This window comes from Sceloporus undulatus, chromosome 1, assembly GCF_019175285.1.
Source record: "Sceloporus undulatus isolate JIND9_A2432 ecotype Alabama chromosome 1, SceUnd_v1.1, whole genome shotgun sequence".
Taxonomy (NCBI): domain Eukaryota; kingdom Metazoa; phylum Chordata; class Lepidosauria; order Squamata; family Phrynosomatidae; genus Sceloporus; species Sceloporus undulatus.
The window spans coordinates 58,510,771-58,643,454 of record NC_056522.1 but is presented as its reverse complement, the minus strand read 5'-3'; the positions used below and the strand labels follow the sequence as shown (position 1 = coordinate 58,643,454).

The following is a 132,684-nucleotide window of genomic DNA, read 5'->3' as shown; positions in this document are numbered from 1 at the left end:
AAAATCCTTTATGTATACCTTTACCTGTGGTAATAAAAACATAAAAACATTATTTTAACCCAAAGAATCACAGGAGAGAAGGGAACCCTGTAATAAGAATTAAGAGCAACATGGAAACTAAGAGGTTCGACACACTGCCCTAAACGGTTGGTCTGGAGCCACCCATTTTCCCTCCAGAGGGAGCCCGCAGCAACCAAACCACGCAGGCTCCCTCCACAACAAAAAGAACCTGCTAAAAGAGCACTATGTTGCATCAATGATGGAAGCGCAGCGCCTCGACATGCGGATGCGGTGGTGCGCTTGCATCATCATGGCGGCCCCCATATGGACTAGGGTTCAGGAGTGTATGGTTGCTGCATGTTCCCAAACCCTAGAATCAGCGCGGACATACCCCTTCCCTCCTATCTGTCTCAGGCTTAAGGACAGAGCATTAGTTCAAGTTTATTCTGTATTAGCCAACCAGGCTTTTGCATGCAAGCATAAAAAAATCCAATATCATGTTCAAACATAATTAAAATAATATTGTTAAATTGATAATAAAAAAAATACAAAATAAATCTGAGATGCTATCTTGGTACTAGACAGGTTAAAATTCTCTCTTTATCAGAGAAAACTTGACATAGCCAGACAGAACATTAAATACCACTTAAAGTCTAACAGAACAGTCTTTACCTCTCACTAACAGCAAAATAAGGAATCTCTCTCAACATGAAGTTCCACAATCAGGGTGCTGCTTCTGAAAAGGTCCTGTTAGCATGTTAGTGTGTTAGGAGGTTGTCCATCATTTTCATCCAGATTATTGTTATATACTTTCGGGCGCGTTACAGACCGCCGAATTGCGGCGGTCTGCTGCTGGTGCCGCTTGCAGCATCTGGGAGCCGCAGCTTCTAAACCGCGGGACTCCCGGACGCTGCGAGGAAGGAGCGGGAAATCGCACTCCTTCCTGGGCCCCGGAAGTGGTGCCGCAAAGCGCAAGGCGCGCTTTCGCGGCATCACTTCTGCTGCGACACATCTGGACGCCAAGACATCAAAATGGCGGCGGCCGTGTGGAATGGCCGCCGCCATTTGTTACAGACAGAGTCCGTAACAGGAGTAGGGGCGTCTAGAAGAGACGCCCCTTTTTTAAACTGGGACGTCCTAAGGACGTCCCAAATGGCGGTCTGTAATCCGCCTCAATTTGACTCAAACATATGGCTATCTTATCATAAGGCTTTCTTGGCAAGTTTTATTCAGGAGAAGCCTGCCATTGCTTTGTACTATAAGAGAGTGTGACTTGCTCAAGGTCACCCTGTGGGCTTCCATGGTTGAGTGGGTATTTGGCCTCTGATCTTCCAGAGTCCTAGTCCAGCATTTGAACCACTATGCCATATAGGCCGTTTTATGTTGACATGCAAGGACTTAAATCCAATTGTTAGTCCCAACTAGAATAGAACTATCCAGTCCAGTTCAACATATCTCAAGTTATGATATCGGGGACCAGCTATGTTTTTTCCAGTGTGTGAGGGGCCAGTACCATTGGCTACAATTGTGTTTTTCCCCATGGAAACTTGCCAAGGACCAGCAGCTCATGTTTCCTGATCCAGCTGACGGATGAGCCCTGGTGGTGCAATGGTTAAATGCTTGCACTGCAACCACTCACTCACAAACCACAATAATAATAATAATTTGTTTTATTTATATACCGCTATTCCAAAGATCATAGCGGTGAACAGCAAGTAAGCTAATTAGCAAGTAAGCTAATTTGCCCCCCAACAGTCTGGGTACTCATTTTAGCGACCTCGGAAGGATGCAAGCCTGAGTCGAGCTTGGGCCCTTTTGCTGGTCTTGAACTCGCAACCTTGTGGTCTTGAGTGAATGGCTGCAGTACAGGCATTTAACCACTGCGCCACCAGTGGTTATTGTGAGTTCAATCCCAGCCAGGGGCTCAGGGTCGACTCAGCCTGGTATCCTTCCAAGATTGATAAAATGAGTACTCAGCTTGATGGGGGCAATTAGCTCACACATTGTAAAGCATTTAGGGAGTGCTTAAGTGCAGTGATAAATGGTATAGAAATGTACTTGCTATTGCTATTCCTATACCAGCATCAGTTCTTTACTGAAACTTGAATGTAGCCTATTGCATATGGCATATGAAAATTGAATGTAGCCTACTGCATATGGGCATATATGCATATGGCTCCCTTTCTCCATAGATGTTTTAAACATAATGAATCAGTGTACTAAAGTGAATCTGAAATACTACAAGGGCACAATAAAGCCAAGTCTTTTTGAATTTACTGATCTCTGATGGTTACATTCATGTCAATACAGTTACAATGAACAACCATTTTGGAATCTGAAATTTAGGTATAGTCAGCACTGCTGAGTCTGAGCAAATAGCATTAATTAACATTCTCTTTCTCCTGTCTGGGATCCCTCATTTCAGAGACGTCACTTTTAAGGCGAATAGCTGAGGAGTAAACCACATTTAAGAGAATGCCTGGCATTCACAGTTGCAGGGCCTAAGCATGAGACGTTTTGTGGTCAATTAAGAAAACACATATTATATCATTCAGAGGCATGACTAATGCTTGAGGGATGAATGCAAATCCCTTTCATTCTTGCACTTTGTGCTAAAATAGTAATTTCACTTCTAGTTTGCTATTAACAAGGACACTCAGAAATACAGGCAAGCCTTTGCTGAGATGCTGTATGCTTCCTTCCTTATCTTGGGCATCTGTGTATGTCAGGTTCCCAGATCTCAATACCTGACCCCTCTTCTGAGCTCCACAGGGCAAGAAATCTCAAGGCACAAACACTGCCTTGAAAAATATGTGTGTATGTAATGGGTGGGCAAAGTGTGAACCACGGGATACATGCAGTCCTTGGGACCCCAAAGTGCATCCCCTAAATATACCAGAAGCCTCTGAAAGCCCCCAAACATTTCTCTAAAAAATGGGGGACAATTTTCAGGCCATTTTTTACCATTCCTAGACATCCCAAAACGTGCTGAAATGATAGCAGTTTGCTTCCTCCCTCCAAAGCATCCCAAATGCCCTCAATTTCAAATAAAATCTCAAAAGCCAGCCAAAATAGTGGCCAGAGGTGGGCACAGAATGTAAATATGGCCTAGCTTGCTGTAGAGTTGCCCATCTCTGGAATATATATTTCCCTAATTCACAAGGCTGAATAGAATGATTTGAATGTTATATCTGTGCAACTGTGGTTGGTGCTTATTGTATCATGTGTAATGTCACTTCAGGGACTGCGCCTTCAAACATCATCCTTGTGATATCACCACATGCCTTCTTTTCCAAGACTCTCTGGTTTTGGCCCAGAAATCTCCAGACCAGAGATAGTACTGACCTAGCAACTCTATGTATTTGTGTGGGTGCTCATGCAGGCACAAATCCTTGTCTGAATATGCCTGGGCTCAGCATTGTGAGAGTGCTGCAGTTCTGTGCCTGCTTGGGATCACCTTTATCTCTGGCCACAGGTCTTCCACAGTGGCCAAGAGGCCTTTGGGCTATGTTCAGAGAAGATTCAGCTCCCTCTCCCAACCAAGTTTTGCATGTAGAACTGCACTGTCCTAAATCCTTCTTCTATCCAAGCTATGAGTTTAGGGGTGTGCTTTAATAAACTCTACAACAGTGATGGTGAACCTTTTAGAGGCCGAGTGCCCAAACTGCAACCCAAAGCCTACTTATTTATTGCAAAGTGCCGTGTCCCTCTGGCTTTCTAGTAACAAACTCTGGCAAACTCTGTGCTGCAGCGATGGCACATGTGCCCACAGAGAAGGCTCTGAGTGCCGCTTCTGGCACGCGTGCCATAGGTTCGCCATCACTGCTCTACAAGAATCCAGGCAGGAAACTCCATATTCATATGAAGGCAGTGGAAACAGACACAGTGATGCAAGAGGAGGAATTGTGGCAAGTTTAACCAAACAAAACCTAGAGTTTATTTTAGAGTAGGGGCAGGCAAAATGAAGATCACAGACCAAATGGGCACCTCTCAGAGTTCCAGGTGGCCTCCAGCCTCTAGGACCTCCTGTCCACCCCATGTCAAAATGATCACTTCTCATTCTTTAAAAATAGTTATTTGGGGTGTTTCAGGCAGTAGTGTAACTAGGGTTGGTGACACTTGGTGTGATAACTCATGGTGTTATCCCCCCCCACACACACACACAGACACCATTGACATCCTCCCATAACACACCATACAGAATCCTTATGTTTTTTTGGACTAATGTTACACGTAAATCATAATTCCCATATATAACTGAATGTAATGACAATAGTTGTGACATAAACAACTAGCAAAATTAAACTTTTATTTTAAAATTAGAATTTCATATGAACAGCCTAAATGTATTTACATTTACAAAGTTCCATGTAACTTTGATAAGATGTGATGTTTTTAAACAAAATTTAAAAACAGTATGTATACACACACACACACACACACACACACACACACACTGAGGTCTCTCCTTTCTCCACCCACTGAACATCGCCCCACCATGCCTTCTATTCCTCCATGCACCAGGGTTTTAAAGGAATGTGGGCAAATGCCACAGCCCATTTCTGCCTAAAGGAAGACATTTGGTGAACAGTGGTGTCACCCCTCTTAGGGTGTCACCCAATGTGGGCCACATCCCCACACCTCCTACTGACACCCTTGATTTCAGGTACTTAAATGGTCATTCACACCATCTGGAGGCTTCTGAGAATAGAATTCTTATGCCAATCATTTTCAGCATAATGGGTTTATTGGTGCAGTTTTCTGAGGTCTAGAGGCTGATAAAAATATCCCCAGAAGTTCAGAAGTTTGTCACCCATGTTTTGGAATCTGATTAGTGGCATTAGGGTGGCAAAGAAAGCTCACCTTGATCTACCAATGAATCAGTTTAGTGTTGGCTAGTGAAGCTGTTTTTATTAGTCAAGGGTTATATGTGAACCCTGGAAACAGAGAGGAGAAATCCTTAGTGGCCTTCTGTGACCCATTTGGAAAAAAAAGTTTGCTGAATCCTCTCAGAACCCCTCTCACTTGGATTCTGCATCCACATACCCTCTAAATGTCCTGATTAATTATCTGTCATTCCACTTTTTCAGCTGTTTTTAAAATAACTGTTTCTCTCTTCTCTTCCTATTTCCTCCTTTATTTTCAGCTTATTTCAGTTGCTGCAAAACAAGTTCAAAGTGCATGAAATAATCCAATATCAATGCATGAAATAAATCAAGCAATTGCAAAACTAAAACCAGGGAAAGCACCGGCGCCAGATGGACTCACAACCCAATTCTACAAAATATGCGAGGCGGAACTGGCTCTATCACTATGCAAGACAATTAAAGAAATAGATAAAGGAATAATCCCAAACACATGGAAAAATGTGGTAATCACGTTAATACCTAAAAAAGATTGAGATCCGAAAAGGTAGCCAACTATAGACTGATCTCTCTTTTGAAGATAGACTACAAGATCTTTGCATCAATACTATCAGAAAGACAAAAAAAATTATATTGAAAGTCTGGATATAAGTAAAGCTTAATCATCATCATCATCATCACCATCATCATCATCAGGAGGGATTCTTACCTCACAGACATATAAAGGACAAATGTGAGGATAGTATTAGATATAATAGAATTCTATGAGAAACATAAAGAAAGGAAAATAGGGATGGCATTACTCGATGCGGGAAAAGCATTTGATAACATTAGATGGGCCTTTATGAAAGAAGTATTATCAACAATGAATCTAGGTAAATATTTGAATTGGATCAACAGTATATATCAGAATCAGAATGCACAGATCCTAGTCGATGGAGAGAAGACAAAACCCTGCGATATTTACAAAGGTACACATCAAGGATGCCCACTATCCCCTTTTCTCTTTATAGTTGTTTTAGAAGTATTGGCAAGAAAGATAAGGAAAGATGAACATATTCAAGAGTTAAGGATACAAGGACACCAAATTAAGATAAGAGACTTAATTGATGACATGATGATCCAAATAAGAGCATAAATAATTTATTAAATATATTAAAAGAGTTTGGTGCTCCCTCATGTCTCAGAATAAATAAGTCTAAGAGTAATCTGTTGACGAAAACCTGACAAAAGAAGAAGACGAAGAACTAGGTAAAAATTGAATTTCTGTTACAAGAGCAATAAGACACTGCAAACCTATGAAGATGAATGGGGGAAAAATTGCTCATCTATGGAAAACAAAGATGAAACAATAATAAGAGAAATACTTAACATACTTTATGGATGTATAGAGGTGTATATCAAAGAAAAAATAACAAGAGAGTATATAAAATTTAATAGCAGATGTTAATATAATGGTATGAATATACAGTGAGCCCTCTCCATATGTGGGGATCCGTTCCGGATCCCCATGCGTATGGGGAAAACCGCGTAAGCTCAAACTCCATTGGTTGCAATGGGGAAGCGCTTTTGCGTTTGGCGCGGCACACACACCATTCATCCCCAGCGGCTTAACCTTCCATGTAAGATTAAAGCCGCATATGGCATGGGCGCGCTGTAGATATGTAATATGGTTGAACTTTGTTTTTGTTGTTACCTTTAATAATAATAATAATTATTATTATAATAAAAGGCCAAAAAAGTATACAGAATAGATCCATGAATAAGCCCCCCAAAAAAGTGAAAAAGTTGTTTGCATTCAATTAACTTAACAGGTAGCAGAGAAGAAAAAAGGATGGAGTCTTTCCTTACCCAGTAGGCTTAGACAAAACTTAGGCCAACTGCTGCCTCTCCTAACGTTTGTGTCTTTCCTCATTAATAACTTTTGCTGTCTTGATCACATTCTGCTGTTGACTGATTGCACATGTCCTAGTTTTCATCTGTGAAATACTGAAGGGTATTTTTGTCTTTTTGCTTTGCTTCATGATGTGCTGTTTTTGATGGTTTGGGACTGGATTTATGTTAAAAAGAAATAGTGTAATCATCTAAGTTCAGTAAAATGTTGCAGCAGTTTCTGCAGACTGTAGATCTCATTCAAACCATACAATTATAGTACTTAGATATCACTTTACCTGCCATTACTGCCTCCTACAGAATCCTGGGATTTGTAGTTTGGTGGGCCATTAGATCTCACTGGCCAAGAATTCTTAATTCATAAAACTACAAATTCCAGATGGAACCATGGCAGTTGTGATGGTATCAGTGTGTTATAACTGTGCAATGTGAAAGAGACCTATGTTTGCTGTTGGCAATACAAAGTGACTGAAAGTGCTCACAGTCCATCCATCAAGCACCTGGGCAGGGAGCTTTCCCCACCATGATCAAAGCAGGGTTTAATGTATTGATATATCACTACACCGATATGGAGCTGAACACTGGGGGGGTGACAGACAAAGGATATTTGTTGGCCACAGACAGGCACATCTGTTTTTGACTGAGTTTCCAGATGGGTCCCATCAATTATCAGAACTTATACAATCAGAATGAGGAAGGGACAGGTAATTTGTGTTCTTTCCTCAGTAGTGTATCTCTCTCTTTCTCTATCACATGGAGTCAGAGCTTAGAAAAGTTGTTCTTTTCTGGGTATAGCTCCCAGAATAATATAACTTCCCCAAGCTCTTCATGGAACACTGTCTAGATTGGCAGGATCCCCCTCAGTCACAATCACATCTTTCTTTCTCTGGAGATGGTACATTCTACTAATTTGAGGTCAATTCACTGGAAGGCTTCTTGACATCTTAGTCTCTTGAACTGGGAACACAGGCATATCTACCATGCCAGAGAGTTATATCATGGCCTGTGACACCATATTCATTTGTGTGCTCATATACTCAACCAACTAGGTCTAGTGGTCACTCATTCTGTTTCCCAAAGGCAGAAAAACAGTCACATGTTTCAATAACTTTTGATTTCTTTTTAGGAAAGGGTAATACAAATTCATAGAATACAGGCATAGAAACATCCTTCAAAACAGAACTGCTAAATGCAACTTGCATATACCGGAATCAGGTGCATTAGAAAGCTGGGAAACTAAAACATCCATTAGCACACTTGAAACTTCTAAAAATAAAGGCTGAGACATTTTTGTTAAAACAATAAAAAACAAAAGAAGAAAATGGAGAAACTAAAAGAGCCAGTGTAGTGGTTTAAGAGTTGGAGTAGGACTAGGAGACTAGGGTGCAAAGCCCCACTTGGCCATGGACACTCACTGGGTTACCTTGGGCAAGTCATACTCTCTCACGGGATACTCCCTCTGAACAAATCTTAACACGAAAACCCTGTGATAGATTCACCTTTGGGTCACCATAAGTTGGAAATGGCTTGAAGGCATACAACAATAATTAGAAAACCATGGGGGGGGGGGGGGGGGGGGGAACTGTTGTGCTATTTTGTGCATCCCAAGAATCATCTCTTGTTCCTAGTTAGAAATAAAAAGCTGGAACAGAGCTGGTTTAACTTGATTGACCAGAACTCTTATTTTCAGGAACAGGTCAAGACATTTAAAAAATATTTTTCAAATATTTATATCTCTCTGTATATCACAAGATCTCTTAATGGCTTCCAATAAAATCATTTTAAACCAGTGCTTCTTAAGCTATGTGATATAAGGGACTGGTGTAATTGCTTTCCCAATATGCCAGTAACCAACAGCATATTTGTGCCCACCGACTACAACCTGTATTTCTTTTTTTGCTGGAAACATGCTGCTGACCAGTAATGGATAGTTCATGGATTAGGACATGTCCATGGACCATCACTTTGAGGAAAGGTAAAGATAGTCCCTTGACATGAATGTCTAGTCGTAAGCAACTGTAGGAGGTGGTGCTAATCTCCATTACTAAGCCGAAGAGGCAGTGCTTTCCGAGGATTGCTCTGGTGGTTATGCACTGGACTGCACTGGACTGCACTGAATGCTGTTACTTTCCCACCGAAGTGGTACCTATTTATCTACATGTTTTTGCATGCTTTCAAACTTCTATGTTGGCAGAAGCTGAGACTAGTGACAGGAGCTCACCCCATCATCCAGCATTCGGGCCTTGAACTGCCAACCGTCTGATCTTCTGATAATCAGAACTGGCGTCTTAACCACTAAGCCACCGCATCACTTTGAGTACCACTGGTTTAAACCATTTGAAATGTTAAAATAAAAATTACTTAAACAAAGCAAAACATATTAAAACCACTGGATAATTTAAGAAGTTGCATAATTTAAACTAACAGCCTAAAACCATGACCAGATGTGGATGAAATCATTATGTTTCAAAAGCTTTAATAAAGAGCCAAGTGTTGATTTGGCATTGGAGTGTTGGTATTGGGGAAGGTATTCCACAACTGGGATGTCACAGCAGCAAAGGCCCTCTCCCCTCCTGTGTTCTCACAGAGTATATTGTTCCCACAGCTGAGACACAGATGAGAGTCCCTTGAGCAGACCTCTGTCCTTATTTTACCATCTGTGTCAAAGGACAAGATGGCATTTCTCCCCTTCCTTACACATACGATAATTGGACTGGCATTTTTTTTCATGACAAGAGATGGAACTGTGTCAGGTATAACACCAGAAAGCAGCAGGCTTGCATAAGAAGTATTATTTGGATCACATCTTCTAAAATCCCCATGTTGGTTTATATGGAGAACTGTAGTCCAAAAACGTAACTTTGGGAGGACAGTAGTCTCCATATTGCATGGGACTGAAAGCTCTAGCACCTCAGTATCAGTCACAGCCTTCAATACCTTCCACCCAAGCATGCTGCCTTACTCTCTCTAAGAGTAGAGCTGATCCTTCTTCCTGCTACACTGTGGGATAGCATTGTCACTCCCAAGACCTAGGCCAGGCCTTTACAGCATAATAATAATAATAATAATAATAATAATAATAATAATAATATGTTTTATTTATATACCGCCATTCCAAAGATCATAGCGGTGAACAGCAAGTAAGCTAATTAGCAAGTAAGCTAATTTGCCCCCCAACAGTCTGGGTACTCATTTTAGCAACCTCGGAAGGATGCAAGCCTGAGTCGAGCTTGGGCCCTTCTGCTGGTCTTGAACTCGCAACCTTCTGGTTTCGAGTGAATGGCTGCAGTACAGGCATTTAACCACTGCGCCACCAGGGCCATTACACCACCCTCCCTGTCTGTGATTACCAGGGCAATCCCAAACTGATTTCTTGCAGTCCTGTCTGTAGCTCAACCTACATAGGTCAGTCAACAGGTGGATGTTCTGCAATTCTTTTCTATTTATACTTCCATAAAACCAGACATCTGCACCAGAATCAGTGCCAGGTTTTTTTTTAGCCTGTTACAGCCAGTTAAGAATCCTTCAGCTAAGATTCTTTCAGTATGTGAACTTCTGGGTGTCTGCTCGCATCTGTTGCTGAGCTCAGCAGAAACAAAGAATCTAAAATACCTTTGGTGAGGGTGATGGAAGGGTATTTCCTGGATATTTACAGGTGTGTAGTACCAACATACATGTACACATGTAGGAACATGGTAGCTCAGTGGTTAAGTCATACTCTGATGATTGCAAGATTAGCAGGTTGGCAGTTCAAGATCCAAGCACCACATAATGGGGCAAGTTCCCATCACTAGTTCCCGCTTCTGCCAACCTAGCAGTTCAAAGCATGTAAAAGTGCAAGTAGATAAATAGATATCGCTTCAGTGGGAAGGTAACAGCACTCCATGTAGTCATGCTGGCCACATGACCACAGAGCCATCTTTGACAACGCTGGCTCCCTTGGCTTAAGAACGGAGATGAGCATCACCCCCTACAGTAGAACATGACTTGACATTTACCTTTTAATACCACCATCCATGATTGAAAAAAAATGATGCTTCCTGTATGGCAGAGGGTTGGACTTTATGGCCCTTGTGGTCTCTTCCTTCCAACTCTATGATTCTATTAGTCAAGTGCTGCTTTGCTAAACAGGATCTGTGAACAAGTATTTGAGAGAGCAAAACTGCACCTCTGTCCATATACTCCCATGTCAGATTATTAAAATGTGGGAGAATGCTAAAAGACATTCAGTAGTAAGTAGTAAAAAATGAAATGAATTCAAGAGTAAAATCAAGTTCTAAACTTGAATATTTAAGAATTAAAGTTTTGTAGTTTAAAACAGTAATTTTTCCAAGTTCTGAGCTGGGGACAATTTGGATAGGAAAATTATCCAGTCGGGAAAGGGTAAACTTCACACACACACACACACACACACACACTGCATGCATACAAGCACACATTTCTATGCAAAAACACCCCAGCACTCCTAGGCTGCTTTTCTTTAAACAACAGTTGGGCTGTTACTAAATGTATTCTTATTTAACATGAAGCTTTCTCTTGACCTCCAGTAACAGCAGGTCACTTCCAGAGTGCTAGTACTCTCATAGGAACTACCCACAATTTGGGATTCTCCTCCTCCTCCAACCTATTTATGTAAGAGTCCTGTTTTGGTACCAACATGAGTCCAGGTTCTTAAGAGAAAATACAGGAGGCAAGGAAGAATTCTCAGTGGTGTGTGGCTCTTCATCAAGGATGATGTATCATGGAGTCAGGCCATTCTGAATCAAACAGTCAGACAATCAAACAACAGTCCAAAAGGGAGATCCAAAATTGTAGTCTTTAAACAGAGCAAGGTCTGAGGTTATCAAGAACCAAGAACAGGAGTCAGGAATGTTGGGTCCACCAGATAGAATTGTTGTGAGCAGTAGGTTCCCTGAGGAAGGTACCAAAATTTATGGTCTGTTGTTAGCATGCAGCTGTTCCCTGATTAATAAGAATTTGGTTCTTAAACACTGTGATCTCTGCAGCCCCTCCTTTTCTTTCCTTTGTTCTGCCACGGTAGGTATTATTATTTCTGTGTCTTGCTATTCAGAAACTGTAATGCCTTTTTGGCCCTTTACCTTACTAGCTTGGCATCTTGTCTCACAATCTAGAACCTCTGCTTCATCTTGACCCTCTGCCTCACTATCTGAGTCTGAGTCCTGGGGCTGAGGCACAACAGTAAGAGATGTGGAATGCCAATCACATTTCCAGTGTTTGGGGCTTGATAAAGAATGTTGATAGCTGTTCTGTTCAGTGATCTGTCTCCTCTAGGTGATGCTCAGAAGAGATTACTAATCTAACTTTTCTCCTCACTTTAGTCAGAGGAAGAGGATAGAGTGTCCATGGGGGAAAGAATGACAGCAGTTTGAGCTAGGGCCTCCAAGTTTAGGCCCAAGTGAAAATTTGTTTTCAGGCCCCAGAAGTTCCCTTGTTCCCTAAAGATCCCTTGAGGCTTTGTGGGGAGAAAGGAACACACAATCACTACCACCCACAACCAGCACCCTCCCTTGTCCACCTATCCAACTTCACTCTGGCTTGTATCCAAAGGCTGCCCCCGTTTTTTTCCACAAGTTCCAGGGGATATTTGGGTACTCCTCTCAGAGACAGAGGAACTGAAAAAAAGGCAGCTGTTCATCTCTGGGTCTCTGTTGCCAGCTTCCACTAACACCATTAAAGAGACAACATTTTTCCAACCCTGCCTGACCCTCTCGTTCCCTTTTACTAACTTACTGGTGTTATTGCATCCCATTGCTCTCTTGTAGCTTCTTCTCCCTCACCTGGGTCCTAGGCCTGCTCTCTCTTTCTGCAAGGGCAGGCTGGCTAAAATGTTCAGTATTTTGCAATGTGACAGAGCAAGAAAAACATGGAAAGCTGGCTTCAAAAAACACAGTAGGAACCGTTGCCTGTTCCAGCACTACCACTATCATTACAGGCACCCTCTGGAAGCAGTCTAAACGTACTGGAGTCTAGAGATGGACTAGATCATAAGCAAGCATAAGTTATTGATAATACTTTTACTGGAAATACTATTATTATGGTGAAAGGTCTGGAAGCCATGCCCTAGGAGGGGTGGCTTAGGGAGCTGGTTATGTTTAGCCTGGAAAAGAGAAGGTTAAGAGGATGGAGCAAGCTTGTTTTCTGCAGCTCCAGAAATTAGGATACAGAGCAATGGATTCAAACTACAGGAAAAGAGATCCCACCTTGACATTAAGAAGAGCTTCCTTGTGGTAAGAACTGTTTTGCAGCTGAACACTTTGTCTCAGAGCATGGTGGAGTCTCCTTCTTTGGAGGTTTTTAAGCAGATGCTGGATGGTCATCTGTCAGTGGTGCTTTGATTGTGAGTTCTGCATGGCAGAAAGGGTTGGACTTGATAGCCCTTGTGATCTCTTCCAGCTCTATGACATTATCATAGAGTTATCAAGCTGCCTTGAGTCCCTGTACTAAGCGGAAGGCAGGAAATAAATAAATAAATAAATAAATAAATAAATAAATAAATAAATTTAACTATACTGCCAAGATTCTGGTCCATGCCCTAGTTGTATCACGACTTGATTACTGTAACATCCTCCTGGCTGGGCTTCCTCTTTCTCACCTCCGTCCTTTAATTTCTGTCCAGGATTCAGCTGCACGCATTATCACATCTGCCCTGACCACATCTCTCCTTTGTTGGCATCCCTTCACTGGCTCCCCCTCCCTTTCTGTATTCAGTATAAGCTTCTGCTGTCAACGTTTAAAGCCCTCCATGGGCTGGCCCCTCCTTATTTATCAGACCTTCTTTCTCACCTTCCCACTAGGGCCCTCTGTTCTGGTAGTCAAGGTCGGCTGTCTCAGCCCAGGATTTCCTCTACCCCATCTCGGATTCGCCCCTTTTCACTTGCTGCCCCTCATTCCTGGAACCTTCTTCCCCGGCGAGCAAGGGCCATCACTTCTTTAACCAGCTTCAAAATGGAGTTGAAGACCATCCTGTTCAGAGAAGTGTTCCCAGGCATTGCGTGATTATCATTTGCTATTTGATGTTCTTTTTTGTTGCCTGTTTTATTGAACCATTTCCTGTATTGCCATGTATTTATATGTATTATCCTATTATTTCTTGGATTGTACACCATAGGCAGGTTTACTCTTTTATATTTATTGTTTTATGTACAGCGCTGTGCAAATTTACAGCGCTATATAAATAATAATAATAATAATAATAATTTGACATTCACTGATTTTACAATGGATATCAAAAACAATGGACAGATAATGATTCTACTGAAAAAGACAAAAGATATGCAACATAGATAAGTCCCATGCTTTTCTTCACTACCACACCACCCCTTCCACTATTGTTTGAGCTCAGGGATGTCATTCTTTGGTAATTTTATTCACAAAGGAAGCAACAAGTAATTTTCAGCAATTTTCTTCCCATCCCAAGAAAGTTGCACACGTGGTTTAATATGCGCCGAAACAGTATGTGAAGAAAATGCTGTTTCCTGTGCTGAAAATGCAGAAAGAATTTGTCTACATATAAACTTTGTGCAGAATAAGTCCCAAACTGCAAAGAACCTTCCCAGAGTTTCTCAACACTTGCAAACACATTTATTTCAGGTATTGTAAAATATCTTTGAATATTCTTTCTATCGCTATTTGAGCTAGAGACCAAGTAGCAACATGAGTGGAAAATGTTGTTGGACTTCAACTCCCAGTATTCCGTACTATTGGGTATGCTGGCTAGCCTGCTAGGAGTTGCAGCTAAACAACAGAAAAGCTAAACTTGGGTTCTCTAAACAATTGAGTGCTGCTTTCTCTCTGATGTGGCAGAAGTAGCCTTTGGTCACCTGTTTAGCTGGAATATTTAAGTCAGAGAGTTGGGGCAATATCTGGCCTTCCAGATATTGTTGGATTGCAGCTCCCACCAATCCTAGATATCATAGTCAGTGGTGAGGGAAGCTGGGAGTTATAGTCTAAAAGCATCTGGTGGGTCACATTTTCATGGTTCAAAGGAACTAGTTTAAAGGAGCTATCCAAGGTGCCAAACCCTATTCCCAAAGTCAGGCTGGCACTTTGGATAGTCCCTTTAATGTTTGGACTAAAAACAGAGTAAATTTGTCAAACTCCCATCCCTGACATGGCAATCCTTCATTGCCACTGCTTTTCCAAAGTGACATTAGGCATCTCTTTACAAAAGTATAGCAAAGCCTGCATTGGTGGTATGTCTCTACTAGGAAACTGAGGCTTTATTCATTCAAGACCATTTCCTAGCTGATGCTTGATTATGTTCCTTATGAATTTCATCATAATACAGCTAGTATGGCCCATCAGAAGGTTAAGCAACTAACCATAGTGTTCACACAGAAGAAAGTGTGGGAAATTGGCTAACTTTTCACCTTTTACAAGGATAACAAACATTTGTTCCAGCCCAGATTCCTGGGACAGCCCTATGGAGTGTCCCTATGGAGTGTACTTCTTCCTTTTATTCTAAACTTTGGGATCTAGCTGTTAATCTATCTGAATTAAAAATAAATAAGCAAATGGCCAGATCAGGTTCAGAGAGACCCTGTGCTTGTGCAGTTCTCAACAACTCCAGGCAGCAGAAATGTTGGGCCCGATCCTCACTCGCTCATCCTACCCCTGGGTCACATGAAGCATGTGAGACGTGACTGTGAAATCTGAGCTCAATTACTGAGAGCCGCATTAGATACCTTTCCTGAATCCTTTCCTTCTGAACACCCTTTTATAACAAGCAAGGCTCATGTAAAATGATTCTTCACTGCCCCACATCCACGCCCAGCTGACTACAGCATTTCCTAATTAGGTTATAACCAATCTTTATAATGGCCTGTTAGTAATAGATGTGGTACTGGAGAGTAATCTTTGTTGATATTATTCACTTCCCAGGAATGTAAGGCAGGAGCTGCTCTGCCACTTCAGACTCAAGAACAATGGGAAGAGAGAGAAACGGTGACCAATAAAGCAGCTGCCTTATATTCTCTGGTCTGTGGCAATTTCATTGTTTGCTCTGTGATGTTTTACAACCAGGCAATAATAAACCAGAGCTTGGAAAACTTAGTTTTGGACTACACCTCCCACAATGTCATGAGGGTGCTGGCAGTTACTTTTTTAAAAAATTTCATCATCTTCATCAGCACTAGTTCTACACCACTTTGATACTCTGATAATGAAAATATTTGGAAAGCTCTTTAAAAGTCTGCCGATAGTGGTCTCTGGCAGTGAATAAGTGAAATTGCCTGCTGCAGTAAAGAGTCAGAAGTTATGAATGGCTTCCGCTTACATTTTGATAATGAAAGCAAAAATGAGCTAATACAAATAATTGTGGGCTAAACCCCAAGAATATTTTCATTCCAAATTAAAGACAGCAAAGGGACCTATTATTCATTCCAGATACAGAGTGCTTTCAATTGCCAATGAAATGAAAACTGTTGATATTGAAAGTTCCTTTCAACACCTTGTAGGGCTGGGGGGCCTTAGCTTGTTAAAGATGAGTGCATTTTTATTATGCTTTCTAGCCTTAACCACAGCTAAACAGACTGCTTATTATTATTTGGAAAGATCTTCTGTGATCTGTCCTGCATTCCAAATCAAAACCCTTTTTTTCCCCTGTGAAGCAGCCTTTGTCAAGATGGGGCCCTCCATGAATGTTGGATTATAGCTCTCACAATTCTACAGCCTTTGGGATTAAGGGAGCTGTAGTTCAACACATTTGGAAGGTGCCATGTTGGGAAAGGCTGCAGTAAATGGATCTGCTCCTTTATGCTCTGCTGGGGAAGAGATAATTAAATCTACAGTGGGCAGACTGATGAACCCCTGATGTCAACATTCTTGGGGAGGCAGTACGCATATAAGAATGTTTTATGAGGAATGTGGCTGGTTCTTTATGACTACCCACTTGCCATCACCCACAGTGCTGATTATACATATAATCAAGTGGGAGGGTATAGGCAAAGGAAGCCATACTCCTGAGAAGTTAATGTGTCCTAGGAAGGCTATCATGACATAGGATAGCCATGTGTCCTACTTTAGAATTGGATTGTGAGTTGTCTATATATTGACAATACCCAGCTCTACCTGTCTTTTACGCAGCTGTGGAAGATCTAAATTGATCTCTGAAAGCAGTCTGGATGTGGGAAATAAACTGAGGATGCATCCAAGCCAGAAGGAACTTCTCTTAGGCAGTAGGAAAGCTAACTTGTTACAAACAATTCTGGATGGGGCTGTACTTCCCTTGCAAGATCAGATTTGTAGTTCTTGGAACTGGATTTGCTCCTGGAAAGCCATGTACTGTAGTTGCTGTGGCCAAGAGTACCTCTGATCAGCTTTGCTTGGTATGCCAGGTGCAGTATTTCCTTGGGGGTGCAGATCTGGCTACAATGGTTCGTGTCTTAATTATTGCCTGACTAGACTATTGCAGTGCATTCTACTTGAGGTTGCCCTTGAAAAGTGTTTGACCACTACAGCTAGTACAGTGGGGCCTCCTTATCTGCAGGCTTGCCATCTGCAGATTTAAGCATCCACAGACAGCAAGCCCCTGTTGTCCCCAATGGTGGTATGTGCATGTGGGAGAATGAGATTTGAGGTCTCACATTTTTTTGGTATCTGCAGGGGGGAAGATCTGGAACAGATCCCCCATGGTATCCCCCATGGATACCAAGGTCTGACTGTGCAAAGAGTACCAGCCAGACTGTCGGGTCCTAATTTTATGGACTCTATAGTACTGATATTATAGGAATGGCACTGCCTTCTAATTTGCTCCCAGGTTCAATTCAAGGTGCTGATTTTGATCTACAAAACCCTAAATGGTTTGGGGCCACACTATATGAAAGACTGTCTCCTCTCATATGAGCCTGCCCAGAAAATATAACATCTTGAGCATAGATCCTCTTGCATGTCCTTTCACTTTGAGAGGGTGAGCTGTTGACTATACATGACTGTGTTGTAATTAAATGTGTTTAACAGCTGGAACAGACCAGCAAAAAAAAGCCAGCTTTCCGGCAGCTTGGGAGTGTGGCATATGCATAACACGTGCCCCCAAGCCAGCAGGAATCTGCCATTTACATGGTAGCAGCTTTATGGTGCTCCAGTGGCAGGATGTTTAGATGCCACATGCCGCAGGAGCACCCCAAAGCCCCAGGGGTGGGGGTGGAAAAGGCAGTATTTTTCTGGATCAAAAAAGAGCGGCTGTTTGCCGCTTTTTTGCGCTGGAAAAAAGCAGGATCGCAGCTGCGGGTGTGGTTGCCGTGGCCCCAATCTGGCACTCAAAGGGGTGGCATTAACCCCTTTAGGGCTGTCTGTTTTGGCCCTAAGTCATGAACGTTTTTATCAATTGGACATAAAACAAATAAACGGGGGGGGGGGGCGGTCAATTTTCTATTTGAAGGGAAAATTTGGAAAGGGGCAAGATTGGGGGGGGGGGGAGTGAGTAAAATATTAAAAGTGAATGTAGAACAAAAATACAATGATACACAAACAGATCTTTTTTGCTGGAAAGAGCTATAGCTGATCCCCTACCATGAAATTTACTACAGTATAGTCATTCAATCATCCTGAAGGAAATGTATTTCTAATTGTAAAAGCTGACTCATTCATTAAAAGAAAAACCAATTTGTGATATTCCCCCAAGAAACAACAATTTGGGAGCTTTAGTACAGGTTTTCATCACACACCACACACAGTGTAATGCACATTGGCTTTCTGGCTTATGTTTTTGTGGGAAAGTAAAACCCACTGCTGCTTTCCCAGGAAGACAGTGTACACAACCTTTTCTCCTGCATGGAGATAGTCTCCATGCAGCAAAAAAAAATGCACATGAAGCAACTCCTAAAGCAGGAGAAGCTGAGTGATAAATGTCATTGCAAGGTAATGTTTGGTTTTGAACCAAAAAACAATGCAGAGTTTGGTACTTATTATGCATGCAAGAGACTCTGGAAGAAGCAATTGTAAAAGCAAGAGGAGGAATGGCTTAGGTCTCTGGATACAGTGAGTCTTATGACTTTCTCGCTCCCTGAAAATCATGTCTTCCAGATGCAACTGCATGCATGTAGTCTGTAATAATTTCTGTTACAGAATCAGTTTCTGAAAATTACATTTATTATTATGAATTTATTTACTTATATCCTGCCTTTTCCCCACCCCAGGACTCACGATGGTTTACAATATTTAAACAAATATAAATAAACATACAAGAGTTAAAATATAATTATGCTATGAATAGCATTAAAAGCAATTTAAAAGCATATCCACTTAAATCAACAACCAATATAGATAAAGTTTTATTAAAAGCCATGAGCCATCAGTTTCAAGAGGCCTGTAGAAACAAAAAGGGATTTGCTTATTGTCAGAAGGACACCATGGAGCAGGAACGTAGCCAAGGAGGGGTTCTTGGGGTCCAGACCCCCCTTCCATTAGAAAAATGAATGGTGTGTGCTGCTGCGCCACCGCACTCAAGCCCCATTATAATGGTGGCAGTCTGGACCCCCCTTCCTAAAATCCTAGCTACATACCTGCATGGAGGGCTATAGTGTAGCCTCTTTAGAAAGGGAGTTCCAGCACTTGGGAGCAGCCACCAAGAAGGCCTTCTTCCCACTAGATGTACCTGGGATAGTGGTGGGACAGAGAGCCCTTCCCTGGAGATCTCAAAACTTGGGCATGCTCCCATGAGAGAAAACAGTCCTTCAGATAACCTGAACCTAAATTACATAGGATTTTATAGGTCATAACCAGGACGTTGAATACTGCCTGAAACAGATTGACAGCTGCACAGTATGCTACTCAATAGTCTAGCTGCAGCTCTTTGAATTAGCTGAAGTTTCTGAACATTCTTCAAAGGCAGCCCCACATAGAGAACATTAGAGTAATCCAAATGGGTTGCAATCAAGCCTAAAGCCAGATTTGATATTTCTAGAACAGGCACAACTGGTCCTCAAGCCTTAACTGTGCAAATGCACTCCTGGCCACTACAAAAACCTGAGCTTCCAGGTTCAGGGTTGAATCCAGGAGCACACCCAAGTTGTGGAACTGTGTCTTTAAGGGGAGTGTAACTGAACCCAGTATTTGAAGCTGAAGCTAAAACTGCTAAATTCCTATTTGTCCTGAAGTGCTAATAACTTGGAAACTAGCATTTTTATTTGCAAATATGCAACAATACAACACATGGTGATTTCAACCTAAGCATGCCAAAACATTTACACAGCCTTATTTTTTAAAAAAATTCAAGTGCACGCTGAACATGAAAAAACAAATTCTCCTTCCTTCTGGGTCACCTATACATTTCCTCTTTTTTCTTATCCCTGTGGTAACAAAAAAGCAGATAATATTACCAAAAACCAAAAAAGAAGTCTCAGGGGATCAATGGCAATGTAATGAGATTCTAAAAATGGCTTTATAGTATTCCAAGTAGTTTTCAAGCTGTACTCTAGGTATTCCGTTTGATATCCATGGAGAGGCGTTTTTTTTAAGGTCAGAACTAACCACACATATATTTGGAGTCAATTTTAATGATTTCATGTATTAAAAGAATGTTGATGAAATCCAGATTAGGATCTTACTCATTTTAAAAATAGAATGGCTGTCTCTCAGATGAATGATAATTTTTATGCACAACCTCAAAATTCTAGTTGTGCAACAGCCTGTACTACAGCTAGAGAACCATCATGGTGTAGTGGATTGCATACTGGACTACAATTTTGTAGGTCACTCAGCCATAGAAATCCACTGGGTGACATTGGGCAAATCACATTCTCTCAGACTCAGGAAAGGCAAAGGCAAACACAAGAAAACCCTGTGCTAGCAACACTTTTCGATTGCCATAAGCTGGAAATGACTTGAAGGCAAATAGCAGCAACATCCTCCCCAGCTTGCAGTTAGATTTTAATATCTATCAGTAATATCCTAATACAATTTCCTGTGGGAAGTATGTGTGACTCAGGGTTGTTATAATTTGGTGCAGGAAATAAATTTTAGTTTTTTTCTTCTTTTTTTCAGGCTTTCTTAAAATCAAATTACAGGCTTTGTCTGCTTGAAACCATAGTTTTCTGCGTTTGTACTCATTATTAACTGTAGCCCTTTTGTTGCGTGGCCACACCTTTTTGAGCACATTCTAATATTGCTCAGCCACACATGTCCCCATTTTCATCTGTGAAATGTTAAACAGTATGACATGAACTTGCAATGAGCTGTAAAACCAAGACATTCTGGAAATGGGTTATACATTTTGTGTGCATTGTGTAACTCTTCATCAGCAGCAATAGTCATTTCCTATATCCTGCATGAACAACTTCAGAGCACATTTTGAGATTCAGCTCTCTTTTTATGGAATTTGGGCAGATGATCCAGGCCTTGTGAAAGAAAATCAGAGCAGATAGTTTTTGCATATGTGCCAGACCAAACAGCCAGTTCTATCTGATGAGAAGGCTATAACCCTTTCTATCAGACATGGCCCTGCATTCAGGCACCATTGTTTTTGTTCCCTTAAGCAAGGCAAGGAAACTGCAGTACGCTGTGTATCATAAATGTTCAAATGTCCGAGGGGGGGGGGGGACGACTTTTCAATTGTTACAGAATTTCAGGCAGTTTTCTGAAGGTCCTGAAAGTAGAGTCAGGTACTATGAGAAAGGTAGGGCATCATCATCATCTGTTAGAAACACTGATGAGATGTCCATCTTCATCATGTTTCTGATGTACAGTGAGTCCTCCACATTTGCTGGGGTTAGGAATGCAGGACCCTTGTGAAGGTGGAAAAACTGCAAATATAAAACCACTGTTTTTTTTTTTAATCTGAGCTTTCTAAGATTCTTTAGGTCCTCCAGGGCAATTCTGTAGTCAACAGCTGCCAGACATTGACCATAGAATCATGCTGGAGGACCTATAAATGCCCAGAGAAGTGTTTTCTCTTGGAATTTCTTGGGGGATTATCACATGGGAGGCTTACCATGGGTTAAATTATATTATTATTTTATTAAATGCCAGCAAAATGTTCCTGAAGTGCCAAGGTGTGATAGCCAGTTGCACTTCTAAATCGTCATTGAGATGTCTCTGCTCCTCTCCCATCCTCAAAGTTCCCGTTATTGAAGAAGTGGCTGCTCCATGAATGCTTTGAGGACAGGAGAGAAGCAGGGACACCTCAATGAAGATTTAGAAGTGCAACCTGCTATCACCCCTTTGCACTTCAAAAATATTTTGCTGGCATTTAACCCATGGTAAACCTCCCATGTGATAATTCCCTAGGTCCTTTAGTGTGACTCTATGGTCAACTTCTGACAGTCGTGGTGGAGGACCTAGACATTCCTATAGAGAACATATTGATTAAATCCACAGATAATCAAATCTGCAAATGTCAAAGCTGCAACTGTGAAGGACCAATAGTAATGTGAACCTTGCTCATGCCTTCCAACAGTTCTGATTTGCCAGGGACATTCCTGATCAACCCTTTGTAGCCCAACTTTTTAAGCTGCTTTTAAAATATTCCAATCTCTACTCTCCTTCTCTCACTTTCCCCCTTTGTCCTCGGCTTAGTTCAGTTGCTGCAAACTGAGTTCAAAGTGCAAAAGCAGTTTGCACCCAGTTAACTCAACGGGGAGGGGAGAGGAGAGGACGGGGCAAAATCTTGCCCTTTCCAATAAACTCAAGGAAAAGCAAACTGCTGTAGCTGTTCTAGCTCGTATATATCCTCATTAATAATGTTTGCTATCTAAACCACACACTAATGTTGTTTGGCCATATGTACATTCATTTCCTATTGGCAGCTTCAGCATAACATACACAACATGCTTTAGTCCGGTGGTGTCACTTTCAGGGTGTGGGGGATGTGGCTTGCACTGGGTGACACTTGAGAGGAGGGGTGACACCCAATTGGGCCCTCCTCCCTTCAGGGTGTGTGTGCAGTACAGTACTGCTTTTGGCACCTTATAGCAATAGCAATAACAATAGCAAGTACATTTCTGTACCATTTATCAGTGAACTAAGCACTCCTTAAGCAGTTTACAACATGTAAGCTAATTTCCCCCAAGAAGCTGGGTACTCATTTTAGCGACCTATGGAAGGATGCAAGGCTAAATGGACCTAAGGGGGAGCTAATCCACCCTACATTCCAACAGTTGCTCACCCCTGAGTCAGAATGAGCAGCTGCATCAAGCACATTTGGGACACTGGAAAAGACAGCAAGTTGTTACCTATTTGATTGATTTTTGTTCAGTTTCTGCTGCTGAGAGAGGCTAACTTGTGCAAATTCCTGCTTCAGATGCCAAAATAATTTGGCTGGCCTAGACAGCTAACTTGCCCTCCTGAAGGGTGTACCATTTGTTGGTCTACCTTAGGCAGCAAAGTCTTTTGAGGGCACTTGTATTAATTCAGGACAAGTAGAAGATGTAACGAAATAGTCCTGATGGCTGCTCCATAGTTACTATGCTTTGTCTCTGACATACATACCACAATGCCTTAGGAAATTATCACATCCCAGCCAATTCAGCAATGTAAATAAAAAGCAACACTAGCACTATAGCACTCAGTAGTTTCACACAGTTTTGCATTCGTGTGATTAGCATTTAATATCGCAATCGCATTTCACACACATCTATAACTTAATAGTTAGTCCACTGTAATTGATCATTTCATTCATGCACCAGTTCTGCGCAGTGGTGCATGTCTGCAAACCATTTTCCCAGGCCACACAGAATAAAGGCAGCAAAATAAAATTTATTACCATATTTTCCGGCATATAAGACGACTGGGCATATAAGAAGACCCCCAACTTTTCCAGTTAAAATATAGAGTTTGGGATATACTTGCCGTATAAGACTACCCCTCTTCCAATGCACACCAAATAAAAATTAAAAAAACATCAGATTTGATTTCAATATGGTAATTTTAATTCAAATGCTTATGACATGCAGGTACTTAGCAGGAAACCTTGTTGTGTACAAAGCCTGCTTGGATTGATCAGCTCTCCCTGTCTCCAAGACTATCAGAGCAGTAGCTACTTTCATACGATCGCCGAATACGGTGGGGATGTGCCTGCGGCCGTTTTTTAGCTCCTCCCACCATATGCGGCGACTGCAGATTCTCCAGTCTGCCCTATAAGATGACACCCGGCGTATAAGATGACCCCCGACTTTTGAGAAGGTTTTCCTGGGTTAAAAAGTAGTCTTATGCGCCAGAAAATACAGTACTTCAGCACATTGTTTTGATCCACTGTAAACAAAACTGTGCCCCACACCTTGAAAGAAGAGTGAAATCCACTACAAAACTGATCCTGGTAATGAGAACGGATTGCTTCCACCGCAGGTATCCCTAGTTGCTTCTGCAATATAGTGCTAATGAAGCACAACTTACTTTTGCACTCCCACAATCGCACTTCAATTATGCTATTAAGAAACCATTCATGGGAGTTCCCTGTGAATGGTTTGTTTCAGGAGCATGCCAGGTTATTCAGGGGTGAAGTCCGTGATAAGTGCGATGTCATGCAAAAATCTTCCACACAGTTGCATTATTTAGCCAGGATTATGCCACCACCACCCCCCCCCCCCCCTAATAATCTCCTTAACCTGAGTTTCTCTTGGATGTTCAGTTACACAGTCAGCCTTCCACATTTGCGACTTTGACTTTTGCATATTTGATTATTTTTTGATTAATTTATGGATTTGATTAATATGTTCTCCTTAGGAATCTCTAAGTTTTCCAGCACAACTCTACCAGACGTTGATCATAGAGTCACTGTGGAATTCCTAGAGATTCATAGAGAAAACACTACTCCAGGCATTTGTAGGTCCTCCAGCACAAAAACAGTGATTTTTCCATTATCACAAGGGTTCTGTGCCCCTAACATCAGTGAATGTGGAGGGCCCACAGTACTTTCCTGTTTTGACCAGTTTTGTGGATAGGACTTAAACTGTTATTCAGCTGTTTTAACACCTGCTTGGCTTTACATGTTTGAAGGGAATTAGGAATATTTGGAATTATTTATTTGTATTATATATTACTTAAATGATATATATATATATATATATATATATATATATATATATATATATATATATTGTTATTCACCTGAGCGTTTTTTTGTGGAGTGGATGGGTGTGTGCTTGAAATGAACTATCCATTCAAAATGTAAATAAAATAAAGGTGAATAAAACTTTCTATAATTGTGTGGGTGTGTATAAAAATATAATTCCATGTCTGCAAATTGTAGATGTGTTCATATCTCCTTTACATAAGTGCATTAGGGTAAAATATTTATCAAAAAAATTCTTAGGCTAAGTAAAGCCTCTGACATATTTCATATTTTCAATCTTTTCACATTTGGTACTAGCCTGTCATTGCCAAATATGACATATTTTGAAAAATGAGTTTTTAATAAAACTCTCAAAAGTATAGCTTTAGATCCTTGTGATTGCCAACAGAAATGTCTGAGAGGATGTCATTGGAAATAATGGAACAGTGTGGGATTTAGAAGGATTCATGTTACTTGTAAAAGTTTCTAACAGTATTTATGGATTTCCTATTGAGTAACCTGCTAGATAGCCAACAACTCTTCGCATTGTTCTTTAACCTCTGCTCAAGCTATTTTTGCTCTCTGCTTAAACTGACATGCTGTTTCCTTCATTTGGCATTAAAAAAATCTTTGACTTTTCTAAAATACATCCATATGGACTCAGCATTTATAGAATTTTATTGGTAAAAAGCTTGATTCAGGATTAACTGTGTTGCACCACTGTATGTGTCTACATGAAGTACACCGTGGATAAATTCAATTCTTTTTTAAAAAATATCCCAGTGGGTGCTATTTTCCAGCCATACTACTTGCTGAGCCAAGAATGTCTTGTGGACAAGCTCAAAACATGCTGTGTTTGAAAGAGAACATGTAGAGAGTAAGGAACTGTGTGAGAAAACACATTTATTTCACTTGTGGGGGGGAAAATATGCAGCATTGCTGTTTTCACAAGCGATGTACAAATAAAATTGGGACATTCAAGAGTCTGTGAACTACTTTTCTTTATTTAGAGAATACCTTTGAGAATACCAAATTACCTTTGAGAATATGAATTACTGGTGCATTAATGGAATTTCTATTAGGTATACTAGTTAAACCATTTCTACAACTTGTCTCTCTTGTCCTGGAAGACAAGCAGCTATGTCCAGTAGAACTGGTCCATAAAATAGTTAATTTTTGAAGTAGTCGGGAGTAGATTATTTAGACACACAGAGTCTTGAGGAGAACAACAGAAGAACTTAGGGAACAGCAGAGACAAGAGCTTTTTGAGAAAATTATGTCATTGGAAAAGAATGGCAATTTAATGAGTATCTGCAAAGACTGCCCCAGAGTCCAAGGGAGAAGGTGACAAGTTTGCTAGATCAGAGGTACTATGGGATCATTCAGATATCGTTGGTTTTTTTAGCATGATGATGCAAATCATCTCACTCATGTATTCTGGGTTTATTATTCACACTATGGAACTGTATCGATGCACATCTTTGTAAGTTTAGTTGTTCAAACATGCAAGTATTTGAATAAAGATGGATTCAATGATGCGAATGCATTTGGAACACAGCCAAAGCATGCAGAGTTTTATCCTGGGTCTATTCACATTGGGTATTCACACTACCGATGATGTGGATCTTTTAAAAAAAACTTGGGGGAAACCCCGATATAAATTATCCCAGTTTAAGTGTTGTTTTTGGCAGCTCCCCTCAACTTAATCGGGTGCATTCAGGATGCGTATGAACAATGGAGATTCAACCCGGATTAATCTTGGATTATTTTCACTGTCTGAATAACACCTCAGAGTGGTGATCTATAGACCAGTTCATGCATCTGCTGGTGGTCCCTGATGTATTTTCAGGTCAGAAAGAAACAATGGTAGCCAATGGACAAAAATATGTGTCCCTGGCACACTGGGGGGAAACCCTAGCATCAAGTGGCTTAAGAAACACTGTACTAGATCCTTTTCTGACCTAGCTAACCTTTTTATAAAACAAAATGTATCCTTTTAGGCCAAGGTGTTTATGAAGCAACATAGGCTGAGTCCACACTAGCGAAATAATCCAGGTTGACACCACTTCAACTGTCTTGGCTCAATGTTATAAAATACTGAGAATTGAAGTTTTGGGAGACATTTAGTCTTCCCTGTCAGAAAGCTCTTGTGACTCACCAAAGTACAGTTCCAAGAATTCCATAGCATTGAGCCATGGTAGTTGAAGTGGTGTTAACCTGGATTATTTCTGTTATGCAGATGCAGCCATGCACAGAATGCCAATGCAATATTTCTCTCCTGCAGTATCCTCCATAAATTGGCTGAAGAACTCATAGACTGGGATTCCAAAATTGACATGCTGCTCATGTAGAAGTCAGACATTCGAGTGATGCCATGTTCTTTGTGCTCTTGCATGAATGAAGTGGAAGCAGTGATGGAAAGAGAAAGCTGCAAACTCTAACCCACCTTTTTCTCAAATGCCTGGCTTCTGAGGGTGAGTTGGGAGAGACACCACCACTGGCATTTTCCTTCTTTCTTCACCATAGTCCTTTTCATCCTCCTGCTATTCTCACTACACCGATGGAGGTATAAGATCTTGGCCATAGAACCTGATGTCAAGGTTAACTCTAACATTAATCTAGCAGAACAAGACAATGAGACCATCATACCAATGGGCTAGCCATCCAAAGACTGGAGCTCCCATATTAGCCAATGGTGCTGCATGCCTGCAAACATGTTGATGCGGGTGCATGCGGGTGCATGCACATCACCACCAACTGATGTGGGCTTGATCTCCCATGGATTTTCCCCTCTATGCCACCCACCCCTGAACTATAGCTTTAGGTAAGATGTTTACTTCTTTTAAAGTCTGTTTTGCTTTGGGATTTATGCTATATGTATTTATATCCTTATTTGATGGTTTAAGGCCCAGTTGTTCTGGCTTCGGTGCACATTGGGCTGTGTTCTGTCCAGTCAGTTAAGTTCATGTCCAATTAATGTTTTCATATAAGCCACTTTTCAACTTATACAATACAATACAATAATTGCATAAGCATAAATAAGCTCAAAAGATCAAAGATTTAACTGTAGATCCTGAAAAGTATGTTTTGCCTGTGAAACAGTGGATAGAAAACTGAAGCAGAATGTGATGAAAGAAATGAAACGGATGAGGTGAAAAGACATTATGAGTCTAGCCCTTTCTTGATTGTAAAAAAAAGGAGGCCAAAAAGAGGTTATCTTCTTACCAAAGCAAAACTAAAGGTCTGTCCCATAAGCAACCAATCAAAAGATGATAACAGACTGCCAGGATCGATCGGTTGCTAACAGATCTACAGAAAGAACATTATAATGCAAGCCTAGGGGACAACAATGTGAGAACCAGCTAGGACAACATGAAAACTATTTTGCAAGTCGCCAAGAGAGCTTAAGCTATTGAACAGTACAGAAATGTTAATAAATTAAAGACTGACTTTCTTTCTCCACTTTCTATACCACATAAACAACACTTACGAATGACATATTTCAGATTCAAAGCATTCTTTGGGTCTTTCTGGGTGACTGTTTTAACAAGAAAAATGTACTGTCATTATTCAGTTGCAGAAAGGATCCAACATCTGTCCTCAAACCGGCAATGCTGTTGCTCAGCTACTGTGAGAATCCAGATGTCTTCTGTCAAAAGGGCGGTTCTGTTTCACAGGCAAAACACATACTTTTCAGGATCTACATGTCAATAGGTTGGTACAGAAACAATGTAGTCCCACCACCTTGCCTTCTCAATAGTTTTCTCAATTTCCAAATTATTTCTTAATTTGCATTATTAGAATGATTTGTCACCTATTACTGTTTGTCACTAGTAATCATTAACACACCATTCCACCCTAGTTACACCATTTTCTGAACTTTATTAAAAGTCTATTTATTGATTTCAATTTTGAATCTTTAGTGGTCTAATATTCCATCATTAAGGAAGTTTATCTGGTCACTAATAATCTGGTGGGACACCAGCAACGCTACCTCCTCCATCTCCTACAACCATACTCCTGAATTTTGTAGAATTTCCATCTTTTTCTCTTTTCTTTTCAAACTTTTTTTTAAAGTATGTGTTCTCCAGTGTAAGAGAGTATATTATCTTTATGGACAATAGCAGCAGCAGCAGCAATCATCATCATCATCCACCCCTGTGAATGTGCTCTTCTGCTGCTTTTGATAGAAGGCAAGGTTGACTATGTTCCAGTTTATATTTTGTCCAGTAAAAATAAATAAGTACAACTAAGGTCATACTCCATGTGTGCACTGGGCAAAGTGTTGTTTGTGGTTGCCCTCTGCTATCAGTAGGCCCTTGAGCCTTCACTTTAGAGGGAACAGGTAGCACCAGATGTCTATCTGTCATTTCGGTTCTCATATCATCAATGTAGCCTTTTTGTTGTTGTTGTTCATTGTGGGAAATGAAACAACCCAGCTGCTCAGCACTGCTAGGAGTGCTAGGCAGGGAAAACATATTAAGGAGGATTTAAGGAGACATCTGTGATGGGTTTGTCTGAGTTGCTAAGGTCTTGACAAGTAGACTGGATGCTGACACTGGATCTGGGTATGACGGCTGAAGGAGGACTGCAGTTGTGATCATGTGAACAAGCCTGTAGTGTCATTAATGAACATGCACAGTAATACAATGTTTCTGGAGTATTTGCTATGAGAACACAAGCTGAATATGCAGGCAGTCGCAAACCCTTGATCTGTATGTTTGTAGCAAAAGGCAAAAAACCTCACTTGCTACACTTAAAATTACAGCAAATACACAGTTTCTCCACCAATATGAATATTATCTTTGTACAAGGAAAAATCTAATTCATAAAACACCTCATGTTTGTGTTTCTGCCCTTTTCCTAGTTATAGTACTATGCAAGTCAGGTCTATGAATAAAGAATGATGCCTAGGGTCATATCATTATTTATTTATTATTTGAGGTATTTTTATCCTGGAAATAGAAAAGGCTCAAAAGCCTGAATAAGAAGAATACATCCTAAGAGCAGGGCAGTGGCAATGTAGTTAAACAAACACAAAACATCACAGTTTTCAGTGATATCACCCTATCAGGACATGCTGACGTTTGCATGAGTCTAGAACAATAATATGCAAGGACAACAATACTAAACAATACACTTTCTACTCTGTTTTATTTTGCAAACTTTATTACTTAGATCTGTTTCAATATGCAAACTAAATATTACGTTTAGAAAAATCTTCTGCAGAACAAGACAAACTGTACAAGATTAGAAAAACATAACAGATGGGTATTACAGGTGTTTCAAGCCGGCTCTGATTAGAACAGAAACAAATAATTGCAAATATTAAAAATTTGCTACATTTTTTCCATATTTGCTACTCATATTTTATGCACAATTTTTAAATTGGATCACCGGAAGGCAGTTTCTATATACTGTATAAAATTCAATTAATGGGGCTGCTTTATATGTTAGAATTTCATGTTTGTTTTTTTCTTCAAACAAGTATCAGGCATGAAGTCTGTTACTTGTGTGTCAAGCAGTAAATCCATGTGCATTTCAGCCATCAAGAAATGTCAAATACTACATACTGTTATATGTCAATGGTCAAACTTGGCCAAGCAGCAAATACAGGGACAGAAAGGTGGCTTGCATATTGCTCCTGTAAGATAGTTACCCCTGGCAGAGATTAATGACATGTTTGCCCTCACTCCAAAGCAGTTCCCATGTACAAAGCTTTACTTCTCCCATTGGTTCTAGGAAGGAACAATATTGGCACAGAGATGCATATCCTCATGATGTCCTTTTGGCCAGACATTGCAACAGGGCAGTCAGGATGTCATGCGTGCTGTGCCATCTTGACACCCATCAAGACTAGTTTCACATCTGTTTCACCCACCTGCCAAATGGTGCCTCTACCAACCTGCCCACATTAAAGTACAAAACAGCTAAAGCCAGCCAAATTCTTTTGGCATGTAAGGCAGAAAATCCCACAAATCACTGCTCCTGGCTGGCAATAAAAATACAATAATAACAATGTAAAGACTTAAGCCTAAAAAGACCTTAACAGTATTCAATTTTTTTTTACCCTTGTGGGCCACCTTTTCATCTATATGTGGATGTTGTGCCCCCAACTGAACATAGGATTTAAATAAAAATATTTATTTAGTGGGTGTATGATCATTTGTGGCATAGTGTGAGAGTGTTATATTGTGATTCTGGAAACCAGGGTTTGATTCACTGCTTGACCATGAAAACCAGTGGGTGACCTTGGGCAAGTCACATTTTCTCAACCTCAGCGGAAGGCAATGGCAAACTCCTCTGAACAAATCTGCCAAGAAAACACCATGATAGCTTTGCCTTAGGGTTGCCATAAGTCAGAAATGGCTTGAAGGCACACACACACATATGTTCATTCGCACATTCATTGTCTATTCATATTTTAACATTTGATAAGGAAATAACACAGTTCAAATTAGAACAGTTTTATTTAAGTAAATTCACTATTTAACTCAATACATGTGCAAATTTCACACACACAAAAGCATGTATGTCACTAGGGAGGAGATTGCCTTCTGTGGTTTTCCTGATATTCCTTGCAACCAGGAGCCCTTCAAATTGACCCAAGCAATGCATGTACAGAATAAGTCATTTGTAGTGGGCAGTTAGCATCCTTATCAAAACAATTAAGTGAAATCAGGAGCCAATCTTCAAATGGTTGAATAGTCATTAATGTTTTTAAGAAAAAATGGTGGACAAAGTGTCAAGAGGGACAGAAATGTTTCTGTTACATATTATCTTTTCTTGGGTATACACAAAAGTTTTGGAAGAGGGGGAGGAGGAAGGATCAGGGCCTCCAAGTCTTGTGCCCTCCTTGAGCAACTCTCATGCCCCCTTATGGGTCCTGCCCCACCATTTGAGAACCACGAACTATGCATTTGCTGCCCTTTCATGAGACTCCAGTCTGGCACCTTAATGCCCAATGGTTCAATCCCCCTTCCCATCAGCAGGAGCTATCAGACTGGCTGGAAGGAGGAAGAGGAGGAAACAACAGCAAGCAGCTCCCTGGCCATGCCAGCAGGGGGGTGGCACAAGCTGGCCCTTTCACACAGCAAAGTAATAGCACTACGATTACACTTCAAAAGCTATGGCAACTTACACTGAAATCAGGGATTTGTAGTTTGTAGAAGCTCTGAATTATCTGGCTGAGAGTTCCAAATACCCCTCCCTAAACTCCAGATCCCAGGATTCCATAGGAAGGAGCCATGACAATTGAAGTGGGATCATAGCATTATAAGTGTATACAGTCAGTTTATGCACAGTTTCTTTATCCACAGATTCAACCGTCCATGGCTTGAAAATATTTTTTAAAAGATATACGTTCAAAAAAGCAAATCTTGATTTTGCTATTTGTTATAAGGGACACTGTTTTACTGCCCCATTGCATTTTTCTCAAATGTCCTATATTCAGGGTGACTAGGCATCCTCCTTTTCTAGGACGTGCCCTGCTTTCAACCGTCTGTCCCTGAAGGATTCCAAAATGTCCTCATAGAATCAGAGTTGGAAGAGACCACAAGGGCCATCCAGTCCAACCTCCTGCCATGCAGGAATCAAAGCATCCCAGACAGATGGCCATCCAGCCTCTGCTTAAAGACTTCCAAGGAAGGAGACCCCACTACACTCCAAGGAGTGTGTTCAACTGTCGAACAGCCCTTACTGTCAGGAAGCTCCTCCTAATGTTGAGGTGGAATCCCTTTTCCTGCAGTTTGTATCCATTGTTCCGTGTTCTAGTCTCTGGAGCAGCATGAATCTATATTTCTAGGAGCGTCTTTGTTTTTCTTTGGTCAGACCCAGCAATTTTCTCACATGTTTTACATTCAGGGTGACCAGACATCCTCCTTTTCCGGGATGTGTCCTCCATTTCAATCTTCAGTCCAGGAGAAATTTCAAAATGTCCTCTATTTGGAGTATGACTAAGAATAGGGATGCCATATCCCGGTGGCCCCCGGGAAAATCCCGCTTTTGGGGGCCCCTCCCGGTCCCGGCCCGGTTTAGTCCCCAGCCATGCCTTGGTCCCGGTCCAGGGCCCGCTCCTGCGGCCATTGCCGCTACCGCTAATGCGGCTGACCGCGGCGCCAAGCCACCTCCTCCTCCTCTTTTGGAGTGGTGGGCAGCGCCAACCCACCTCCTCCTCCGGCTCCGCCTTCCTCCTCCTCGGCGGCAGCAGCACCGCTGCCACCGCAGCCGCACCTCCCGCGCATGCACCCGCGCGCATGCCTCTGAAACGGGAGCTCGTCCCCTGCTTTGTTGCCAGCTGGCCATTGGCCAGCTGGCCAAAGGGGACAGGCTCCTCTGTGCACACTGCCTGGGCCTCAGCAGGGGCCAGCGGCAGCACGCACACTTGCCTTGGTTTCCTGCGTGCGCAAGCCAGAGGAGAAGGAGGAGGAGGAGGAAGGAGCCGGAGGAAGGGTGCCTTGAACGGCAGAATAGGGGCAGAGGAGGAGGGGGGGGGGAGGAGGAGGAGGAAAGGTGAGTCAGTGGCCATTAGGTCTGCCTTGGGTTTTTTGGTTTTTTTAAATGATTTTTTAAAAATATAAAATACTTATTTTATTAATTTTTATTATTTCTTGTTTTTTAAATTATTTTTATTATTATATATAAATATACACCCCTGTCTTGATTTTTATTTATTTTTTCATTATTTTTATTATTAAATATATACACCCCTGTCTTGATTTTTATTTTTTTGTCTAGGAATAATGCCAAAATGTCCTCCATTTTGACCATGCCTTAGAAACATGCCTTTAGATTAACATTTTTTAAAAATCATCAAATTTTTTCGTGTGCCCTCCATTTTTATAAAAATATGTCCTACATTTGAAAATGTTGCCCTACATTTGTCCTACATTTATCCCGGTTTGGTGGTTCTGGCTTATGGCAACCCTAACTAAGAAGCATGGATTTATAGTAATAGGAGTATTTTTAGCTTTTATTTGGTCAGCTCCTGCATTGTAGGACATTAAAAAAAATGCAGGAGGTGAGCAAAAAATAAAAGCTAAAAACACTCTTAGAAATATGAACCCATGCTTCTTTTCATCGGCTGCTCCAAAAATGTGGAACGACCTGCTGGAGGAGATCCGTCAGATGCCTTTAAGAAGGCAGTCAAGACGGATCTCTTCCAGGAGGCCTTCCCTGACTGACCTCCCATAAAAAGAAAATCTCTATTTGCCCACAGCTGTTTTTATCGTCTGCCTATCCTTTTAACTGTTCCAATAATTAATTTTAACTTGAACCTGTTATTTAGCGTTTTTTGAATTTGTAATTAAGTGCCTTTATTTTTATGTTGGTGGAAGGCTGGGGACTGTGAAATTTTATGACTTATTGTATTATGTATTTTTTTTTAATCTTTTTATTGTAACCAACCTTGATCCATAGGAGAGGTGAGCTAAAAATAAATAAATATTATTATTATTATTGATGATGCTCCAAACGGAGGACATTTTGGAATCCCTCCTGGACTGAAGGCTGAAATGGAGAACATGTCGGAAAAAATCTGGTCCCCCTCATGAATCACACAGTGTAGCAGTGTGATAATTGTCAAACACCACAAACACTACTCTGACAGGGGGAGGTTCAAATGCCTCACATAACTACAACTCCCAGGATTCCACAGCCTGGAGCCTGTGGACAGTTAAAGCGGTGCCAACTTGCCATCTGCGTCTTATACCGCCAACAAAGATAAAGCCATTTTTTCCTAATATTGGGACTGATTGGCATGCTTGGTTTGTATACTGCCTAAAGCTTTCCTGACGCAAAACATGAACGCTTCTAGGGAAATGGTTTAAACCGTTCCCACTACGGTTTAAACAGGATCTCGATCCGGTTTAAACCACCATGGTTCCCACTTAATTCGAATCCCTGAAGCGAGTTGGAAGGGGGGGGCATGGTTTTTACCCATTTTACACTGGTAAAATGGGGTGTTGCTTGGGCTGAATCATTTGGAAATAAATTGATTCAGCCCAATTGAGAACCAAGCGGAATAGAATTGGATTCAAATCTGCCTTGGTTCCCACCGGCAGCAGCTTTCCTGGCCATACCTCCATTCTCCATCCTCTGTCCTCCATCCTCCCGGCTTACCTTTCTCCTTCCACCCCGGCATCTCCTCCGCCCCCAGTATGGTCAGGAAGATGGAGGGAGGGAGGCATGTCAGGGAAGCCGCCTTGTTTGCTTCCTGCACTGATTCTTGAAATCGGTGCAAACATAGTTTGCTGAACTGGTTTCAAGAATCAGTGCAGGGAGTGAATCAAGAGGTAAGTGGGAAAGAGGTCTCAGTGTCCTCTACCTAGATAGGAGCCTGTGGTGGCTTCCCAAAGGAAGGAGACAGCTGGATTCCAAGGAAGCATTTCCTTTGAATTGCAAAGGGTCATTAAATTTCCTGGACCTTGCAAATGTACCAGTGACCACATGCCAGAAAATAGGGGTGGGGTGGAGGTGCTGCCTGCAGATAGCCCTCACTACCTGAACTAAAAGACCAGGATCAGCAAAATGCAACCCTGTGACTTGCATCATCCATTCCTTTCTCCTGTTTGCCGGATGGCGAAGCCAGTGTGACTTGGAAAGCTTGCAGCCTGGGATTGTGCATTGTGGCTGGCCCCATAAAGGTATGGGACACATACTAAAACAAAGGAGAGTATTTGCCCATAGAGAAACCATACTTGCCCACAGGGGATCATTGGGGAATACTTGCCGGTAAGAAAGCATAGAGGGATACTTGCCCAATGATTCCCCAGTGATTCTCTATGGGCAAGTACTGTCATGTGTTGTAGTACATCCTTAAAGGGATGCGTGGCTGGGGTGCTCTTGGAGTTGCTCTATGGTGGCCAATGACTGCGGGGGGGGGGGGGGGGGGGGCGGGGGGGGGGCGGAGCGGAGAGGGAGGGGGCAGAGGAGGAGGCGGGGCTGGAGGGTGACAGGCGGACACAGGTGCTGCTGCTGCTGCTGCTGCTGCAGCCGACGCCGACGCCGCCTTTGAGTCACCAGCAGCAGCAGCATCATCAGGAGCAGCAGAGAGGCGCCTCTGCGCCCGGAGGCCAGCGCCTGCTGCTGCCGCTGCCGCTGCTGCCAGTCCCTCGTCTGCCCAGGAGGCCCCTGCAGAGCCAGGCAGGCAGCGAAGCCACAGACGGAGCGGAGAGACCCACGCCTTTGGCCCCGGCTGCAAGTAAGGAAGGGGCTTCGCTGCTGCTGCTGCTGCTGCTGCTGCTGCTACTGCAGCCTCTCCCTTGCGGAGGGGAAAGGGCCGTCTGACAGCAGCAAGGAGAAGGAGGACCGCAGGGAGGAGGGAAGGGAAAGGAAGGGGAGAGGAGGACACTCCCCCAGAGAGGCTTCATTGTTAGGCTCCCCAAAGGGAGAGGGTAGGAATCCCCCCCTGGACCCCAGGAGCAAAGCCCTGATGCTCCAAAGGGAGGCCCTTCCTGGGCAGAAGGGGGCCTGGAGGACGCGTCCGGGAAAAGGAGGACCAGGTCTGGCTATCCTGAGCATGGGAGCCTCAGCCACTGTTCCTGCCAGGCCCTCTCTTTCTCTATATATATAATATTTATGTATATAGATATATAATCTGTACGAGATATATATATATATATATATATATATCCATCTCTTTACGATATTCATATACGGTATATATATATATATATATATAAAACCACTATATCTGTCTATTGATCTATGTACTGCATACAGTATATATCTCTTTTCTCTCTCTCTCTCTCTCTCTCGCTCTCTCTCTCTATATATATATATATACATCCCTTTACGAGCTATCTATCGATCTCTCTGTATATATATATATATATATATATATATATATAATCATAGAATCATAGAATCGTAGAGTTGGAAGAGACCACTAGGGCCATCCAGTCCAACCCCCTGCCATGCAGGAAATCCAAATCAAAGCATCCCTGACAGATGGCCATCCAGCCTCTGTTTAAAGACCTCCAAGGAAGGAGGGATTGGGGGATATATTGGGGGATTTCTTCCAGACAGGAGGCGAAAATGTAGGGCATGTCCTGGAAAAAGAGGACCAATCTGGTCACCCTGCATATAAATAGAAATCCGTGCTGCTTCAGTCTTGTTCCAAATGGAGGGCATTCCAAAAGGCATTGTAATACTTTGTATTGTTTCTAAATTGTATTGTTTTATACTTGTTCACCTCCTTGAGTCCCTATATTGGGAGAAAGGCGAGATATAAAATAATAATAATAATAATAATAATAATAATAATAATTCGTCCTGGACAGAAGGTTGAAATGTAGAGCAGGTCTTGGAAATGCAGGACCAAGTCTGTTTCTCCTGCATGTAAATGTAAACCCATGCTCCTTAGCGATGCTCAAAATGGAGGACCTTTTAGAATCCTTTCTGGACAGAAGGCTGACATGTAGGACATGTCCTGGAACTGGAGGACAACTGGTCACCCAGTTGGGGCAAGGGCCACTGGGGAAAAAGGAGGCTCAGCCTTTGAAAAGGGACCAGCACCAAGGATGGTGGGAAGGGTCCTGCCAATACAGGCCTCTGGGTACCAGATTGGATGCAGTCGGTTCATAATTCTAATGCCAGACAGATCACTTTGCCAGAGAGGAAAGGAGGGGAGAGAAGAAATCAAAGCATGTGTTTGAAAGAACCCAGGAAGGTGTGTGAGCGTGTGCATGTTTTGTGTCTTTCAACTCCTTTTGGACTCATGGCAACGCAAGGCGAACAAAGCTATACTGTAATTGGGTTTTCTTGGCAAGATTTGTTTTTTTTTTTGGGGGGGGGAGCTTCTCCTGAGGCTGAGAGAGTGTGACTTGCCCCAGGTCAACCAGTGGGTTTCCATGGCCATGCGGAGAAATCGACCCCTGGCCTCCAGAGTGGCCAGATGTCCTCACTGCAAAGGAGGGTAAGGCACTGCCAAATGGAGGACATTTGAGGAAAAATGAGGACACAGCCAACTGAAAGCTCAAAATACTCATATAATTGTAAGCCCATGCTTCTCAGTCATCTTCCAAATAGAGGACATTTTGGCACTCCTCCTGGACCGAAGGTGGAAATGTAGGGTGTGTCCTGGAAAAGGAGGACCAAGCCTGGTCACCCTGGTTTCCAGAGTCGGACCCTGAAACCCCACGCCTAAATCCCCCTCTTCCCCCTGTGTAGAAATAATGCAGTTAAGGGATTAAAAATCTTGACACTTAGCCGTATTCTCATTTGGATTGCCATGACCACTGTCACACCAGTTCTGCTTTTGTGTTTAAACAAAGGAAATGATAACAATCACAATTTTAGATGATAAAGGTACCAGATTTCCCCTCTCTCACACATCCACCAGCTTTCTAGGAACAAATAAACTTCTCACCTGTGAACCTTCCCTTTGCACAAAGCCAACATGGCTGCATGTGCAACCATGTCATGTTTGACTCCGCTTTAACTGCCAAGGCTCAGTGCTACGGAACTCTGGGAACTGTCATTTGTTGTGGCACCAGAAGAGTGTGTGCATCAGTGTTGTCATTTCTTAAAACATGTTAAAGGAGAAGACTGAGAGTGTTAACTGCTGGCCCAGATTTATTGCACAGTTGTGGTGTCTCTGCAGTATCATGTTTTACGCTTCTCCTGATCTCACTGCCAATTTGCTTTTTCAGGCAAATGTACCCTCTTTATTTCAGAAATCCTTTCCTGCATTAAAATCCATTTTGGCAGCTTGCTCCATATTTTTTTCTTCTTCTTCTTTTTAACTGGACTGACCAGTTCTTTTTCTTTAAAAAAAAAAAGTCTGTTCAGACACTGAATTTTTGTACTGTATAGTCAAGCAGTTGTGACCTTAACTGCTTCCGTGGGGAGCGAAGGCTGAAGAGAAACTCTAGACTGAACACAAGAAGGTCCAAAATCTGTAGGACAGCCTAGAGGTAGTCTAAACACATGGGCACATTTGTTCAGTTTAATTCACTGACACTTATTTTTCCAGCCATGCTGGGGAGGTAGACATTAATTTGAAAAGACATGTGCAGTGGGAAAGGGGTGCTACCTTCACTCGGCTGGGCTCACTCTCCTCTTTTCACAGGCTCCTTAATTAATTTATTGCTTGGTTCTCTGTTTGCTGTTCTTTCAGCCATAGCTTATGGGTGTTTCACATGGGATGCTTAGTTGATGGGTTTAAATGGTCTTCAATAGTAACACAAGTCATACCTTAACTAGAACTTGGATTTATTTTTTATATTCTGTCTTTGATTGACAAAGTATCTGGTGGTACAAATAATATTACAAGAGGCTTGTCAAACATAAGAAATGCCTTTTTGAAAGAGACTAGAGATCCAGGGCTTGACTGAAGCTGCATCCACACTGCAGAATAATCTGATTTGACCCTACTTTAACTGCCATGGCTCAGTGCTTTGGAATTCTGGGAATGGTAGCTGGTTGTGGCACCAGAACAGAGCCACAGCTGGTGCCATAACAAACTACAACTTGATCTACGATCATACTACAAACTGCAAATGCCACAACAAACTACCGTTCCCAGAATTCCATAGCACTCAGCCATGGCAGTTAAAGTGGGGTAAAACTGGATTACTTCTGCAATGCGGATGCATCCTCAGACAAATGTTCTTTTGATGGTTAGAACTTCCTTGCTTCTGAACAGAGAGGTTCCATTGAGTGAGTATGTGTTTGGAAAAAAATATTTTTGGATGGGAGTTCCTAGGGTCCTCAGCCAGTGTGGTCATTAGATATGTTGGCTGGGGTTTCTGGGATCTGTAGTTCAAAAAAATGTGTAATCCAAAATCCCAACATTTTCAACATCTGGTTCTCATTCTGGATAATGACAGTGAGTGGGAATGGATGGACCAAGGTCCACCTAACAGTGGTTAATAAATCGGCTCCATGTGAATTTGTGTATTCATCATCTGAAGCTAATCGGGTAGAAGCCATCATTTCATCTTTCTTGTTTGCTTGTTTCTTGGACCTGTGGCCCACCCAATGCCAGTAATTCAAGGTGGATAATTATAGTGCTTATTCTATTTTATTTGCCCTCATATTTTGCTTTAGAAAGCAAGTTTGAATAAAACATATTTTGGCTGAGGCTTTGACAAGTTTCCTGCTACAGCTGAAGGACAGCCACTGAGGGTTAAACTAAAGAATACATGTAGCATTTTAAAATACATATCAAAAACAAATTCTTCTCAAATGGCAAAAGACTTTGCAATAGCGTATGATGTCCCCATCTATGTATTTTGCATTTGATGTTCTTTTTTATTGGTCATTTGAAAGTAAACATGGGCTGAATGTATAACTCTGGGCCTGAACAGACAAGCCAAAATAAAGCTGCTTCGGGTCTCTTTGGAGGTATGCTCTTTAAATGACACATGCATCTTAAGAGGCCAGAAGCTGCACCAAAGCTGCAGGGTGGCTTTGGGGCAGCTTCCAGTCTCTTAGGATGCATGCATCATTTAAACAACATATCTCCAAAGTGTCCTGAAGCAGCTTTATTTTGGCCTTTCTGTTCAAGCCCTCTGATTGCTGAGGCATGTGTTTCTGAGGAAATTCAATTTTTGGAGGAAAATGAGTTAATCACAGGGAATATGCATTCTCTTTAACATCTGCTTTGGTCTTAAGTATGTGGATCTGATTTGACACCAAAATGGTGCATTTAAGGGGGAGATCTTGATTTATAACATGAAATGGAGGAATGGAGATAGTCTTTCTGGTACGCTGCTGTCAAACCATTCATTGGAGGTTTGCTGTTGTTTTATGTCATCACCCATCTTCCCTGAACATTTGTAACTATGGCTAGGACTGATGCAAGTTGGACTTAGGCAATTTATGGAGTAGCACAGATTTTCCACCCCATGTAGTGTAGTGACTTCCATAATATTTATGGCACAAATGAAGCAATGGGGTGGATTCTATCTGTCCTTTGTAGTGTCCACGTCCTTAAAATCATATGGTGCCCCTTGCAACCATGTTTCACCCCATCTACTTGACAAATTCATGTCTGATTTTAGATGCTGTGAGCTTTACTATGTTAATTATGGTTGCGATACAGCAATTAAGTTGTCAGGGTGTCATCTTGTCAGAGAGTGTGTTAATTTCATTCAGTTCTTTCCCTCTGGCAATTTCCCTACATTCACTCTCTATGCTTGATAATTTAGCAGTAGGACTTCCATTTATAGAGAGGTGGCAAATATATTCAGTGCAATGAGGGAGTGGCATTTAGTTGGAAGCAGCCAACTGAAAGAAGGTGTTGGAAGTAATAATATATCTGGCAGATGGATGGTTCTGAAATTTTAAAAGAATCTTTAGATAGGGGGTGTGTATGTGTGTATTAAGAGTGGAGTCATTAACTAATCCTACTCTTCCATAATTCATCAGTGTCCCTGAGAAAGGGAGGGGGAACTAATGCAATTTTAGGATGTTGTTCAGCAGGAACAATGAGGAGCTTTCTTCAAATGTGTCTTTTGGATCAAGAGTTGCATCATGGTTCAACAGGGGAGGATTCCATTGTCCATGTGACATTCTCTTACATTATAGAACATCCAGAGTGAGATAATTTGAATTCTTAGCAACTCACCTTCATTGAAATTATTTTCCAGTTTGATAGTAAGCAAGTTTGCTTCAGATGATCACCAACCCTCCACAAAATTCTGTGTGTACTGTATTCTCATATTGCAGTTTTGAATATAGTCCCAGCCTGTTAAGAAACCAATGGAGTCATATATTATGCATTTATTAAGACATGTTGCAATAGTAATCCTAAGCAACTATCCACATATCTTTCTACAAAGTATGTAAAAGATAGGAGAGGTAGAAACTGCAAAGGTAGGAAGGAGAGACAAATGATCCTGGAAACCAAATCAAGGACCATGTTTTTCTATTAGAGCTGCTTCAGGATCTAAGATCATTGATCATCTCTCTGTCCCACTGTCTTCCCAGGATCATTTGTTGGGATCAAGGGAGATGACCTTCTCAATGGCTTCTCCTGGACTTTGGAACTTCCTCCCCAAGGAAGCTAGGATTTGTTAGCTAGAAAGCTAGGCTCCCTCTTTAAACTCCATCCACCAACAAATGAAAACTTCCTTATTTATCCAGGCTTTTAGGAAGTGAATGTGATGGCCTTTTAATAATGTAAGGTTTTGTTGGTTTTTTTAAATTCTCTTTTATTGAACTGTAAATGCTTTTAGCTCTGTAGATTAGTTTAAATAATAACATGCACAGAGAGATACATACTGATGTTTTTTCTGTATTTCTTAGCTGTACTGATTTTAATAATTGGTAAGCCTCTTTGAGTCCCAGTATTGGGGAAAAGGCAGAATATAAATGAATAGAATCAAATTGGCACCCCTGAGCACTACACCCTTGAATCAGTTTTACTTCATTCTTTATTATCAGGATTCCTTCCACCCCAAATACTCATAGTAGTTGTAGTTCAGTGTGTCTGCTGAGAATTATAGGGGCCATTCAGACTACCTTTTACCCCGGTTCAGAAACCGGATTGAAAGTGGGAAGTTCATATTGGCCCCGATTCTATAAAACCCGAATTTGAGGTTTGCACACCCATTGAGGGGCAAATACCCCTTGGTGTGGGTCTTTTGAAAGCGGAGTTTTACCTGTATCGGTCATGTTTGGGTGAAGTTCAGGGAAGGGATTAGGTCAGAGGGAGGGCAGAGAGGGAACATGCCTCCCCTTCATCGGGGCGAAGGAGGAGGAGGAAGGGGAGGAAGGGTGCCATGGAGGGCAGGATCAGGGCGAAGGAGGAGGAAGAAGCAGGAAGAAGGGTCAAGTTCATGGGGAGGGATTAGGTTAGAGGAGGGCAAGAATGGAACATGCCTCCCCTCTCGCAGGCAGCCTTCTCTCTCTCTCTCTCTCTTTTGGAATTTTTATTTTTGACAGACTATGCGAATAGTTTTACAGGTTGATACATATTGCTAGAATGTGTCTGCTTGTGCTACATTTCCCTTTGCAATTTTTAAAATTATTTTTTGTGTGTAATATGCGAATGCTATAATGCGAATGTTACAAATATTTCCCTTTCAATTTGGCAAACTGATACAATATCTGAATGCTTTTGCTACATATGTAAAGGCATTCTGGGGTCACAGTCAGAGGGTAAGCAAAGCAAGAGGATGCAGAGATGACATTCTGGGGTGAGGAATTATTATTATTATTATTATTATTATTATTATTATTATTATTATTGTGACAGGACGAGGATGGCATGAGGGGAGGCAAGAGCTTCGGAGGTAGCATTGGGCTGGAAGCGAAGGGGAGGCTAGAGGCTGGCATGTGGAAACCCGTGACTTTGGGGGAGTCACACTCTCTCAGCCTCAGGGGAAAGGCAATGGCAAACCTCCTTGGAACCAATCTTGCCAAGAAAACCCCAGGATAAGGTCATTTTAGGGTTGCCATAATCTGTAATGACCCAAATACATACAACACACCTGGAGGTTTTTAAATTTGACAAGTTGACAGAATATGCACACACTGCTGCCAGTTTTTTTTAAAAAAAGGAGGGGGGAAGCACCCATCCGGTTGGCCAATGGCTGTAGGATACATCACCTTTGACGAAAGCGGAAGTGAATTTGATTGACATTTTAAACCGGTACCACAAATGTGAACTTCAGAGGGGCAAATTGCCCCAATTGAGGTAAAGGGCAGTCAAACTTCTTTCCAGGCAGATTCGATGTGGGGGGGACCCAGATCTGCTCAGTCCTATCTAGGGCAAATGAGCGAGTAGGAATGGGGCCAAAGATAGCAGCTGACTACAGCTAGTCTTTAGCATAGATAGGCTAAAGAAAATGTTAATACAGGCTGAGTATCTTTTATCTGGAAATCTAAAATACTCTAAAATCCAAAATTGTCCTCATGGGTGGCTAAGATAGTGACACCCTTGCTTTCTGATGGTGCACAAACTTTTTTTCATGCACAAAACTAAAATATTGTGTATAAAATTACCTTCAGGCCATGTGTATAGGGAGTATATGAACCATAAATGAATTTTGTGTTTAGACTTGGGTTTCAACTTTATGTATATGCAAATATTCCAATATCTAAAACACTTCTGCTCCCAAGCATTTCATATAAGAGAGGCACAACCTGTAATCTTAACAATAATTTTGATCAGCAGTATTCATCTTGTAAAAAAAAATCCATCAGGAGACTGCTTATTGAAATATGTCCAGCTATTACAGCTTGGAAAAATTGCTTTTTAAATTACAGTTCTTAGACCTTCCCATCCAGCATGGCTATTGTCCATGAGAGATGTGTGCTACTTGAAAAAAGTAACTTTTTCAAGCTCTGCCAATTGTGCATATCATGTATACATAGTGTGTATCTCATTCTGTGCTGTGCAAGACAGGGAGGAGGCAGAGAGGCAAAGCATGCACACATATACAGGGGCACACAGAGGCCTGGCTCTGGTTCTTGTTAGAGATCCCTTTTGCTAGAATTCTTGATGTTAGCCCAGGCCCTTCTCAGAGGTATCCAGGAATCTTGCAAGAATCATTTTAGTTCTGACTAATGAATGTCCTTGCCTTTTGCATCACCTTCCCTATTGCCTCGTATTTTTCCAGAACCACAGAGATAAAGCTTCTGGTCCAATCCAGCCTAGTCATGGTTGAACTTAGCTCAGGAGGAACAAGCAAGAACTGGGTCCCTACAGGGTGAGCAGATGCCCTCCTTTCCCCAGACCTGTCCTGGGAGAATTCCAAACTGTCCTCCAGTTTGAGCATGATGAAGAAGCCTGAATTTATATTTAAAATAGTGTTTATAGCTATTATTTGTTCCTATCCTCCATTTTTTTTGAATGTCCAACATTTTGTGGTGTCTTGTTCTCCTTTGCAGTTAGGACATCTGGTCACTCCGGGCCCCAGTTATATTGCAACAGACAAATTAAGCCCTTGCACTGAGACTAGGACAAAAAAGGAGCTTTTTCCCAGGTCCCTGTAGTGACTGGTCATGAATCCATTTCAGGTTTTAATCCAGACTTTAAAGGAGCTTTACAAGACGTAAAACCCAATCATCCAAATGGATTCAGCATCTTTTATAGTTCTTTTAAAGTTTAGACTGAACCTTGGAGCAGATTCACTACTCTAGTGAGTTAAGAGCTAGCGGTCCCCTCTGGTCCTGTATGTTACTGACTGCCTCAGTGCAGCAAACTGCAAGATCCTGTTATAGCTGTAGCATTTTCCAGAGCTAATTACAGGAAAGTCAGAAGAGGCGGGTGGGTTGAAAACCTTCACTGCAGCCAAGAGAAGTAGGTTTTTTAGCTTCACGGATGAAAATGTTTTCTTTATTCTCGCTAAGCTGCTTATTCAGTGCTAGGTAGCTCCTACAATTTCATCGTTTTCATATGACATGGTCTGTAGCAGATGAAATAAGAGATGAATGAGTAAAATAGTTTATAATTATTTTAAAGCTTGGGAGGTAGTTGGATTCAGGAGTGATGAAGTCAAGGTAATTAGCACAGCCTTAAAACATGAACTTGGAAGCTGGCTTTGGTCATTTAAATGGAACTTCCTTTCAAAATAAGTATGCTTGGAAGGCAGCCTTTGATCGTTTTATGCTTAGTATCTGGCTTAATCTTCTTTTCCCAAGTTTACCTGCTTTTTAAAAACATGCCATGTCCTCATTTAGATTAAGGCATTTTATTGGGGTGGAAAGCCTTGGACTGTGGATTTAAAACCTCAGTTTTAGGGATGGGATATATGCAGTACTAGCATTCTCTCCACCATGGCGATGGGATGTGGAACAGCTAAGGAAAAAGGTATGCTTCCTCCCTCAGCCCAAGGCTGTGAATCATGTAATCCACAGCCCATTGTTGCAGCTCTTATCAACTCCCCTTTTTTCAACCCCTCCCAGTATAATTGTGCTTCCAGAAGCTTTGGTTGGTTGTGTTACAAAATGGAAGCAACCTCACCTCCTGGGCAATGACTCTTGCATCCTTCAAACCTGCTCACTCTGCCTTAGCCTCCCTTTTTTGTTGAGCAGACTCTTCATCCCATCTGAACCACAGTTAAGGGAAACAGCTATAATATCAAAATTCGTCATAGTTGAGATTAACCAGATTCTCCTTTTACCAAGGCTTATTATCCACCTTCAGATCAGCTTTTCAATCCTGATTAAGCAGGGAACCTGGCTAATGTTAAAAATGCTTGATGCCAGTATCCATATATCTTCTAACTGTAGTTATGGAAGGTAAGAAGGATTTGCTCCAAAGGGGAAATATAGTGCAAAATATATAATAGGTCTGAATCTGATGCCTTGGCTGTGGTCTGCTTAGGGCACAAATTAATCAAGGTTATTTTCCCTTCCATTTGTACATGGAACAAGTATGTCTCATACATTACACACTATAATGTTGAATGTAATTACCGTTTTAAGTTCTATGTCTTTTTGTCTATTCTGAAGTGATGCCAAAATGGAAATTATACAATATGACAGAATATTATGTTTTATCCATTATTTGTTGTTTGTTGTTGTGTGTCTTCAAGTCATTTCCAACACATGGAGATACAGTGTACAAAATGTCTAGCAGTGTCAAATAATTTTATTTCCCCAAATTCCTTGGGGAAAGGTATGACAGTGCATTGGATATAAGTACTGTTCATCTGCCTGACATAGGACCTTATCACATGGGGGAAATCAGGCAAAATCAGGTTTAAACAGCAATTATCCCATGCAAAATGCAATACCACAGTTAAGATTTTCACACGTCACTATTAAACAGGCAGTAAACAACAACAAATCATTCATGGGGAAATCCTGAAAATGATTAGTTGATGTTTATTGCCTGTTTAATAGTGATGTGTGTGAAAATCTTAATTGCAATACAGTGGTACCCCGGGTTACGAAAATAATCCGTTCCGCGGCGCCCTTCGTAACCCGAAATCTTTCGCAAGCCGAAAAAGCCATAGGCGCTAGCGCTAAAAGCTGCGATTTCGTGCGAAAAAGCGCCGAAAAGCACCAAATTTTTTTTTTCGTAAGCCGAAAAAAAAAACGTAACCCGGAACAGTTTTTTTCTATAGAATTTTTTCGTATCCCGGAAATTTCGTAACGCGGTGCTTTCGTATCCCGGGGTACCACTGTATTGTGTTTTGCACTAGATAATCTCTGTTTAAACTCCCAGTTTCTCCCCGACTTTCCCCGTGTGATAAAGTCCTACAGTTGCATTCCAGATTAAGGCCATCAGTCACAAAGGCTACCATACAGCAGAATTAAAGCCTTTTCACATACCTTTAATTATCATGGCTCCATCCTATGGAATCCTGGGATCTGTAGTTTGTTCTGGCACTAGAGCTCTCTGACAGAGAAGGCTAAATATCTCAAAAAAATACAAATCCCAGATTTCCATAGCTTTGAGTCATGGCAGTTAAATCAGTGTCAAGTTGCATTAATTCTGCAGCATAGATGCAGCTCCAGTCTGGAAATAGAGAGGAACTGCATCTGCATTGGCTCCTTTTTGTCTTTTGAGCATAAGGTATTTAATCTGTAAATCCTTAATGGATTCAGCTCTTAACATACCATTAGTTCCTTTCTTCCATCATGATTTTTTGTACTAAGAAACACCACTTTCTTGACTGTACCCTCCATGTGCGAGCATCAGTTAGCAAGAGCACATAGAGAGATCTTTCTGGGGTCTGCTGTACTAGGAATGAGAAAAGAACTTCAGCTAAATATACAAATAAAAAAATGTTTCCCCCATAGGGTTCCGCCCCTCTTTCCAAATTTTGGAAAATTTACTTTTGGGGTTACAACTCTCAGAATTCATAAATGGCATGCATTCTGGTATATTCTTCAGACAAGTAACTTTTCCTGTCTCTGCTTCTGTATCATATGGCCAAGGCTTAATTTTTAAAAATAAGTTAACTGAGATCCAACTTTCCTGTATAACAAGCCACCTGCCATGGCACTCGGTTTCTAAATCCTAAAAATATGCAGATGACTTCTTGTTGTTTGGTGAGGGAAAGAGTGCGATACATGCTCAGAAGCACTCTTAAGCACTGTTTTAATACTTCATGCGTTCCCCATCTGGTACTGAAAAGTTATTTCTGCATTGAGTTTTGTATGATTCCTGCTTGTGGCAAACAGCTTGACAAAGTTTATGTTTCTTGTCCTACTGGCAACCATGGCACACTATGCCTCCCTCCATCCCTTGGGCAGTAGGCATAGAAGAATACAGCTCACTTTAGGGAGTTGTGCTGTTTCAACTTCAGATACAAACCAGCACTAGAATTCTGATGTTGGAACAGAGTCTGACATGTATCTTATATACATATCTAGACACATCTGGATTTTTGGCTCTTAAGAGGAATTCTCAAATGTCATTCTCCATTACCATTCCATAGCAAAACTGGCATTTTACATGCATTTTGTAAACTATATTATGTTCTACAGGAGAGGCAAATTCTCTCTCTCCATGTATATTTGATATATTGTTTGTATGGGAGTAACTAGATCTCATCTAGGACAAAGTTGATTTCAAGTAAAATCACTTTAAATTGTTTACCACAATTAGTTGTTAACGATCATTTTGCATTTGTTACAACCCCCAGCTTTGCCATAAAAGCTAATTAACTACCATGGATAATATGGTTTAACTTAGGTTCCTAAACTCCCTTTAGTTCAGTTATTCTCTGGGGTGAACAAGCTAGAGGTGGGACATTGTGGAAGACAGAGACATGTTGTTTTGTCTATGCTTTTCAAGATGCACATTCCATATTCACCGTGAAACGTCTGTTTTTCATTAGAGATACCAGGAATTGAGTAACTTTAAGATGACTAGAAAGTGTACAGCCAGTGTTACTAATGATAAATTCCCAGTGGGGAGCTGTCTTTGCTGTCAGTTTACCATTTATGGCCTAAATCCAATTGCTAGGAGAGACTCATTAAAATAGTAAGTCAACATTTATGTAAACCACACTTACTCAGTGGGTCTATTCTGGTTGGGATTAGCAGCTGAAACTGGGTTTGGGTTTTCAAGTTCCAATAGTTCAGGGACAACACTCCAAGAATATTCTGCCTCCCACCATAAAAAATGCTTCATTCTAAAGTTGTAGTTAGGGCCCGTACAGACAGGCCAAAATAAAGCTGCTTCGGGTCACTTTGGGGGTATGCTGTTTAAATGAAACACACATTTTAAGAGACCAGAAGATGCACCAAAGCTGTGCTCCAGTCCTCCGCGTACTCCAAAGTGGCCCGAAGCAGGGTGAACAATCAGCTGCTCTTTTGGTGTATTCGCACTATCGTTTCAAACACAGCAGCCACTGCACAGCTGAATTGCACATGCTGTTTTGCTTGTTTGAAAGTAGATCTCACATGTCATCTTCTCTGATGTTGATGCTGGCAATGCAACCTTTTGAATACTCTGAGTAGCTTACAAAAAACCACACCCAATGTCAGTGTGCTCACAGAGTTACATGCATAGTGACACGGACCATGCATGAAACTGGCAACTAAACATCACTGTGCAGTGCAGCCATTTTTCGAAAACGTGATTACAGTCATACACCTTCACAGATAATGATTATGATTCAGAACTATTCCTGACACCTAAAACAGCATTCAAAAATGGCACAATCCATACCATTCTATGCTTGAAAGCTCACCAAACCTGCGCTTATTTCTATACAATGGGTCCACCAAATCTAGTTATTTGGCTAGTGATCCAAGGGTTGGAGCATCTGTGGTTTGCCATGCCCTATATTATTTAATGGTGGCATGTGCACATGGACATGAAGACGTGGAAACATATACCTCACCACCCAATGAATGATATCGGGCTCGACCATCCACATTTCCCCACAACTGGGGGGACAGCTGGAACCGAATCCCCACAAATGGGAAGGGCCCACTGTATCTATTTATGATTATTTAGAAACTACTTAGATTTGAAAATCGCAATGTGATATATAAAAATTTAAAAGATAAATAATGGTAACATACTGCACAGAATTAAAACACAGTGGCTGGCATTCTGTATTGCAGTTGCAGATTCATAACCTAGAGTTACAGATTTGTAAATGCTGTTTATTCACTAATAGTATGTAATCATAATTATGGTGCTACTGGCGCGTTACAGACCGCCCAAAACGGGCGGTCTCACGCCGCTGCCAGTTGCTGTGTCCGGGAACCGCAGCAGCCAAACCACGTGGTTCCCGGGCGCAGCAACAAAGAAGCGCCAAAATGGCGCTTCTTCCTGCGCCCCGGAAGAGGCGCAGCAAGGCACGAGGCACACACTTGCGGCCCCACTTCCAGTGCGCAACGTCCAGACACTGTGCATACGTGACGTCAAAATGGCGGCGCCCATCTTTATGCGGTAGCGCCATTTTGACGTAGTCATTATGCGCGAGGGGCAAGGCGTGTCAAGAAGCACCGCCCCTTGCGCTTAACGACGGCGCCTGATAGGACCCGTCCAGAACGCGCCCCTGCCACATTTGTAAATGCCCCCCCCTTATTAGCCAGCATCCACCTTATTAGCCAGCATCCACACCAAGTGAAGACTTCTCCTTCCAGTGAGCAAGGTAGAACAATCTAAAACAGGACCTCTAATTCTTTGTTGCAGCCTCTGTTACTGGTGAGAAGGAGGAGGAACATCCTCCTATTTGCACCCCGATTGGCATTTGTACAGACATCTTTCACGTGATGTAGCTGCTTGGCTGTAAAGGTGGGCTTGGCGGATGGAGCCAACATTTGTAGTTAAGTAGCTGTTGCAGGATATTGGTGAACATTTACATTGTACTTAAAAGATAAAAGGTTGGAGTATTTTGGGAAGGTTTGGACAACCAGGAATGTTTCCAACATACATCTGAAATTAAACATTGTTGAAGCATGCCAAATTTTACAGTGTGGGCTACAATGGTACATGCTGAGACCGATCTTTTGGTGAATCCTAGAGCTGTAGACAGACATAGAAGGCCCTAGTTAGATTGTGTGGCACATACAGCTGTGTTGTATGTTGCCATTGCTCCCCATCTCCAGAGTATCTGCTTTATGAGGTAACTATCCACTCTGTCTAAAGCAAGGGTATGGAAAGTTTGGCCTCTCGGATGGCATTTTGTGGCCTCTGCAGTCCTCAAAGTCTATCATTTAATTTTTCCAGCTAAATTTTCAGCTCCAAAACCCTAGGACCAACCCAAAGTCTACAAAACATGGTGGCTAGAGTCCATTAATTCATTTTTGGTAGAATCCCAGATTTGGAAGTGGCATGATGTCACTTCTGGTCATTTGAGGAATAATGGTGTGGCTCATGGAGTGCATGTGAAATGGCTCCCAACTCGTGTGCAGTTGCCCATCCCTGGCATAAAGAGATGTACTGTTTTATGGAAATTCTGGTGAGCATGTGGGACTTTGTGAGAACATTAACAATGTAAAAGATGCATAATGTTGCATAGTGTTATATATAATACAAAACATTAAAAAAATCCCAATGGATCCCAGAATGATTTTAGCATTTGCTTTAATAATGACTCTTCAAAATAACAACAGACAATAATTATAATTCTGTACCTCAGATTAGATGCAAAAATCATATGGTACTAATTTCGTTTGACCTTGTGAAGGCATAGCTGTAGATGAGAGAAAATGGCAGAATTTAAAACATTTAAGCATATCTATCTCCATCTCAGTTGTTTCAGTAAAAAGGCAGGGAATTTGTTTTAAAAGCTTTATCTAAACAGGACATTAAAATGTTAATCTTGCATGTATTTCAAAGGAAATAACAGTTGTTACAATTTAGAACTTGACTTTACTGTTGAATTCATTCCACTTTATACTATTTGCCATTGAATGCCATTCAGTGTGCTCCAACATTTTAATAATCTGACACTGGAGTATATATGAGCAGAGGTGCATTTCTGCGCTCCAAAATATTTGTTCACAGATCCTTTTCAGTAGAGTAGCACTTGGGAAAAGCATCATGTTTAAAGTGAAGGACCTTGGTTTAAAGGCACAATGTAAGTTTTGTTCCCCTCTTTTCCCCTCCATGGCCAGTAGCAGCTCAAATAAGAAATTCCATCAGGGAACTGGTTTAGGAGAAAGGGTTAGGTTCCTCTTTGAAGGACTATGACCACAGTCCAAATTATGCCCTCCCACAGCTGCTAGCAGAATAAAATTACATTGGGAGCTCCCAGAACTCAGAAAGGTTACTTTGGAAGGGCTTCAGCTTTGAGACACCTCCAGCCAATATGGCTAGCAGACGTACTGAGCAATTCTAAAAGCAAGTTCTGGGAGCTTCAGTCAAAAAAAAATTCTCACATAACATTTAATTTAGTGCTCAGTTTCCAAACTGTAAATAGCCCTCAGTGCCCCAGTTTATTCCAAAACATAACACTTTTATATTACTCTGGATACTAAGAAGTGATATATATATTATTAATAATACAAACAGGAAAGTGGATTAAAAACACTTGTTATTTAAGAAGGGATACATGTTTTCCAATTTTGCAGAGAGATTAAAAAGGTCTTCCTTTATTTACTACACCCCTATAACTTTTTAGCCTTCCTTGGAAGTTCTACTATTGCAGATATTAATAATGTTTATGTTGACACTGTAATATCATAACTGAGATATGTGTTGGGTAACAAAGCTAAGAGAATAAATTCTCCATTGTCAGATATAAAATCTAACAGTGCCAGGTATTTTTCAGTGCTGTGCAAAAGTGCATCCACTGAAGCTCTTCAGCATTTTGTTTTATTTGAATAATTCATGGAATTAATCCCATTTCAGTCCTTTTTGGAGTGAGATATGCAATTTAAAGAGGAGCATCAGCAGAATTGGGCTTACAAGGCTTTCTTTCTATACAGCCTAAATCCAATTGCTAGTCCCAACTAAAAGTGGACCCATTAAATCAATGGGATTTACATAAATGTTGACATATCATTCTGCTTTAATGGGTCTGTTCCAATTGGAATTAGCAACTGAATTTAGGCCAAAAAATTCTGTGTAAAATGACAATGCTGCCTCAGTACCAAGGAGGGCATTCCATAAAGGATGACCAAACTGTTGCCATCAGTATGCTGATGAAACTCTGCTCTGTTTCTCTGAGGCTGTTGCCACACTACAGAAATAAAGCAGTTTGGTACTACTTCCATACCTCAATGCTGTGGAATTCTGGAATTTTTAATTTTGTGGGACACTAGAGCTCTCTGACAGAGAAGGCTAAGTATCTCACAAAAATACAAATCCCAAAATTCCATAGCATTGAGCCATGGAAGTAAAGTGGTGTCAAACTGCTTTATTTCTGCAGTGTGGTAGCAGCCCTTGTTGTAAGGGTTAGCTAAGACTGTGCACGTGCTAGATGAGTATCTGGATGCTGTAGTGGGATGGATGAGGGCCAACGAACTGAAGCTGAGTCCTGATAAGATGGAGTCGATGCGGACTGCTGGTTCTTGGGTCCAAGATTTTGGGTATGGAAAATGCCCTGGATGGGGCTGTATGCCCCTTGAGGCAATGTGTCACTTGAGGCCCAGGAAAACTCAGTTGCTCGGAGCATGTGGGACCAACTTCAAATGATCCAACAGTTGTGGTCTTTCCTGTCAGGAATAGTTTAGTAGTCCACGCACTGGTTATCTTCCAGTTACACTACTGCAATACACCTTATGTAGGACTCCCTTTGAACACAATTTGGAAGCTCCAGCTAGTCTGCTGACTGGAACACCATAGGAGCCATATATTGATTTGATTTGAAGGCAATTGCACTGGCTGCCAATACACTCCCAGTCTGAACTCAAAGTGGTGATGATTGCATTTAAAGCACTAAATGGCTTAGGACCTTGATACTTGAAGGAACAGCTATCTCTATATATACTTGCCTGAGGGCACTAAATGTGAGACAACATGGGAGAGGGCCTTCTCTGCTGTAGCAACTCATTGGTGGACTATTCTTCCCTTAGAATATTGATGTCACTCATGGTTGTATTCTGATGCTAAGTAAAAAAAAAAGTCCTTTGTGGCCTAATTAATTTCCTAAAAATCTGGACATATGCATCATTTTAAACTATCTAAAACTGTTTTGGTTGGTTATAAAAATGTTTTGTTTTAACCTGTCAGGTTGTTTAATATGTCTGTTTAAATTACTCTTCCTGTTTTAAATTGTGCTAAACTGTTTGAGTTCTTTGCTGCCCTGAGATTCATGAGTGGGATATGAATATTTTCATCAAATAATAAATGAAAGTCTCCTAGGGACAGGGGTATGAGTTGCAAAGTTTTCTGAGAAATACTTTTCTTATGACAGATATTTCTAGTGTTGCATTACTCATACAGCTTAATGGGACTATCTACATGTCCTAAATGTACCAGATCCTTTGTGATCCTGATCTAGGGTAAAGTCTGTTTAGTACTTGAATGGGGGACCACCAAAGAATGCCAAAAGCTATAGGCTATATTTCAGATGAAGAAAATGGCAAAACCACCTGTATTTCTTGTCTAAGAAAGCCCTGTTAAATGTATAGGGTCATCACAGCTTAACAGGTGGCTTGAAGGTATAGACATACATACATACATACAGATTCTTACTTTCCAGATGCTAAAGTCAGTTTCTGAGATTCTCTTCCCCTTCCTTTAAGACCATGCTGGCTAGGGTTATTGGGGGCTGTAGTCCCACTCATCCAGAGGATTCTAAGTTAAGGAAGGTGGTTTTGAGTTGTTTCTCCTGATGCCCCTGCCTTCAGAGTTTAAAAGGATGGTAATTATAAACAGGGGCCTCTTAGGTGTAGTGGCCTGTGATCTTCTTGGGAAGGCATTCCTGGTGCTGAATGGAGGAAGAGGTTTTTAAGGCATATAAAATCATAGAATCATAGAGTTGGAAGAGACCACAAGGGCCATCCAGTCCAATCCCCTGCCATGCAGGAACTCTCAATCAAAGCATCCCCCGACAGATGGCCCTCCAGCCTCTGTTTACAGACTTCCAAGGAGGGAAACTCCACAACACTCTGGGGGTGTGGGTCCTGTTCTGACGCATTACTTTTTTACTTTATTTACTTTTTACACTAATATGCTGCATTTCATCTGGTGAGATGAAGGTAGCACACGTGGTTTCCTATTTTCCCCAGAACTGGTAATAGGGAGCATATAATTCCCTTGTTGAGAAAACTTCACGGGCTACTAGTCCATTTCCAGGCACAATTCAAAGTGATAGTTATCATTTATAAAGCTTCATATAGCTTAGATCTAGGCTAACTGGAAGCTTAGTCTATATGAGACTGTCCAGGTCTTGCGATCTTCAAAGGAGGACTTATGCTTCCTTCCCAGCTCCCTGACAAGCTCATCTGGTGAAGACACTGGAGGGAGCCTTCTTAGTAGCTGCTCCTATTCTGTGGAATCCAACCCAAGGGAAACTCAATTGGTCCCTTCTCAGCTCTCTCTTCACCAGCAAGCAAAGATCTTCTTATTCAAATAGGCCTTCTGTCTTTAAGTGGTTGGGGTAGAATAATGTGCTATGGGTGTGCTGGGTTTTTTTTAATATTCAATATGTATTGAATGTGTTTAAACTGGATTGATTAATGCTTTTTAAAAAACCTTTGTATCACATACTGCTTTAACTATTTTGTTATAATTTATATTGTAACCCATTTTGGGTCCCCTGTTTGGAGAAATAGGGTATATAAATCAAATACATATATAAAGATAAAACCATAAGGTAGGTTAGGCTGAAAGAGAGTACCTTGACCAAGTTCACCTGGTGAGCTTCATGGTTCAGTTGGGTTACAGCCAGGATCTCCCAAGTCCTACACCCTCTAACCCTGTCCCACACTGGCATAATCTGTGAAGCTGTAGATTTGCAGCAGTGCTTTTGCAGTTCTCCGAATCTTTTTAGTGGAGCCGTCATGGAAGAACATCTTGATGAATTGTGCCTCATAGGTAGTCAGTTGATACTTTCTCAAGGCCTACATTGTAAATATTCGATGAAATTAATGTCTTAAATACTTTCTTTTTTCTTTTCTTTTTTTAAAATAAAGTTTCTAGAGTTAAATGTATGGGAATGTTGGCATCAAGATAAATAGCAGATCCACTGGGGTCACTGAAAGAGCTTTAATTTCAACTCACTTAACCTCAGCTAATTTAAAATACATTAAAAATGTTTAAATCATATGCTTTCACTCAGCCTTTTTTTTTTTTTTTTTTTTTTTTTTGCAACAGTCTGCATATAGACAGCAGACAAAAATTTGGGAGGAGCTTTTTCTTAATTTACCATAGTAAATTGACTCAGTTAACCAGCATAAATCCAGTCCTGAGACATTAGCTATGGGAATGACATGCCAAATCAATTTGGTATTTTGTCAGTTGATACTGTCTGAGCATAAAAACACTGCAATGCCTTTTGCTCTTTTATTTAGTTTGGCTTGAGACAAAAGCAAAATCTTTTTGCATGTAGGAGGGAGTATGTTAAAATTAGGCAGTTACAAGTATTTGCCATGGAATCCCTGGCCTGACACTCCCAAAACTGAATAGAGCAGAAACACCTTGTTGTTTTCTTGAAAGTAGTTATGTTTTCAACATTAGAAAATAAATGTTCTGTTCACATTGCATTGTTTGAAAGGTCTGTACATAAAATTAAACAAATCAAAAGGAAAATAGTTTGAAGATGGGATCAGAAAGATGTAAAAACACTTCTGATTGTCAGACCAGAATCCCCCTGCTTCATCTGCAGTTTTATCAAAATACATGAGAAAATTGGCAGTTCTCAGGATATCTGTAGACTACCATTGACATGGGAGCCCAATCTTCTGCATGTTGACTTGGACATTAGAATTAGTGAGTTCATGGGACTTCTTCATAAGTAGTGTTTTTAGAGCTGCAGTCTTACAAGATCGTCTTTTGACTATAATGAAACACTTGACCATAGCCCTATTCTTTGTTACTGAAGCATGTTAAAGAAACATGCCAGAAGGAACAGCATGCTAGCATACTCTTTCACCTCTGCCTCTAGTTATGTCATCCTCTACATATGGAGGTTGATGGGTCTGAAAAGGAGAGCCTCCTGTATCTGTAGAAGCTCTCCACATGACATATGACCCTCTTCAGAAGGGATTCTAATTCAAATCAAGAACCTCCACAGACACAGGAGAATCTCCAATTCAGAAAGTCATGTGTAAGAGAGTGATAGAAATTATGATGGAAGGAGTGACACTAGTACATTTCTCCTCCTTACTTATTTATCACTCTTCAGTAAGTCATTTTAAATCCCATTTGGAATATACATAATGACTGAAGTGTTTGCCTAATACTGTGCTGTTCACTTAACCCGCTCACCTTCCCCTCATCTGTGTCTTCTCTTTACAAAATTACTCCCTGTGTAATTCAGATTTCAACTCTATGCATGTAGATTCACTTTTCAAATGTTGGGCAGAACACAGAGATGTCAAGACAGGGTATTGTTATACTGGGAGAGGGAAAGGAAGGCACAGTTCTGTTACCTCCCTCTCTTAAAAACACAGCACAGTAATGCCATCAGTAAGGATCAGCAACTAAACAAATATAGTACATGCCTATCCCTCCAGTGAGAGGGACTCCAGCTCACCAACAGGAAGGAACTCCACAGCTTCGGATACCACCACCAAAAAGGCACCGTTAGACAAGTTTGCTCTACAGGCCCCACTTATATACCATATGCAAAACCGTTCTAGCTGATCTTAAATCCTAAATTATTTGGTATTAGGGAAAGCAATGCCTTGATCCTTTTAATCCTTTTCATGTTTTACCAACCCTTTTAATGTTTGCTTAAAAATTAAGAAGCCTTTTGGATGGATTGCATTTGTCATAGGTATGTAGGAAGCACACCCAGAGTAAGTAAAGCAGTTCATCTAGCTGAAAATATGTTTTTTATGCCTCAGAGATAAAAATAGCACATGCTGTTTCCTCTGATAGGCTGCAACTGTCCAGTGCATGCTAAATGAATGAACAGCATTATAGGTTTCTGAGCTGAACATTCAGACAAAGCTCTGTTAGAATGTAGGGTGGGGTGAAGCTAGGGTTGCCATAAGTGAGGACCTCCAAACTGGGACAAATGTAGGACAAACTTTTCAAATGTAGGACACGTTTTGTGTGTGTGTCCTACATTTGAAAAGGAGCCTCGCTGAGGGGAGGCTTTCCTTCCCCGCCTGGGCCCCGTTCTCACCACGGTGGCAGTGGAGCCCAAGCAGGGAAGGGAATCCTCCCCTCAGCCCGAGGGCGGGGGCAAACCAGGGCGGGACCATGCGGGCCCGCCCCCAGGTGGGATATGGCAAGCCTAGGTGAAGCAGTTACATACCACCATGAAAGAGGATATAGAGTTACATTTGCATGTTATGTATATTTCAGGAGTATGATTGCAAATTTATAAATATTTATTATAATAGAAATAGAAATATGGTAGATGCCAGCACAGGGACGTAGCTAGGATTTTAGGAAGGGGGGGGGGGCCAGACTAAGTGCCACCATTATAATGGGGCTTGAGTGCGGGGGCGCAGCAGCACACACCATTCATTTTTTTTAAGGGAGGGGGGGGGGGGCCCGGCCCCCCAGCCCCCCCCCCCCCGGCTACATCCCTGGCCAGCATGAAACCTGTCTGTGACCTATACACCTGCTCAGTCTGCTATCCAGGCCCTAACCATTGATGATGAGCAAATTCAAAGCATTTGCTATCACTGCTTATGATTCTTTATCTTTAAACTAGGCTTGAGGACTAGACAGTGTATCAACTGAGAGAATGATTTCAAATAGAGGGTTGTCATTTGCAAAGCAGGATATATAGCCACCCTAAAATGGGGAGAAAGGAATCCTCTCATAGTTCAAAATAAGGCTAAATGCTCAGGTTTCAGCTAACAGCTTTCAATAGGGTGAAGCATCATTACCAAGAATTAACAGTATTTGTGGTTTCCATAAAAAGACCACATCCTGCACTGAAATTCCAAGTGTTGCAAATGAACACAAAGACTGAGATCCAAAGTAATAATGGTGAAGGGCCCAGGAAGGAAAGAAGATCAGTCTCCCCTTGCTGCAGGTGGGGCAAAGAGTTCTAGCATGCAGTAAACCTGCAAGGCCAGCTGGAAACTTCCAACCTCCTCCTTGGGCCAGTCATTGGCCATCTTGGCTTGTGGGGGGGGGGTGAACTATGCCTAAGCCTTCAGCTAAGCACATATTGCCTGGCATTTGGTGTTGCATGAATGAATAGCAATAACTGCTTACAGAGTGAAGTATCAGGTGTCTCTTTGTGCAAGCTTGCAAAACATAAAACATTTTATTAACAGTATGAACCCTATATCGGCAGGACTTTCCATACTTTCACTTACCCACTTCTGAAAACATATGTTCTCTATATATTTTCAAGGTCCTCCAGCACATTTCTATGATATGCTTCCAGTGGAAGTTGACCTTAGAGTTGCTCTGGAAGACCTAGAAATGCCTAGAGATGTGTTCTCTCTAGGAGAAACTCTGTGGTCAACTTCATTTCAATAGGGTTCTCTATTATCCTTGGTTTTTTGTTTCCACGGTAAGTCTGGAAACATATCCCCCATGGGTACAGGGATTGTACTATAACTGGAAGTTCAACCGTTTTTATGTCAGTATTGGATCCAACCAGAGACACATTCTCAGAAATCTTTCTTGGATCCTATGTTGGGAGAAAGGTGGAATATAAATTATTGTAAATAAAAAAGAAACATATCTGTTTTCTTCTTTACATTTAAAATTGTATGTACCTGGTGGTACTACCACAATGCTAGTGGAAAAACTACATGTTGTCCTCTAGAAGTGTTGGATTAGAGCCCTGGCTGGGGCTGATACGTGTTGTAGTCCAGCATATCAGCAACCAAGTTAGGAAAACTTGGTGCGGTCCTGTTATTCTGAGACTGTGCTCCCAGATTGTTCTCTTAATTCTCCTGTTTAAGACAGATAAGCTGGAACAAATGTAAAATTAAATGTTATTTAATAATGGTAACTGTGTATTCAGTTTCTGAAGGTATTAACTTACTTCAGAGGTGGATTAATCATTTTTATTGTTTATTTGGTGTTGTCATTTCTGAGTCTGCAGCAATAAAAATTCATGAGTGTGCAACAGATCAGTTAAATTATGTTTCTTGTTCCATTTCTCTTGGAGGTTGAACTTTGTAGTGGCTGTCTTTGAATGTTGCTGCACTAAACAAATGAATTCTTTCAGGGGGGAAGGAGGTTTCTCCGAAAGTAATTATTTATTTTATTTTCTATTTCTTTTCCATACTATTTTGCTTCAGATTTCTCACTGTATGACTGAACTATCCATAAATCATGTTTTTATTATTTCTTACTCTTTACACCTTCTCCTTAATATTTCTCTGTTAGTGACCTTCTTGAGACGATATCACATGGGAGGAAAGTAGGGCCAATTTGAAACTGAACGCTATTATGCGAATAGTTATCAAACACACAGAACACAGCGCCCATCCCAAAGCCAAAGTAGTGTGAATGCAAAAGAAATTATCATATGAGTACATTCCCTTCGTAGTCTAGAATTCGAATTAGCATCCCTGCACATCCTTTTTGGGTGGTCTGTATCATGCCACAGTTACAATCTTAAATCTGTTATGAACTTTTACTACCGCTAAGCATGGAGGCATGCAATTTAAATTCTGTTTGAATTTACATATTTTAGAGCTCCACATAGTCCTACTTGGTTACCTTATTGAGGCACAGAGACTCTCCTAGTTGTTCTAGGACCAGCATAGATAATTATAGAGAAAGAGCCAACAAAAAGTGGGTTCTTTTGAAGCCACAGCGGCGGCGTACCAAGTGCACCACTGGCGCACTCATTACATAAGTGCCATGTGGCACCGTGCAGGTGCCACGCGGCACTTGCGTAACAGTGGCAGCACCCATGTATACAGGGCGCCACCATTGTTACACGTGTGAGGGTTGCGGGGCATGTGTGCACTCCGCCCTCAGCCAACCCCTAGCACGTGACGAGGGTGCCTAAAAGGCACGTATGTATGGGCCTGTATTACTTAACCTACATTTTTGACCATTTATAGCAGGGGTAGGCAACCTGCGGCCCGTGGGCCAGATGCGGCCCGGCAAGGCCCCCACCCGGTCCTGCTGCAGATTGCCGCTGGAGCCTTTGGCCTCTCGCATGAGGGCATGGGGCCTTTGGCCTATCAAGAGGAGGCGGGCAAGGGGGGGCAAGCGGCAGGCAGGGGGGGCAAGCGGCCAGCAAGGGGGGCAATTGTCTATAGAAGCCTCCGAAACATGCATTTATATTAACATTTTTTTAAAAAAATCAGCAATTTTTTTGTGTGTCCTCCATTTTTTATAAAAAAAATGTCCTCCATCTGAAAATTTTGTCCTACATTTGTCCCGGTTTATTTATTTAATTAATTTTTTAAAAAATTACTTAATCATTTAATTTTTGGCTTCGGCCCCTCAGTTGTCTGAGGGACAGCAACCCGGCCCCTGGCTCAAAAAGCTTGCCTACCCCTGATTTATAGTAACATACCCAACTGCAGCTTCATCCCCTGGCTATCTGAGTAAATATGTAGCATTGTCATGTTGAGAATCAGTGTGGTGTAGTAGTTTGAGAGTTGGATTGTGGCTCTGGTAGTCCAGGGTTTTTCAAATCCCCATTTAGCCATGCAGACCCACTGGGTAACATTTGGCAAGCCATATTGTCTCACCCTATGATGAAGGCAAGGACAAACTTACTCTGGATAAATCTTGTTGAGAAAACCCAATGATAGGGTCACCAGATGCCAGACTCAAAGCTCATACTGCAATAGCAATACCTATCCAACACCCAATTCATTCAAGAATGTGGTGGAGCTTGCCTGCTTTGCAATTGCTTCACTACAGGCACCCTTTGGGATTTAGTCCACATTGTTCTCTGCCTCACAGAAATTCAGACTACTACAGTTCCCAGGGCTGTTATATTCTGTCAATCTAACCTGTGTTGCAGGGTTGTTGGGAGATGTTCTAGGATTGTTGGGAAAAGCCAACGCAGATCTAGGATGCATAAATATGACTGTAGTGTCCAGATCAAATGAAGTAATAATATCACTCTGTTCTGGATTACATGGAATATTGTGTCTACTTTTGGGGATCACAGTTTAATAAGGATATTGGCATGCTAGAATGTGTCCAGGGATGGATAATCAGAGCTTTGGAGACCAAGGCCTATGAGGAATGGTTGAAGGAACTGGATATTTTTAGCCTTGAAACCAGTGTGATATAGTGGTTTGAGTGTTGGACTAAGATTCTGGAGACCAGGGTTTGAATCCCCGCTTGGCCATGGAAACCCACTGGGTGACTTTAGGCAAGTTACACTCAGTCAGCCTCAGAGGGAGGCAAAGGATGGATGAAGTCAAGGTAGCTTTTTAATTTTCCATCAGTTAATTTTCAGCCTAACTCTGGAGCCAGCATGGTGTAATGGTCCATGAAGGCACACACCAGGGTGATGTGAGAATAAAATGTGGAGGGTATGATGTAGCAGAAAAACTCTATATGCTACTCTGAGTTGTTGGAAGAACAGAATTAAAATAAGTGAAATTATTACTGCTGATTCATCTTCTTTTGTTTTATTTTCAAGGACTGTTCAAGGATTTTTCTTCCTTAAAAGTATTAAATGTAAACCAATTACAACTTATTCTCTTTCTGTGGCTTAATTTATGGAAAACAGTATGCAGTTATGCTACCTACTGACATTGCCTACAAGTTGCAAGATAGCAAGTAAATTATATTCACTTCCCTGGGCTCAGTGCCCTACATATATTTAACAAACCAAATTCAATATACACCAAAACCATTAATAACTATAATTGGTTGTTGATTGGATATACTTTTAATGTTGATTGGATATATACCTTTGTATACTGTTTGGATCATATTTAAGATATAGCATAAACATTAAAAACCCATAACTAGCTTATAGGGTATCTAACTTCTTTTGCCTACAGTTGGCCCTTCTTATACACGGATTTCTTACACACGGATTCAAGCATCCACGGTTTGAAAATGTTCAAAAAAAGTATAAATTTCAAATATCAAACCTTGATTTTCCATTTTTTATAAGAGACACCATTTTGCTAAGTCATTATATTTAATGAGACTTGAGCATACACGGATTTTGTTATCCATGGGGGATCTTGGAACCAAACTCCAGCATATAACAAAGGTCCACTGTACTTAACCCTTTGAAAAGTAGTACCTTCAGCCCAAATAGCTAAGAAAATGGTGTTATGCTGGAAATAGTTTTCCAGGTTTGCTAGAGCTTTTCTCTCCCAGTTATTGTGAACACTTCAGGAATGTATGTAATCAGGCCCTCTTGAGACATAGCCATACCCATATCATCTCATATCCTCGCACAGCTCTTGTTACAGGTTATTTTGACCACAGCAAAAAAAGAGAGATTAACTCACACATGCCTCAAAGGGAAAACACATGTCATCCTTCTGGGTAGTGATGCAATCTCTGTAGGGATGAAAAGCAGGAAAAGGGTTATTTTATCCTTGTGTAAGGAAACGTCACAGTATCTAGCCTTCCCCAGCTTGGCACCCCACACCATAGATTTGACTACAGTTCCCATCAACTCCAGTCAGCTTGGCATTTGATCATACTACTTGCTGCAGTTGATGGAGGTTGTAGTTCAGCATATCTAGAAGGTACTAGGTTTAGGGAGGCCACAATCTGCTGCTTTGCATATGCATGTGTTGAGTTTGATATAAAATATTTCTATGTTGACTTTCTATAAAACTTGTACACTAACTTAACAGAATGATCACACACATGCACACACAAACACGCACAGCTCAGCACAAAGATAAAACACAATAACAACTAGCAATCAGAAAGCAACATGTCAAAACCAATGAAAAACAAATGCATAAAGCCAAAGCCATTGCCAGCTCACAGATAAGAAACCCAAGCAAATGAAAAGATCTTTGTCTGGCATGGAAATGCTGTGAAGAATTGGTGCCAGGCAAGACAGATGAAACAGTATGAATCATCTGTTTTAAAACACAGTGTTGTTGAACACAAACCACTACTCCTAATTCAACCACCACTTAAAGTTTAGAAAAGTGTGGAAATTTAATGAATTTATTACTCAATCCCTTTTCCTTCTTCTGTTCCAAAAATGGACTTTTGTTGAAAACATTATACTTAAAAGTGTGCTTATTAACTGGTAGTAGCTGTAAGGCCCATCTTGTAAATAACCAGTCACTTGGTCATCCTTGGAAATAACCTTTCCAGGCAATTGGTTGTAAAGGGAAACTTGTGTAAATTGGAACAGAAATCCCCCTCCTCAGTGAGTGAGTGATTGTACCATAAAGACAAAGAGGGTTCTATGATCTGCAAAACTAAATAAACTAGTTTTTATCCCTAGGATAGTAATTTGGTGTATTAAATACTTGCAGGGAGTTCTGAGCAGATTTGTAAATATTAATTTGAAATTAACTGAAATTAATGGCACTTGCTTCCAAGTAAATGTGTTCAGGATCCCTGTCTCTGGTATTAGTGCTGCCATTGTATGTGTCCATCTGCTCTTCCTTCCTTTTGGTGCACATAACAACACACAGTCAAAGCTTTTAATAAGTAGGCAGATATTTTTATTATTTCCAACTTGTTTATAGATATAGTGCATTTATCCCAAACGAGTTGCAACTGCTGAGAATCCCTTATGTTTAAATATAACAGAAGACACAATGCAGCTCAGACTATTTCAAAATTGTCCTATTGACTTAACATAACTATTCTTGTGTCTGTTGCTTTAGAAAAGCAGGCAGGGGTCCCCATGTCAGGCCCCAAAGAACAATAATAACACCTGCTTGGATTATTAATTTTTGTTTTAATATTACTGGCCTGCCATTTTCTGGAATGGTGATGTTTCCATGGATTTTTCTTTGTATCTAAAGCCATGTACAATTTGACACTGCAGACAATCAATGCTTTCCTATTAGTGTAGGCAGCACCCAAGACAATAGTATAAAATACTATAGATGGCCTCAGAGAAGATTAAATCTGAAGGAGAGTTCTAGAAGGGAGATTGACGTAATTCTTGGCATGCCACTCACTGTACTCAAAGGTGAAAGCTATGTCAAGTACTGCAGAATGTCCCCATCACCTAATGATTTGCCTTTGACATTCAGATAAGAAAATGCCACAGCAAAAACAAAAACAAAAAACAAAACTATTCTTGTTCCTTTGTTATGAATATGATTTGATGATAGTAATTATAACTACAGTATATAACAACTGGTATTGCTGGCTGGGAGTCTGGGTGTTGTAGTCATATTCAGTTCTGCAGGTCTGATTTGGGCTGTGCCAGGTTACTTAAGAAGATTAAGGTATGGAAGAAGACTGTGACTTGGAAGGGAAGCTGTGAAGGAACTAGATAGGATGCTCAAGTGTAAAGATATATCATTGAAGGCCATATCACAGTGTTTCTGATTTCTGTGTAGGGATGTGACATCTGGATAGTGAAGAAAGATAGCAAGGGAAAAGATCAACTCATTTGAAATATGATGCTGGGGGACAGTTTTATGGATAGCATGGGCTGACAAAAAGACAAATGAGTGGCGTCAGAGGGTAAAGCAAACCTGAACTCTCACTAGAAGCCAAAATGACTAAGCTGAGACTATTGTACTTTGGAGGTCTCATGAGACAACATGACTCCTTGAAAAAGACAACAATGCTGGTTAAATCACAAGGCAGTAGGAAGAGAGGAAGACTCTGTTACAGGTGGATCAACTCAGGCAAAGAAGCTACAATACTGGGTTTGCAAGACCTGAACTGAGCTTTTATTAATAGAATTTGCTGGAGGCCTTTTATTCATACAGTAACCATAGGTCAAACCTGATTTAAAAGCACATAATAGCAACAGCAACAACAACACTTAATTCAAGTAGATGGGTTCTGATGCAAAAAAGTAACGTTTTCAAGCATTGGGGTTAATGCATTTAAATTTTGATAGATTTAGTTTTTCTGGGCACATCTTTCCTTTTGGATGTGTTTCTCAACATCAAGAGGATCACTCAAGAAACACATGAAATAAAATTAATGTTAGAAAGACAGGAGGACTAATTGAAATACTCAGGAGGCTGTGTGGTGGAGTCTCCTTTGGAGGTTTTTAAACAAGGGCTGGATGGCCATCTGCTGAGAATGTTTTGGTTGTGCTTGGCAGGGGTTGGACTGGATGGCCCTTGTGTTCTCTTCCAGCTCTATGATTCTATGATTCTGTTTCCTTCTATATGGTCCATACAGCTAATATAATTTTTCTAAGGTGCAGAAGCATATACCATTGGAAGCAGAGATGAAATATGTTGAAGCACCACATGTCATTTTACAACAAAACCTGTATGGCTGTCTCCTAGTTTAGAATGATAACAATAAATGCATAAAGAGAATAATTCCCATATGTCATGTTCCCTGCTGTGTGTGTGTTTTTAGAAAGCCCTATACACTCCAGTGGTGTCTTTATCAGCTAGATACACATTAAGGTTAATAATAATAATAATAATAATAATAATAATAATAATAATAATAATACTGTCTTGTATTGAAATGGTTGTTTCCGACGCCTTGAACTTAAGAAAGGGCCTCATATGCATCATCAAATGACCATTACAGATCAAACCCTACAGGAAAAAATCACAATCGGCTTAAAGGCAATATTTTTAAGGAAGGCAACTCACACATTTTGTTGCCAGTCACCAGCATGTATGCATGTGTGAACCAGTTGTTAGGCTTTTCCTACATATATATATACAGTGTCCTGAATCTACTGGATGTTTATTTCTTCTAGTAGTTTCAGCTGGGGCATGAAGAAGAATGACTTTTGAGAACTGCTCAGAAGATTCTGGGATTTGTAGTCCAAAATGTAGATTGTCCAGGTGTATTTTATAACAGTACAAAGACCCATTTCATGCTACATTGGTGTCCTGTTACTGGCCATTGCCACACAAGGTTACATCCAAACTGATTTAAACAAAACTCCTACAGTCTTAGCTTCCTGTCCATCATGGCAAATGGGTTGCTGGTAACTATTATGCAAATATTTAGAGTGGATTTTGTTGTGGAACAAATATTTCTGTTGGATCAGTAAGTACCACAAAATCATATTTTTCCAAATTTAAGACAGGATTTGAATCTGAATAAATGAATGAAACTTAAGTCCTCTGTGGAGCTTGAATCTTCCTCCCAATAAAACAAAACAAGTCCAAATGAAACAAAAAGGCTCAACACTGATATTCCATTCACCAAGTTTTAAAATAGCTCACATGGTAGAATAAGTTGCACAGAAATCTTTCAGTGCTATTTGTGCAAGACAGTACACCAGTATGTGGGACATGAGCTCAGGGATAACCAGATGGGACATTTGGTTTAACTGAAAGATCTCTGTACGATTCAGTCAATTTAAAACAGCAAGGGATAATATAAACTATCCAAAAACATACTCTCAAAGGTTTATGATCCACAATTGTTTAACAAGCAATGGCATCAACAAAATTACTCCCATCTCCATTATACTGCTACAGTGAGGAAAGCTAAGTTTGCAGTAACCAGAAATAGATGTGTGGAAAAACAACAAGCGCTAGTCTTGTTCCTGGAGATATAATTCTTTCAGTCTTTGTGTATGTATTTATTTTATTTATTTAGAACATTTATAGCCCACTCTCAGCCAAAAAAAGGCTCCCAGAGTGGCTTACAGACTTTTAATTTGGCAATTCCTTGTCCTCAGCCTTATAATCTAAAAAGATATGAAACACAAGGAAAAAGGGATGGCAGTGGAGGAGGGAATTAAGTCCAGCAAATACTGGCTACTTTTCTCTTCCTCAGAGGCCAAAGCAATGGCAGTTGATATGGGGAGGGAGCCTTTCATCAACAACTGGAATCAAGATTTTAGAATGAAGTGTGTGTCTTTTGCACCAGGCTCCAGATGGTAGATTTTAGGATTTTAGTATAAAACACCATCTCCTATACCTGATTAGCCAATGTCTGCACTATCAAATTAATAGTTCATATTTCTTTATGCCATATATTTTTGGCCTCAGCCCTATTTAAGGACAAGAGTCTGAAAAACTGATGTTTTAAAATATATTTGTTGCTCTATGCCTTCAGGTAGTCTGTGATTTATGGCAGCCCTAAGGCGAACCTATCACGGGATTTTCTTGGCAAGTTGTTTTCAGAGGTGGTTTGACATTGCCATCCTCTGAGGCTGAGAGAGGGTGGCTCAACCTATGTCACCCAATGCGATTCCATGGCCATGTACCCTAGCCTCCAGAGTCATAGTTCAACAATCAAACCACTACAGCATAAAGCTTCCCTTATAATATATATTTAACTTAGGATAGAAATACAGAGCAAGAGGGCATATAGCAGGTCATCTGATTCAACTATGTGCTTGAAGGAGATCTTGTGAGCTTCCATTTGCACTTTCTTGAACTGATGGAACATTAAGAAGCTTTCCTAAATCACTTAATCTAAATGTATTTATCATTCCACCTCTGTGCTCCATAAAACACCTTTGAATGGCTCCACTGAATAATCATGTTCCCTCTTCTTTCTAACATCATTTTAAAGCTATGGTATAAGTGAGGGTTAATGATTTCTCAACCCTGTGGATTACAACGAGGGAGATTTGAGAAAGTACTAAAAGCTATTTTAAGCATTGCTACTTGGAAGCAAGTTCCACTGAAATCATTAGAATTTCCCAATGCTGAACCTTGCCTGGAGCATGTAATAAATATTTTAAACTGGCCAACATGACCTCTTTTAGATGTATTTTCTAGGTTAAACACACTTTTCTGCATAGTCCATATGGCCTGCCTTAGTACTATGTGTTTGCCTTATCTTTGTAAGATTACCCTGGAAAAGTTCTGAAATGGAGAGCAATACAGTTCAACAACAGCCATGAATACAATATTTTATGTTTTTTGTAACACTGTTCTTAATCCTCTTAACTTGTCAATATCCTTCTTCAAATGTGAAATCCAAAACTGATCTGTGTTTCAGATGAAACCTCCTTCCTTTCATGCTTAACCTAACACAATTGATGACTCCTAATACAATGTGACTCACCTACTAATCTGTGACTCTTTCTGTGTCCATGCCTCCTTTTGTTCTGAAGATTTTAAGGCCACCTAATAAAAATGAAATTATCTCTGTGATAACTGATCCCGGTATTTCACACCTTTCAATTTGTCACCTTTGAGGTTCTGAAGCAATGCTATTGCATCCTAATCTGATTTTCAATTCCAGCAAAGTATGAAATGCTCAGAATGTTGCTTATCTCCAAGGTCTATTTGAGGCATGTTGATTCTTTTACGATTGCATCTAATGAAGTAAATATTATCTCTTTTCTGAAATTTTTTAGGGTGAAAGTATTTAAATTAGAAATAATACTTTACTGAAATTTGGTTCAGAATGTTGGTTCTTTAATCTGAAATTAAAGAATGGGACTGGTGGAGAGGGAATGTAGCATGTGCGTGCCTGATTAATATCTGAAGCTGTTGGTATTGTATCACTTAGAATATTAAGTGATCACATCCTGTATCATTTCAATTAGAAGAATATGAACGCTTAAAACATCCCATATGGGCTGATGTAACATGCTCTACCTGAGGCTGCCTTTGGAAACTATTCGGAAACTTCAATGGTGCAAAATGTTGCAGCCAGTTTGTTGACTGGGGCTGAGTATAGGGATCATATGATTCCCCTGTTGAAACAGATACATTGTAGGCTAGTCCATTTGGGCAGAATTCAAAGTGCTGGTTTTGACCTTTAAATCTCTACACAGTTTAAGTCCAGGCTATCTGAAATACTGTGTAATAGTCATCTCTCTACATATATATAAACCAGTGCAAGCTCTAGTATTGGCAGAGAAGGGCTTCATCTCAGTTCCACCATCTTCACAGGGGAGTTAGACATTTTTATTAATTTACACAAAGAAGAGTACAGGGGTACCCCGGGTTATGAATTTAATTCGTTCCGCCGCCGCGTTCGTAACCCGAAAAGCTTTCGCAAGCCGAAAACCCATAGGCGCTAATGGGGAAAAGCCGCGATTTGGTGCGAAAAAGCGCCGAAAAGCACCAAAATTTCTTTCGTAACCCGAAATAACCTTCGTAACCCGGAACAGTTTTTTTCAATTGATTTTTTTCGTAACCCGGAAATTTCGTAAGGCGGCGCATTCGTATCCTGGGGTACCACTGTAGAATAAAAGCATCAACCTTAGCACTGGTTACAAAGTGAACCAAATGTTGAACCTTTTGTGATACTAGTTGAATGGAACTGAGGTGAGGATTGGTCATATCTGTAAAAATGTAATGGTGTAGTGGTTTGAGTGTTGGACTATGACTCTGGAGACCAGACTCTATCTGAACAAATTTGTCCAAGAAAACCCTCTATAAATTTGCCTTGGGGTTAGAAACAACTTGAAGGCACACAACAATAAATCCAGTCCACAAAGCAAGAAAGATGCACAGGGGAGGGGGGTCAGCCTTTGAAACCATGTTAAATTAAGTGTCTATGAGGCATGTGCCCTGCAGGGATTCACTTGGTATAATTTCAAAACAGCAAACCATTTGGTGGCGCAGTGGTTAAATGCCTGTACTGCAGCCATTCACTCAAAACCACAAGGTTGCGAGTTCAAGACCAGCAAAAGGGCCCAAGCTTGACTCTGGCTTGCATCCTTCTGAGGTCGCTAAAATGAGTACCCAGACTGTTGGGGGCAAATTAGCTTACTTGCTAATTAGCTTACTTGCTGTTCACCGCTATGATCTTTGGAATAGCGGTATATAAATAAAACAAATTATTATTATTATTATTATCAATGAAATGGAATTGAGAAGTCAATTAGTCATTCCTGCAACAGTCGAATCCACAGGGTAGCAATGGTACTTGGAGAAGAGGGGCAGCCTTTTTAATCCGTTTAAATGAAGTGACTTGTGCACATGTTTTCAGGGTTATTGTTTTAGGATTCACATGAAATTATATCAAATAAGATAAAATATTGTGGGTATCGGCTGAATTGAACTGAGGTGTGAACTGGCTATTTCTGCAATAATCCAATCAAATCAAATAATAAATCCAATAAACAGGCAATAGAGATAGCAGGGGGAACTAGTATTGTTACTTTTATACTTATAGCCATCTTGGGCTGACCCAAGACATTTTGCTGCCTCAGGCAGGTTTGCAAATGGCTCCATTCACCCAAGTCTATTTGCATCATACCCAAATCCATCCAAGTTATTTTGACATGTTAGGCAGAATATCCCACAACAGTTCTCCCCATTTGGCAGTAAAAAAAACCACCATATAATTTTAAAAACTTAAATAACTAAAAATATAATGCATGTTCATGGTCACCCAAAATCTGTTGCCTGAAACATTTACCTCATTCAACCTAATGTGAAGGCCAACCTGGCAACAACAAGGAGGTTCATGGCTGAATCCAGATTAGTATTTGTTTCTTCTGCTCATAGCTCATTCTGTCAGCTGCTATATGATATATGAAATCCTTTCTATCGTATAAACATTCTGATAACATCATTGTGACTCATAATATTTGGCTCTGTTTTCTAGGAAATGCCCATTTGTACTATCAGTGTGTGCTGGAATATCAACTTATGGTTACAGTTTCTAAAGAGGTAGTCCAAGCAGGAAAACCAACAAAAAATTCTATGGCACCATATATAATAGCATGAGCTTTTATCATTTTCAGTTTATTTCATCAGATGCATGATGTATTAAGTTCAGGTGTATAATTTATGCAGTATTTATAGTAAGTTTACCATGTGAGTTCAAAGAAGGAGCTGATTAAAAAATATCAAAATTGTAACTGGAAGAATAAGGACCACACCTCTCCTTAGTCATGGCCACAGGAAAATAGAAAGTATAGGTTTGTTGTTGTTGTTGTTTGTTGTTGTGGGCCTTCAAGTCATTCCGACTTCTAGTGAACCTAAAGCTAACCTTTCACAGGATCTTCTTGGCAGGTTTCTTCAGATGAGGTTTCTCATTGCCATCCTCTGAGGCTGAGAGAGTGTGACTTGCCCAGTGTCACCCAGTGGGTTTTCATAGCCAAGCAGAGATTCGAGTCCTGTTCTCCAGATTAATAGTCCAATGCTCAAATCACTACACCATATTGGCTTCTTATCAGAATACAAAAAGGAAGTATCTGCTGTACTTGAATGTTAGCAAATTTGAGAAATTTAAGAAGCTCTCTCTTGATAACGAAAGCAAGTTACATAATAGAGCAGATATTCATCTTCTTACTTTATATATTAAAAGGCCACAGTTTCTTCCATCTTTGATCAAGATCAGGGGTAGGCAACCTGCGGCCCGCGGGCCAGATGCGGCCCGTCAAGGCCTTGATACTGGCCCCAGCCCAGTCCTGCCGCCGATTGCCGCCGGAGCCTTTGGCCTATCAGGAGGAGGCGGGCAAGGGGGGGCAAGCGGCAGGGAAGGGGAGCAAGCGGCAGGCAAGGGGGGCAATTGTCTATAGAAGCCTCCGAAACATGCATTTATATTAACATTTTTTTATAAAATCAGCAATTTTTTTAGCGTGTCCTCCATATTTTTAAAAAAGTGTACACCGTTTGAAATTTTTGTCCTACATTTGTCCCGGTTTATTTATTTATTTAATTTTTTTTAAAAAAAATTGTTTAATTATTTATTTTTTTGCTTCGGCCCCCCAGTTGTCTGAGGGACAGCAACCTGGCCCCCGGCTCAAAAAGGTTGCCTACCCCTGATCAAGATTGTCTGAAGTTTCATCATTATTGAGACTGAATTCTTCCATCAAACCCATTTGTTTTCTTGGTAACCTTTCGATATTTTAATATCCCATTTCTGTTTATAGCCTTGAGAGGAAGACAGATGTGGACCCAAAAACTGAACTAAATTGAATTACAGTCAGCCCTCTATATCCACGGGTTCTTTATCCAGGGATTCAAGCATCCACAGCTTGAAAATATTCAAATACATATATAAGTTCCCAAAAGCCAACCTTGGTTTTGCCATTTTATATAAGCGTCACCATTTTACTCTCCATTGTATTTAATAGGAGTTGAACATTCATGGATTTTTATAGCCAAACCCCAGTGGATACCAAGGGCCCATTGTAATATGTTTTCCTTTCTCAACGTATCCTGTAGTTGGACATTAGATTTTATTTTGATTATGACACTAAGGGGGAAAGTTAACAGTCTGTGATGTCAGCTGAATACCAGTCCCATCTGCAGATTAACAAAAATACTGAAGTGAGGTGGGGAAGCCTTTTTAATCTAATTGACTGATGTATATCTTTAGGATCATTGTTTCATGATTCCCAGGGGATGCTTTCAAATCAACCCACAAGCTTTGATTTCAGTTTAACTGAACTAATCTGAGCTGTGAACTGACAATTCCTACTCTCATCCAATCCGTGAAGTAACAAAAGATACACCAAGGGTGGGTGGAGCAGTAAAATTTTTGGTCACAGAAGCATCCGCTGGAACATGGAACGTGCTGAAACTAAAACGAGAAGAATGAGCATTGAGCAAACAAACAAACCCTTAGTCATTGATACAGTCAGGAGTGCTCAAATATGTTGATTTGAAAAACAAGGTAAATAGTTCTTTTAATACACATAGAGCCTGTCTCAAAATTTACCTTTTTTGTGCTATATTTGCTTTGGTAGTATTTTGTGGCATACACAAAGAATTCAAGATTTTCTTGATGCTCAAAGCAAGCAACACAGTACAGCATATTTCTGTTGCCTCCCTTTATTCACTAAACCTATCGGCCACAACATTTTCCAGCTTTGATCACAAACATCTGAGATTTCATCACTTTTTTGTGAACTGCTTTTCCTAAATCTGAATTCCCAGAATCCCATTGTGGAGAAAGGCAGGCTATAAATCCTGGGAATTAAATAAACAAACAAACAAATCTAATTCTAGCATGACCTCGTCTGCTCTATTTGGGGGCTTTTTCTCTCCTTAATTCTTTTAATATACAGTAATTCTTTTTCTAATGCCATTTACAACTAATACAGGAACTCAGATCTTTGCATGTTAACATGTTTAACTCTGTGCCTGTTGTAAAAAACGTAAGTCCAACTGCTAGAGTAGTTCTAGACATTTCATTCATCATATCTTGTAACCTGAATGAGATGAGGTGAATGAGATGGTTGAAAGAAACATTTATGCAGGCTGACAGCAGCAGTGTAATCTAACTTTCTACTTTTTGCCAGAATGCTGAAATATAAAGGCCAAGCCAAATAGAAGAAACATATTGCCTTGTTTTCAAAGACACCACAAGAAAAAGAAATTGACTAAATGCAAATGTGATCTAAAAGTAGGGGCGGGGGGTAAATTCAGTGTTATTTTCTGACTATTGATGCTGAAGGAAAACTGATTGGGCTGCACTACTCTGTCTGCTTTGGAAAAGTTACTTTTTGTACTACAATTCCCCATATTGCCTAGGTAACATGAGCATGTTGGCTGGAAAATTCTGGGAGCTGTAGTGCAAAATATAACTTTTTCAAACTCTGTTTTTGATATGGTGGTGTAAACAGTCACATATGTGGAATATATATGTGCCATCTCCAACATGACTAGAACCCCTGTGCAGCAAAATCAAGTCTTAATTCTTTGAGAGCAGTCCTTGGGAGAAGCAAAGAGTAAAAAACGCAGTTGTATTCTATATAGCATTTGTGCTAAAAACAACAATAACACCCAGTATTAAAAGCCTGGATAGCTGATGGTGTGTGCTGACCTCCATTAAGATTTTAAAAAAGCTGTAAATGATTTAACAGTCAGTTGTACATTTGCTAAGGCATATGACAACTGTTTTTTTCTGAGAGCCTGAAGACTGAAACATTTCCAGCCAATTTTTCTTTTGTTTTATGTTCTGAAGTGGTTTGGAGGGGTGGGAAGTTAGGGGTGCAAACTGTTGTCTTTTTATGCATTTGGGTGAAATGGGAGTTGTTTGGGGGCAAAGAATCACCCCAAAATCAGCCTGGAAAAAATGGGGGGGTTCTGGTGGGTTTGAGGGGGATCTGGGGGGTCCCACAGGATACACATAGGTGTCCTAAGGGCCTCTGGCTGCATTTGGGCAACCCCTGATCTAGTAAAATGTCCTTTATTGTTATATCTCACTTGTAGGTAGATTTTGTCATAAGAATAAGAATCAGCAGGCATGACTCAGTGTTGATGCCCTCTTGTTTGTACCATAATGTAGTCAAATGTAGACTTGAAGTCAGTGAAAATTTTGTAAAGTCTCTCCCCACAGCAAGGGAAGAGTATATTTCTACTAGATGTTGTGATATTCATCCCTGATTAACTGGTGAATTTGTTGTTGTTGTGTGCTTTCAAGTCATTTTCAACTTATGATAACTGTAAGGCAACCCAATTATGGGGTGTTCTTAGCAAGATTTGTTGAGAGGGGGTTTGCCTTTGCCTCAGCTGAAGAATACCCTGACCTGATTGCTTCTCCTCCAAAAAAGTTTCCTCCTCCATTCAGCTTGATATTTTCTCTAGCAGATGGGGACTGTATAATTTACCAATGATGCTTGAAAGGCTAATTGGTCTGTAAGTGGCAGAATCCAATATTTTATCTTTATTCCAAATTGTGATAACAATTGCAAGCCCACAGTTAGATGGAATACATACAGTCAGTTCAGTGCACATAAACAAATATCAGTGCCCAGCACTCCAAATTTAACTCAAGCATATAATAATAATAATAATAATAATAATAATAATAATAATAATAATAATAATAATATTTATTTGTATACTGCCCTCTGGCAAACCAATCTGGGCGGTTAACAACAGTAAAATATAAAATATGACAATTAAAAACACTTTATCTCTCCCCCCCCTTAAGGCAGTATTAAACAGAATAACATATTAAAACACAATATCAATGCATAAAAACAACAATTAAAAACTAAAAATCCTGATATCCCTCTGTTGATCCTCAACCATCACTAAGATGGGGCCACGGGAGGAATGAGGGAATCAGGGAACCTGGGCCAGGATGGTTAACCTGGAAAGGCCTGCCGGAAGAGATCCATCTTGACTGCTTTTTTAAAGCTGTCTAATGATGTTATCTGACGGATCTCATCCGGCAGGTTGTTCCAGAGTTTGGGGGCGACAGCAGAGAATGCCTTCTGGGAGGTCACCGCAAGCCTAGATTTTAGAGGCTGCAGTAAGTTCCTCCCAGAGGACCGGAGAGCGCGGGGAGGATTATACGGGAGGAGGCGGTCCCTGAGATAGCTTGGACCCAAGCCATTTAGGGCTTTAAAGGTGATAACCAACACCTTGTACTGGGCCTGGAAGCTGATAGGCAGCCAGTGGAGGGACCTCAAAACCGGAGTAATGTGGTCCCTCCTAGATGTTCCTGAGACAAGCCTGGCTGCCATATTTTGAACCAGCTGTAATTTCCAAGTCAAGCACAGGGGTAGCCCCATGTAGAGTGCATTACAGAAGTCAAGGCGTGAGGTTACCAGCGTGTGCACAACCGTCTCGAGATCCCTTACTTCCAGAAAAGGGAGCAGCTGGCGTATCAGCCGAAGCTGATAACAGGCACTCCTGACCGTCGCATTTACCTGATTTGTCATCAGGAGCGACAAGTCAAGGAGCACCCCCAGACTGCGAACACAGTCGCTGGAGGAGAGTGTGACCCCATCCAGGACTGGAGGTTGCAACCCAATTCTTGGTTTCGGGGCCGCTACCATGAGCACCTCCGTCTTGTCTGGATTCAGTTTCAATCTGTTTTTCCTCATCCAGCCCATTACCGCCTGAAGACATTCATTGAGAGAAGAGATGCCATCGGAATTCGAGGCCGACGAACGAGATACGGAGAAATAGATTTGGGTGTCATCAGTGTACTGATAACACCCAGCACCATGACTCCGTATTATCTCACCCAGCGGCTTCATATATATGTTAAATAACATTGGGGACAAAATAGCCCCCTGAGGAACCCCACAAGTGAGGTACCTCTTACTGGAGCTACAGTCCCCGAGTAGCACCCTCTGAGACCTGCCCAAGAGGAAGGACCGGAACCACTGCAAAGCAGTGCCCCCGATACCTAACCCCCTCAGGCGGTCCAAGAGGATGCCATGATCTATCGTGTCGAAAGCCGCTGAGAAGTCTAAGAGCACCAACAGGGTCACACTCCCCCTGTCAATGCTCAGACGCAGATCGTCGGTCAAGGCAACCATGGCAGTCTCAACCCCAAAGCCTGTCCTAAAGTCAGTTTGAAATGGGTCTAGATAATCGGTTTCATCCAAGACAGCTTGGAGCTGAAGGGCAACCGCCCTCTCGATCACCTTGCTCAAAAATGGCAGCAATGACACCGGCCTATAATTCCTCATATCCAGGGGGTCTAGGGAAGGTTTTTTCAGGAGTGGCCTAACCGCCGCTTCCTTTAAACAAGATGGAACATGTCCTTCCCTGAAGGATGCACCGATGATATCTGTGAGGAATCTCATCAATGCATCCCCCCCCCGGACGGCCAGCCATGATGGGCAAGGGTTGAGAGGGCAAGTTGTCTTCCTCACCTTACCAAGCAGCTTGTCCACGTCATCAGTACTCACAGACTGGAGCTGATCCAGTATGACTACATCGGCGGAGTCACTGGATGCCTCGCCTGTCGACTCTGTTTCAACGGTGGCATCTAAGTCAGCTCTTATCTGAGAGATTTTGTCTGCAAAGAAGTTGTTAAACGCGTCACAGCAGGCCGTCGTCGGGTTAAGTAAGGGATTTGGCGCAGGGGGCACCTGCGTCATTTCCCTCACCACCTTAAACAGCTCTGCTGGACAGGACTCTGCAGACGCAATACGTGCAGAGGAGAAGGCTCTCTTCACTGTACGTATTGCCTCCCGATAGGAATGAAGAAAGTTCCTATGGCGAGTTCTGTCGGATAAGAGTCGAGTCTTCTGCCACCTGCGCTCTAGCCGTCGTCCAAACCGCTTCATCTTCCTCAGCTCTGGCGTGAACCAGGGCCTCTGATTTGGGGCGGGACGGCAAGGGCGCTTGGGAGCGATCGTGTTGATAGCCCTGGTGAGATCGGTGTTCCAGGTATTGACCAGAGCATCGACAGGATCACCGGCATTCCCAACCATTAAACCCTCTAGGGCTGTCTGGAATCCAATGGGCTCCATCAGCCTTCGAGGGCAGACCATTCTAATGGGTCCGCCACCCCCGGTGGGGCAGATATTGGCTCTAAGTTTCGTCTTGACCAGGAAATGATCCGTCCATGACAATGCGGAGGTACTTACCACCTCCGCCCACGGATATTCCTGTTCCATATTAAAGACTGCATCGAGTGTATGACCTGCACAATGTGTGGGCCCTTTGACCAATTGGGATAGGCCCATGTTTGTCATGGTCTCCATGAACTCCCGAGCCGCACCTGTTAAACTGGTCTCGAGCGGGATGTTGAAGTCCCCCAAAACTAAGAGTCTGGGGGTCTCCAACAACAGCTCAGAGACCAGCTGTGTCAGCTCGGTCAGGGAGTCTGCTAGACAACGGGGTGGCCGGTAAACTAGCAAAATCCCCAAACTATCCCTGGTCTTCAGGCTAAGGTACATACACTCGAAATGGACTGTGTTCCGGACAGGTATCCTGGCCAAGGTCAGATGGTTCTTATAGACTAGAGCCACTCCGCCCCCCCCGCCCACTTCCCCTCACCTGCTCACTGACAGAGTACCCAGCTGGGAGGGCCTGCGCCCATATGGCAGTACTATCCTCTCCCAGCCAGGTTTCTGTGAAGCAAGCCAGGTCGGCATCTTCATCCAGGAGGAGGTCCTGGATGATGTGGGTCTTGTTTTTTACCGACCTGGCATTGCAAAGGAGCAGAGTGTGGTTCTGTGGAATGGTTGGTCTGCTCTCCAAGCCATTCTGGGAAACAGAGGGAACTGAAGACGGGATAGCTTTCAGACAGCGATCCCGTCTTCTTTTGTAACATCTGTTCCCTCTATCCCAACCATACCTCCCATTCCCCAGCACAACTCCAATGGCCGCCCCCGCCACATTCCTGGCCTCAGGTGAGATGGTAAGAGGTCAAAGCCCACTGAATTGGGAGGGTGGTGGTGTTCCCTGGGTCCTCAAGGGAACCCACTGCATCCGCAACTCTCCCTCTGCCACAACCGCCGCCGCCGAGCTCTGCTTGAGGAGTCCCAATGGTATGGGGAAGCTATGAGAGATGGGACAAATTCTGTATTGAACAAATTCTGATATCAGTTGAACTGAACTGTAGTCTTGATTTGCTCTCTCTATAACATTTTACTTCTTATAGTAACAAAGATTCTTGGGGCTGGGAAGGTTTTAAAATCCAATTTAATTGATGTGTGGGGTGGAATGTTTCAGCATTGAACTACGACTCTGGAGATCAGGGTTCAATTCGCTGTTTGGCAATGGAAACTCATTGGGTGACCTTTGACAAGTCACACTCTCTCTGCCTCAGAAAACCCAGTGATAGGCTCACCTTTGGGTCACCATAAGTGGGAACTTTCTTGAAGGTACACAACAACAACATACAAGCTTTGTGAGAAGGGGGGTCACAGTTTTAGGATTCATATCAAATGATTTTAGATAAGCCAATAATCTGTGATATCAGTTGAATTTTTGCTGTCAGTAGAATCAGTTGAACTGAGGTATGAATTGTTCATTTCTTCAATAATCCAAACAATAGAATAACAAATAATATTCAGTAGAATAACAATAATGCTTAATAGAAAAACAAATTCAGTGTTAGTGTTCACTAGAGTAAAAAAAGATACTGAAGGGAGAAAGAAGCCTTTTTAATGCAATTAAATTCAGTAACTCCAATGCATGTGTCTTCAGGGCAGTTGTTTCAGGATTAACATGAAATTATTTCAAATTAGCCAGTGTCTGGATTATTCAGGGGAAGGGATATAATATAAAAGAGATGATTTTCTAGGTAACATCTAGTTTGTTCTGCTCTTCTCTTTCAGAGAATTGTGTTGTTCTGCAGAATCTTCTGCTAGATTACAAAGATACAGAAGGTAAGTTTTTCTTTGCTAATTGTGAAATATAAATTACTGCAATTGAACAATTTCTAATATATCATACCTGTACCATCTTTAAAAAAAATTAAGCAGACTTCCACCAGTTTTAGTTGCATTAATTCTATAATTTCTGGTTTAAAACAAATTAGGGGGAATTTCTGATTTAGGAGGCAGTCTTCAGTTTATGATGTGGCCTCTGTACATAGGATTTCGGGAGTGAAAACTGGAGACAGTTCCTGCACCATCACTGGTTGTGTAGAAGAGAAAATTTCAGCAGATATTGTTAACTGTAGTTTGCCAAGCATCACCTGCTAAAATGTGCTCTTCTGGACAATCTTAAAACTATAGAAACCCTCTTCAGTTTTTAGTCTGGCAATTCTATTTATACTGCATCCAGAAACTAGAACTTTTAAAACCCACACTCCACAGTTTGAAAACCTCACAGCCATGAAGAAAGCAAACCAGAAGCCTAACCCATAGGCCAAAGTTTTAATTGTTTCATAGAAGATAGGTTAAAGATAAACCTGAGTTGATATAAATATATTTATTTATTCACAAACTTTTTTAAAAAGTTAAATGAAATATTTTACTAAACCATCACAGAATAATTTTATCTCACTCCTTGGGACTTTTTAGTCACAATTATCTTACGTTTAATTGTTTTCAGCAGGTTTATGCTGTCTGCAGTAGGTTTATTATGTTGCTTGGGTCCTAGAAGTTCAGGAAAAACACTTTCTTCTATTTTTTTAACTTAGCATGTATTCTTGCTTAAGAAATACATGTACTTCACAGAAATCCTTGCTTGAAAGTAGCTGTTTCATTTTGAAATTCACATAGTTCTTAAAAACACATTCAGGTTGGCTGGTGCGCTATAACAATATAGCAACAGCAAGGAAAATTTCAAATACAAAGTCACAGACAAAAATAAGGAAACAGTCCCCGAAAACCCCCACCCTTCTACTCTCCCCGCATCAATACAAAATAATAACAATAAAACAATAACAATAAAAACATTTAACTGGAAAAACATCAGTTAAAACAACTCAGCAAGAAGTGACAGCAATATGACAGCAATGGGGGGGGGCTGATTAACATGGGCAGTTGATTCTGCTTTAGGAGAGGTTAGTCTGGAAAGGCCTGCCGGAATAGGGTCGGTTTTATCACCTTTTTAAAAGCTTCAAGAGATGTGATCTGATGAACCTCCTCCGGTAGGTCATTCCAGATTTTTGGAGCAGCAACAGAAAAGGCCCTTCGGGAAGTCACCACCAGTCTAGTTTTTTCCTGACTGCAGTAAGTTCCTCCTGGAGGACCTGAGTGTGTGGGAAGGATTATATGGGAGGCGGCGTTCCTTCAAGTACGCTGGACCCAAGCCATGTAGGGCTTTATAGGTAATAACCAACTCCTTATATTATGCCCGGAAGCTGACAGGCAGCCAGTGTAAAGATTGTAAGATAGGTGTAATTTGGTTGAACCTAGATTTTCCTGCGACCAATCTAACTGCCATATTTGGCACTAGTTGAAGCTTCCGAACATAGTACAAGGGTTGTCCCATGTAGAGCACACTGCAGAAGTTGAGACAATAGATTACCAGCACATGTACAACCGTATCTAGGTCTCATGACTCCAGGTAGGGTCGCAGCTGGTGAATCAGCCAAAGCTGATAACAGGCACTCCTGGCCGTCGCATCCACCTGAGACGACAGTTGAAGCAACTAATCCAGGAGCACCCACAAGCTGCGAACACAGTCCTTTAGGGGAAGTGTGACCCCATCCAGGACTGGTGAGCTTATCTCCATACCCGGATTTGGGTTACCTATCACAAGTACCTCCGTTTTGTTTGGATTCAGCTTAAATCCAGGGGAGGAGATGCATTGAGGACGTTCTTTATGGATATCATCAATGCATCCTTCAGGGAAGGACATATTCCATCTTGTTTGAAGGAAGCGGCTGTTAGGCCGCTTCTGAAAAAACCTTCCCTTGACCCCCTGGATATGAATAATTACAGGCCAGTCTCTTTGCTACCATTTTTTGAGCAAGGTGATCGAGAGGGCGGTTGTTCTTCAACTCCAAGCTGTCTTGGATGAAACCGATTATCTAGACCCATTTCAAACTGGCTTCAGGACAGGCTTTGGGGTTGAGACTGCCATGGTTGCCTTGACCGATGATCTGCGTCTGAGCATTGACAGGGGCAGTGTGACCCTGTTGCTGCTCCTAGACCTCTCAGCGGCTTTCGACACGATAGATCATGGCATCCTCTTGGACCGCCTGGGGGGGTTAGGTATCGGAGGCACTGCATTACAGTGCTTCCGGTCCTTCCTCTTGGGCAGATCCCAGAGAGTGCTGCTCAGGGACAGCTGCTCCAGTAAAAGGGAGCTCACCTGTGGGGTTCCACAGGGTGCTATACTGTCCCCGATGTTATTTAACATCTATATGAAGCCGCTGGGTGAGATTATTTGGAGTTATGGAGCTGGGTGTTATCAGTACACCGATGACACCCAGATCTATTTCTCCGTGTCCTGTTCGTCGGCCTTGAATTCTAATGGCATCTCCTCTGTCAATGAATGTCTCCAAGCAGTAATGGGCTGGATGAGGAAAAACAGATTGAAACTGAATCCGGACAAGACGGAGGTGCTCACGGTAGCGGCCCTGAAACCAAGAATTGGGTTGCAACCTCCAGTCCTGGATGGGGCCACACTCTCCTCTAGTGACTGTGTTCACAGTCTGGGGGTGCTCCTTGACTCTTCGCTCCTGATGATAAGTCAGGTAAATGCGACAGTCAAGAGCGCCTGTTATCAGCTTCGGCTGATACGCCAACTGCGCCCTTTTCTGGAAGTAAGGGATCTCAAGACTGTTGTACACGCGCTGGTAACCTCACGTCTAGATTTCTGTAATGCGCTCTACATGGGGCTACCCCTGTGCTTGATTTGGAAACTGCAATTAGTGCAGAACATGGCGGCCAGTGTAGTGTCAGGAACATTGAAGAGGGACCATATTACTTCAGTATTAAAGTCCCTCTACTGGCTGCTTATTAGTTTCCAGGCCCAGTACAAGGTGTTGGTTATTACCTTTAAAGCCCTAAATGGCTTGGGTCCAAACTATCTCAGGGACCGCCTCCTCCCATATAATCCTCCCCACACACTCCGGTCCTCTGGGAGGAATTTGCTGCAGCCTCAAAGATCTAGGCTTTCGGCTACCTCCCAGAGGGCTTTTTCTGTTGTCGCCCCCAGATTATGGAACGACCTGCCGGACGAGATCCGTCAATTGACAGCTTTAGACAGCTTTAAAAAGGCTGTCAAGACGGAGCTCTTCCGGCAGGCCTTTCCGGGATAGATAACCCCGGCCTCAGGAACCCTCTTCTCATGAGAGTCCCCAAGGTCCTCCCTAGAAATGCTACCATAGTTTACTGTTTTATTTGTTTTGTTTTGTTTTGTTTTGTTCTGTTTTGTTTTTGTCTTGTAATAATGTGTATGTGTTAATATTGTTAATTTTTTGGTTTTAATTATAATTGATTTAATAATTTTTTAAGGCGGGGAGGGAATTTTGATGTACAATGTATTGTATTTTATTGCTGTTAGCCGCCCCGATTGATCTCAAAGGGGCGGGATATAAATAAATTATTATTATTATTATTATTATTATTATATTTTCCCTCATCCAATCCATTACTGACCTCAGACAGTCATTCAGAGGGGAGATGCCTTCCTTGGTCATTGAAACAGCCCAAGACATAGAGAAACAAATATCAGCGTACTGAGTCTTTGGATGATCTCACTCAGCGGCTTCATGTACATGTTGAACAGCATGGGGAACAGAATGTATATGAACTCTTATGAGTGAATTATGATAGTATTGTACCTTAACTGTGGATTTATAATTGTGTTTTAACGCCCTGTACCCAGCCTTGAGAAGAGGCGGGAAACATGTTGTTGTTGTTGTTATTATTATTATTATTATTATTATTATTATTATTTTCTCCAACACACCTGGAGGACATCAGAGTGGTGACAGTGGCAGTAAGATGAACACAGTCTATGTGAGAAATTATTAAAAATAGCCTGACTGTTTTCCTCTTGCAATGAAATAATTCTCACTCCAACTCATTCTGTGTGGACTGAATATCACACTATTCAGCTTGCAAGTGAGGGCTTGCCAGATTATGTAACTGAGATGGAAGGGCAAGTGAGGGCATTGTTTGAACCGATTGCCCAGATAAGCCCCCCAAATTTGTAGGCATCTGTTAAAACAATTTTGGGCTTTGATCTTTCAAACTACACATCCAAAAATATTCCAGCTTCAGGTTTCAAAGGGCTACAGAGATATGTTTATAAACCTCTATTTTTAATGTTGAAGGGGTTTCTTGGTACAGATGTTTAGAACTGTGTCTGGAATGTCCAAAAGGTGTGGGCTTTGCCTGGCACTGAGATAGAAAATGACTGACACAATATGGAAAGCAAGAAACCAAGATAGGAAGCTTATTAAATGAGTTGTGTTTGGCAACCGTGTCTAAGGAGCTCTGGCTTCAAAAATGTACCAAGTCAGGGAAAAGGTTAGTTAGCTGTTGTTGGATGGATCCTTTTATCCTGTTTAATGAAGGGAAGCAACATCATAGAGCTAATCTCCATGCTGGAACTGTCAAGTGCACTATTAATTGTTTTTGCAAATATGAGATTGAATGAACCATGAACAGCCAGTTAATAATAACTTATTTTATTTGTCATGCAGGTTTCGAAGGTCTTGGAATTAAGTGAGCAATTCTCACAGCCTTGGCAAAGGGTCAGCTGCTTTACTTCAAGGGGGAAACACAAGTTTAAAAGTTCTCTACTTTGCAAAATTTTGTTTCTCAGAAGGTAGCCACAGTGGTGTGAATTTACAAGTGATGCCTGAGGCAATAATGTGACATAGATGACACCTAAGGATTTTTGACAGAAGAACAACACAGACTTGTGGACTATTTTTAGATCTCCCCCCCCTCCTTTTTCTTTTTTACAAAGACTCTCCCCCAACCAACTCTGCCAAAGTATGCCAGCCAAAACCCCCATCTACCTGAAAGCTGACAACAATAAGAAAGGGAAGAAATTCAAGCTGAGAGATATTTTGTCTCCTGATATGATCAGCCCGCCTCTGGGGGATTTTCGACACACAATCCATATCGGGAAAGAAGGGCAACACGATGTATTTGGAGACATCTCATTTTTGCAAGGAAATTACGAGCTCTTACCTGGGAATGAAGGAGAAACTGCCAGCCAGTGTGAAGGCCACAGTGAATTCCTGCGGGCAAACAGCACCTCTGACTCTGTGTTTACTGAAACGCCTTCTCCAGTGCTCAAAAATGCCATATCACTTCCTGCCATCGGTGGTTCTCAAGCCCTCATGCTGCCCTTGTTGTCACCGGTGACATTTAATTCAAAGCAGGACTCTTTGGGGCCATTAAGGAATCCCAGGCATAGCTGTGAGCCTGTAATGGAAGAAAAGTTACAGGAGAAAAGCAAACACTTGGAGAATGGGAAAATGTACAAAGATGCCATCACATGGGAGCGGAATGCCCCACCATCCCATTATACTAACGGAAGAGACAGTCATTCATCTAGCCTTTCAGAACAATACACTGAATGGCAAGCAGAGGAATTATTTGACCACAGCCATCTTTCATGTGATTTCACCAAGACTCAGCAGTCTCAGCCTAAACCAGATGACTCCCTTTCAGATCTGGCAGAGCCTCTCCTTTCTTTGAAACTTGATCTTGGACCTTCACTTTTGGATGAAGTGCTCAGTGTAATGGACAAAAACAAATCATAGAACTTGCTGCTCTTTAAATAACCTCAGTTATTAATATAAACACAACTGAAAATGTATGGGCATCCTCCATCTAAAGCTACAACAATTGCGACTGTAATCTAACACACACTCCATATGGAATAAGGCTGAATAAACTCAGAAGGCCTTCCTTCTCGGGATACATTGGTGCACGTCCATTGATTTCAATGGGAGATCTAAGTAAATGTTTAAACCTCACCCACTGAAAACAAATGGGATTTAAATACACTTGACTTTGGATGGATTATGTTTTGTGTGTGTGTGTGTATCAACTCTCTTTGCAGTTGACAGGTTTTCTAAAAACAAATAACTTAAAACTATTTTTGTACACAATTTCCATGGTTTTTTAATATGGCAAACGTCTCATAATGAGGACATATTTTAACATCATAATTTTCAGCTGAATTTAAATGTTTTATAGGAGCCAAGAGGATGTTGCCACTGTGATATCTGGATAGATTCTGCAAGATAGGATCAGTAACTCAATTCATTTTTTAAAAATCTTTTGGTTCTCAAGGATCCCATATGTTCCAGGCAGCAGATTTATGAAGAGAAGGTTAAATGTTAATTAGTTCAATATTACTTAATCTGGAACTGCTCTCTTTCCCAGAATGATAGTGTGTTGGTTTTGGTTTTTTTAAAAAATAGAAGCAGTATTCTTCATTCTGGCTGCACTGTTATTGATAAGTATTAATGCTTAGCTCTGTACCCAGATGGGAATGGCTTTTTGTTGTTGTTGTTGATGATGATGATTTGTTATGAGAAGTATACATGGTCAATATAAACTGATGCCACTGAGGTTACTTGAGCTTCATGTATGAGGTTTTACCTTAAGCTTGAAAACAATGCTTTCTTGGACTATATGTCCTGGATGTTCCAGTCATCATAGCCAGTGGGATTCTGGGTGTTGTAATTCAAAAAAGTAATTTTTTCAAGCTCCATCCTCTCACATGTATTCTGTCTTGGACAATCCCATTTAAAAAAGATGGAAAGGCAAACTTGTTTGTTTTTATGCACATTAAATACATTAAACACACACACACACACACACACAGAGGATTGTACCAGAAAGCTATTGTTTGACCATTTTTTGGAAAGCCTTTGTATAAACTGTATATTTGTGCGTGTTTGCAGAATTATGTATTTGTTCTCTTAGCTTTGTTCATTCAGACATACTCACAAATTCTTAAAATTTTGCAATGGATTGTTTTTATGGTTTTATGGTTTAAGAGAAAGTACCCAGCTCTCTCAATGTTCATAGGAGATTGTGTTGCAGCAGTTGGTATTTCAGGGACTATAAAGATGTTCCTGCATTGCGTAGATACTTTGTGCAATACAATAAAGAAATAAATGTGGAAACTTGTGTTTATGTCATTGAATTGCACACTGTAAAGAGAGACTTAGTTCAAGAAGTTGAAGGTCACATACTTTTTCATTTTACTTGCCTTTATGCTTCAGTGGTGCCAAGAGGAGCATAACCATCATACTTTAATTAAGATTATTGCAGTGTGCCACAAACTGTATATACTAGAGTTGTGCTTGAAAGACAACAGATTGCAAAATTCCTTCTTTCGGAGCCCAACATGCATTGCAATGAAAATATTGAATTTTTACATGAAAAGGCTGTCCCTTCCTAATGTAGGCAGGAAGTTTTGCTATCAACGACATAAGCAGACTTTCGTACACATACATAGAAACATACAAATCTACTTCTTCCTCTATTGAAATAAAGTGTCGCATCCCTATTAGACATTAAAGCACATAGTTTCATAAAACCATCTTGGTTTAAGATTCTTTCCTTCATGGTGTTTCAAAAAGAGAAGTCAATCTAGGAGGTCTTAATATGGTGTTAAGCCAGCATGGTGTAGTGGTTTGAGCACTGGACTATGACTCTGAAAAAGAGGGTTTAAATTCCCGCTAGGCTGTGAAACCCCTGGGTGTCCTTGAACGATGAAAATCCCCCAAACCAATCTTTTAAAGTGCCATAGCTACACCCCTACCTATGGTCATTTCTACGTCATTGAGGGGGTGGGGTGCAGAAATGCATCCAGCTATTTTTCTATAGCTGGCTATGCTGCAAGGATTGCATCTGCAAGGACCTCTTGAGGACCCTTAGATGTTTCTCAGATGTTTGTTGCACTCTGGCTACAGGAAAATAGATGGACACATCCCTAATCCTCTCATTCTCCAATGACATGGAAATGGCCATGTTGCTGCGTTGGTTTAAAGGGGGCTTTAGGGGTGGTAGCACTAGGAGACATAACTATGGAGTTGTAGCTACTAGCCTGATGTACATCTCCCATCCCAGCATCTCACCCAGCATCTTCTGTTTGACTTGTTGGTGTTTGCATAGATAAACTTCAGACTGCTATTTTCTTCCCATTCTTTCTCAAAAAGAATACTGAGGAATGGTTTAACTTTAGCACATATATCCAGCATGAAAAATACCCCTGCTGTCTGATACATGACTCATAGTCCCTATTTTCTTATGTTGAATTGACATAGCTCTTATAGTTAAAGGAAGATGTTTTGTACCCTTCTTCACTGCACAGCAGCAGTGGGTCTGATTTGAGACTAGTAGAAAGCAAAGATACAGCCTTTAGAAAGCACAGATGAATTTAATAACCATGAACTTTCCACCTTTCTGTCAATTCAGCAAATATATGTTTGGAAGGTGTTGAGGGCTATGGGAGAATGGTTTCATCTTTGGCAGGACTACCCACTCTTTAATAAGTGTAGCTTAAGTAGAATCAGAATGTGCAGTTTTCCAGGACCTGTACTGACCAGAAGTCTGATATTTTTGGCTGATTGAAGCTTTCTAAGTTTGAAGCGGTCTCTTATTATGTTACCTTTAAGAAAACGCTATTCTTTGCAAAAGGATCTCCCACTAGGGAAATATATCAGCTAATCTTACAATTAAGATACAGTAATATCCTTCTGTGTTTTGCGTCCTTTGATTATTCCCCTTGCCACTTTTGGGATAGCAGAGGCTTTTGTTCAATAGCACTCTCTTCTGCTTGAACTCATCAAATGAGAATGCTGACTTTATGAGATCCTGGCCATTTTCACAGCAGTAGACTACTCTAGGGAAAATTAGCCCCAGAAAACAGATAATACTATTCCTGAAACCAAATGATGAAGACAAAATTACTCCTAAAGCTTAGCAGTTAATATAAATATCTCTCCCAAGGTTTCCTGGCATAAAATCTAGGGCATGTTCCAGGCTAAGCTGAATATTCTTTGAGTACACTGATTGCAGGAGAAAACCTTGCCTGTTGAAGTCAAAGGGATTTAAAAGTTCTCCATTTTGAGTACATTGTGCCTTTTGTCTTGTTCCAAAGAATTTTGTCATTTTTGATGTTCAAATCTAGAGTTCAAACATACTGCATTAAGCCTTAAAAGTTTTATATACCTTTGATGAATAATAAAAACAGTAGGTAGTCATATTGGTTCACAAAATCCAGAAACCAGAGAATACCTTATTTGACACTGGACTAGGATTTTGGAAATGCAGTTTTTCATTCCTACTCATCCAACAAAACTCACTGACTGACCAGCCACTTTTCTCCCAGTAAGGCCAAAGCAAGGCATATGACTAAATTCCTCCTCACTTTATAATCACAACAACTCTTGTTGTGTAGCTTAGGGTGAGAAAGTGGCATAGAAATTTAATTAATAAGTGTTATTGTTGTTGTTTTGTGTCCTCACGTTGTTAAAGAGTTATGATAATCCTAAAGCACTTATCATGGTGTTTTCTTGGCAAGATGTGTTCAGAAGGGGTTTGCCTTTTCTTTCCTCTGAAGCTGAGAGAGTGTGACTTGCCCAAGATCACCAGTGAGTTTCCATGGCTGTGCAGAGCTTCAGAACCCAGTCTAATGTTCAAACAATTACATCGTGTACAGGCATTACAGGAGTTGGGTTTGAGAACTTGGTGCATTGAATTGCAGCCCTCTCTTGTGTGCAGGTAACTATCATCATCCCAGGCCTTAGTAGGAGGCACCCACAAGTCGAAGCAATCAATGCATCTATTGCAAATATGAGCACTGATCTCACAATCTAAAGTAGCCAGGAATTCATTAATTCACAACAGCCATCATTAGCAATTGTGTCAAAAAGAGCTTGTGATCCTCTCAAGGGGAGGCAGAGTGGCAGCTGAGAGTGAAAAGGTTGAGCACTGAACTTCTAGTTCTTTATAATGTTCACGAACTGGGCATTTTCAACACAATTGGGTTCTCTTTTGAATTTAATATTAATTTAATTCAATATGGATCGTGTTGAACCCTCCTCATGATACTACATGCATTGTAGGGGAACTGCATTGAGGGGCAAATTTAATAAGTCTTTGTGTCAAGATTTAATTGTGGCCAAATGACACACACACACACACACACACACACACACACAGTGACCTCAAGTTCAGTTAGTACTAGATGCTCATCCTCATATGCTGTTTTATATAAAAAATAGGTATCAGTTTTAAAAATTATTTAAATTCTTGTTGGTTTTTTATAGTATGGTTACAAAGAAAAAGAAAGATAGGGAGGAAAATTAAGGGGGAAAGGAAGGGAGAAGTATAAAAGATATGAGCATGGGCTAGACATATATATCCATATAAATTGACTATATTTCCCAAAATAAATTTTCATGAAACTGACATCCATAAAATACATGTTCATGAAATAGGCAATAAAAGTTGGAATCATCATAAATAAATACTTAAAGCATAATAAATGAACTGCAGTGTTGATGATTACAAGAATCACATTGATCCTAGAGAAAACTTACAGCTGAAGTCAAGCTAATTTGGACAGGTCCCTTTTGTAGATTTTTGGCATGAACATCATCTGGCAAATATCTAAGGAAAGCTGAGCTTTGTTTTCACGGTAAGTAGAAAATCACCAAGATAGGAAGCAGTCACTTGGTGTATCACATAAACAACCCTACTAGAAGAACAACAGAGGCAGTTGTAGTACAAACAGCTAAACTAACTATAGCTGACACAGAGCAGTTGAGCAGGGCACATGTTTTTCATTAGGTAATTAACTGGGCAACATGGATGACACTACTCTCCATCATGTTATTGCCATGGCAGAAGCTGTGTCTGGATCAGTGGGAGATCTCTGGATAACTTTCAGTAGATCAACAAAAATTGCTGATTCCCTTGCTTTAAAAAAGCAATGAGACTATAGAATGACCCTACCACCACATTTTAAAAAAATAAATAAAGGTTCTATTGGAGATTTCAAGTGTTAGTGGACAAGTGTTGATCAAAATCAAGCATTTATAAAGCGGGCTGCAGCCGTAAACACTAGAGGGGATTGCCAGAAGAGTTTGAGGGGGAGAGATTTCTACAACAAGCTGTAGAGCTCAGCTGAAATGAATAGTGCTTTTCAAATTCATGAAATGGTGTACAGTATATCCTTGCTTATCTAAACAGCCTGGGGCTCATCCAAAGCAACCAGGCAGTCTGTGAGCTTTGATAAATTGAAGAGCGGTATAGAGAGAGATTACACAGAGGAGGTATCTTTGAATGTGGGAGACACTGTTACTGGATTTATCCCAATGTGTGGCATTAAAGATCTACAGTCATTTGGACAAGGATAGCCATTTTTCTATCTGAAGCCAAAGCCAAAATGCTCTCTCCCCACCACCATTTTATATATTGAAGGCAACTGCACTGACAGGTGAATCCAACATCAGCACAGGTCCTCTACCACATGTACCTGATGGGAGCAGATTAATTTACAGGTTGTAGGTCAGGCCGTGTGATAGATACAGTTCTTGCCCTGCAAAGGAAAATGTCCAGGTGGTTTCAAAAAGGGGCCACTTCTGCGTAAGAGTGGGACTGGCCTTGGTGGGCAGGACAATCATGCTCCTTCACATTAAAATGAAACATAAATAAAACAGCCCAGGGACCACATGAAACCTATGCTGTAGAGCAGTGATTCCCAAAGTGAGTGGTACCACAGTGGAAAGGTCCAGGGGAGCAGTAAGAGAAAAAGTGGTGACAGGGGGACGGTGTGAAAAAAAGGACAGCAGGCAGGCCTTCATTCAAAATATTGGCATGCAAGAAGGACAAGGGCAACCAGCAGCCTTTGGGGCCATGGTGGGGAGGAGGACTGCATTAAGCAGAGGCAAAAAGGGGCTTTCACATTTGGAATCCCGATTAAGCTTTGTGGGCTTTGTCAGGACTTGGCTGTCAGATTGGAGCTGTGCTACTGCTGCTCCTGTTTTCTTTCTTCAGACAGGGCAAGAAAAGAGGTCGCAGAAGAAACAATGGTGGAAGAGGACAACTTGTTTGTTGTTGTGTTTTTTAATATCCTTTTTGAGTTTTAAATTACAACATATACATTACAAAAAGAAAGTAGAAAGAAAAGGAAGAAAAGAGAAAGGGAAAAGGGGGAAAGGGAAAAGAAAAACATAAGTAACACATTTCTGTTTTACATTCATCATTTTATATCTTATTTACTTTCTAGTCGTACTTCACAATTATTTTCCTTGTAATATAAACAGTTATTCTATATGTCTAATCCTGAGGTAGGCAACCTTTTTGAGCCGGGGGCCGGGTTGCTGTCCCTCAGACAACTGGGGGGCCGAAGCAAAAAAATAAATAATTAAATAAGTTGAAAAAAATTAAATAAATAAATAAACCGGGACAAATGTAGGACACCATTTTCAAATGGTGGACACTTTTTTTAAAAAAAAAATGGGGGACATGCAAAACATTTTGCTGATTTTTAAAAAAATGTTAATATAAATGCATGTTTCTGAGGTGTCTATAGACAATTGCCCCCCTTGCCCCTGCGTGCGAGAGGCCAAAGGCCCCGGCGGCAATCGGCGGCAGGACCGGGCTGGGGCCGGTCCCAAGGCCTCGCCGGGCCGCATCCGGTCCGCGGGCCGCAGGTTGCCTACCCCTGGTCTAATCCGTTCTGTTTTGGTAAATTATTAACTCCCCCAACTTATTGTTTCTTAGCTGGATTTCTTCTTTTGAACTATTATTCTCACTCTTCCTTTCTATTACAATTTCATAAACAAGAACAGATAATATCTTTACTTATGCTATATTACTATTTGTTATAATCAAATTATCTATTTACATACTATATGCATATTTTATAAGCACTTTTTAAACACACACACACACACTCTCTCTCTCTCTCTCTCTGTCTCACACACACACACACACTTTTCCTTTCTTTCATCCATAATTTTATTGCTTTCCTCCATTTCTCTTCATATTGTTGATGTGTTTTTCCATTGATGTACATAGATATCTATTGTTGCTAAGTCATTTAGTTTTAATATCCATTCTTCTATAGTAGGTGTTATGTTACTTTTCCAATATTTTGCATATGTCATATGGGCGGCTGTATAATCATATACAATATCATACTTGTTTCTTCCTGAGTCAGTTTATCTTTTATCACATTCATAATATTTAATAAGAATAGTTCTGGCTTCAATGGAATATTCTTCTGTAATGTTTCTTTCATAATGTTATGTATATCTTTTCAGAAATGTTTAACTTTCTTACACTGTCACCACAACTGATAGAGTGTGAAGACGACAACTTGAAGCTGTGTGGGGAAGGCATGTCTCTGGTAGGGATGCCATATCCCGTCTGTAGGTGGGGCAATCCTGCTTTTGGTGGCGCCGGCCCGATCCCAGTCCGGTTTGGCGCCAAAACTGGGACTGCCCTGCCAGCGGCCACCTCCGCCCCCGCGTGTGCCTTCTTTGTGGCTGCGGGGCCCTCCAAGGCCTCGCTGAAGCCTGGGAGGGCTCTCCGCGGTTGGAGCTCCGACCGGGGAGGCGCTCCGTCCCGGGCCCCGGCGAGGCCTTGGAGCCGGCTCCAGGGCCGGAGCTCTGGCCGCGGGGTCCTCCAAGGCCTCGATGAAGCCTGGGAGGGCTCTCCGCGGTCGGAGCTCCGGCCGCGGATGCGCTCCCTCCCGGGCCCCGGCGAGGCCTACATATCAAAATGTAGGACTTTTTTTTTAAAAAAAGTCCTACATTTTGATATGTTGTCCTACATTTTTCCCGGTTTGGAGGTCTTCTCTTATGGCAACCCTAGTCTCTGGGGAAGGAATGGAAGGAGTATCCAGGGTAGATTCTTCAAAAGAGTCCTTCACTTCTCTTGCCTCTCTCAGATTGAGAGTTCTTTCTTGTTGGTGAGAAAAGTGGGAAGCTAGCTGCACCCCTTTCCATCCCAGCAAAGAAGGATTGAGAGACCTTCTTCTCCAGGGAGAAGCTTTTTCATTTGCACCTGGACACCTTGGGAGCAGCAACCAGGCAGCTGGCCTTTGCTGCAAGGCTGTCATGGGCAAAAGGTTCCTTGGTTGCTGCTTGATTGGTGCTTCCTAAGTGACTGGGTGTAAAGAGAGTAATGAATGAGAACAGTAGGCCTAATATCAAGCAAGAGTCATTGCAGGAACATTAGGATTGTCACCCAAGAGGAAAGGGGGTGGTAGCCAGACAAAGTATGGGCACCACTGATGTAGAGATTTAAAACCACAGGTGTGCCATTGGGATACAACGTCTAACAGACCAGAGAGGAAATCTTTGACCCCAACGTCCCACTCTGGGCCTCAAGTTCAACAGGCCTGAAAATTCCTTAGAACAATAATAAAAAGTATATAGAAACCAGAAATGGATAAAAGTCCATACCTAGCTTCTTTTACCTTTTGTGGGCTGGAGAAGGATTGGGAAGCCCTATGTTCTGTCTAAAGCCAGATAAGCTTTTTTTTTTTAATAAATTTTTATTGGTTAAAAACAAACAGATATACAAAAAACAAGAGACATTCAACAGTATACACAATTCATACTTTCCTACATACATTTCCTTTATAGACATACTTACTTTTACTTACTTACTATTCTCTTTCTCTTCTTACTTACAACATTTAGAAAAATAAAAACCTTCTCTTCCTTTGAACTGAAAAACAGAGTTGTATTCCTTTTGACTTTCTTTTAATTACCTTTAATATATATTTCTGCATTATTCTTTACTTACGTAAGTGGGTACTATATTTTGACTAAGTTATATAAACATTCATATATTTCATTGCATTATAACAATTCTTCTACTCCCCATTTCCATAAGATTCTCAATTTCATCCTTTTATCACATTCACCCTTTATATACAACACTATTATTTCATAAATCTCCTTTTAATTACTCCTAATCTATGCATTCGAATCTTATTAATCTCCCCCCTTCTTTTTTCCAGTATATTCAATAACAGGTATCCATTGTTTTTCCACTTAGTTATCTATTCCATCTCTTAACAGATAAGTTAGCTTATCAGATATTGCCATGTCATATACCTTGCTATGCCATTCATTTACCGTTGGAACCGCCTTACTCTTCCATTTTTTTTTGCAAAGGTCATTCTGGCTGCAACTAACATATAAAAGATTATTTTACTATATTGTTCTTCCATATTATCTTCTTCTATCATTCCAAGTAGAAGTAATGTTATATCGAACTTTATTTTAATATTTAAGATCTTTTCTATTTCTCTGAGTATTTGCTTCCAGAAGTCTTTTGCTCTCTTACATTCCCACTACATATGTACAAAGGTCCCAACATTTCCCATACAATTCCAACATTGCTTTTTCCCGTTCTTGCATATTTTACATAGCTTTTCTGGAGTAAGGTACCACCTATATTGTATTTCATAATAATTTTCCTTAATATCTGTACAGAGGGTGTATTTAAGTCTCTCATTCCAATTCCCCCCCCCAGTCCTCTAATAATATTGATCTCCCTATATCTTGAGCCCAAGTAATCATAAATTGCTTTATTGTCTCACTTTCCATTTCTAGGTCCAATAATATTTTATATAGTTTATGATCCAAATCACTAATTACCAACTTTCCCAACACTGTTTCTTCTTTTTCAATTTGAGATATTTTAGAGTCTAATTTGTACCTTTCCACAATTTGCATATATAAGAACCAATTACATTTTAGACCTTCATCCACTAGCTCCTCCATTGTTTTAATTTTGTATTCTCCTTTTTCTAATTTCAGCAAATCTTTTTAAAAGTATATATTTGAAAATGTTTAGCAACTCAAAGGCTTTGAGCATACATAGTTTTTTGTGGGGTTTTCGGGCTACGTGTTCTGGAAGACATTTCTCTGAAGATGCCAGCCACAGATGCTGACACAACGTTAGTAATGAACACTTCCAGAACATGGCCACCTAGAACACACACACACACACACACACACACACGATGTTTAGAAACTCTTATGAATTTCTCCCAGCATGAAAAAAACTTGTAAAATTCCTTGTTTTCATACATGAGAAACACATCCTTAGTGCACAGCCTTTGTGGATGCACACAGCCTTTTTCCCTGTGAGTAAGGGGTTTGCCAGTGAAGGGTTTGGATCCTAGCCAGTGTCTCCACAATGACCCCTTTCATGGATGTTTTGATTTGAAATCCCTTCTGACAGGGCAAGTGTATTGAGCTTGGAGAAAGTGACTATTTTCTTAAACTATTGCTAGGCACTCATGAGTCTTCCCAGGTATTTATATTTCATCTTCTTAAAGATAATTTGTGGGGAAAGAGGAGATCATCTTTCCATGTTTGGACAGCAGCGAGCACATGGAAGTGAAAGCTGACGCAGCCTCGGTGATAAATAATAAAATAACAGGTGCCAGACTTTGGTCTATTTGAAACAGTGTCATACTTTACTTGGCCCTTATACAAAAACAGATGTCAGGGGAAGGTCAAATTTAGGGCAATTCAATTAAGTGTGAACAGGTGTCTCCAGACCACCATGAATTTCACTGCTGGGTTAAGCCCCACGAGCAGCACTTCCCTATCTGATCAAGGAAAGCACATTAAACTGTTGTGTGGAACAGAATATCCACTTTTGAAAGCAGACCTCCTTTTCACTCCCTAAGTGGCTTTTTTCGTTGAGATTGGATCATTGGTTTAGAAAAGACTTTTCCCCCCAGCCACTCCCAAAGTTGTAGTCCCCCAAAGTATGTTTTCCAAGTTTTGTTTCTCAGAGATCTGCTTTAATGCCAGAAGTCATATAATGGCTCTAGTTTAGCTCTAAATGTAAACCTTATTGAAAAGGAAACGAAAGTGAAAACAGAGCTGGAGAGTAGCGCCTTCGTAGAACTTCAGTTCCCTTCCCACGGGAGACAGTCATAAAAGCGTGTCTTTTGTCAAACAGATATTTCCAGATAGAAAAAAAAGATGTGTTTTTACATTTTCTTCTGTGGGAAGAGAACTGAAATTCTACGACATCATGCAGTAAGACACAAAGTACCTATTCTCTGGCTCCGTTTTGCATTTCTTTTCTCGTCTGATAAGGCAGTTAGTATGTTGTCCAGCTAAGAAAGAAAGTAGTAGCTGCTGCCTCTGACTTGGCTGTTTCATCCAAGTTGGACCACATACCACTGCAACAATACATGGGAGGAAACGTATGCAAAGTCTTTGTGAGCTTTTGTACTAAAACTGGCAGCTCCTTAGCATCAGTGTCAAAGATTACTTTAAGGAAAAATAAAGTATTATATATTTATTTAGGAAACTGCATGTCTGATAGAGACAGAAGGATGGTCTCTGCACTTACGACTTCCCTACTAAAACAAAAACAGCAAAATGAGGAGGCATGAGAGAAAGTGAAGCCAAACCTGAGAAATATCAGTCTGCAGGAAAGGAAGCAATATATTGCATAAAATAAAGAGAGAACACATCAGGGAAATTTAACTGTCTGCCTGTAGCTTCATTGTTCCCAGTACCTCCTATGGGTACAAAAACATTTTAATATATAATCAATGCCAGGGAGGCTTTTATGTGGAATTTGTGTTCTATTTATGTTTTTTAACTTTTGAATTTTTAATATAATTTTATATTGTTTTGATCAGATTATTTTAATTGTTCTTTTTAAATAATGGTTATATTTTTAACCAATTTTATCTGTGAGCTGCCTTGGGTCCCCTTCTGGAAGAAAGACAGCATAGAAATTAATTAAATAACTATTATGGTATTTATTTCTATCCTGCCTTTTCCCCACTTGACGACTCAAAGTGGATTACAAGTTTAAAAAACACATTGTTAAAAATGCAAAAAATATAAAAGTTAAAACAAGATTAAAACAAGCTCTTCTCCTCAGGCAGAAAAATGTTTTGGCACAGTACAGGGGCAGGTAACTGTGAAGAAGATGGAGCCATTTTTCTCCTATAAGCTGTCCAGCAGGCTGCATCATTGGGATTTTTAGCAAACCAGGAATGATGGTTCCAGCCACCATTTGGGCCAACTTGAGCTGATTTTGTTACTTTTTTTCAGGGGCTTATCAGGTTCCATGGGGCTGAGTGAAGCAAACTGACATATTTATGGGCACTTTGGGGGGCTTTGGGACAATTTTTGGGTGAAAATCACCCCAGCTTTAGCCCAAAATATTGGTAGGAATAATGGGCCTCTAGTGTTTCAGAGGTCACACTTAGTGGTCCCAAGGGTAACACATAGGCACCCTTTGCCCAGCCTAGTCAAATTACAAGGAAGTGTGCTGTTGTTTATTTTTAAATGACTGTAAAAGTAAACAGGTCCCTGCTTGGGGGATCTACTTTGGCTGCCCAGCTGGGAAGCAAAAGAAGCAGTGGGCTGTGTGAGATACTGGCCAGAACTGCCACTGCTGACCATGTCCCCATTCAAGGGAGCCACCATTGCCACCCAACAGCAGGCCATGGGAGTGACCAACCAGGACCACCACCACCACTTCTGACCAGGTCACTACTCAGGCAAGCTGCCACTGCCACACAGCCAGAGGAAGATTAAAATGAAGACATGGAAATAGTTCAAGATCTTCCATATCTTGGCTCAGTCAATCAGAATGGAGACTGCATTCAGGAAATCAGAACTTGGAAGGGCAGCTATGAAGGGACTAGACAAGATCCTGTAGTGTAAAAAATATGTATCTGAATATTAAAGTTAGGATAGTCAACACCCTAGTATTCCCCATTTCAATACAGTATAAGGTTGGGAAATTTGGGCAGTGAATAAAGCTCATAGGAAGAAAATCAATTCATCTGAGATGTTGTGATGGAGAAGAGTTCTGCAAATACCATAGACTGCTAAAAAGACTAATAGATGGGTCCTAGACCAAATCAGGCCTGAGCTCTCCCTAGAAGTTAAGTTGACTAAGCTGAGGTTGTCATATTTTAGCCATATAATGAGAAGAAAGGACTCACTATAAAAGATAATACTTGTTAAAGTTGAAGGCAATAGGAAAAGTGGAAGACCACATAGCAGATGGATAGATTCAATCAGAGAAGCTACAGCCATGAATCTGTGAGAGCTGAGCAGGGTGGTTGGAGATAGAGTGACTTGGAGGTCTCTCATTCACAGGGTTGCCATAGGTTGAGGTTTACCTGAAGGCAGTTAACAACAAAAGATAACCTCCAACAGATTATAGATGAAAACCAGAATACATGTGGCCAAGCAGCATCAGAGTGTGGTCAAGATGACAAAGTTATGAGTGAAGAAGAAAAGAAAAGGAGAGGTTGCAGTGGTTTGCTTTTGCCTGAGCCTACTGAGAAGGCTAAGATGCTCTCCCCACTGCTCCTCTCCTCTCTCCCCACTGAGTTGAGTACACACTACTCTTGCATTTTAAACTCAGTCTGCAGCAATTAAGTAAGTTGAGGACAAGGGAGGGAAATGGAAAGAGGAGAAAGAACCTGGGACATTTTAAAGCAACTGGGGAAAAAAGAGATGGCAGAAGATAAATTGGGCTGCCAAATCAGGATAGTTGAAGAGTATGTGTAAATACCTTGTCATTTTAAGTTGAGCCGTGAAGTAAGAACAAGCCAGCATTTCTGAGTGATAGTATAATGGACTTTCATTACTTTGCCCCCACCTCAGCTATACAGGAGGAGAATGGAGGTTTTATGGAATACGAAGTAATGCAAGTACAGCATTCCTTGCAGAACATTATTCATAGCAGATGAATAATAAGAAAACGTTATCTTTCTCATTAAGAAACAAAAACTGCAAGAATAATAGAACTGAGGCTTTTGTTGTCTGTCCCTATTACAAAATGAAATGGAATAAGCAGTAGATTAATTATGGAAAGTGCTCACATTGCATCTTACATACACTGTTATTAATGTTTTATTTTGTTCTGAAATTCATTGGTTTTTAAAATCAAAATCAGGCATGAACTATTCCCTACTAAAGGGAGCATTAAAATTAATTGATTTAAATGTAGTAACTGTTTCTAACCAAGCTTTCAAAAATCTGAAGGAGAAGACTCAGATTGTTTAGAATGATCCTGTAACTGTACTTGTTTTCCTCATTCTTACACTGTAGCTCCCACTGCGGGACTACAGTCACACAGTCACTGCAAATCTAAATAGGCACCAGTTTGTAAAAACGTGAGATTGTCTCGATGTTAACCTCCATAATTTGAACAGGTTTTTTTATTTTAAAAATTGCATTTAACTGTTAAATACAGGACAAATGTAGAATAAAAACATAGAAAGACTCGTGTGAATAACTTTCAAGAATTCAATAAATAAATAAATAAGAAAGAAAGCAAAAAGGTCAGGTCCCTGTTCCCAAGAAGCTCACTGTTTAAAGGGAGAAGATTAGCAAAGGATGAATATGCACACATGTTGAGGCTATATGTGTTTATGAGGATGAGTGTGGTAAATAAGTAAACCAAGGGTTCCATTTAAAAGATGGGCTTCTTTCAGTTGACTTTATGGAACAACTTCAAGCAAAGGAATTGAGCCTTTGATAGGAAAGAAATTTAATTTGAACCCTTTATCTCACCCAATAGAACTCTTTGTTAGCTTAGCTGTTCCTCAGCACAACTTACCTTACAAAGTAGTTGAGAAAATAACATGCTGTGGTTTAAAATCTTCCAAAAGGAAAGGTGCAGTGGGCTTATTTAAAATAGTTACAAATAAATCAATAGAGAAGCTTCCTCTCTTTGTCTTCCTGCAATTGACAACAGAGCATCCATCATCTACCATTTCAGTCTCCAGCTTGCAATCTTTGTCTAACGTTGAACATTTGAAAGGCTTTGTGAACAACATTTATTGATTTAAATATTAAATGTATGCTCTATCTTTCTGTCAAAAAAAAGGAAGACACACATAGATTCAACTACTAGGAGTAAAAATATTAAAGAGTTGTGGTTGTTTTTTTAAATGATTATCTGGGGTAGAATAATCATAAGGAAATATAATGCAAAGCTTCAAAGAAGGTTATTATTATTAGAAAGAGAAAGGTTGTGGCTGGAGAAGCTGATTGGTTTCAGAGCTAAGCAATCAGAGCAGAAGGCGATTATGTGGCAGACTTCTGGAAACCTTCCATCCACTGTTCCTGCTGTTGCTGCTCCCAGATATTAACCCAAGATGCAGACTAAACATTTGTACCCTGTTTTGTGCTGCCAGCTGACAAATGAAGGTAATTAATGAGCAGCTATAAGGTAGAAGAGTCTGGAAAATTGCGTGCCTCGTCAACAGAAAGGCCCAGGGTTGACGCCAGAATATGGATTCAGAGTGCCTTGGGGCTGCTAAGTAATCTTGCACAGACGCTTACTTTATATTGACTTTTGCAAAGGTTTGCTTGTATTTTTCTTTGCCAGTTCCTCTGTGTAAGATCATCTCTTTGACCAATTCTTGCTGGCAGGAAGAAATATCACCACTGGCTTCTCCACCACCAGTCAGCTATAGGAAGCAGCTGGCAATGGGATTAGACACTTGTCAGGATTATATGCAGGTGTCAGTTCTTTAAGGGCTCCTCTGATAGATCATTACAATGGATGCTCTCAGCAACAGTAAAATTGGTTGCATCTGCTCTACTGCTTAACCATGCCTATTGGAAAACCACCAGGATTAATAATCAAATGGTTTCCAAATAGAATAATAAGGAGGAAGAGCCACAATCCTTCCAGCACTCAGGTAGAGATATGTCAATTGCTCTGGTTTCCCCCCCTCCAACCTAATACAAGACTCATATTGAGTAAGACATTTAATCCAGATTTCAATTTTGCTGAGCGGCTAAACCTTCATGCTTAACTATTTTAGACCTACATGTCCCTTTGCTCACCTCAAACTGCTATGACTACAAGTATTAATTAACTAAGCATCCCCCTATACTCTCAGTATTGGGAAACAAGGCATCCCACAGCACAATTAAAAAGCAAATAACAATGAAAAAAATTATAATAGTGAAATACAATGAAACAAAATAATCATAACAAAATGAAAGCTAAATTAAAAGCAATTTAGTATTTACACTAAAGTAATGTGCATATTTTCACATTGCTATTCTGATGCCAGCTAACTGTGGCCAGATTTTCAGTTGCACAAGTTGACATTTGCCTGTTGTTTCGAACATGGAACATATTTTTTTCTGATTATAACCCTGCCTCCATTTTCCGGCTCTCCAGTACTGACATCTAATACTACCAGACAAAACTACTGAAAGGTCAGTTTTGTAGCCACCATGGTATAATATGCTGAATGCTTGTCTAGGATTCTAGGAGACCAAATCACAGCTCAGCCATGAAAATGCACTGAGTGACCTTAACAAGTCCCACTTTGTCAACCCCAGAATAAGGCAATGGCAAACCTCCTCTGAATAAATATTCCCAAGAAAATCTTGTGATAGCATTGCCATAAATTGGATTTGACTTGCAGGCATATAACTACAAAAATAATTTTGTAGACCTGAAATATAAAATTCTGCAGGACAGCATAAGTCTTTTATGTCCTTCCAGAATACTAACATATCATCCTGTTAAGGAGTAATTAGAAATATTGAACTTGGGAGGATGAGATGTTAGTATTCTGGAAGAACATAAAAGATTTATCCTGCCTGGATGCACTGAGCCTCAGTCCAGAAGTCACATGATACGGAAGACAGAAGTTCTGTTAGTGGAAAAGCCAACCGAGGCCTTGTTCTCACTATGGTTTAAAACAGATCGTGATTCCATATGATGCAGTTTAAAACACCATGGTTCCCACTTAATTTGAATCACCGAAGCAATTTGGAAAGGGGTGTGTGTGTGGTTTCTACCCATTTAACCTGAGTTTTATCCATTTAACCCACATTAAAAAGATGCTGGTAAAATGGGATGGTTTTTTTGGGGGGGGGCTGAATTGATTTATTCAGAAATAAATCAAGTGGGAACCAGGCAGATACTAATTGGATTCAAATTCGCCCTGGTTCCCACTGGCAGTGGCTTCCCCAGCCTCCATGCCTGCTCCATCCTCAGTCCTCTGTCTTCCTGCTTCTCTCCTTCTGCCCCTTGCCTCAGTCCTCCCGCCTGCCTCTCCCCTTCCGCCCCGGCCTCTCCTCTGCCACCGGTATGGCCAGGAGGACAGAGGGAGGCATGGCAGGGAAGCCACAACTGTTACTTCCTGCACCAATTCTTGAAACCAGTGCAAACATAGTGGGAACCACGCTGTTTGCTGAACCGGTTTCAAGAAGTGGTGCAGGAAGCAAATGAAGAGGTAAGTGGGAATTAGGCCCTGGAACAAAAGAAATGTTATAAAGTTCTGCAGAGCTGGAACTATAATATGTCCCTCACTCTCATCTCTCAAGCACAGTTTTTAAGCTGCTGCTGCCTCTGCAGGGCGGATGGTGGTGGGAATAGGGAGGGACAACATGGCAATGTCCAGCTCTGTTCTTTTTATAGGGCTGGATCGCAATTTCTTCACAATTGTCACCAACCATGTCATATTGGCAGCTCTTTTTTCTTGAACATTGTCTTCTACTAACCACATGTCCCTTGTTTCTCTCATGCTCTTGGAAGCAGTCTAAGCTCATTTAACAAAAGGCACTTCCTTCACCAAAGGCAGAGCTAGTCAACCAGAAAAAGCTGCAGCTCTGTTTAAAAACCCGGCCTGGGTTTCTGGTGCTGACCTTGCTGATATGAACTGCAAACCTGAACTTCATGAGGAGATATATGAGGTGCTAGCTGGAACTTTAATTTTGCCTTAGAATCATAGAATCTTCAGAGAACTGGAAGGGGCTCCATGGGCCATCAGGTGTCGGACTCTCTGCTCAATGCAGGATCTCTAGCTAGCATTCCCAGCAAGTAGCTGTCCTGATTCTTTTTGAAGATATCCAGAGAAGGAGACTCCACCACCTGTCTAGGCAATTGATTTCATTTCCAAACTGCTCTTACTGTCAAGAAGTTCCTTCTAAATTTTTAAGGTCCTCTAGAGTATTAGCTACCCTCCTAATGTGGTGTCATCTGCAAATGTGGTAAGCTTGCACACAGAACAGCTTTAAGTGGCTATTTTAAATAGGAATATTTGAGGGGAAGCATCCTGGATCAGACATGTAAACCCACCTTGGGCAAGTCACACTCTCTCAGCCTCAGAGGGAGGCAATGGCAACCCCCCCTCTGAAGAAACTTGCCAAGAAAACTCCAGGTTTGTCTTAGGGTTACCATAAATCAGAAACAACTTGAAGGCACACAACAACAACTACAGACTTTGTCTGCATTAGCTCTGCAGTCCAAGACTGATCCAAGCCCCTCAGTCCTGCTACTGAAGTTTCAAGAGATGATGGAAGATCTTAGCCATCATGTATCCCTGCATCAGTTTTGTTTGGCCTTAGAAATCACATCATGTACATCAGGACGACGTGCCCTCTTGACCCTTGTCCTTCTTGGTTGACTGTCCAGGGGGGGAGATGCTATAAAAACTGCATTACATCTTATAGTAAATGCATCTCTTCGGGAGGGAGTATTTCCACTGCCTTTAAAGCAGGCAGTGGTGAAACCTCTTTTGAAGAAACCCTCCCTTGACCCCCTGTTAATGACTAACTATAGACCAGTCTCTCTATTGCCATTCTTGGGCAAGGTGATCAAAAGGGCAGTCGCCCTTCAGCTCCAAGCAGTCTTGGATGAAGCCGATTATCTAGACCCATTTCAAACTGGCTTCAGGGCGCAACACGGAGTGGAGACTGCCATGGTCGCCTTAGTCGATGATCTCCATCTGAGCATTGACAGGGGAAATGTGACCCTGTTGGTGCTCTTAGACATCTCAGCGGCCTTCTATACCATCGACCATGGTATCCTTCTGGAACGCCTGGGAGAGTTAGGTATCGGGGGCACTGTGCTCCAATGGTTCTGGTCCTACCTCTCGGGAAGGTTCCAGATGGTGAGGCTGGGGGATAGCTGCTCCTGTAAAAGGGAGCTGACATCTGGCATTCGGCAGGGCGCCCTTCTATCCCCCATGCTATTTAATATTTACATGAAGCCGCTGGGAGAGATCATCCGGAGGCATGGAGCTCGGTGTTATCAGTACGCTGATGACACCCAGATCTATCTCTCCATGTCTCCGACTGATACAGTGACTAAGGATGGCGCCTCCCCTCTGGACCCCTGCCTGGAGTCAGTAATGGGCTGGATGAGGAAAAACAGACTCAAGCTGAATCCAGAGAAAACAGAGGTACTCATGATAGGTACCCCGAATCCAGATAGGGAAATTTGTCACCCTATCCTCGACGGGGTTAAGCTCCCCCCTAAAGGATAAAGTTCGCAGTTTGGGAGTACTCCTGGACTCATCTCTACAATTATCATCTCAAGTAGATGCGATGGCCAGGAGTGCTTGGTACCAGCTTTGGCTAATACGCCAACTGTGCCCCTGTCTGGATCGAAAGGACCTTGAAACTGTAGTACACGCACTGGTAACCTCTCGTTTGGATTTCTGTAAAGCGCTCTACATGGGGCTACCTTTGTACCAGGTTCGGAAGCTTCAGTTAGTTCAGAACACCGCGGCCAGATTGGTCACGGGTACCCGTAGATCGTACCATATAACATCTATATTAAAATCTCTCCACAGGCTGCCTATTAGCTTCTGGGCACAATACAAAGTGTTGGTTGTTACCTTTAAAGCCCTACATGGCTTGGGCCCGAGTTACTTGAGGGAGCGCCTCTACCTACATAATCCCCCCCCCCCCCCGCACCCTCAGAACATCTGGGACATATTTACTTGAATACCCCAGGGTAAAATTAGTAAAAACTTATCAGAGAGACTACATGGCGACAGCTCCTGCTCATTGGAATGCTCTCCCTGAAAAGATCCGGCTATGTTCCACGCTGGAAGCCTTCAAGAAGGCTTTTAAAATGCATCTTTTTCAAATAGCATACCCCCCCTGATTCTCTTTAGAGATAGAATACCCTAATTAAGATCCAGATACCCAACCACAACCAATTGTTTTTAAATGGACTTGTATTTGTTAGGAGACTTTTATTGTACTATGTAATATTGCCGATGTAATTGATGTTATACTGTATTGCTTGAGGATTGTACTGTTTTGTATTATATTGTATGCTACTGTGAACCGCTTTGATCAGACGGAAAAGCGGTATAAAAATATTTTTTTTTATTATTTTACAGGCCAAGGCTAAAGGCCTTTACTCTGTTCTCATCCTTCTCGATTTGTCTGCAGCCTTTGAAACCGTTGATCACTTTCTCCTAATTGACATACTCTCTGACCTTAGGTTCTCAGACTCTGTTCTTGACTGGTTTAGATCTTACTTGTCTGGCAGATCTTTTGCAGTAGTTGCAGGTGGTCAGACTTCGTCTTCTGTTCCCTTATCTGTTGGAGTTTACCAGGGCTCTGTTCTGGGTCCCCTTCTGTTTTCTCTCTACACACTGTCCTTAGGAAAACTCATTAGCTCTTTTGGTTTTTCCTACCATCTGTATGCCGATGACACCCAGTTGTATTTCTCCGCCCCTGACCTTTCTCCAAGGCTTGAACAGCAAGTTTCGTCTTGCCTCACAGCTGTCTCGCAGTGGATGTGCCATCGGAGTTTGAAGCTCAACATGTCCAAGATGAAGCTTCTTGTCTTTCCTCCTAAGTCCACCCTTCAACACTCCTTTTCTGTCTCTGGGGACCACATTTCTATTCAACCAGTCCAGCAAGCCCGCAGTCTTGGTTTTATCTTTGATTGTTCTCTGTCGTGTATCCTTCAGATCCAGACCACAGCCAAGGCTTGTAGATTCTCTTTATACAATATTGCCAAAATCCGACCATATCTCTCTGCCTCTACTGCCAAGATCCTAGTCCATGCCCTAGTGGTCTCACTACTGGATTACTGTAACGTCCTCCTGGCTGGGCTTCCTCTTTCTCATCTCCGTCTTTTAATCTCTGTCCAGCATTCAGCTGCATGCATTATCACTTCCACCCACTGCTCTGACCACATCTCTCCTGTGTTGGCATCCCTTCACTGGCTCCCCCTCCCTTTCCGCATTCAGTATAAGCTCCTGCTGTCGACATTTAAAGCCCTCCATGGACTGGCCCCTCCTTACTTATCTCCTCACCTTCCCACTCGGGCCCTCCATTTTGGTAATCAATGTCTGCTATCTCAGCCCAGGATTTCCTCTGCCCCATCCTGGATTCACCCCTTTTCACTTGCTGCCCCTCACTCCTGGAACCTTCTTCCCCCCACAAACAAGAGCCATCACTTCTTTAACCAGCTTCAAAACGGAGTTGAAAACCATCCTGTTCAGAGAAGTCTTCCCAGGCATTGCATAATTGTCGCTTACTATTTGATGTTCTTTTGGTGCCTGTTTATCAAACCATTTCCTGTATTGCTATGTACTGTATATGCATTATCCTACTTGAGAGTATGTATTTTCCCTGGAAGATTAACCATCCATTATGAAGCTAAGCCCTCCCTCCAGTCCATCTGCCTTGGTCCAGGCCTTGGAGGTAGAGAGGAACTGCTGGACCTCTTACCCTTTCCCTCCACCACTCACTTCTCCTTCTGTGTCATGTCTTTTTAGATTGTAAGCCTGAGGGCAGGGAACTGTCTAAGTAAAAAGATCGTATGTACAGCGCTGTGTAAATTTACAGCGCTTCATAAATAAAGGTTAATAATAATAATAATAATAATAATAATAATAATAATAATAATAATAATTTATTATGTAAAGATCATGGGTTTTTGGGTGGGAGGGGGGTCTTTTGTTTCTCTGTTTTTCTTTTCCCTCAGTTGTCTTATAAAAATGTTATTTTGGGGTGTGTCATTGTATATAAACATCTCTTTGTTATATCATATGCAAATTTATAATATTCCAATAAAATTAAAACAAAACAAAAGAAATCACATCATGTAGAAAGAATTGCTGTTTGTCCAATCATTGCAGCTGTGCTTAATTTGGCTCCATAAAACAACCATAGTTTTGATTCAATCCATGATAACTGCCAAGGTCATTTTTGTCTGTGCAAAGAGAATGATGCTTAATGTGTGTTATATTGTGGAGGTGGAGACATTTTAAAGCAGTTTTCACAAAGCCAATTTACATGAGTTCTGCACATGGCATCAGTTCTCACAGAAAACATCTTAGTATCCAGCAGTATAATTAAAAGTATGCATGAATGTCCTAAAGTCTACACATGTCTCATTGACAGCATCATGAAAACTGACCCATGGAGCCAATCCTGTACAATTTGACAAAGATGTTAGTTCCTACTGAGTTCAATGGGACTTATACGCATTGTGTCCTTAGCATGGTTGCAATTCAATAGTGAGTTCTAAAGAGTAGAAACTATGGCACGTTAAAGACCGCCCAAAATGGGTGGTCTCGCACCGCTGCCGGTTGCTGTATCCAGGAACCGCAGCAGCCAAACCGCACGGATCCCGGGTGCAGCAAGAAAGAAGCGCCAAAATGGCGCTTCTTCCTGTACTCTGGAAGAGGTGCCGCAAGGTGTGAGGTGCGCACTTGTAGCGCCACTTCTGGCGTGTGATGTCCGGACGCTGTGCGTCCGCGATGTCAAAATGGCGGCGCCCATCTGTATGCGCCGCCACCATTTTGATGTACTTGTTACACGCAAGGGGCAAGGCGCGTCAGGAAGCGCCACCCCTTGCGCATAACGACGGCACCCCATAGGGCCCATCCGGAACGCATCTATGAGTGCATCCAGATTGGGTTTAAAGCCCCAGATTTTATTCCTTTTATTTCTGATTCCATAATGTGTTAAAATAAACCAACCTGGAGAATTGGTATAAAAAGTGTCTGATCATACTGGGAACTGACAGAAAATATTCTGGGATAAACAAAACATGTTTGGAGCTTTAAAATAAATTTGGAAGAACAAATTTGGGACTTTCTGGTCATTTTAATCAGTCTGGATGTGCTCTAAGTAATTATATCAATTAGGGCTGATAATTGTGCCAGTTTCAAGATGTAGAACAGCAGCTCCTAGCATGCTTCTTCATTGGCAAAGCTGGCTAGGCTTTTTGCAGTCCAACATTTGGAGGGCCACATAATTGCCATTCAGATGTAGATGTTCACAGCTGGTGAGAAGAGCACCTGAGCACGTGCTCATAGGTTTCTGTTCATTTTACACTCATAGTAGGGATACTTTGCAAACAGGGTCCAGTGATGCTCACCAGTCCGCCTCCTTTCATGAATTCATTATTATAGTGTATTAGGCAGAAATGTGTCAAATGAGTGCTGTGTAACATCTGTGACTGGTTAAATGACAGGGTCTCTAGCAATGTGGTAATATAAACTAGTGCACAGAGAACCATTTAATTATGAGCTATTTGAGGTCAGGCTCCATGCTGTCAAAGTGACTTGTGGCAGTTCTATATCACATGAAATTAGACATGTGCACAGTACAAGCTCATATGTCCTCACATTTCATATATAGAGGTCTGAAGCTGAACTCTATTAGGCTAGTCCTAATAGTCCTAACTATATTAGGCTGATCCATAGATTAGAAATATGTATTATATAACCTCAGTTGTTTTCTTAGTAGGACAAAGTGAACAGTGACTGACTTTCACCATAAGAATCTCAATGTCTCCTCATTCTCCATTTTGCCATCTACTACATTAATGACCAATATTCTCTAGTTTTGATTTTCATAGAGAAAACAGACATTTTGGAGGGAAATTCCACTGCCAGTCCTACCAAGTATCAGACTGTGTGAATATTCATCTAATTTTGATTCTGTTCAACACCAGCATCCTTTGGCTCTTGTCCCATCTATCATCATAGCAATTCAAGCTGTCCCACCACTTGAGCCAAGAAGAGAAGCACTGCCATCTTTGCCACACTCTCTGCCCATTCTCATTTCTCCCTCCTTATTTTCTTCCACCCTTTGCGTGTGTTTTTTCCTGCTCTGGGAGTGAGACAAAGAGTAGGCCCTGTGGATGGTACCATCAGATGCACAATGCAACTGACATCACTAGACAGTTAGCCACAAATTCCATCGGAACTAGACAGTGGCCCTGGGAGATTTCCTGTGTTGGGGATTTTATCACAACAGGCCCGTAAGGACCCCCATTAGTGTTTACAACCCTTGTGTGATGAAGACCTGAGTTGAAGGAGTCCTCAGAAGCTCCAGGGACCAAGGCTACATCTACAACGCAGAAATAATCCAGGTTGAGGCCACTTTAAATGCCATGCCTCAGTGCTATGGAATTCTGGGAATTATAGTTCTGTGAGGCATTTAGCCTTCTCTGTCAGAATGCTCTGGAGCCATAATAAATTACAGTTCCCAGAAATCCATAGCATTGAGGCAGGGCAGTTAAGGAAGTGTCAAACTGATTATTTTTGCAGTGCAGATGCAGCCCAAGCCTCTCCAGAATGGCAGTAGTGGTTGTGCCCCTCCTATAGACAGGAAGCAGTGCAGTTTGCCACTCCTTTTGGTCCATTACTGACTATCACACTTTGCCTAACAGATGGGCTGGCCCATATCAGAGAATAATGTCACAATAGTACACAGCCAATTATTGTGTATCTATACATAATGATATCAGGCTCTTAGGGCTACTAAGTATATAGGCAATATAAATAGATAAGTAAACATTTTCACACCTCCAAATCTTCCTTGCCTAAGAAAACCCTATGAAATTTATGGGGTCACCATAAGTCAACAGGTAACTTGAACAAATTCCCAGACAATGCTTGCTTGAGCTATGGGATTGTCTTTCTCTCTCCTCCATATACCTCTTCATCCCCCCAAAAATTGCTCCACTGGACTTCTAGTTTGGAGCAGGATTTAAGGGTGGCTGAGGTGAAGAAGGGCATTGTCACTGTCACGTTTCCACTGATACAAGCAGGTGCATCTCTGGAATGACCCCTTTGGGATAAATTTTGGTAATCAAGATGAATATACTTCTGAAAATGATTTTTTCTTTCTTTCAAAACTTACCAATTACAACAAATGAAAAGTGATTCTTAAATGGGCAAGAGAAAAATAACAAAGTTCATTTGGGCTGGAAGGAAGCCAAGGATAAAGTGGAAAGTGTTAAGGGATATTAAAGAAAGAGGTGGCCTTAGACTTCCAGATCTGAAATTGTATTATTATGAATCAGGCCTGACATAAATAACTGATTGCATTAATCTGGAGAAAGAAAGGATTCAGTCTGAAATTCAGCTGACATGCTTATATCTGGTATGGAAACATGAAGGAAAATAAAGAATTTGATAAACATTGTGTTAGAAGAGACCTTCTGAAAAATTGGCAAAAACATAAGAAAACATTATACAATAAAATTCCTCTTTGGTTGTCATTGCATGACGCTCTTTTTGGAAGTTGGAAACCAAAGGAAGAGAACTGGATAAAATACGACTAGATTTTGGCAAAGGATGTACAAAAAAAAAAAAAAAAAATCAGGATGAAATCTAAAGAAGGATTGGAAGAGGAAAGCACAAATGCTTTTTACTCAGTTAAATGGAAAAAAATTAAACTTTACTTCAAATTAGAATGATTAGAGGAAGAAAATAATGAATTAGACAAAGTTTTTCTGAAAAAACAATGACCCCTTTGGATCCTTCCCCTGAAAAATAGCTATTAGAGGCTAGTTTTTGAGCTTGAAATATATAATTATATCTTCAGTTTGTATACTCAGATTTATTGCTTTCCCTAGTCCATGAAGACTCTGAACTACTATCAAAGAAACAAAATAAACTGGCGGGGAATTGCCAACAAGTCATTGCCTTACTTTCATGATCCAACACAAAATGATACAACTGTGTATTTATTTAAATATTTGTATCCCACTCTCAATCTAGAGATCTCATGGCAGGATACAGAAAAACCTGCCACCTTCTGCTATGCTTTTCTCCTCGATTGCAAGCCCAGTACACACCATGGTACAATGCCGTAATCAATGCAAATAGAATTTCAATTACAGTCTCATTTAAGCATCTAATTGAATGAGGTGCCATCTACACATCTAGCCATTTGTTCCCATAGTTGTTAAAATTAAATTATTTTAGTAAAACAAAACCAAATTATATGCAACCATGTACCATAAAATCAATACTATTAGTATGAATTATTATGTTAAAATGACAAGACTTCCTGTATTCATTTGCAAATACAAATTAAAATAGCAATTGATTATACAAAACTGAAATCATTAGAAAAAATGAAACCAAAGACAGAGTGAATGTTCTCCTGGTATATTAATAACAAGGTTACCATTTTATACTCAGCACATCGTAGTTGTGTGCTCGCACCTTGAAGGACATAGGAGATTATCGCATACCATCCAATGCAACTTATCCCCGACAGGATAGACGCGTGTTTAACTGACAATGACGGATCTAGCTGCATTCCCCTTGACCAGTCCATATGCAGCCCATATGCAGCCTGTATGCAACCCAGGCTTATCCCACAGCTTTTCAAGAAGGGGGAAATCCTGTTCTTGAAATGCCACAGGTTGCATAAGGGCTACCTACGGTGAATGCAGTAAGATCTGCCATTGCCAGTTAAATGAGTGTCTATCCTGTCAGGGTTAAATCACATTGATTTGCATGCACTAATCTCTATAGGAATACTGTTCCTTCAGATTTTCTACTTTCTTTTGTTTGTTGTTAACTGCCCTTAAATTGAACCTAACTCATGGCGACCCTGTAAATGAGACATCTCCAAGAACCCCTATCCACTGCTCTGCTCAGGTCCTGCAGATTCAGGCCTGTGACCTTCTTGATTGAGTCCAGCCTTCTGTTGTGCAGTCTTCCTCTCTTTCTGCTACCTTCTACTCTCTTTCCTAGCATTATTATTTTTTCTAATGAGTCATGATGTGGCTAGCCTTAGTTTCATCATCTTGGCTTCCAGGGAGAGTTTAGGCTTGATCCATCCTGTGACTCATTTGTTTGTCTTTTTGGCTATCCATGGTATCCTCAGCACTCTTCTCCAGCACCATATCTCAAATGAGTTGGGTTTTTTTTTTCCTCTGCAGTTTCTTCACTTGCCAGCTCTGACATCCATACATGGTGATAGGCAATACAATGACTTGCACGATTCTAACTTTAGTGCTCAGTTTTATATCTTTACACTTTGGAATCTTGTCCAGTTCTTTCATAGCTGCCCTTCCCATTCCTTATCTTTTCCTTATCTTTTCCTACTTTCTTCACTGCAAAATTAATGTTTTGCATCTGTTAATTTATTATTAATAATTTATTAATTTATTATTAATATTAATTATTAATAATATTATTATTAATAATAGAGCAAGCACAGTTGTAGTGGTTTGAACATAGGACTATGACTCTGGAGAGGAAGGTTCAAATCCCTGCTTGGCCATGAAAACCCACCGGGCAAGTCACAGTCTCTCAGCCTCAGCTGATGACAATGGCAAACCCCTCTGAAGAAACATGCCAAAAAACCCCTGTGATAAGTTTGCCGTAGGGTTGCCATAAGTCAGTAAAACCTCGAAGGCAAACACCACCACCACCGTACTTTTAGTACTGCAGCCACAAGGTTGTGAGTTCGATCCCAGGGCTCCAAGGCTGACCTGGAACCTTATCGCACTCACAGTTTTCCCGTTCCGTTCCTGTTGACAAGGCGGAGAGATCAGGAAACGGGCTGATGATGAACGCTATCGCATTAAGTCTTCTTAGCGTTATGTGAATGCGAAAAGAACGATCGCTATCGCACACCGCTAACGGAGAAAACGACCTGTTGTCGTTTTTGGACCTTGCTGTGAATGGATATCACCGCACAGCCAGGTCCCATCCCGATGATGCCCCGACCATCCCGTCTTTGCGCATGCGTAGTTTACAAAGAAAATTGTGCGCAGTTTTCAAAGGGAGCTTGGGGCATTCTCGTTCCCTGTGTGTTCTATCTTAAGATGGATTCTCATGTTTTGGTCCTTCTCCATACCATCTCCCGTTACCTGATAATGGAGCACGAATGGAGAAGAAGGAGGACACTTATGTACCGCCTGTTTTTTTAAAAAAGTTGCTCTCAGACATGCCCTTGCTGAGCTCATGGATGTAGAGGACGCACCCCCCCACAGATATCCTTGAATGGCTATCCACATTTCCATCAACTCAGAGATGGTGGTTACGTCCAATTCTTAGGAAGAATTGGTGGCGTGAAGAGATGATGACTTTGTGGGATGATGACATGTGGGAGACACATTTCTGCATGAAACGTTCAATTTTTTTTTTGGAATCTGGTAGAAGTACTCCGTCCCAACCTACAGAGAAGCACCAGTCGTATGAGGAAGCCAATCTCTGTAGAAGACTGACCAGCAAAAAGGTTTCAGAAAAAGATCCAACATTTTTGGCTTACTTTTGTCCTACATTTGTCCTACAGTTTGGTCTAAAATTTGTCCAATTTTTTCTCAATGGTAAAAGAGGACAATTATTCCAAACCTAACATACCTACCTGAAATCTTTTTCTGGTATCAAACAGTGTTTCCTGCTTTATTTTTCATATAGAGACATGTCTAGATGTTCTATAATTTTGAGGAATGAAAGTCGTTAAAACATCTTGCAAGGGAACCTGGTAAAGGAAAGATATCATGATGGCCCGTCATAACTGTAGTGATCGGACGGGGATGCAACTGGAACGCCTAGGATATCGTACACAGAGGATTTTCCGTTCTCATAACGTTTACTGGTGAAGGAGGACGGAAGAGAATCGACGGGGACATTTTACACAAACGGAACGGAACAAGAACCCATTGCAAACGTCTCAGTAACGAGGCTATGCGATAAAATCTGTTCTGTTCCGTTACCATTGAGACCTCGGAAAGTTTACAAACATGTGTGCGATAAACTCCTAAGTCTTCCATTCTTTTGGAGGTAGGTAAAATGAGTATCCAGCTTGTTGGGGGCAATTGGCTTACAGAGTGTAAACTGCTTAGAGAGTGCTGAATTCACTGAGAAGTGCTATAGAAAGGTAAATGCTATTGCTATGGCTATTCAAAAACAAACAAAATTCAAAAACATTCTATTTTTTAAAATAATGTGAAATACTTTGGGATGCCATGGAATCAGACTTTTAGTTTTGCAGCCTTGATCATCCCATGATCCCCTAGCTAGGTTTGGCATTGTCCGGCAGAATTTTCTAGCTTTTAATTCCACAGCCTTCCAGGAACCAGTGTTAGCAAACTTGGCAGGTGTCCTACAAATTCTTCTTTGTGACTGTTCTTATATTCAATAAGCAAAGTTATCTGCTTGGAATTTCCAACATCTTCCTCATTTCCTTTCCAAGTCTATGCATTTCAAAAAAGTGATATCAAAGATTCTGCCATAATCTGTAGCCTCTCATTGACCTTTACCATTTCCTGATGTAACATTTGCAAGATCCAGTGATTAGGAGCCCTTCCTTGATTCTCTTTTCTCAAGCTGTGTTTTCCTAAATGAGGTGGAGATTTGCAAAACCCTTCATTCCATTTTGTGTTCACCATGGGGGAAGCAGAATGCCTGTCATACAAAAACCATGTGCTCTGATTTATACAAATTATGGGTCCTTTGGATAACAGACTACAAATGTTCCCCTTCTGCCTTTCTACCATGTTGTAGATATTGAAGTAAAGGAGCATAACATTCCTCACAATCAATGGATTGTAGGTAAATCAAGGCTGCATTTACATGACATAATTAATGCTGTTTGATGCTGCTTTGACTGCCATGGCTCAATGCTACAATGAGCTCAGGTACCACAACAAACTAGCAATCCCAGGTTTCCATAGGATGAAACCATGACAGTTGAAGAAGTGTCAAACTGAATTAAATCTTCAACGTGGCAGCAGCCCTACTCTCTGGAGGGAATTTCTTACTCACTAGAGATATTTAAATAGAGGCTGGATGGCTGTCTATCAAGGACACTGTAGAGCTTACACTAGGAAGGCCTAACCAGGTATTGGGCCACATTGGGGCCCTTTTTCAATGCCTTCACACCCCACATGGGACTCACTCTATTGCTACCATTTTCTGAAACTGTAAGTAGTGTTCTGGTCACTTCTTTGTGTGGTTCCTGCCCCACCCCATAAGTACAAAACATATAGGCATAAAACTGAACCAAAAGATGCTAATTTTTTTTGGCTGAAAAACATGTTTGGGTGTGTTCATTTAAACTGGGGTTGGAAATTTTGGATGTCTCCAAGGGACACCCAGGACCCTCACCCCAAGGGCTGCATGTAGCCCATGGGTCACACAAGGCTTTTTAGGATCCCTTCTGTCTCCCTTAATCTATGACTTGCACAATTTGTTTCTCCAGAAAAGATGAAGGAAGAGAAATCATGCACACACACAAAAGAGTAAGGGATGAAATTTCAGCAACATGTTTCTTGTGCCGGGGTTAGCAAACCTTATAGTTTGGATAGGTAAAACTAGAGATAGATGAACGGTAAGCAAAATCTAGCCAAAGGGAGCCACCCAAACTTACCGGGCCGGGCCGGTTGCTGGGGCACAGGAGGGCCCCTCGGGGCAAAGTCACGGGTAGCTTGGGTTCTGAGCGGCGACGCCAGCCTCCCTGGGAGCTGGTGCTCCAGCAGGCAGGCCTATGCTGGGGCTGAACTCCAGCTCCCTGGTTTCTGCAGGAGTGGAAGCGGCAACCCATTGGGTACTTGGACAACTTCCTGGGCCTCCAACCCCCAGGGTTCTTTAGCAGTGGACCGGAAGTGGCCCCCATTGGCTGGCTGTGGGGGGGCCGCTGCCCCAGGATTGGCTGGGAGGCCTGGGAGGGCAGCACCTCCCGGTCTCCTGGCCTCTAATTGACCAAGAGATCTATGTAGGCCTGTGCGGCACCCGGGATCAACACCATTGTGAAACCAGCTCCCCACCCTCCCTCCCTTGCTTTAGGGTCGGTGACATGCTGTCACAACTTTCTAAGGGGCAGTAGCATATGTCTCGGATCAGATGGGCATGGTTTCCTGTGCTGCAGTGCACTGGATCAGGAGTCCATTGGGGACCCGGAGGTGCTGAGGGAGAGAGATGTCACCAATGCATTTATATCAGTTCAGCGTTCCCCAGTGACAAGGGTGAAATATTCGCATATCTGGTCGGGCATGGTAACACGTGTCATCCCGAGGCCTGACCATGACCAGGTGATTCAGTTCATTGACCAAGACAGGTTGGTGAATGACAGATCCGGACCTTATGCTTTTCGGGCCAACCCTCCCTTTGTTTTATGCACTCAATAAAGTTGTAGCCTTTTCTGCCAATTGGGTGTCCTGTCGTTATTTGTCTCTTCCCCTTTCCCCATCCTCAGCGAGCATCAGTTCTTCTGGATTTAACTAATTTCTGCTTATAGAAGGGTGCTAGCAAGAGATAGTTAGTGCCAGTAATATAACTTCTCCTCTTGCTAGATTTTGGTACTTCTGGCCAAAGAGCAATGCTTGGAAAGTTACTTTTTAGAAGTAGTTTGTTCCCATTACCTGTTATAAAAAGCAGTTCATGGTAAAGTGCTAAAAAGTACCTTGTGTTATTTGTTAGGTGTTGTATTACTTTTTTGAAATTTATTTTTTATGCCCTTGTCACACCCCAAAAATAAAATAAAACAAAAGGAACTCAGTTATGGATTTCTTGTAACCTGTTACTTTTAACCTGTTACGTCTGAGCCCTGGGAGAGAGTGGTAGTGTGTTTCCTCACAATGCCTGCCTCTTGCCAGATTGCAAAAGTTAGATTATAGCTCTGCTCTAGTGGCAAGGGTTGCATAAGTTGACCAAGTGACAAAACCCAGCATGGCTGCACACAATACCAGGTGTTGCTCTCTGCCACAACATCTGTTAGGGAGGTACCTTATGACACTTAAACCCATTTGCTGTTCCCACAACAAACTGTGCTTCTGGCACTAGCCAGCATGCAACTAAGGAACACTAATATGTGCATCGCATAAGTCCATGGCTCACCAGTGTGGAGGCAACACTAATATTGCCTATGCTTTTTAAAAATGGGTTTGGAATAGATTAACACAAGAGAAAAATAAGAAACTGGAGAAGTTGTGCTTACAATAGAAAAGGATTGCTCCTTTCCATTTTTCCCCATTAGAGAAGAATGACCTAATGGTCTTTTAGTAAGCATGGAGGCGCTTATATGAACTTTTGATAGGTCAGGGGTTAATTTGCTAGAAGCGATTTCATTTTTCAAATACACCTATCACTGTTAGGCATCATTCTCTAGTGGGAGACAAGGGTAAGTATGTCTGGATAATGTTTCAGGCATCCACATTTTATACAAAATTAAGAGAAAGAAGTAATTAATTTTCATTGGTTTTCTTAGAGTTTCAGGGAATAATTCTGAGAACCTAGCACCACAAATCCAGTTGATTAACTCTTTTTCTCCAGACATTTCAGAGTTTTCTACAAATTACAAAATTTTATATAAATAATGTTAATGGTTAACCTTCATCGAGACATCCATGCTGTTTGGGGAGTTAGCTTTTGAAATTCAGTACATATTCAGTGTTGTTAAAGGAATCCAAATGAGGGAGAAATCTAACCCACACCACCACCAGTCCCTAAATTCAATCAAGTACTGAAGCTCTCTCTTACTACAATATCTTGTGCAAATACAGAACACTTTTATTCTATTGGACACATGCGCTGTTATTTTTTAGTACAGGAAATGTTTCTATATATATATTTAAACAACAGCATTCCAGTATTTATGACCCATATCAAACCAAAGCCTGCTGAGTATATTTTCATTTGAAAGAGCTTGTCTATACAGCATGGTCCAGCATGTGATAGCATCCCTTTGAATTCTAAAGATTTTACACAATTAGCCTTAGAATGTGAGTGCAAACTATGTATGGCTTAAGTTGTATTTTTGCATATGAAATATTAGATGTAGTCAAGGCTAATATATACATGGCAGCTGCCACTTAGAAACTATTTTACAGTTGTTTGTATTTATTATATTTTAATTAATAAATGCACATAACAGTGTGAAAACTGCTGATAGATCTAACTGATCTATCAGCTCTCTCACACTGAAAAAATAAGTCTGTAGAGAGATCTTGTAGCACCTTTGAGACTAATGGAAAGAAAGAAGTTGGCAGCATAAGCTTTTGTAGACTTCAGTCTACTTGCTCAAATGCTTTTGGTGGAGTGGAAGCCAGGGACAGACATATATATGCCATTGGTATGTGAGAGTGCTATGGAGGTCTCTTTGCTATCTTGATCCCATGAGTGAACAAAAGAGCAAGAAGACTGGACTTTTGGAACAGTGTATTGGTCTGGGATCAGGTGACATCTATGGAATTGAATTTTTGGTTGAGCCTCACTGGTAGACCATGGAGACTGATAGGTTTGGTCTCCCACTTGCAATGGAGAGAGCAGAGGGCCTAACAGAATCATCCCCCTTTATTATTATAGATATATTCTTTAGAACAGGGGTAGACAACCTTTTTGAGCCGGGGGCCGGATTGCTGTCCCTCAGACAACTGGGGGGAGGCCGGGGTGGAGCCTCCACCCCCGGGGGGCGGGGCTGCGCGCCTGGGGGGAGCCTCCACCCCAGGGGCGGGGCTCCACCCCCAGGGGCCAGGCCACCTCCTCTTTGCTGCGGCCCCTGACGGGGCCCCAGGCCCTGTCAGAGGCCAGGAAGAGCCGGCGGGGACCGCCAGCGCTGGAGGCCTCCCCGTCTTTGCTGGCCCCTGACGCCAGGGGCCCGCTGCTGGCTGTCGGAGCCCTCCGGGAGGGCCCTGCTGCGACGTCAACTGGCTCCCAGAGGCCCGCTGCTGCCGCCACCAGAGCCCTCCTGGAGGACCCAGCGAAGGCAACGGGCCTCTGGGAGCCCGCTGCCGTCGCAGGAGCCCTCCTGGAGGGCCCAAGGGACAGCAACACTGGCCTCCCAGGGGCCCGCTGGCCCTGTCGGAGCCCTCCTGGAGGACCCCACGAAGGCAACGGGCCTCCCAGGGGCCCGCTGGCCGCCGCCGGAGCCCTCCTGGAGGACCCCAGTGACGGCAACGGCCCCCAGGGGCCCGCTGTCCCCGCCGCCAGAGACCTCCTGGAGGACCCCAGTGAAGGCAACGGCCTCCCAGGGCCCCGCTGCCGTGCCGGAGCCGGACCTCCTAGAGACCCTAGCGACGGCAACTGGCCTCTCAGGGGGCCCACTGCCGCCGCCGGAGCCCTCCTGGGGGCCCCAGTGATGGCAACGGGCCTCCAAAGGCCCGGTGTGGCCCCTGGAGTCCCGTTCCGGCTCTGGAGTCCGCAGAGGCCGTCCAGAGGCCCGGTGTGGCCCCTGAAGCCCCGTTCCAGGGCTCCGGAGGCCGTAGTGGGCGTCCCAGAGGCCCCCCCGTTCGCGACCCTGAAGCCCCGTTCCAGGGCCCGGAGGCCGCAGCAGGTGTCCCAGAGGCCCGATGCGGCCCCGAGCCCGAGAGCCCTCTGGAACCCTGGGAACGGGGCTTCAGGGCCCGCAACTGGGCCTCTGGTGAACGCCCGGGCGCGGCCCCTGAAGCCCCGTTGCAGGCTCCGGAGGCCGCAGCGGGCGTCCCAGAGGCCCGTTGCGGCCCTCTGAAGCCCCGTTGCAGGGCTCCGGAGGCCGCATCGTTCGTCCCAGAGGCCCGGTGCGGCCCTTGAAGCCCCGTTGCAGGGCTCCGGAGGCCACAGCGGGCGTCCCAGAGGCCCAGTGCGGCCCCTGAAGCCCTGTTTCAGGGCTTCCGAGGCCACAGTGGGCCTCTTAATGGGCGCCGCCATTTTGAAGGACAAAATTGCGGCGGAAGCAGCCGAAATCGGCGGCGATTTCGGCGGCAGGAGGGACTGGGGGCCGGCGGAAAGGCGCCCGTGGGCCGGATCCAGCCCACGGGCCGGAGTTTGCCGACCCCTGCTTTAGAAGTTGTTTCAGTGCAACATATTGTGGAATTAAGAACATACATATTAAGTAGGAATGGATTACATTTAACAATTACCTGTACCTGGAGTTGTTTCACAAGTTACCAATATATATTTCTCAAATTGTTCTTTATAGGAATGCTCTGAACACAAATGCTTTTTAAAAATAAAAGAGAAATGTTGGAACCCATAACAGACACAATGAAGCTTGACCTGCAACACTATATTATTTCTACATACTGGCCACTTCTTTTGGTTTTGTGTTTTGCTTTGTTTTTAGTTTGCCTTATGTGCCAACTGACAATGCTCTGCTCATGGATTTGGCAGTTTTCTGGCTGCATGTACAAATATTTCATTTCTCAAAGGCCTAAGCTTCAATTTCTATTTGAAATACCAAGTTTCTTCCACTTGTTTCTAATTTTTACAAGATGCAGTTTTCTGCAGTTAGCTCAGTAACCATATATGAAATTAGAGGCAACGATTATTACTTTAAGAACTAGACAGAGAAAATAAATAGATTTATTAAGCATAATAATCTAGACTGTGTCTTAGCAACCATACACAGAATACTGCTCCAGTTTATTTCGCTTTGATGGTTATCAAGTACTTACGCAAACAGACACTTCCAGTTAAGAACTGGAAAGAATCTCTCATTGGTTTTATAGGCAATCATTTACTTTCAGCCAGTTTTGTCTTCCTCTCTTGGAAGTTTCCTCTCTCCATCCACAGCAATTTCTATTGATTGAGCTCCTCCTTTCCTGAAGAATGGCTCTGCATGTGTCATGAAAATGCTAAGGAAATCAATTATTTCAGCTCACAAAGGCAACAAAGCCGTTTAAAATCTTTAAAATGGGCAGAAACCTCAATAGCTGGAATCTTTAGTTTCATCTATATATCAGATGGTATTTAATTGGCCTAAAGGCCTTTTTTTGAGTAGAATATTCCCTGTTACAAAATGAGAAACATTAAACAGTCAAAAACTAATGTCAATATTTCTGGAGCACATTGTTCATGCTGGGTTGATGTATGTGACACTAGACACATCCTCCTTTAGTTTTTCCCAACCTCAAATGAAATTAAATAGCATTGCTCCCTGCTAGATCATGAACAAATAGCCATCTCACTGAATGAGCACAGAACTGAAATAAAGTTTTGAAAAATCTACTCAAGACAGAGGCTTTGGCAGCATCTACACTGCAGAAATAATGCAGTTAGATACGGCTTTAACTGCCATGGCCCAATGCTATGGAATTCTGGGATATGTAATTTTGTGAGATATTTAGCCTTCTCTGTCAGAGAGCTCTGGTGCCACAACAAACTACAAATCCCAGGATTCCATAGGATGAAACCATGGCAGTTAAAGTAGTGTAATTGTGCAATGTGGTAGCAACCTAGATGTCATCATCAGAGCTATTTCCAGGGCTAACTTTTTAGACTTAAGTTCCCAGAAGTCCCCCACCAACATAGCCAGAGGGCATACTGGTGGTGTGGAATGGCCTGGGATGGTAACCCAAAAAGTAACTTTTTCAGTCCCTAGATCTTTCATGTTTATGTTGACTTTTACAGTCTGATGTTATGGAACCAGAGGAAAGTCCCACCAGGGCCTCATTTCCACTTAGAGTTAATTCGATTTCTGATCCAAATCCATGAATTGGTTCAGCAGCAGAGTGTGGTTCAGACTACATTTGTGCAGATCGAAGCAGCTTCTTTTCCCCAAGTCAAACCTGACTCTCTCAGTACAGGTGAGGGTCCAGGAAAGGGACAAGAGGCTGCAGTGACGGAGCTCCCTGCACCTGATCCTCCATGGCGCGGGCAAGACATGCAGCTGTGGAAGGCAGCAAAGGGGGACCACTGGCCTTCTCCAGGAGAGGGAGGCTGTACCATCAGTGCCATGCCACCGCCTGTCTCCTTGGGTTGTTCAGGTGGCTTGCCAATGAGTACAGAGAGGAACCCCTGGGAGGAAGAAATGGGGGTTAGGGAAGTGGCGGCGGCAGCCATGCCCATTGTAGCAGCCCCCAGGAATCTTGGGAAGAGGGGCAAGCACACCTTCACCCACATCACAGAGAGCGGATTCAAATCCGCACTTAGTTCACACTTGGGCTGAATCGCGTTATTGCAAAATAAATTGATTCATCAAAAAAAAAAGTGGAAAAAATGATCATCAAAATGATGCAGTTTAAATGGGCCTAGAGTATGGCCCCCTCTCGGAATCACTTCAGCAATTTGAATTAAATGGGAACCAGGGTCATTTGAACCGGTTTAAACTGATTTGCGATCTGGTTCAAAAAGTAGTGGGAATGAGACTCAGATTTGATACAGCCTACATCCTACTGAAATTTTAGTCCAACACATGCTTATATCAGAGTGATTCCCACTTAATTCGGTAGGATTTATTTCTGAATAGGCATGTATAACATTGTGCTTTCCAAAATATCAAGAGTTAATTCATAGAATGTATATATACAGCCATCTTTCAAAACCCAGTCCATCATAAGATTGAAACATCTGCAGAGGCAGGAATATACCCGCTTTTAATAGATTATAAGTTGTTATTTGTTATAAGCTAACTTCAATTGATCATGACCCTCTGTATGAAAGTCCTCTAAGATCTCTGATCATAAAATGCTTTGCTCAAGTCTTACAAATGCTTCCTTGATTGAACTAATTCACCAGTTGTCTTTCCTACTGCCAAGCATTACTGTCTTTTCCAATGAATCACGTTGTCTCATGATATGTTCAAAGTATGACAGCCTCAGTTTAGTCACACAAGAAGTTAAGATAGGTTCAGACCCAATTTGCCCCAAGATCCATTTATTTTATTTTATTTTATTTTTCTAGCAGTTCAGCACCACATTCCAACTGAGTTGATTTTTTGTTCCTGACATCTTACTTCATTGTCAATATGTAGAAGCAGGAAATACTGGCATGGATGGATCTGACTTTCATATTTAATTATATATATTTACTCTTGAAAACCATATCCAGTTCCTTCATAGCTTCCTTTCAAGTCTCAAATCTTTTTCTGATTTCTTGACTATAGTCTCCATTCATTTTTCTTTTTTATTATTCAACTGTAACTCTGCTTTTGTACATTCTTCCTAAACTGCCATCAATAACAATACATCCAGGATCAAGCAGACAAATTCAATAAAAATATAAAATAGGAATGATAATATATGAATAATATCATATTATATCATTATATTACAACATAAGGTTGCCAGGAGAATAAAAAAAATATTTAGTATTAAAATATACATTAAGCTCACCAAGAAATCCAAAGCCACAGCAGGGCTTCTTTCTCTCCCTGTTGGAATTAGATTACACTAAAATCCAAATTATCTAGAATGATAATGTGTTGTTGTTGTGGTTGTTGTTGTTGTTGTTGCTATCCTCAAGTCCATATAAGTATATGTAAACTGTGGTAGAATCCTCTATGATAGTTATGAATCGATAAAATAGAGTTACATTTAGAGGCTACATAAGGTCTGTAAAAGTCCCCCAATCCCCATTTACCAGATAAATGGAGATTGGAGGCTTCACACCAGAATTCACTACATAACACCATAACTATGGTGCTTACTCATACATAAATCCCATACAGAATTCTGGCCTGTAATTACAAACTTCTTATCAGAAACTGTTTATTGCACCCCTTTTTGTCACTGTAATGGGTACGGAAAGAGGACGCTTGTGTGCGTCCATGACCTGCAAAAAAATGGATTTTATCGCACACCAAAGCATCCTCCAAAAGGCCCCATTCCATCCCCCAGCACCAAGTTGTCCCCATTCAGTGGTGACGGGCACCATTTTGCTTGGTTGGAAGACTTCCGACCAGAACATTTCATGCGCCTCAGCATTGAACGGGAATGGCTTAGCTCCGGGGGATGGAATGGGGCCTTTTGGAAGATGTTTTGGTGTGCTATACAATCCAATTTTGGCTGGTTGTGCGCCACACATGAGCGTCCTCTTTCCGTACCCATAACAGAGACAAAAACGGGTGTGATAACGTTCTAAGTCTTTCCATTATTATGGGTGCCATTATATAATGTTCATTCATCTCCTTCAGCTAGATAGCTATTACAAAACTAGTTTGAGATCATTCAGAATAGTTGTTAAATAAATGTAAAAACAGGATTGGCTAAGGAAGTACATAAATAAACATGTTAATAAAATAATTAACTCTTGATTTAAACATAATAGTAGGCTATTATTATATATATATTTTTAATCTTTATTGAGTTTATTTCATTAAAAAGACATGGTAACAGCACATGTTGTACCAAAATTAGACCAGAGAAAGTACTTACATGAATATAAAATTATACAGTTCTTGTTTCTTCTTATAAGTATCATATAAAGCCTTATTAAATTCATCGTTTACCTTACTACAAACACATAAAAATATACACTTCCTGAAAGGACATCGAGACTTAAGGAAGCCAAGATATTGACCTTAATAACCCATGCTGTACAGATATGATTTCTTCAAGCCTATCTTTTAACTTAAATACAATAAAAATTTTCTATCATTGTATCTCTTCCGAATATAACATTTCCACCTCCAAACGAAATAAGTAAAGGTTTACAAAGTTTCCTACCAAGCTACCAACAAAAATTGGAGGATATATTTTCTGATTCCAAAAAAGTAACCAAAGGTTGCCATATAGTTTTTGTTTTTCTCCAGTCCAAACCTTCCACAATACTAGTGAGCTTATCTAATTCCATGTATTCCAATAACTTCATAACCCATTCATTCCAGGACGGATGATCAGAATCTTTCCAATGTGCGGCATAAACCACTCTGGCAGCTAAAATTATATAAAATAATAATTTTCCACAATTTTTTCAAGATTTCTGTCTAATACCATATTCAAGAGGAACATTTTGGGATCTATTGGGAATTTATACCTTAACATTAATTGAGTCTTCAAATGAATTTGAGACCAATATCGCCTTGCTATTTCACAGGACCACCACATGTGAATAAAGGAGCCTGGACTTTTCGCACATTTCCAACAAAGAGGGTTTTGATTTTTATATATCTTTGCTAACTTCAGGGGGGTTAGATGCCACCTGTTCTGCATTTTAAAATAATTCTCCCTGATTGCCACACATGCAGTGTATTTTATCCGGGACGTCCAATTACGTTCCCATTGTTCCAGGGGGATTCTCCTAAATCTTGTGCCCATTTAATCATTGATGATTTCACTACTTCTTATTCCATGTCTAATTTCAACAAAAATTTATAAAATTTAGATAATCTTTTAATCTTTTTCCCAAAGATTATCTTATCAAATTCTGCTGTCGAATACTCAATCCTTTCCGTTTTTAGGTCTAACATAAATCTTTCCTTCAACTGTCGATACAAAAACCAGTTCAGAGAGAAACCCGTATTATTATATTTTTTTAAAAGTCAAGATGTTTTCCATCGTATTACCAAATAATATTAAACTGAAGAAACCATAATATTGTCCTTTGAATGATGAAAGACTGGATTTGATTATTCTGGGATGTTCAAATAAGCTCCAACACTATGATACAGAAAATAGAAACCTGCAAACATGCTTGAAGTTTTCAAGCAATGAAACAAATTCCCCTTCTCATCTATGGAGAGGTCTGTGCAGCTTTTATTAAGATACAGTCATGCCAAAGATTCATAATGTTCTGCAAATGACTCCCTTTTTTAGCAAGAATGTGGAATGGTTTTAATTAGAACTGTGGGAGAAAATATTCAAATTTAATAAGTGTTCTCAAATATAACAAGTTTTAATCAGCAAGCACACTTAATTAAAGAGATAAGCAAAGCAGAATTTCTATTATCCTAGTTATTATTCAAAACTTTTGGACTGAATCTAAATATCTTCTAACTTCATCCTCACAACCCTGTGACATAGTTCACACTTAAAGGGACTGGCCCAAGGTCCCTCAGTGAGTGGTTGAAACTCACAGCATTGTGAACACAACTGATCTTATCTAGTTTGCTTGTGTGGGGGCTTTTGTTTTTGACTGTGTGCTCCCCTGGAGCACATGGTCTAAAGTGGTAGGACGTCTGCTGAATCAGTTGCTTGGGGGCAGCACTATCAGCCACTAGCCCTACATAACTTCTGCCTCAGTCTTTGGAGCTCAGTCTCTGAGGAAAGAGCAGAAGGTGAGCTGTGTTTTGGGGATCATCCTTGACTCTTTGGCTGTGGTGTTTTTGAAGGTGTGCGTGAGGGGCTTTTGTCTGGTTTTGGTTGTGTGTTTTCTCTGAGCAGAAGGTCTAAAAGGGTGAGGATTATACATAGGGGATTATCGTACTGCTGAAAAACATGTGTTACTGCTGCTGTACCAGGATGGCAGTTTTGGGGAGAAAAGCCGTGTGATAACACCAGGGTACAGCCCGAATGAAGCTTCAGTTCGGCATTGGTAAGATGCCTTTTTCAGAGATGCGAATTCCTTGAGTCACTTGTAGCAAGTGCAAACTGCTACCTCTCTTGGAAGAAAAGGTCAACACACTGCAACTACATGTTCAATGCATCAGACAATGCAAGGATATGCTGGCTAGGAAAGAGGGTGTGCTAGATAGCAAGTGAGATTTGGAACCACTCCAACTAAAGTCCTGTCTGCACTGGCCCATGGCAGCCCAGAGTATCCTGGCTCTGGCTCTCCTATTGTAAAAGTGTTCCATTCTGATGCCAAGTGGCTAATCAGACACACATTCCACTTATCCTCCCAATGCATCTGCTGCTGTCATGTGTCGCTTCTCTCTGAGATCAGAGTGAGGTGCCCAGCCTTGATCACACAGTTGGATGCCTCATTCTGCCCTCAGAGTGAGTGACTGATGGCAGTGACAGATGCACCGGGGAGCTGAGCAGGATGCATTTCAAACAGCCAGCCAGCATCAAAATGGAGGGCTCCAGATCTTCCAGGAAGATCCGGAGCAAATCATTATGTTAATATCTGTTAAAGCTGTTATACCCTGGTTCTAGTGCTGAATGAACCAGCCATCATCTGGTCTGTTAACAGCAGAACAAGGCTTTGAGCTGTATGCCATCCAATCTCCCCATCGAGAGGATGGGGTGAGGCCATTTTATTTGGTCTATGAAGACAGGGCCTAAGCAATTGCTTTCTACATTTTCCTGTAGGATAATGATTATGAAGAGGTGCAAACAGAAGTCCAGCAGCAAGTGACATTGTATGCCAAGGAAGGAGCTAATCTAACCATCAACTGAAATAAGGGGGGGGGGTGTTTGCTGGTGGGTATAAAGGGAACTGTGTGCTAGCCAGACAAGATGAATCAGAAAATGCAATGTCTTCCTGGCACATGTATTCAGAATGTTACCGAAAAGTTGCTGAAGCTCATCCAGAACACAAAGCAGTAACCCTTCCTTCTGATATATAAAGGCACCAATGACACTCCAAAGAACACCTTTGAGTAGATCACCTTAGACTATGAAGCTCTGGGCAGGAAACTGAATTTTAGAGGCACAAGTAGTATTTTTGTGAATTCTACCAGTGCAAGATAGCAGACAACACAGTGACAGGAAGATACTGCAGTTGAATGATTGGCTATGCGGATGGTGTCAATGGGAGAGCTTTGGCTTCTGGGACCATCATCTTTACTTCTTTGATGAAGTACTGCTGGCTACAGATGGGCTACACCTTACAAAGACCAAGAAGAATGTATTTGGCAAAAGCATGGTGAATCTGATCACAAGGGCTTTAAAGTAAATCCACCAGGAGTTGGAGATGGTAGTTTAAACATTTGTTCCAAAGCACAGAATTGGAAGGGGACCAGTGGATACTGTCCCAGAAAGAAACACAGGGCAGGGAAGGAAAGGGAAAGGAAGGGAAAGGCAGTGAGAGGGAAGGACAGTGAGAAGGGAGGCAAAGTTGCAGCCATACATGTGGGCAAGGAGATGCTGCTGTCACCATCCACACCATCTCCTTCATGGTTTGTCCAGATGCGAAACTGAGCTGGTGGTGGCCAGCACATTCACAAGTCTGGGGCTAGTGGCACCAACACTGGTGCCACCACCTCCCTTTCCTGCCAGCAAGCAACCTATCCAAATCCAGAGGGAGCTTGGGGCTAGTGGCTGGGCAGCATGCCCCTGCTAGGAAGCCTGACCTGGATGGGGTTTATTAAAAACGAGACACAATGATCATTTATGTTAAAATGACAGGACAGTCAGAAAATGTAAAAACAAAAACAAAACCATGCTGTTTCATTTAAAATGGCACATATGGTCAGTCTACCCACTGGTCCTCTTCCAACTCTCTGATTCTATGATTTCAGAAACAAAGCAAGGTTGAGCCTGGCTAATACTTTAATGGGAAACCACAAAGTAATACCAGAGATTTCTAGGTAGGTCTAGGGAATAATTCTGGCTAAAACTCTAAAGACCTATTGAGGCCTGTCAGAGATGACGATACTGGCCCAGATGGACCAACAATCTGACTCACCTGAATCAAAATCTCTCAAATGACTGACCAACACTCTAAAAATTATACTACACTGCCTTAACACAGAGTTCTTATAGCTACCAGATAAGGTAGTCTCTTAGGGGCTGAACAGACCACCCTTTTAGTACCTGATCGGGGCTACAGAAACTACATGCTGCGGCCCCAATCTGGCCTTTCCTGGGCACAAAAAGGAGCCAGAAAAAGTGTCTCCTTTTTATGCCATGGAAAGGATGCCATAGCTGCCAGTGCCACAGCTTTTTGGCGCTCCTTTGGTGCTGTGCCATCTGGGTGCAGCACTAGAGGAGCGCTGTGATGCCACCTGCCATGTGGTAGGGTGCACAGCATCACACTGGCATGGGGGTGGAGTTGGGGCATGTGTCATGCAGATGCCAGGCCCCCAGTCCACCCCAATGCTGGCCTTTGATGATGGTCTGTTGAGGCTCTCAGATCCATAGCAACAGATACATACTTTTAATAATAACAGGAAGTATAGGCAAGAAAGACCTGTGCTGCCTGGAAAGAAAGACCTCTCCTGCTGGTCCCAGAATTCCCCACAGGAAGTAAAGGCAAGAAAGACCTGTGCTGCCAGGAAAGACCTTCCTGCTTGCATTGGACTTTTCCACAGGAAGTAAGAGCAAGTAATACTTTCTGCTCCCTCAGGCCCACCTCCTGCTTGCATTGGACTCTTCCTCAGAAGGCCTGAGTTGGCAATAGCCTCAAACTGCTTTAACACCTCAGAAAGTGAGCCAGCTACACCTCTTTCTTTTTCTTTCCCATCTCTGCCATTGTCTCACCTTCTCCTGTTGATCACTGGGTAGTGAATCCTATCCTTCCCATGGCTCCACACATCTCTCCTAACCTGATCCCCATCCGGCTTCTCCCTGTCTCCCTGCTTCCCTTCCTCTGTTCCCTCTGGAACTGCCGCTCTGCTGCCCCTAAAGCAGCAGCAATTCATGACCTTTTTCTCTCCAAATCCTTTAATCTCCTTGCTCTCACCAAAACCTGGCTCCCAGCCCATGATACCTCAAACCCCTCTGCCCTTTCTTTTGGTGGTCTCTCCTTCATCCACATAAGCCGCCCAGAGGGTCGAGGAGGAGGGGTTGGATCTTGCTATCTAACTCCTGCCAGTTTCAAGTTCTATCTTTTCCCCCCAGCTATCATTTCTCTTTTTTTTGAGTTTCATCCTATTAGACTCTTTTCTCCTCTACAGCTCCGGGTTGCAGTTATCTATCGCCCTCCTGGTTCTGCCACCCAGTTCCTCTCTGACTTTGAATCATGGCTGACATTTTTTCTTTCAGATTCAGTCCCCACTTTGATCCTAGGTGATTTTAATATCCACGTTGATGATTCTAATAACCCTACAACGTTTTGCTTCAACTCTCTCCTAGCTTCTTTTGGCCTCCAACCACATTCCAACTCTTCAACTCATTCTCTTGGTCACTGTCTTGACCTAGTTCTTGCTGCAAACTGCACCATTTCTGACTACCTGGCACTTGACTTTCCACTATCTGATCATCATTTAATCTCCTTTGCTCTCACTTATACTCCACCTCCTCGTCATACTGTTCAACACTATTTTCGTGATCTTCAGTCTGTTGACTCTAACCATCTTGGTCTGACCCTGGATTCATCTCTCTCTTCCCTATATCTTGGGGATTCTGCTGACTCAGCAATGTCTTTATTTAACTCCACTCTTTCCTCGACTCTTGACCGCTTTGCCCCTGTCTCTGTACGCACTTCTTCCTCTAAGACTAGGCCTCAGCCTTGGCTTGCCCCCAACATTAAGTTTCTCCAGTCCTGCTCTAGAGCGGCCGAACGTCTTTGGAGAAAGTCCAAACAGTGGCCCGATTTTACTCATTACAAATTTGTTCTTTCTTCCTTCTCACGTGCCCTGTCTATGGCTAAACAGAATTATTACAAATCATTGATCTCCGCCAATGAGAAGTGCCTGCAGCATTTGTTCTCCACCTTCAACACTTTGCTTAAACCTCCCTCTCCTCCTGTCTCTTCATCATCCTCTCCTAACGACTTTGCTAATTATTTCATCTCAAAGATTACCACTACTCGCTCTGAGATAGTCCCTCCTGATACTTCTGCTCATAATCTTCTATCGCCCTCACCTAAAAAAATTTCTGTGTTTCCTCCTGCTTCTCTGGATGAATTGCTACACTTCTGAACTCTTGCAAACCTGCAACTTGTTCTCTTCATCCAATTCCTACTCGTCTCCTAATTTCTATAGCTCCTTCTTTTCTGCCCTCTCTTCTCCATATCTTCAATCTCTCTCTCTCTACAGGCTCCTTCCCGTCGGACTTCAAACATGCTCTCATTCCCCCAATTCTGAAAAAACCTTCTCTTGACCCCTCCTTTCTGTCTAGCTATCGTCCAATTTCTCTTCCTCCCTTTCTTTCTAAGGTCTTGGAACAGGTTGTTTATTCTCGCTGTCTGGAGTTTCTTGAAGTCAACTCCATTCTCGATCCCTTTCAGTCTGGTTTCTACCCAAAGCATTCTACAGAGACAGCTCTCACTAAAATCTCGAATGACCTTTTACAGGCCAAGGCTAATGGCCTTTACTCTGTTCTCATTCTTCTTGATCTGTCTGCAGCCTTTGACACCGTTGATCACTGTCTTCTAGTTGACATACTCTCTGACCTTGGGTTCTCAGACTCTGTTCTTGACTGGTTTAGATCTTACTTGTCTGGCAGATCTTTTGCAGTAGTTGCAGGTGGTCAGACTTCTTCTCCTGTTCCCTTATCTGTTGGAGTTCCTCAGGGCTCTGTTCTGGGTCCCCTTCTGTTTTCTCTCTACACACTGTCCTTAGGAAAACTCATTAGCTCTTTTGGTTTTTCCTACCATCTGTATGCCGATGACACCCAGTTATATCTTTTCACCCCTGACCTTTCTCCAAGGCTTGAACAGCAAGCTTTCGTCTTGCCTCACAGCTGTCTCGCAGTGGCATCGGCATTTGAAGCTCAACATGTCCAAGACGGAGCTTCTTGCCTTTCCTCCTAAGTCCACCCTTCAACACTCCTTTTCTGTCTCTGGGGACAACATTTCTATTCAACCAGTCCAGCAAGCCCGCAGTCTTGGTTTTATCTTTGATTATTCTCTGTCGTGTATCCCTCAGATCCAGACCACAGCCAAGGCTTGTAGATTCTCTTTATACAATATTGCCAAAATCCGACCATATCTCTCCGCCTCTACTGCCAAGATCCTGGTCCATGCCCTAGTGATCTCACGAATGGATTACTGTAACGTCCTCCTGGCTGGGCTTCCTCTTTCTCACCTCCGTCCTTTAATCTCTGTCCAGCATTCAACTGCACGCATTATCACTTCCACCACCACTCTGACCACATCTCTCCTGTGTTGGCATCCCTTCACTCGCTCCCCCTCCCTTTCCGTATTCAGTACAAGCTCCTGCTGTTGACGTTTAAAGCCCTCCATGGACTGGCCCCTCCTTACTTATCAGACCTTCTTTCTCCTCACCTTCCCACTCGGGCCCTCCATTTTGGTAATCAAGGTCTGCTATCTCAGCCCAGGATTTCCTCTGTCCCATCCCGGATTCGCCCCTTTTCACTTGCTGTCCCTCACTCCTGGAACCTTCTTCCCCCGCGAACAAGAGCCATCACTTCTTTAACCAGCTTCAACTCCGTTTTGAAGCTGGTTAAAGAAGTGATGGCTCTTGTTCGCGGG

At 41.6% G+C, this 132,684-nt stretch overlaps 1 protein-coding gene and 2 long non-coding RNA genes across 3 annotated transcripts; 1 reads left to right on the top strand and 2 right to left on the bottom strand.

Moving 5' to 3' along the window:
• Positions 1-28,061: 28,061 nt before the first annotated feature.
• Positions 28,062-55,793, bottom strand: LOC121919529. The gene is made up of 4 exons (XR_006101495.1): positions 55,422-55,793; positions 51,268-51,326; positions 41,336-41,455; positions 28,062-28,428 (listed from the first exon to the last, which is right to left on the bottom strand). It is a non-coding gene; the product is annotated as an uncharacterized LOC121919529 (long non-coding RNA).
• CDC42EP3 (CDC42 effector protein 3) lies at positions 35,744-86,887 on the top strand. Its single transcript, XM_042446216.1, has 3 exons — positions 35,744-35,962; positions 79,662-79,712; positions 84,437-86,887. The coding sequence occupies exon 3, from the start codon at positions 84,734-84,736 to the stop codon at positions 85,508-85,510; it is 777 nt and encodes a 258-aa protein (XP_042302150.1). The 5' UTR covers positions 35,744-35,962; positions 79,662-79,712; positions 84,437-84,733; the 3' UTR covers positions 85,511-86,887.
• On the bottom strand, positions 58,394-85,063 carry LOC121919530. Its single transcript, XR_006101496.1, has 3 exons — positions 84,933-85,063; positions 63,118-63,169; positions 58,394-59,348 (listed from the first exon to the last, which is right to left on the bottom strand). It is a non-coding gene; the product is annotated as an uncharacterized LOC121919530 (long non-coding RNA).
• Positions 86,888-132,684: the final 45,797 nt, after the last annotated feature.

Coding starts and splice junctions, on each gene's coding strand:
- CDC42EP3 (XM_042446216.1), top strand. CDS start 84,734: ATGCCAGCCAAAACCCCCATCTACCTGAAAGCTGACAACAATAAGAAA.